The sequence below is a fragment of the Alligator mississippiensis genome, chromosome 7, assembly GCF_030867095.1.
Source record: "Alligator mississippiensis isolate rAllMis1 chromosome 7, rAllMis1, whole genome shotgun sequence".
Classification (NCBI taxonomy): Eukaryota; Metazoa; Chordata; order Crocodylia; family Alligatoridae; genus Alligator; species Alligator mississippiensis.
Genome location: NC_081830.1, coordinates 17,335,512 through 17,471,470, shown reverse-complemented (window position 1 = coordinate 17,471,470; position 135,959 = coordinate 17,335,512). Strand labels below are relative to the sequence as shown.

Below are 135,959 nucleotides of genomic sequence, written 5' to 3'. Positions count from 1 at the left end.
TGGCACCAGTCTCCCACTGCTGCAGACCAGGACTGGCTGGTGAGCTGCAGGCTTCCCACAAGCCAGGGGGCCAGCCCCTGTTGTCCCGCTGCACGGGGATACTCCAAAGCATGCAGCAAAAGTGCTCTTCCCATCGTGCCAAAGCCCTGGCAGGGTTTGGTGAGCAGCTACCAGGGCACACAGCACAGCAGGAGGGAGAGGGCAGGGGCCGTACTGATGCCCTTGCTCCTCGCTGATGGAGCCCAGGCAAGCCGCCTGCTGCTGGCACTGCCTAACCATCGCCCTCCCATTTCTACGCCAGGGCGGCATCCCTGGGCTGGCTTCCCTGTGCTGCCAGGAGGGCCCTTTGTGTGCCGGACAAGGGACTGGCAGCGCTTCACTCTGGCTTCTGAAACAGCCCTGAGAGCCCCATTGTGCCCCCGGCGCTGAACCGGCTCCGAGGGCCTCAAGTTACAAGGCATCCCGTGGGAGCTGCGTGGCTTCCCCGCACCAGGCCGCAGAGTCCCCTTGTTCATTGTTTCCCCAGCGGCAGCTCGTGGGGATTTGCTGATCCCGACTTCCGAGTCCGGTCACTGTGAAGGGCTGCACAATGGCCCCGCTCGCACCCGCCCAGGGGAGAGGGGGGTTGATCGTCAGCCACCATGGGAGGGGGTTGGGAGAAGGCTCTGCGGCAAGGCTCTGCGGCGAGGCAGGGCAGGAGGCAGGGCAGGGCGAGTGGGGTGAACGCTGGCCGGGAGACCTGCCAGGGAAAGCCGTGGGGAGAGGAGGCAGAAGAGCAGGGCGAGGGGGTGTCCAGCTGGCTGAGCTCACAAATCACCAGTCAGGGCCCCCACTTCCAAAGACTGGCTCAGAAACCACAAGCCCGTTACAAAAAAGCCAGTGTGGGTCTTTGCATTTCCCTGCAGGCTCTTGAGCCTCTTGGTACCCAGTACCACCACGTCAGGTACCTGAGACACCAGAGAGTGGAGATGCTGGTGCCATCACGTGCGGAGATGGGCAGGCTTGGCTCAAACAGGGGCTCTAAGGAAACCGGGCTCTGCCCCCAAGGCCCCTCCTAGCCACTGGGCACCCGTGTCCAGAGAAGTAGCCTGACATGGAGCAGGCGTATTAGATAACGTGACTGGGAAGGGGCAGAGGTTTGCAAGGGCCAAGCTGTGCTTCAGCTTGGGCCAGTGAGCTCCTGGCTTTCCTGCCCACGCTGGCAGAGCCCTGCTGAGCTCTGCTGGAGAGCTTGGGAGCTGGGAGGCAGCCACCAGCACCCGCAGCACATCTCTGCAAGGCCAGGGTAGGGATTGGAGCAAGGAGAGCTCTGCAAATCTGCATGCAAAGGGACCGGGCAGCTGCATGCAGGCCAGCAAACTGCACAGGAACATACCTTGGACCCGGGGACAGGAAGGATATGCCAGGCCAGGGCTGGCAGAAGCTTCACCCTCCGTGAGCACAACAGTGCTCCCTGCTTGAACAGCTCTGGAGGGTGGGCAGGCACCAGAGGTCCCAACAGAGGACACAGCATGCAGCCAGGGGCCTGTGGGCAGCCAGCCTTTGGCTGGGAACCCTCCTGGGGCTGGGCCCATCCACCATTTCACGTGCTGCCTGCCCGGCTGGACCAAGCCCAGGGAGCCCGCGACAGTCGGGTGCCGGGGCGAGGAGCTGGCTGCTTCCTGTGGCGGCTCGGGGGTGCTTGGCTGTCTCCAGCTATGGAGCTGTGGTTATATGGTGGGGTTTCCTCCGGGTGCTGGCGAGCCACGTTTCCTGCCAGCAGCCGGGAACACGGGGAGGTCAAGAATGTGTGGCTGAGCCCAGGGGAGCAGCTGGGAGAGGCGCACAGCGAGAGGCAGGGAAGTGTGCAGGGGCATGCACTGCTGCCACAGACCTGGGCACTTGGTGCGGCAGTGCCCTGTCTTGCAAACCACCAATGCAAGCAGGGTGCTACAGCATGTGTGGCCAGGCAGGGGTGCGTCCGGGGCTGCCCCGCCATGGAGAGCATCTCTGGGGCTGTCCCTGGGGGAGCATCCTGGCACCCCATGCTTTCTGCTCTGCTGACACGCAGCAGCACTGCAGGGCACTGCCAGCCCCTGGGCACAGGAACCGTAGAGCCAGCATTGCTCAGAGCAGGAGCCTGCCTAGGGGAGAGACCTGCCCACGCAGCCGTGCTCTCCCAGCCAGGCCTGCTGTGAAACCACCAGAGTCAAAGCACCACAGAGCGATTCGCCCCCGTACACTGTAACTCCCCCGTGTCGGTACAGCCGAGCACCTGCGTGCCAGGGAGTGAAGCTGCCCCACAGCTCCCTGACAGCACAGGCTGAGTCCTGGGGCCTGTGTAAGCACACAGGGTGCCCGGGAGGCAAGCAGGATGGAAACGGTGAATCGAATCAGCTTGCCAGCCGAGAGGGCTCGTCTGTCCGGGCCCACAGGGACTGGCGGCGCTGCCGCAACAAGGGCAGAGGGCTGCGCCTGTTCGGGCTCACCACATTGGTGGCTGCCTTCCAAGCTGGCCCACCGTCTGCTGCATTTGTGCTCACGGAGGGAGCGGAGGCCAGGCCTCACCCTCTGCTCCGTGCAGCAATTGGGCAGCCACCGGCAGCTGCAGGGGACCTTCCTGCCACTGCCGAAGGGCGCTGGGACTGACACCTCTGACTCGGTCGGTCTTCAAGGCACATCTCTACCCTGTCGTCAGCTACCCCCCTTTTCTTCTGGGAGACAGCCCCCATGCTGCTCCAGGCACTGCCCCGTTTCAGCACAGCAGGCACGTGGGAGACCCTAACGAGCTCCACTCCCAACCGTGGCCCCTGAGGCCCTGACTGCCAGGCCCCCCAGGGCTCGGCTCAGCCCCTCCGTCATCTGAAAGTCCAGCCCTGCCCCTCTGTGCCTCAGTTTCCCCTGTGCACTAGAGGGTGGAGGTGCTTCTCCCCTGCCCCACTTGCCCATTGGGTCAGGGCCTTTGGGGCAGGATCGGTCCCTGGAGCAGGCGTGTGCAGCGCAGAGGTGCTACCACCCCAATAGGAGCAATCACAACAGCAACCTCCATCGGTTCTCAGCCCTCCTGGCCTCACGGGGACCTGGGGCCCAGCTCCCAGCCCCAATCCATCCTGCCCAGGTGCTGTAGCACCAGCCCCACTGCTTTATTGCAATTTCTCGCTGAAAGCCCTGTTGCTGCGTGGAGCCTGGAGCCCGCCTGGCTGCCTGCCTGTGCCCAGAGGGGTGCTAGCTCTCTCTTTCCACCAGACACCACTGAGCATTGGGCTCTGCTCCAGGGCTAAAGGCTATGAAGGCAACTTCCATCACGGAAGTAAACACTTGGCTGGAACGCCAGCACAGACACAGTCGCGCCCTCGGAGGAGCTTCGCAGCTGGGGGCATTTGTCCTGGCCGGCAGGTGGGCTCGAGGGAGCGCAGCACAGGGCAGCGATGCTGCACGCACCCACCATAACCCCCACCATGCTCGGCATCGTCCAGCGGGCCACGCTGGCCCCCTGCCAGGTGGTTTGGCAGAGACCGCGTTGAAGAAAAGGAGGGAAAGAACGGGTGGAAAAATGTCCCCTTGAGTCGTCTTGTTGAATTAAACCACATGTATATTTAAAAAACACAGCGGAAAGGAGCGACTCTCCGGCACATGTTCGAGAGCAGAGTCTTATTTCAGAGATTTCAGAAATTAGTGGCTGAATGCTGAAACAATATCGCCTTCAGACGAGGGCATTTGGAAGTGATTAACGAGCATGAACTCATACGTTCAAAATAAGAGTTGTTAGCAGCACGACGCGCTTGCTGTCAGCTGCTCCGCGCCAGGGCAAGCAGACAAATTATCCAGCTGGGGCTGGGGGCAGCACGGGGCCCCTGCCATGCCGGCAGACGTGATCTCCGGAGGAGAACTCCCCCACCACGCCGTGCCCCTTGCTGCTCCTGCCTGTACAGGACCCATAGCTTCATACGCCTCGAGAGAGCCAAGCCTGCACCTCTGCCTGCCTCCAAGAGGTTGCCTCCTGCCACCAGGGCGAGAGGGTCACCAGCTACGATGACCCGTGCAAGGAGAATGCCCCCGTGTCCCACGTGCACGCTCCAGCTGCTCCAAGAGGCTCGTCCCCTGGAGGGGCATGGGTTCAGGCCATGCACCGGCGCAAGGGAGACTCGGTCACACAGCTTGCAAGGAAAAGCCATCCCCCTGTCCATAGAGAGTCCATGGGGCCTTCAAGCCACTCACGTAACTATTGCTCTGGCCTTGCCTTTCCCTGCCGGGGAGGCGAGTGAGGCCCTCCCTCAGGAGCAGGGCTGCGCCAGGGAGGCTGCGGGGAGGAAGTGGCCGGCGGCTCACCCCACCGCCCGGCAGCCCGCAGAGGCCGAGGGAAGGAGCCCCGCAGCCAGGCACTCACGGGGACTAATCGCTTCTTAATAAAATGTACGCAAGCGCCTGAGCCTGGCTCCGAATTTCCATGACTCCACACATCTGGGCTGGCCGCAGCCGCCTGCCCGTGGGAAACCTGAGGCCCTGGCTTGGGCCGGGCGCAGCGCGCAGGGAGGTTCCCTGGATCCCACACTGCTCTCCGAGCATGCCGCAGACGCAGGCCGCTCGCGCTCCCCCACTGCTCGGCTCCGACTCATCAACGGGGCAGCCAGCTCTTGTCTGTTAGCAGGGTGAAAACTGATGTCCCCGGCTCCCGGCAGAGCTGGGCTGGGGCAGGCAGGAGTGGCTGCTTGGAGGCTGCCTATCAGGAAGCCTCAGCAAAGGCCGTTCCCAGGAGTCCAGCCAGGACTTTATGAGCCTCATCTCTGCTCTGTCTTGATCAAAGACCATGAGGAACAACCTCCTGCCCCAGGCCCCAGGCCCCAGGCTCAGCCCCCTGGGGTCCTCCACTCCCCCCTCCCACACCTAGAGCATGGCTCCCCTGCTCAGCTCTTGCACCAGCAGCCACGCTGGAGAAATGCCCTTGGCTGGTTTGCACGCGTCTGTGCAAAACAGGATGTTTGCTCCTGCCCTCCTGACATCCAAGTGCTTGAAAGGAGCCCAGCCTGTCCTGGCTCATCATGGCAGAGCCGGGCATGCCTCTTCTCCCAGTGCCTGCCACATACTGAGGGGCTGAGCCATGTGGGCCTACCGGCCACCTGCTCAGCAGCCAGGGCACACTGGCGCATGTCATGGGAGCCAGGCATGCTCACATGTAGCACGTGTGACCCTGCGGCGGGCTCCGGCATGGAAAGCCCTGAGAGCGCAGGAATGGGACAGGGCTGCAGCCCAGCTGCAAGAACGGCATCGCTGACATAAAACAGGCCCTATTCCTTTGCCCTAGGCCTGCCTCTGCTTCCACCCTGCATCTGGCTCCAGAGACTTCAAACCCTGCCCCCAGGCCCTGATGGCCCACCGGTGCTGGGAGCAGGCGAGACCTCTCCAGCACCCCAAAAGCTGAGAGCATGGTCTCCAGCCGGCTCAGTGCAGCCCCTTCTCCCCAAGATACAGAAACTGTTGCCCTCTGGATAGGGTTGTGCAAAAGGGCCGAGCCAAGCTGGCCAGCAGGCATGGAGGAGCAGCAGCCACTGGTCACGTCAGCTCGTGGTGGCGGCAGCAGCAGGGGCAGAGACGCCTTGCAAGAGATGTACGGCCGATCCTGCATGGCTGTCACGGCTGCGAGGCAGGGAAGCAGCGGGGCGGTTCCTGGGGACACATGCTGGGGCTTGGTGAGAGCAAGCTGTGGTTGACGGGCCATGCTTACATGCACCAGAGGCACGGGTGCGCAGTGCAGGGATGGTGGCTCTGCGCAAAGTCCCCACCAGGTGAAAGGCGGATGTCCTGTCTGAGCTGGGGTTGTGCAGTTTAGCCGGGCTTGGACAGCTGCTGCATCTCCTTCTCGTGCTGTAAACCGAAGCCTGGCTCCTGCCCAGCACCCTCATCTAGCCAGCCCCAGGTCCAGCGGTGACTGCCCCGTCCCGCCATGCCGTGGGCAGTCTTTCCCTGCAGAGGCTGGGGATGTTGGGGAGAGATGGAGCATTGGCCCCCTCTGCTCTTCCCAATGGACCAGTGGGGACACAGGCTGAGTGGTGCCCCTCCCCTTGGTCCCTGCCAGCAGCAAAGCTAAGCGTTGGCCAGGCCGGGCAGACAGAGTCAACCCCCAGCTGGGGTCCTGCTTTGGGCAGCAGCCCTTTGATTCAGGACAGAGCCCTCCCACCCTACAGTGTGCTGGAAGACCTCAGCCACGAAGCCAGTTGCAAAGTGAGTGCTGCCTTGCTGCAGCGTAGAGACACTTCTGAGTGGGAAACCTGAGATGCACTCGCCGGAGAGCCCGGGCACCGTCTCCCGGCATCCTTGTCACGGCTTAGCCCCGCCGGTTGTAACAAAGATGAATTATTTCCAGTGAAACGGACTCCCCTTGTCTGACACACGGAGTTATGAATTGATAAAGGTTCCCTATCAGCTTATGAGATCTGCCACGCCAATCCGTCAGTGAGCCGTTGCTGTAATTGCAAGCAGATGTCTTTCTCTGCTGACACGTTAAATACAAGCAGAAAGGCCCGCTGCTATCTCCCATCATCGGCTTGCACTAAAGCAGAGAGCAGATTTGCACGGCGCAGAACTGCTGGAGAAGCGGGGAGATTAAGTTCCTGCAGAACCAGGCGTCTAAACATTACAGCAAAACAAGGCAGCCCGGGAAAACAATGAGCTCTGGAAAAGGCCCTGATCCCAAAGTAACCAAAAGCTTTTGTGACGGAAAATGAACTTGCTGAAATGAATACTGCCCGTGCCCGCGCCCGCCCATGGAAGGCTTGGGGTGAGGTAATGCCTCAGGAAGGCGAGGTTATCTTGCTGACATCTTTTTAGCATTAGCTCTCCCTCGCCGTACTTTCTAGAGGCTTTCAGATGTCTATATTAGCACGTGGAAAAGCAGGATGTGTCCCCGCTCCAGCCGAGAGATGTGCAGGAAGCGAGGCAGCCGGGCCCAGGGAGCCGGCTGTGCCCAGCGGTGGCCTCCCAGCCTGCGTCCCACAGGGCCCTGCTGCCCTTGCGGGGCTTGTCAAAAGCCCCGGGTCCCACTGGAACAAAAGCAGCCAGAGAGCCTTCCCGCGAGCAGGAAATGCAGAGCATTTGTAGTCAGCCACCCATCACAAATGAGCAGCGGAGCCCGCTCCCTGGCCCTGGGGATTAGGCATTGTTCGCAGTTTATTGTGACAGAGATCGGCCGTGTAGCAGACATGGGGAATTCTCCCCGCCAGCCTTTGTTGCCAGGAATGCCCAGCGCATTCACCCTCCCCCAGACAAAGACATCGGGGCCGTGGCGATGCTCCCCTGGGAGGCTGGGGGGCAGCCCGGGGGGCTGGCACTCCACTGCCAAGCAAGCCCATCCCATAGCTCTCTTGGCAGCCCCGGGGCCCCCCATGTCCCTCTTCGCCTGCCCGTGCTGGGGTACAGCCCCTTCCAGTGCTTGGACCAGCTCGCTTCCGGCTGGCAGCACTGCACTTCAGTGGAGCAGGCAAGGGCGATGCATGCACCAGACTAGGCTTGCAGTGCATGTCGAAGCATGGCATCACAGGCTTTCTGTATGGGGCATATGTCTCCAGGCCCCTATGCCAAGCAGCCACATGGCATGAGGGGAACCACAGAAATGCCACACCTCCTAGGCCACGGTGGGTCTGATTACAGGCCTCCTGCCTTGGCAGCAATTCCCAGGGCTAGCCCTGCTGTCACCCTGCCGCTGCCACCCCGCATGGACGCGCACAGAGCTGGCTCACAAACCCGGCTGCGGAGGCCGAGCAGCAGTGTGGCATGGCCGCATAACAGAGAGGGTGGTCTATCATCTTCCATCAGCTTCCCTGCAGGCCTCCCGAAATGCAGCATGCACAAGGAGCTCCCTGCTAAGCCTGCACCATTGCCCAGCCACCCAGATGGCCTGTCAGGCTTTCCCAGTCCACTAAGGAGGTCACTGCATGCCCTTCAGAGGCATGGGGGCTCTGGGCGACCCCGCGCAGCAGCAGCCTGCAGTCTCATCTGAGATCCAGCCACTGCTGCTGCTCTGCTACGTCTGTCACAGGCTTTGGCATGCTCGTGACAGGGCTTTAATGAGGATGTCCCTGGGACCACTCTGCATCATTAGCAACACTAGAAGGCTCCCCAGAAACCCCTGTGGCAAAGCTTGAGGTTGGCCTTAATGAGCAGCTTTCATTTGATGGGGATGATCTTGCCAGGATGGCAAAAGCATAGCTTTTGAACTCATAAAGCAAAGCCCAGCTCTGCGGGCAGACCCGGGGTGGCACGCCTCACAGCAGACGCTGGCAGAGGAAGTCCTAATGATCCCTTAATGATTATAAGGCCCTGGAATTAGCCTCAGATTCCCAGACCGCTCTTCCTCCAAAATAAGGCTTTGGTCTGATTGCCGGGTTTGCTGAGGTCAGGGCCCCATTTGACCCTCGCATAACTGCCCCTTGAGTCCACTAGCCATTTCCCCAGCCACACGCAGGCCGAGCTTTTGTACCCAGACTGCAGGATGAATGACTAAGGGGAACCCGTGGCCTCTGTGGGATTGCACCCCAACGCTGGCTGTGAGAAGGCATCGTGTGCCTTTGGTGACAGAGATTACGCCAACCCCAAACAAGCCCCAAGCTGCCATTAGGAGCATCAGCCATGAGAGGCTGCGTGGGTGCTGATGACAAGCGCCCTGGGCTGTTCTCCCCACCACAGCAGCAGCCAGAGGAGATATTCGCTCCTCGTCGGCCTTCTGAGACCATTACTTATTGATAAACTACACTCCAACTGCTGGTAAATTAATCTCACAGCCACATGAATAACCCAAGAGTTCAGCCGGAGCCAGGCTGAGGTAATGAACTGCAAAAGCACAGGCTTGTTCACAGCTCAGTGCCGCCCAAGTCGGATCCAGATGCAGGACGAGGAGATGGCAGGTGCTGTCATGACCCTAGCGGGCTGCGCTGCAATTCAGGGTCAGCAGAGGCAAGTGAGGAGCAGGGAAGGGAACCGTGGACAGGCCAGCAGGGCTGCAGCCTGCAGAGATGGCCTCCGATCTGAGCACAGCCCAGCACCCAGGCTCTTGGTCGGTCTGTCCATCCATGCCAGCACCTGTCTGTCCCCTCTGTAACACCCCCGTGCCATTGTGCATGAGTGATATCATACATCTCTAACAGCACCTTCCTCACCCCCGCAATGTCCGAGCCCCCTGTGCCATCCTGCATGCTGGGCTTCCTCCGCAGGCAGCTGGCATGCTCAGACGCATCTCCCCATGCATCGGGTGCTTGATGCACGTACGCGATGCGCTCTCACACGCAGCCCCCTCCAGGTCCACACCAGCGGACCGCCCTGCAGGCCTCCGTGCTGCATGGTGAAGTACTAGGGGAATCACATGTGTGCCACCCCATCGCAAGACTAGAGCCACCCCGGGGTCTCCAAGGCAGTGGCTTTCTGCAACCCAGAGCAAATCCGAGACACCGTCACACTAGGAGCCTCAGGAACAGGGGTGGCTTTTCCTGTCCGCGCCCTGTGGCTTTCCTTCCTCTCCTTTCTACCAGCAAACATCCTCTCCTTGAGAGGCCACAGGCAGGGGCAGATTTGGGGTGCACACGTGTGTGCGGAGAGGCAGGCTGCTTAGGAGGGCTGAGACCAGACAGATCCATCAATTTGCGAGCGCCGTCCAGAGATGGGGCAGGCCTCGCATGGTGCTCGTGGTCTCCAGCACGTCCCAGGCATGAATGGCAGCGGTGTGGTGGGCTGATGCGGCCGACATTCTTGTGGCCCTCGCCGGGTCCGGAGGAGATTCCTCCGGCCCGGCTGGGAGGGCTCTGGGAACAAAGTTCTCCTTCTCCGGCTGCCAGCAAGCGGGTGGAGGGTGCTAGACAGCCCTCTCCCCGACAGGTCCATTTGCATAGCTGGGCTCGGGGCTGCGTCCAGGCTTGGCAGACCAGGGGTGGCATTCATGTCTGTCTGCATTGCCTGTGAAGGCGCTGGCTGCCTTGAAGATACTGCCCCTCTCCAGGGCGCGCAGGCAGCTGACGGGACCGAGGTGGGCTGCGTGACCCCAGGAGGGAAACAGCCTAATTCCTAACCTGGGGGCAATGGTTCCCATGCACTGCCTGCAACGCTCCTCTGACCTGCGTGCGCTCTGCTACAGGGACTGCATGCCCCCACTCAGGTGGAGGGCCAGCGCGGCCTGTCCTCTGCAGCAGCATGGCATGGAGCACATGTCAAGGGACCGCTGGGACCCGGTGCTGGCTGCACAGAAGGGTGGACCTTTCCTGAGGGCCTGTGCTTGTCCTCCAGAGTTCCTGCATGCCCCAGATCACCTCCGGGGTGAGCGGCAGGCAGCTCCTCTCACCCCCCAGGCCCTGCGGAGCCTGCTGCCCCATGAAAGGCATCTCTGTCTGCAGGAAGGAGCCTCATTAATCCTCATTATCCTCTCCCTGCTCTAGCAGTGGGGTCTATGGTGACATACGTGTGATGGCAGGGGCTGGGATACCTGCCTGGAAAGGGCGAGGCTGGCTAATGAGAAAATTGTACATCGTGCCCCCCAGCAACGCTATATGCCCCAATAGCATTCTTTCCTGCCCATGGCGGGGGGTCAGACTTGATCTGCTCAGGTCCCTTCTGACCCTACCTACTATGAAACTATGAAACACAATGCCCTGGCAGGCCACTCGCTGCTGGGGACAGGTCCCTGCTGTCGTGGAAACACAAGCAGCATACTTTTGGGTCAGGTCAGCAGAAGCTTTTATTCAAAAGAAACTACAGCTGTAGGGGGGACTCCAAAGTGACGTGGATTTCCCAGGGGTGTAGGTTGTAGCCGTGTTGGTCTAAGGACATAGGCAGACAAGGTTCCTTGGGTGAATTTGATATCTTGTATTAGACCAACCCAAATAGTTGGAGAAAAGTTATTAAGCAAGCTTTCGGTTCAAAAACCCTTCGTCAGGCTAAGGAAGTTTCAGCAGTTGGTGTGTGCTCTTCCTGGATGGAATGAAAATGGATTTCCCAAGCACTTGGAAGGGGTTCCCCCCCAAGAGCAAAATCAGGAGGCTTATATACTTTTTAACAGTTACTTACAACTTACGTGATCATATAGTGAAGTTAGCTAGAAAAGCAGCTATAAACATTACTTCATTACTTCTTTGCTGTTATCAGGACGAGAACTATGGAGGAGACAAAGGAGAAATAACACTCCCTGCCTGCACCTGGAAATCAGAGTTGTACATACTTTTTGCTGTCATCAAGGCTGCGGTGAGCGAAGCAGTTGCAGAGGAGTTACAAAGAACAAACACTTTCCCTTATCTGTTCAACTGCACAGAGCCAGCAATTCCCCACAAAGCGGTTATGTCGTCTTATAACTCGTATGATCAAAGTTTAAGGCATTTATTTTTTCTGATTCTACACTGTCCAAGGGCCCAGCCCCTGGGACATGCACTTACATCCCCTGTGCTCCCAGCTGCACTGACACTGCCTTGGTTATCCTGTAACCCTGCTCAGCATGGAGCCAGTTGTGCCAGGCCAGCACCCAATGCCAATGCCAGCCCTGCAGCACTGCAAGGAGCTAGCACAATGAAGGATGAAGGAGCTGGGGCTCAGCCTGTGCAAGCTGCTCCCCTGCACGGAGAGGCCCCCTGGGCTCACTTTTCTGCACCATGGGCATGCAACCACGTGTGTGATGCACCCTTCGCAAAACCAGGGAGGATGCCCCAGGGACCACGGCCCCTCAGGTACTCATTTCCTGGAGAGGCTCCGTCCATGCAGCCCTGGCTCGGAGCTGCGCTGCCCTGGGTAGTATGTGAGAAGCAAGGGCTTTTGGTGATGCCTTTCCCAGCCCCTTGCTTCTCCCCTGTACAGGGCACAGGGCACTCCACCCTTCTGGCTCAGGCCCCTCGGGCTTCCACAGGCCATCAGCTTAGCTTCAAGCCTGAGGCAGACACCTGGGGGGCTAATAACCCAGCCCTGGCAGGGGCCTGGGGAGGATGAGATCATGTGTGCAAAGCTATTTATTCCGGCAGGGGAAATGCTGCACTACACAGGTGCTAATTAGGAGCACGCTAAGTGGATCAGTAAACAGCTGTCTCTGAAAGCCCGCGGCCCCATCACAGCAGCCGGGGCCCCGCGGGCTGGAGCCACACAGGGCCTTTGTTTCAGGGAACAAGTGTTAATTTGGTTTTTATGGGTAAAGCTCCTTTCATGCCTCTGAACACGCTGCCTGCTGCAGAGTGCGGCACCAGACCTGCGCCCCGCTTCCCCGTGCTCCCTGCCAGCCCTGGCCTGTGCGCTGGGTTGCTGGAGTGGCCCTGATGCCCCAGCACCGGGCAGCAATCGCACAGACCCAGGCAAACACCCTCGGCCGTGGCCAGGCCTGGTTAGCCACTTCTTCCCACCTGGCTCCAGGGAGCGTGCAGAGCCCATGGCAGGCAAAGCCTGGGCTTGAGCTCCCAGCACAGCTGCACCCCTGCTGTGCCCCTCCAATCCTTTCTTCCCAGCCTAGAAAGGGGAGGCCGGGCCCTGCAGAGCAGACAGCTTTGCAGGGGTCTGTGAGTGCCCGGCAGCTGCCCCAGAGGAGATGTCCTCCTGGCTCTTGGGCTGCCTTTCCCGTGGGGTCAGGGCTGAGTGTGGCTTGCCAGCAGCATGGAAAAGGAGCGGTGCCTCAGGCGATTACTTTTATACAGCGTGAAAGGAAATGGGGTTTGTTTATAACTCTGCCGCAAACCGAAGGCCAGAGACTCAATTAGCAGATGATCCGCAGCAGCAGGAATGTGGAGCAAACAGCAAGATAAACAGCCCTGGAGGAGAGATGGAGGCACACGAGGATGATGGCGCTGTACGAGGGGCGGTATCTCATGCCGACAGCAGGCCGGTTGCTAGCCCGAGAAGCCTCTCTCTTCTGCTCACCCTTGCGCCCTCCCGCACAGCACCACGTGGCCTGCCCTGGGGCTGTGCTCCCCTCCCAGAAGTGCTTGTGCTGAGCCTTAGGACCAGGCAGGATCCCTGGGCCAGGACCCCCTTTTCCACACCGCCTCTATGCCCCCAAGGCCGGCGTGCTGTTCACCAAAGCCTAAGAGACATCGTGGAAACAGCTGCATCCCCAGTGCCCCCGGGACTTCCCCCAGCCTGGGGATTATGGCAGGGAAGGCACTCCCAGCTCCTGGCTTCAGCTGCTTGGCTACGCCGCAGCGATTGCTTAACGCATCCTCTTTGTCATTCCCGTGTCCTTTCACGTGCCCAGCCCGGGCCGACTTGCCAGTCAGCCCCAGGAAGAGCAGAGCCAGGGAGCCAGCCCCCCAGTCCCTGCTTCCTCCTCCCCGGGGTGCAATCAGCTGAGGCTGCTGCGAGGCCAGCTAAGAGGCTGCATCCAGGGAGACTGAGCCCCAGGCCAAGAGATCTGCAAGCCTGGAGAAGGGACTTTTCAAGGACCCAGATCATCAGCCCTGCAGCATGTGCCCTTTGCCCCAAATGAGCTCAGCCTAGCTGCAGCCAATCCACCCCAGGGCCCAAGAGCCAGCCTGAGGCCTGGGCAGCATGTCAGTCCACCCCTTGCCCCCAGGGAGCAGGGCAGTGTGTGGAGCAAAGCAGATCCCAAGCTTGATTTGCCAGCATGGAAGATGGATCCCTTCCCAGGCTCCTGTCGTGGCCGGGCTCTGTACTGTGCAGGATCTCCGCCTGACAGAGCACGTGCTTTTAAGCCCCTAAGTCAAGAATGTAAGCGTGAGTCTAACTTTAAGTGGCCGTTTGGGTCTCACTGGCTTCAACTGGGACTGAACATGGACACAAGTGCCAGGCAGAGCCAGCGCCTTGGAGACACCACGCCGCATGGGCAGGGAGTGCCCAGACCCACCACACTGCAGCACCGCACACTGGACTCTCACATGCATTGTGCATCGGCACTGCAGCAGTGCCACGCAACCCTTTTAGACTCGAGGCAACCCCCGGAAAACGCCAGCTGTTGCTTTTCACTCGGTGTTTGAGTGCAGAGAATTAATAGAGCAGTTCTGCTGTAAACAGCTCGCAGCAGGGCAGGGTGCTGCTAGCACTGGGGATTCCCATTTGAAATCTCTGGGCTTCTCTTTGGGAAGCATGTCTGCACTTCTAACAGGGCTAATGAGGTGTGGCAGTACCCCTGCAGGGCCTCAAGGCACCCCAGGGTGCCATGGCCCTGGCTGCGAATCGCTACAAGATTTAGCGGTGAGCGGGGCACAGGGAAGCAGGGCTGGAAGAAACCCTGCGAGGTCCCATCTGGTCCAGCCCCTGCTCATGGCAGCATCAGCCTCGACTAAACCATTCCAGCAAGCCCGTCCAACCTGCTCTTGAAAACATCCAGGGGTGGAGAGTCCCCGACTTCTCCAGGCCTGTTCCAGTGCTCGACCACCCTCTGAGTCAAAGTCCCTCCTTATCTCCAGCCATTTCCCCTGCTGACACTTGAGACTGTTGCTCCTAATCCTGTCCCCTGCAGCCATAGAGAAAAGCCTGATCTCAACCCCCTCTGTAATCAGGGATTTGCAAACCCTTATCAAACCCCAGACTTGGTAACCCCAGTTGTTCCAGCTTGCTTGCACAAGTCTTGTCTCCCAAGCCCCTGATGGAAACTCGGTGCTGACTACACAGCAGAGCCTGCAGGACCACGTGTTCTCTGCCAGGCCAGACCACTGGCTGACACAATCAGTCTGTAAGGTGCATCTCTCCCCTGCCTTCTGCCAGATCTATGTCAAAGTACCATAGCTAACTGCTTCTCCCTGCAAACCCCAATGTCCAACCCCAAGAAACCCCTCCTGCACTGTGGTGTGAGCAAAGCAAAGAGAGCTCCTAGCTGTAATAGGCCTGCTTTAAATGAACCAGGATGCTGAAGGGTGGTACTCAACTTGTTATTGCAATTAGCAGGCACCAAGAAAACCAGGAGTTGCCTATCTGCCGGCAAATGCATCAGAGCCTGACCTAGGAGACCTTTTACAATCTTTTCTCCTACGCCTGAAGAAGGGTGTTTGTGCCCAAAAGCTTGCAACTAAAGATTTTTTTTTTTTTTTTTTTTTTTTACAAAAATCTAGTTGGTCTAATAAAAGATATCACTTCTACCATGACTTCTGATTCCTCAGAAGCTCACAGCTTTCTCCTCCTGCTTGCAAACCGTAGCTGTTTGTGTGTCGGGCTGGGGGACGTGACAGCTCTGTGCACTCTCCCAGCACACTTCCCCCCAGTCTGCATGCACCGGAGAGTTCACCTTTCCCTAATGTTTCGTTGCAAGAGAGCACAAGGAAAGCATACAGCTGTGCTGTGACCGCGGCACAGCCTGGGGACTCAGGCTGGATGTCTTAGCAAGTAACCCAGAAAGCCCTTATTTTGCACCCCACACGGCTGCCAGCTGCCACCAGGTATCAAGAACTGGAGAAAAACTATTCAGTTCTGATGTTTCTCAGGCAAGAAAGAGCAGCTTTTACATGGGGAGGTTCCCCCTTTCCCCCAGCCACTCACATGGGCCTGACATGCACATACCTTCCTTGGTAACTCCGGGTTCTGATTCCTGCATGGCTTTGCGAGGTCTGATTCAGAGACGCAGAACTGCTGTGCACAGCACAAACTATTAAAGGCCCCACGTTAACCTCTCCAGAGGCCATTGCTAGCTGGCCCGTGAGCAGAGATAAGATAAAACTTTGAAACCCTCCAAGCAGGAGGCCAGGAATCCTGAACACCCTTGTGCAGTTCTTGCCAAAATGCACGTCAAAGCAGACCTCTGGTTTCACGGGGCGACTGGGGGGGAGAGGGGGACTGCATAGCGGCCACAGGCAGCACCATCTGCAGCACTTGCAAGCCTGTTCATCCTTTCTCTGTGGCAATGGGAAAGTCACGGAGCTTGGGCAAAACAGCTGGAGAGCTAAAGGCCAGATTGATTAGGAGGACACAGGCGCATTTGTGCTACCACGGCAGGCAGTTCAGCACAATGACAAACTCTTTGGAGGTAACGCGCAGGCGGAGAACTCCCCCGTGTGCATGCCGCCACGGGCCGGCTGCTCTCTGCCCCGCAGCAGTTTGTTCCCAAACCCGAGGAATGCGATGGCACCGGGAAGAAGGGGGTGGCATGAGTAACATCATCACGGCTACTGAAGCTGAAATGAGCAGGTTTTGCAGGGCAGTCTAAATACGGCGGTGGAAGAGGGGGGGCTCTGTGGAAGAGAGAAACACAGGAATTTGTATAGGAATCTCGTGGCTCGTGTTCACGGCATCAGATAACCAGCCTGGCTGAGGGTTAACCCCCAGGGCCCCGGCACTCCAAGGAGGCTGAGCCCACTCGTGCACGCTGTTGCTCATCAAAGTGGGTTGAAACTGCCAAAGCAAGACCTGCCAGCCAGCCGCCAGACCTTCAGCTGCTTTGAACACGGCGGCTCTCCCCTGCAGGCTGGGCTGGGAAGTTCTGCTGTGACCAAGGAGAGGCTTGTATTTTGGGGCTGCACGTGACATGGGGTGTGCCAGGCTCATCCACATGTCTGAACACTGGTGGCGACGGCCTGTCCCGTGGTATGGAGGCCCCGAACTGTCCCGTGGTATGAAGCTGAGCTCCTTTGGGGAAGGCTTCTGCAGGTCTTCATGGCACGCTCCTATTAACCCCTGGATTTATCGGGATTACTGTTTCCTTGTGTAGCTAATGGACACTGGGCGAGTCTAGATGGCTTGCACACTTGTGCCTGGGTGATAGCATTTCCTAACACAAGGCCACACGTGAACGCTGAGCTCCTCCCCCAAAGCAAGCAGCCCTGCACAAGCCCGGCTCAGTAACCCCTCTTGGCAGCTGCAAGGGACCTGCAGAGCCTGCGGCGCAGGGGGTCAAGCAGAAAGCTGTTGACGGAGGTACGGGGGCAGCTTGGTGACTTCACGGAGACAAACATGCCACGAATCAGTCGTAACTCCTTGAGTGCACAACCGCGCCTCTGAACCGCCAGCAGCTGATAGAGGCAGTGATCTTTTTCCCTCGTACAAAGAAAGTACGGCTTTGCGGTGCAGTTTGAGACTTACCTCAATCAGGCCCGGGTGCCTGGGGTGGGGAAATGGGTTTTGTGGTGCAGCCAGTTGCAGCTGGGCCCTCAGGACCTGGCATCTCCAGAGTCAGCGGGCTACGGGTTGCACAAGGGAGGGAGTGACGGTGCTGCCCTAAATTTGGTCCCAGCAAGCACCCAGGTCATTGCTCCCTGCTCCCTACCCTTGGCTGGCTATGCTTTCTGCCTAGGGCACTGCCCCCCGCTCAGGCTCCGGAGGCTGGGAGCTTGCATCTGAGCTGGGGGGGCTCAGGATGCAACAACATGCCAAAGCTGTGGGAAGGCAGTCGCACAAGGCGGCTCCCCAGTGCAGAGACTCTTGGCCCAGGGGCCGGGTGCTGGTGCATTGCCAGGCCCCAAAGCATTACAGCAGGGAAAGCACATAGGCACAGAGCGTGTGAAGGACCCCGTCCGCTCCGCAGGGGAGCACTGGGGAGTGGTGACGAGAAGCCAACCGCCTGCAACTGCCTATTGCACCCTCACCCCTTTCCACCCAGTGAACCAGCATGGAAAAAATTAGCCCAGCCCTCACCGCAGGCCCAGGCCCAAGCCACTGCCTGTCTGGGCCCAGCAGAAGCAAATGCATGCTCCATTTGGGGTTTCCAGCAATGCCGAAATCCCTTTGGAAGAGTTTTGTGCAGCCGTCCCGGCAGGGGTGGGAGCGCCCCGGGGTCTGCTGTCTGCCTCCCCACTCCCTGGGCGGCCTGGCAGAGCTGGTCTGTGCTTCGGGGCGGTGATGGTCGTGGGGAGGCTGGCCCAACACCCATGTACATCCCATGGGTTAATGCCAGCCACTTCTGTGGCTGCCCCTATCTGTGCTCCTGCGGTCCCATTTCCAGCTTGCCTCTGGCCCCTGTTCCCCACTGTCATGAGGCGGCAGAGCGGGGATGCTGCCTCTCCGAGGGAATGAGCAATGCAGTTAGCTCTGAGGCCTGGGAGCAGGACCCGACTCTCTCGGAAGCAGGGGTGGCAATGCTCGCGTTTTGCTCTGAGCTCATTTTATCGAGGGCTCCTCCACACAAGCCGGGAAGCCACAAGCCCCATGTATATCATCCCACCGCTGTGCACGGCGAGAGCCCGGCTCTCAATCAGCCCCAGGGATTGCTGGTGAAGGGTGCAGCAGGCTGTGTCTGGTCCCCCTGACACTGTGATCCAGAGCCTCAGGGTGACAGGATAAGGCCCAGAAGCCAGGGCTGGCCCCACAAACATCCTCCCAGGTCTGTGACCTGCCCCTGCCCTCGGCACGGCGGGCCAGGCAATGCTGGGGTTTGGCAGTGCTGCTCTGCTTCCTCCGGCATTGCTAAATCCTCAGGCTGGGCAGAGGTTTGCAGCCATGCGGGAAAGCGGGAGAGATCGCAAGCGACCCGTGGCAGCAGCATTTCCCTGAGTCTGCTCTCCAGAGCCGCCCTGTCCCTGGTCCGAGCCCGGGATGTGCCCGACACCTGCCCTAGCCCCTCTGGCCAGAGAGGGAAGTGCCAGCAACCCTGCAGCCCAACGGGGCTGCCCTCCCCAGCTCTGCACTGGGAGAAAGCACCCAGCACCATGGTGCAAAGCAGGGGGGAGCCTTTAACAGCACAGCCCAGCAGCTGAGCCCCTGCCCAGGCAGCACGGCAGGCAGCTGGCCTTGGCCAAGCATACAGGAGCACTCTCCACCTTCATAGCGCGTGACCAGCTCTTCGTGTAGGTGCAGCCCCTCCTTATCTAAACAACCCCGATGTGGCGGGGGGCTGGCGGCAGCCCGGCCGGGGCCTGTCTCGGGCGTCAGCGCTAAGGGCTAAAGACTCCCTGCAGGGGCAGGCTGCTGCCGCTGCGGCCTGCAATGGCAGGTGATCAAAGTCATCCTTTCTGCCTGCATTTTCCTTCTGCCTGGGTGAAGCTCCCCAGATGCTGCTGCAGGAGACATGAAAGCAGCGTCTTGTCCCAGCTGCCCCCATTGCACTCCCCTGCACACCATCTCCGCCAAGGAGCTCGCACCCTGCAGCCTGCTCCCCCACCTGACCCGGGGCTGCCGCCCAGGGAGGAATGCAAGCGGGAATGTCCCAGCCGTGCTCCCGCTGACCCAGCGAGACCTGGGCTGGCTCTCCGGGCGAAGCAGGAATTCAGGAGAGGGCCAAGACTGGCACTACTCTTTTCTTTACTAGCCAGGCACAGCTGCGAGAGGGGGTGGGGGTCCCTGGCAGTGCTGCCCGGCCTCTGCGTGGGCAGACAGTGCCCTGATTGTGCGCCCAACATGCGGGGCACTGAGGTGCCATTCCAGGCAGGGGATCCTTTGAGGCAGCAGCTTGATCCCATCCAAAGCCTGCTTTTGTCTCCAGGCACCAGAAACACCCGTGGCAGGACGCCGATAGGGCCCCGTCTCCCTGCTTTACTGGGGCAGGCTCGGGGGTTGCTGGTGTTTGGGGCTGCATGCCCAGGATTTGCTGGGGAGTGTAGGGCATTCATCAAGGTTTAAGACTAGTTTAGACAAGCAGCTGGCTGGGAGGATTCAGGTAGAGCTGATACTGCCTTCAGCAGCGGGGTGGGCTGGTGTGGCTGCTCTGTGGGTCTGTGACAAGTTAGGGGCATGCATCTATTTTCTGTAGGCCCTGTAAATATAACAGGGATGTAACTGGTCTCGTTGGCTGGCGGGACAACTTCCCTTTCATGGCCTACAATTTAGGAGCAGGAGTGGCGCTAGCATCGTGGTGCTCATCACTGCAAGGTATCCAGATGGGCGCCACAGTGGTCATAGGAACGCAGGGCTGGAAGGGACCCCGCCATGTCTCCTAGTCCAGCCCCCTGCTCCAGGCAGGATCAGCCCTGACTAAAGCACCCCACATCTGTCCAACCCGCTTTTGAAAGTTTCCAGGGATGGCGATTCGAACCTAAATTTCCCTTGCTAGCCCTGTCTCCTACAGAGGAAAGCCCATCTTCACCTTCTCTATGATTTCCTTGCAGTGTTTGAAGACTGCACCTGACACTCCTGTTAATACAAGATTTACAAGCGACACTCTTGCTAATACAACCCAGGAGGCTGTTGGCTATTTGTTCTGCAACCAGAGAACACTGCTGGCTCATATTCAGCTAATGATCCACAGTAACCCCCAGGTCCCTCTCTGCAGCCCTGCAGCCAAGCCAGTCGTTCCCCAGTCTGGATGCATGCATGCCACTCTTCTGTCCCAAGTGCACATGTGCTTGCTGCATCTTGTCTATCGACTACAGAGCATTGCTCCAGCCTATCTAGTCATGCTGGATCCCAGCCCTGCCCTCCACTGTCGGCAACTGGAAAGCTTGCTAATGCCGATCTGATATGCTAGAGCTCTAAAAATAAAAGAAAATAAAAGACCCCAGCTACACGCATGGAAAAACAGGCTGCCACGCAGGGAAGCTCAGAATATATTGAGAACCTAAGGTAAAGCTATGAATTCCTTGCCATCAGCAGATTAAACAAAAAGTAACTTGAGATTCTCACACGCACATTCAGCACATTCACATCTCTCTCACAGGACTGCTGTCAAGTTGGCTGGAGACAGTCAGGAAAAGAGAGCTGATTTTGCAAAACATTGCAAAATTGCAGAGCTGTTTTCGCTCCAGGAGCTCCAACCACACCTGCTCAGTCACCATTTCAACCCGCCCCCACCGCCCCAGTGTGTCTCCATGTGTCTGCATTCCCATGGTCTGTTATTTTTCTTTCATTGCAGATGTTAAAGCATTCCCTCAACCTGTGCTTCCTTTGCCCAACCCCATGTCTGGTGAGCAGTGGCTGTGCTGCGGTGTTGGGGCCGGGGAGCAGCAGAGAGATTGTTGGCACAGCTGGAAACAGCTGCTGCAGCTGCCAGACTTTGGACAAGGCAGGTTTAGGAAAAATCCATTCTGCAGCACAAATGCTGCTTTGGCCAGCTACAGCCTGGACAGGTCTCCTGGAGAGCGCCAGGGCCTTCCCCACGCCATCCCGTGCCCATTGCATTCAGGTACCTGGAAACTCCTTGGGGGTTTCTCTATTAACCTGACGGCACCGGCCAAGCTTGCTAAGCAGGCAGGGCCCCAGGATGCCACTGACACAGCTGTGCTGGCCACAGCTTAGCACGGGATGTGGCACAGAGGTGAAAGACATGTTCAGCAGGGAGAAAAAGCCTTGGAGAGGTGAGACAGGCCAAAGCAAGAAGCAGCAGCACGGCACAGCATGCAAGAGACTGAAAAACACATCCAGCCCGTATGCGTGGTGTGAGGGCTGTCGGGGATCTTCCCTTGGGCTTGGCCTTGCATTACCCCTGCAGCTGCAGACCCTCGTTTCAGGTGCAAGCAGCTGGCGGCCGCAATGGCATAGCGCACCCTCCAGCTGCAGGGACGCCCGGCACTGGGGATGGTGTGCAGCTTGTGCCAATATGCTGTTGCCCACCAGCATCTTTTGTCACCTCCCGCTGCAGGCAGCACTCGACAGGCACCAAAGCAGGGTTAGAAAACAACATCTCTTTATAAAAACACCAGGGGGGAATCACATTGGCATTGGTTAACTCAGCAATTTTAGTGAAGTGAATATTGATACATGGCTGGAGAAGCAGGAACAGTGCTGGAGGGAAGAACAGATACAGGTCTGGCTAGCAACACCCTTCAGAACAGCAACCCGGCCGGGAAATTGCAGACAAGGAGAAAACACTGGCATAAAGAAAGGATCGAAGCCCAGGAAACTTATTCAGTCTCCAGTGCTCTGCGCGTCTCCACGGGGAGGAGAAGCGGAGAGTGGCTGCAGGCGTCAGGCTCTACGGAGCCCTGGTCTGACAGCAGCAGATCTGCCACGGCTGTGATGCGGACTAGCGCAGTGCCTCTGTGGTACTTGCAGCCACGTGCACCCCCCCCGCCAGGGCTGTGTCACCTTTGCGTGGGGTGGGTGCCGCCCAGCTGCTGGGATGCAGCTGTTGCTAAAAGGCATTCCTGGTGATGTGCAGGGCAGACAGGCTTCCTGCTAAGAGAGCTCTGCTTTTCGGGCCTGCGAATCCTGATGGCCTGTTCTCTGAAGGCATCTTGACATGCAAGCCAAGTGCCCTTGCCTTGTCAGCGCAGGAGTCACGCAGAGGCGAGGGTGTGCCGTGAGCCAGCGGGGCAGAGGGGGAGCGCACCGAGTATTCGTGAGCTGTGCAAAGCGCGTTACAAACGCCAGACACTGGGAGCAAAACGATCGACCTGCTGCAGAGGGCTGCAGGTCTGCCCGCACTAGCTCCAATGTGCGCACTGCCTGTCTCGGAGGGGACAGGGAACGATTCGCCTGGCTTCTGGCTCCCATCAGACAGAGCCTCTGCAACGTTTCCTAGCAAACTTGTACCGTGACAGCCAGGGCAGCTGCAACCCTGTGACTCCTAGGAACTCCCTTAGTGGCTTGGTCTGGAAATGACAGACTTGGGTACGAGGCTGCTGTTCTCCAGGCAACAGTGAAAAGCTTAGGGTGGGCTTCACGTCATAGCTCATTTCCAGACCCTGGGGCTGCCCTGGCCTTCGCGCTGGGAGCCGCTCTGCTGTTTTCATTAAAGGCATAATTAAGTACAGAAAAAGAGCAGCCACCTTCAGTAACAAGGAAGCCTCATGCTTTTTCACAGGCTTTAGAAGGGCAGGATCTTTATGACTCCAATTGCACTAATACTTTACATTTTTCCCCTCCCAACATCTCCAAACCCCCTGCCTGCCACACTTTCCTACATGAACTCTCTAAGCAGTTACATTCAGCCAGAATGAAGTCTCCCTGAGCTGCCTGCAAAGGATGGGCTGGAACAGCAAACACGGGCTCTCAGGTTTTTAATCACAAGACATAAAGCAGAACCGGAGCGTCTGACTGATGCCCCGGCACAGCAGATCGCTAGATCCAGGCGCTCTCTAAACTGCTGACAGTTTGCCGAGCAATTTGGCAAGAGCAGAATTACTATCCAGGAACAGAGAAATGTCCAGAAAACCTTGCCTGAAATAGTATGTGCTAACCTGGAAGAAGGGTCTTTGCAGAGGGCAGAACAGGGGGTCAGAGAGCTGTCAGAGTAACTGCTAATATACAACAATATGATGCTTTCAGTCGGTCATTACAGTAAAGAATTGCTTTTCCACCACCTAGCTCCGAGAGCGATGCTGCCCCTAACCCGGATGCACCGTCCGGCTGACCGCAGAGCCCTGGCATGGTGTCAGTCCCTGGGACCCAGAATCAGATCATTCTTTAGTCCCAGAACAGCAAAAGGGGGCAAGTGCCCCTGCCACGAGAGCTCCCAGGTAATGAACATGCTGTACAAGAGAGAGGGAAATGCAAACAATGCGGTGTTTCCCGGGCACTGTCTTTCTAAACTTGCTCTGTTAAACAGAGTGTAGCAAATGGATTAACCCCGTTAACCCGCAAGATCAGACAGTCTGTTGCATGCAAGATACTGGTGAGCAAAGGGGTATCATCCCGCTCGGGGCCATAGCCTCACATGTCTCTGGACCCTGGTTCAAGAAGCACTCTCTGGAGATAAGCCTGTCATTCTGCGGGGCACAGCCTGCCTGCACAGGGCGACTGGGATTTTAAGCCTACGTGACCTGGATTTCTGTCTGGTTTCATGCTGCCCACTGGGGACAGCGGAGCTGGATGCAAATACCAGCTACTGCTCCACCCTGAGTAGAAGTCAGGGTGCAAAGTACTGTCCCTAGCATGAAGCAGTGCTGAGAGGAGCCCACTAGCTGCTCACCAGCCCCTAAAACTGCATCTCTTGCAAATTCCCATCTGCTCAGTGACTCTTCTCTGATGCAAAACCACCGCTCATCCCTGCGCTCTGCCAATGGCAAGCTTCCCCACAGCAACCTGACCAGCTTTGCCCAGCTCAGCTGCTTTGCAGGCAGCTGGAGCGAAGCCCACTGCATCTGCTGCCGTCTGGCCACAGTCAATGCCAGGCCAGGGTTCCTCTAGCTCCGGGTGGCTGTTTCATGCCAGCTTCCCCTGCCTCCTCAGCTACCCGCGGCGCTCGAGTGCATGGGGTCCAACAGCAACTCCTACCGAAGCACGTGGCCTGGAACAGTTCGTTTTGCATCAGGGAAAAGACAGCCAGTTTCAGGAACCCCGCAGGGACTCTCCACAGTGTGCCTGTCTTAACTGCATCGCTCTGTTACAATTAACACAGGCATTTCCCCAGGTGGCCTGCAGGAAAAGCAGCTGTAAAACCCACAGGGGAAAAGGGTGGGGGGAAATCAGCAGCCCTCTGAGCTAAGAAAGGAATCAATGCACCAGATGACTAGAGTAAGTGTAGACCTCGAAGCCGGGGAATTGCAAGTGCATGTCAGGCTGATTCAATAGGATGATCTAGGCTAAAATAGGAATGACTGATGTGGGACGGAGTTAGTACAGACTTAAGGGAGGGCAATACAATTCATGCCAGGCATTACGGTGTTCTGGGAAACAGATCCTGTCCAACTAAGGTGACATACGTGTGTGAGGGTGCTGGCTTGCTTGGTAGAGGTGATCGCTCTGATGCCTTCTGCGAGGCTTTGATACCCAGACAACTCTGGCTAATGGACAGGGCTCAAAAGTACCTGCAAACAGGGCATCAGCAAGAAGTGGACCTGCAGCAGGGCCAGCGGGAGCTGTTCCTGGTTCTAGGCCATTTAGGACTTTCCCTGTGCCCACGCAGGGCTCCCCCCGCCCAGCAGATGGACAGACGAGCTCCAAAGGCTGGAGGTGGAGCTGCACAAGTGTCAAACGGAAACAAGGTGCGGCTTTCTGAGCGAGGAAAATGAAGTATCGGACAATTTATCCAGAGCCGTGGCAGATTCTCCATCGCTGGAGATCCTTACAGTGAGACTGGATGTTTTCCTAACAGCTACGGTCTAGCTCAGACAGGAGGGAATTCAGGGCAGCCCCCTGGCCTGTGTGGTACGAGACGTCAGACTGGCTGGTCTCACTGGTCCCTTCTGGTCTATCCTTCTAGTTTCACCTCCCCCCTTTTCCTTGCCCTGCCAGGCTCCACGTCTGAACAGGCTTGCATCTCACAACAGCAACAGGGGCCATCCCACACCGCAGGTGTCAACAGGGGGTGACTGTGCCGTGCGGGGGTGTCACACTGTCGATGCCCGTGTCCAGGGGGGTATGGACGCTGGGGCAGACCTTGAAAGGAAGCTCTAACAAAGACAAAGAAACAAAACAGGGATGGGGACAACATCCACTACTAGAGGGGGGATGTGTGAGCCCCGGGCCGGGGCTGTGCAAGGTCCACACCAGCAGGAGTCCCTCTGGCTGCCGCCTCATTTGAAGACTGACGGGAACGTGGGACAATCTGGGCTTTTCATCTTCTTCATGAACTGCTTGAACTCCTTGTTCTTCTTATCCCACTTGTAAATGGCCGTCAGCAGGTACTGGCTCTTCACCTGCCGGCCCATGATCAGGAAGTAGTGGTTCAGGTTGTCCAGCTGGTGGCATGGGCACCCGGCCCCGTTCTTTAGGTACAGGACGAGCTTCTTCAGGTTCTTTTTCCTGATGGGGCCCATTTTCAACGCCTTCCTCTTCTTCGGGATAATCTTCCTATCCCCGTTCTCCCTTTTCACCTCCTTTATTGTCATCTTCAGAGCTGGAAAACAACAGAGAAGGACACACCTCCTGAACAAGGCTGACTCAATCAAACCAACCCTGTGTGGGGACGGGGGGGCATGCACCTTACAGACTAAAGAAACCGGAAATATGGATAGCGCAGGCTGGCCTGAATGCGAGCTCGCTTCATCAGGCTAACCTGGGTGAGCACTGCCTCTGCCTCCTGTCCCTTACCTTATACGTGGAGGGAAGTGCTTTGGGATGGATCCTGTTTGGCCAGCAGCCTGGGCCCCCCAGGGGCTAGGCATTACAAGTCAGAAATAATGACCAACAGCCCATTGCGGAGAGGCTGCGGTGAGCCACTGTGTAGGCCTGAAGCCAAAAGCCCCAGAGCCACAAACCGCAGGGCTCCCCCGCAGAGCTCTGTGACCCTGAGCATCCTGCCACGCCAGCGAGCGGGCCTGGGTCCCCTGCTACAGGCCAAAGGACTGGCCAGGCCTCTTAGAGCAGCCCAGTCCCTCAACCCATGCTGGGTGCTTTTGATTTGAAAGAGGGACTTGTTTAGCCAGCACTGCGCGCTCTCTGCTGGCAAACTGTTAGCTGAATAAACACCGCTATTCCCTGTTCCACCGGCACCAAGCGAGATGCCTGCACAGGCCACTTAAAAGGTCAACTTCACCTCTCCAGCATATTCCTTTAGCTGCCCCTGGCCCCCGGGTGCCTGCGAACCAGCTCCCAAGTGCTGCAAGTTTCTGCGCTGGAGCAGCAAAGCCCCCTTGGAAACAAGCGTGTCTAATGGGGAAGGAGCCCTGCACGGCACTAACAAAGGTGCACGGCGCAGGCAGCCGGCTCGCACCTTCCCCTCGGAGAAGGAGAGCTAATCTGATCCAACTTCAATAGAAACTGTTCCCCTCTCCGGGCTCCACGCTTTCCCGAGCAAATCGCAACCTGAGTCAAAACGAATGCTCCTTGCCACGGCCAAGGAGAGGAATGCAGTGTGCATGGGAACAGCCAGGGAAATGTGTTGTGCATTAACACAGCGCTCCGGTGCCATCTGGCTCCGCCGCCTCCTTGGGGGAAGCACACGTGGCCAAGAATGACTAACATCTTTCCATCATCTGGGGGTTTACGGCAGGGTCGCCGAAAAGCATGCTTGGGGAGGGGGTTCCCTCCCGCTTTGTGCCCGAAAGGTCTCGCTGGTGGCAGCAGCAGTGGCAGCCACGCGAAGGCTCGTGGTGCTAGCAGGGAGGGGGCCCCTACTGTGGCTTTCTGTGGGAGGCTGCTCAGCTGGGTCCTGCTGCCAGGGCGCAGTACATGTGGAGTCCTGGACGGCAGCTCCATGCACCGTTCCAGACACACAGGGTGGAAGGAGATGGTGATGACAACCCTGAAAAGGCAGCAGGATCCGTCTATTACCCCCATGCTCCCAGCCACTGCATTGGCAGCAGTGGTGATGGGATTTATCTGCTCGTGTGCCAGAAGCGTCCACCATGCCTGCCAGCCCCGCTGCATTATGCGGTTGCCAAGCAGAAAAGGAGGAGCGCGCTAGAAACCGGAGAGGAACTTTCTTCCTACTTTGTTTTCTGAAATCAGGATGCGCAAGGGGCTAAAGGGCTCAGCTGAGGTCGGTTTTCAACAGGTCCAGAAAGCAAAGGAACGGCTGAGCCCCAAGGCACGGGTCAGGCTGTAGCTTCCCTTGTGCTGCCCCCAGCTTCTGTAAGGTCCATGTAGCTATGCTGCAGGGCTGGGGAAGCTGCTTCACACCAAAGACAATGAATGGGGACAAACCTTTCTGGCAATGGCCCATGCACAACAAGGCAGCTCAGCACAACAATGACAAACTTTCTGGAAGTAACTCGCAGGCAGAGAACTCCCCCACGCGCATGCCGTCACGGGCTGGCCGCTCTCTCCCCCGCAGCAGATTGTTCCCAAACCCGAGGAATGCAATGGCACCAGGAAGACCTCGTTACCCATGCACGGGCTTGTTGCCGTCACCTGCTCAGATAAAGCACAGAGCCGGGCTCTGCCGCTGGCAGCAAGGACGCCTGGCTGATCAGCCACTGCCACCGCGACATCTGAGACCCGCAGCCTTGCTCCCTACGCCGGGCTGCAGACTGGGCAGACGTGCCGAGGGAGCAGCTTTCCTCAGCCCCGCCATCGGGGCAAAGCCTCTGGGGTCTGTGCACAGAACGCCAGCTCCAGCGACAGCTGCCCTCGTGAGACCTGTGCCATGGAGCCCCCCCAGAGCACATACCCACGCCGGCCCCGGCAAACACCTTCACCCCAGCCTGGCCCAGGAGGGGAGGAGCAGGATCTAAATCAAGGCAGTTATCAGGACTGAGCGAGGCTTGGCTCCGGGCTCCGGGTGAGCTGCCAAAACAAACAGTTTCCTTCCCGTGGACCCCAGTGCTGTGGCTCCCCCACCACTAGACCAAATCCATCTCGGGCTGAGGGGGAGGTGGAGACGGCGGAGCTGGAATGGACGCCAGGGCCCCAGGAAGCACTCGCCAGAAATCAAGGCTGCAGTCTCCTGCAGGCTGGAAGCACCAAAGCCCAGGGCAGTCTGTAGCTCAGCCAGCCCTGGACCCACCGCGGTCCCTTGGCTCCCACGCCGACGGCCCAGGGGGCTGCTCCCACGTGCTCCAAACCTGAGCAGGCCACATGGACCCATAGGACAAGGGCCACCCCCAGGAAAATGCAGGCTCTCACCCTGGCAAGCTTCACCACCCAGACTGGTGGCCCCAGAGCTCTGACCCTAGTTATCCCTCCTGCCTTGGCCTCTTGGCCGTCCTCTGGCTCCTTTGAAACATGTGGTGCATGCTTGAGGGACATGCCACCACTGCTGAGGCTGGGTGGTGATGCCGCCATGAAGTGGGTTTCCAGGGCCAGACTGTCCCTCTGCTGAGACAATGTGCAGCCCCCATGGACTGAAGCCAGGAACTCGTCCTTGACTGCTGAGGGCCCATATCAGATCGTAGCAGGGCTCCACTGTTGCTGACGCGGGGAGAGCAGTGAGCGCAGAAGACATCAACATGTTTGCTCCAATTTCCGCTCGCATGAAACAGGAGATAGGGAAATGTTTGCTCACTCAGGGTGAATCGGGTCTTGGCAGCTGCGGCTGCAGGAAGAGCAGGGGCCCCACGAGTTGGTTGGGGTCCAGTGAGCCAGGGGTTGCTCAGTGCTGGCCACGGTTCTTATCGATAAGGGCTGCAGGCTCAGGCTGTCAAAGGAGAAAGCCTGGCCTCCCTCTGGCTGCTGCTTCCCCTAGGCCAGAGACTCTGGGTCGCTGGGATGGGGCTCTGCCGCAGGGATCGACGGCATGAGAGAGATGGACGTGGTCCTAGCTCTGCTGGAAGCAGCCATTCCATGGGTGCAAGGGGCTTGGGCTGGAGCAAACCTGCCCGAGACACGGTCTCTGAGCTGGAGCATCAGCTCACGCCAGATTTTGGGGCAGCAGGGCACGTGCTGCTGCCCTCATACCCTCCAGCACTGCCCACCTCAGCAGCCCCTGCCTTCCAAGTGGCACAGGGAGCCCTCCTGCTGTGAGGCAGCTGCCCAGAGCACCTCGGCAGGGCCCCACTCCAGCCCCCTGGGTTGCAAGGGGCGGGGGCGGAGAGACAGAGGGAGCAGAAAAATGCTGCTGCTCCAGCCTCGAAAATCTCTTGGAACGAGGAAACCTGCCAGAAGACACATTAGGCTGTAAGAGAAGAAGGCTGCAGGCAAGGGGCTGTCAGTCAAGGGGAAAAATAAATAGCGTGTATTGATCTGATGCCTGTTTCCACTGCAACAAGAGCCCCCCACCCCGCATGCCCTGCACAAAGGGCAGGAAGGGTAAATAAAATCACTCAGAGCAGCCTCAGGCCCAGCCTGGCCCAAGGTGAGAGAGGAACCCGGGCTGCGTGGCAGGGAGGGGGCACAGAGGGGACCCCACCTCTCAGACCCCTGGGTCCCTGTTGCATGGGAGTTGTGCAGGGGCTGCAGAGAGCCTGGGGGTCTGGCAGCCCCGTCCAGCCCCGACCACAGGGCACTCTGCAGAAGGGGCAGGCGCCCTCCAGCACTGGCCAGGCTCCAGCCACAGGCCTGGCACTGGTACCAGAGCCCTGCCAGCCCCATTCGTGCTGTGGCCCCATGCAGACATCCCTGCATGGGTCACTTTGAACCTCACTGCTGCAGTGCAAAGGAACAGCAGCACCCGGCTCCCACGGACGGGAGGCTGCAAGGGCTCCTTCACTCTCTGCATCAGCCACAGTCAGAGCTGCTTCTTCCTGTGGACACGGGGCACCCTTCCTGCTTTGTGCAGTGCCAGCCAGCCCAGTTATTCAGGGGCTGGGGCCAAGGGAGATTTCCCTAGTTTTTGGAGCAGGCCCTTAGTGAGCTCAGGGGCCATGGGGCTATGCCTTCCTGCCCTGGGTTGCACCAGCCTACACGCATTCAGAGCCCTTTGTGGTCTCTCCTCTCATTGCCTCAACAACGTGCAGGCGTGGGCTATGACCTCATCTCCGTAGGCTGTGACCTTGTCTGCGTATGCAAACTCAGTAAGGACTGGCTGCAGCAACTCTCACAGGAAAATCCCCTGAGGGTCCTGCTGCCAGGCTAACCTGCTGTGCACACCAGGGGTCTTCCTACATGCCCAGTGCACCCTGGATCCTGTCCCAGGGCACATGTGGCACATGGCACTCTTCCCTCCCTGTCCTAGCAGCATCGCATTACTGCATGCCGCCAACAGCTGTGCCCACCCTCCCCAGCTACAACTGCACCACAGCCACCCAAACTCCCGCCGCAACTCTGCAAAGCATCCCCACGTCATAAGCACCAGAGGCAGTGTGATCATGAGAAGCGGTGGGGCGAGATGCTGGCGAGAACAGAGTGGGGCGAGAGACCTGCTGACAGCCGCCCTGCTAGCGCACTGGAGTTGCAGCCTGTTGCGTGCACCAGGACTGGCAGGGGCCAGCAACATGCCAACTGCCCAGGCTGTTCCCTGGTGGGAGCTCAGGAGAAGCCCTCGTCTGAGCAGCTCAGTGACTGTTGCGATGCCCAACAGCTATCCTCTGTGGCCAATTGCCCTCCAGCGCTGCTTGCAGACTAAACACCCACCCCAGTGTGCTCGTGGCCTCAGAGGAGCCTTCCAAGAGCAGACGCCTTCCTAGCGGGTGCCCCCCGGCCGGCTAGGACAGATTCCCTGTGAGGGGCTGGCATTGCACCGATGCTTCTCCTCCTGCTTGCGCCCCTTTGAGCCCCGCAGGTAAGAGATGAGGTAGGCAGGAGTCTCTGGGGAGAAGTGGGGCAGTGGGACCACATGCTTTGGCTCTCCAGGACTGGGTTGTGCCCCGATTGTTTGCCCTGTGAATGGGATGGTTTCTAGAGATGATACCGTGTCCGCACAGCTTATGTGCCTTCAGCTGTCTGTGCTGCAATACAGAGCTGGCTTAAACCCCCACTGCATTTCCACCTCCCCCAGCCTGGCCGTGGCCTACAGGTTTTCCTACAAGTGGCCTACATCTTCTGGCAAGGTCTCCCACTGACGGCACGACAGCACAGCCCCCAGTACGCCTCCCCCAGCTCCATGGGGGCCCGCTTGTCCCTGCGGCACAAGAAGGCATCCCACTGCATCTGGCCTGCAGGGCACTCCGCATGCCCCTGCCAGGCCCCATCCCCTCCCCCCCCCGAGGCAAGGAGCCCCACAAGAAGGGGGCTGTAGCTGGGCGCTGCATGCAGCAGACTCCTGAGCATGCATGTCCAGAGCTAGGCAGGTCCCCGGTCTCCACCTTCCTTCTGGATGCCGTGGCTGCTCCAGGACCCGGCGGGCAGCCCACGCGTTCCTGGGAGGCTGCTGCCCAGCTGTTCCTGTTGATGTTTTCCTGTCCTGGAACCAACTGGCCTCCAGCCTGGCAGGTCTGGCCAAGCCAGGCAGCAGGCAGGGAGGCAGACAGCTGGCAGGGCAGGTGGGGGAATGGCCGCGCGCAGGGGAATGCGCACCTTGCTCAGCCTGCCTTTTACAACCTGCCAGGAAAGCTGCACAGGCTGGTGATGATGTTGGAGCCGCTGGGCGCTGCATTCAATTTGGACAGCCTGAGATTTTTCCCTCTAGGTTTGCCGAAGCCCTGTCTACCTCTGACTGCGCTGGTAAGCCAGCCCGCATTCGGCACAGTTCCATCCAGAGCTTCAGGGTCACTGCTTCAAGCAGCTCCCCGGTCCCACCTCAGGCATCTGCACTTGGACCTGCCGAGGGACAATGCCTCAAAGACACCCTCAAGGCCCCTGCGCTCCCAGCCCTTGACCCTGGGCTGCTACTTGCTCAAGTGGCTGGGGGAGAAAGGCAGAGTGGCCCTCTGAGCCTAGCGATGGCCTCAGCAAGGCCACATAGTGCCAATGTACTCTTGGGCAGAGGGATGCTGACCAACAGCGTCCTCTCGGTACCTAACAAGGTCCTTGGAGGCCCGGCCATTTCCTCGCTCATCACAGACCAGGATCGTGCCCGCCTCTTCTCCCCCTTGCTGCGGTGTGTGATGCCCAGCCCATCAGATAACATTCCTGGCTGAACAGTCCTGCCTTTGGGTGTGGGGCAGAGACTGGGGCACCCTAGGCTCTTGCCAACACGCTGCCTGCCCCTGGCCATGTGAGCAGGGCTTCAGGCTGTGCAGCCCTGCCCACGGGGTCTTCCCTGGGGAAACTGAGGCAGCTGAATTCAACCCCCTCCTCCTGCCTGCCTGCCTGCCCAGACAGGGCAACTGCTCCAGAAGCCAGCCCCAGCTGGGGTTGCAGCCCTCTGGGAGCACCCGGGCTGCGTTCAGCAACCAGCAGCAGCGAACACTGCACCAGGAGCCTCGGCTGGGCACAGCCGCAGCAGGTGCTGGGATCCAGAGCTCAGGTACCCTGCCCCGGGATGGAGCCACCTTGGACAGGCGGCTGTGCCCGAGTCACTGGGACCACCAGGATCCGCTGTCGTCCTGCTCTCCCCCACTGACCTCTGGCAGCACAACAGTGACATCTAGAGGCACACATGTTCAGAGAGGCACACGTGTTCAGAGGCACACCACCGACCCAGCTGCGTGGGGCAACACCCACTGGGGACAGGCCCTGGTACCTGCCTACTGCCTGCCCCAGGGGCTGGGGCTGGGGCCACCCCCACCCCCTGCCACTGCACTGTCCCTTGTGCATGTCAATTGAGCTGTTCTGCTCTAGCAGCACCAAGCACCTGGTGCGGGTCTGGCCCCTATGCCCCCAACCAAGAGCAGACGCAACCCAGTGTGGTGCCATGCTGATCCAGAGCCAGCCATGCTCTGGGACCAGGGCCGAGGGCACGGGCCCTGTGGAGCAGAAACACCTCTGCTTGTAGGGCATGAGATGGAAGTGAAAGGCAGAGACCAGACCGTCCCACCAGCCTTGCAGACCATGCTCAAGGGGCCTGGGGCAGGAAGCTGCTACCCACCCCTGATAACTGCACTCAGCCTCCCAAGTGCAGACAGGACAGAGCTGAGACATGGGCAAGGGGAGGAAGGCACCTGGGATCTGGGGGGCACCAGGGCCGATGATGCCTTCTCCTTCATGCAGATGTCATGCACGGCCTCTTACCGAATTCACTGGCGCAGAGGTGCTCTATGATGGCCTCCGACTTCATCTCATTGTCGCAGGGGGGGCACACGCCTGAGCCTACAGAGAGGAAGAGAGGACATCAGTGCTGGATGCTCATTGCTGTATGCAGACCCCTCCTGCTGCCCTCCAGCGAGGCACTCACCACCCACCCCGTGGGCTCCCATGAGAGGCAGGCGGGGGGTCTGGGGCACGTTCCTCCACTGCAGCATGAGCATGGAGGTCTGCATGTCCCACAGGCTTTGGCCCTGGAAGGCTTTGCCCCGTGAGGCTTTGCTCCCTGGCATCCAGGGAGGGATGGGGATGTGCTAGGAGCAAATTGGGTGCCATGACTTGCGCCTGTGTTGCTCAAGGGCAGAGATAAAGCCCTTACCTGGGCATACACCCAGAATCTCTGAGTGCGGGGCCCTTACCTCTGTCCTTGAGCAAGACAGGCGCAAGTCATGGCACCTGATTTCCTCCTAGCTCATCCCTCCCTGGATGCCTGTCTCTGCAATCCAGCTGCTACCCCAGAGCCCCTGAGCCCAGGTTGCTGCAGGGCAGGCAGAAGGCACAAGCCCTCGGGTGCTGCCTGCCCCAGGGTCACGCTGGCAGCAGCGGCAGCTTGTACGCACGCAGGATCACCCGCTTGGCCCCCAGCCCTGTCAGAAGCCTTGAGGCCTGCCTGGGACCAGGGCACAACAGGTCAGCGCTGGCAGGCAGCAGCGATTCTGGGGCCAGACGCTCAGCTGAGGTGACCTGGCCACTGCGCGGTCTGGCGTGCAGCCCACCAGACTTCCCAGCCAGGGAGGAAGCAGTGTCCTGGCACAGGAGGGTCTCTTTCGGGCTCAGCATGGGCACGAGCAGTCTTTGCCACCATGACGCCCTGCGCTGCCACGCATGCTGCATGCAACAGGGACCTCCCCCACATATGGGTACCCCAAGGCTGATCCCCAGCACTGAGTTGGCCTGAGGGAGGCACCTGCTGGACATGAGTCTTTTTCCTGCTATTGTCACCTGCATCCTGTCTGCCATGGGGCACAGCACTTCCCCCCCAACCTCTGCTGCAGAGCTGAGGTGCTCTTTAGCCCTGAAAAAGCCAACACTGCTATATGTACTCCTGCTATGTCTTACTGTGCTGCAATCCCCTTGGCCCCTGTGTAGTGAGAGCAAGGACATGGGCATTTGTGACATGCATGCCCTCATCAAGACCTGGCCCCTTTGTGCACACAGTGGGAGAGCAGAAGGGAAACTGAGGCACGGGGGTGGGGTGGAGGAGCGGGGAGATCAGTGGCAGAACCCAGGTCACATCCCACCCGTGCCTGCACAGGGGCCGAGCTCCTGCCCAGGCAGCACTCCTGCCTGCCACTGCCCTGCCAGGCTTCCAGCCCACGTGGCGCTGGAGCAGGCTCGCAGGCGGGCAGAAGAAGGAATGTGTAATGCTATATTAATCTGCGAGTCCCTTGGTGCATCCTGGGGGCCTGTGGCCTGTGCTGGAGCAGAAAGGAATTCGGCAGGTCAGCGCGCGGAGCGAATTCCTCGGCAGAGGTGTTAATGGGGAAGGAGCTGGCAGCCTCGCTTTTATTAAGACCTGGGAAGGAGGGAGTGAGGGAGGGGGCAGCACTGGGCCCTGGCCTGGTTTAAGCCCACAGGAAGCCAGCCCAGCCCAGCCCCAGCCCCAGCCCCAGCCCGAGTATGCAAGGGGCTCTGGGTTAGGTCAGGTTCACACAGGCTGAGCGGGCTGGGGAGAGGGCATGGAGCCTGCAGGCCTGTCAGCTCAGCCGCAGAGAGGCCAGGGGTACATCTGTGAAAAGACCCTGCAGCAGAGCGGGGGTGGAGGGTGCAAAGCCTGGGGGGCAGCCTGCCTGCCCTGGACACTGCTGAGAAGCAGCATGGGCCATCCATCCTCTGGGTCCCTGAGGTCCTCATCCTCCAGTGCAAGCCCAGCCCTTCCCTGCACGCACGCTGCCAGGACCTCCGAGCTGCTTCAGACTACGCGTGGTATATCAACATGGGCATTCGCACTTCTGGTGGCTGCTGCTTCTTGCAAACGAGGCACCTCCAACAGCATGTCCAGCACACAGAGGTGACGCCTCCCTCTGTTTACCATGCTGAGGAGACCCTAGCCAGCATCAAATTGCATTGTATCACAGTTGCTGCAAGATCCCAGAGTCCCACTGCAGCCAATGCACCTGGAGTCAGCAGACTGCCCACGCCTGATGTGACCTGGCCCTGGCACTCTACAAAGTGCCTGCCCAGGGTCCTAGCTGCAAACTTCACAGGGTCTTCCCCACCCCTGTGCCTCCTGGGCACCCATGTGGCCAGCTCTGCTGCATGGTAGGACTGCTGGCAGCATGGACTGCAGGACTGCCTCAATTTCACACCAGCTGGGCACCCCCAGCACCAGCCTCCCCATGAGCTCACATTTCTACAAGACGAGTGGCCCCTCGCTTGCAAAGGAAAACACCACAACTGCCTTTGTCCCCAGGGCCATGCTCCCCTCAGGCAGGCACCAGCTTCTGGTGCAGCTGTGGCCATCCTAGCACAGCTCATGGAGCTCCAGGTTTGAATCGGGGCTCCAAAGAGGCCGCCAGACATGCCCCAAGGCTGCTGCGACAGCCTGAGCCTCCGGGGCTCGAAGGACAAGCCTTTCCCACAGCCCGAGTCAAATTTGCCAATGCTGGAGGCCTGAGCTGGCTCCACTGTGGTGACACAGCAGCCCCCGTGGGGGAAGCAGGGCTCCCCTCTCCCCAGGTGCTGCTGCAGGAGGGTGCTGGGCTCGGGGCCCCGAAGTGCAAGGTGGGTGTTTATGGAATGGTGGTGCAGGAGCTCCCTGCACTCCAGGGCACAGGACACTTGTTCTGCCTGAGTCCCTGCAGTGCGGGTACGAACCCTGCAATGCCCTGCACTGGCCAGCTGGTTGGGACCCATGCGGGGGATAGCTTCCTGTGTGGATATGCCAGTGCACCCCTCCGCCCCCCACACCAGGGTCACACCACTTGTCCCACACCCACTTCTCCAGACCCCTGCACACTGACCATGCCCCTGCCTCCTGCAGACACACTGTGGATGTCAGTCCTCGCTCCCAGACCCTCAAGAGGAGCCGGGACACGGTGACAGGAGGATTCTGCACTGCACAATTTCTGCTGGGAAAAGTAGCGAAGCTTTATCCAGCCCTGGAGAGGAGAAAGCCAGGCGGGCCGGGGCCAGGGCCAGGGAGAGGGCAGGGGCCAGGGCCAGGGCTGGGGCTCCCAGCCCAGCGTAGAACATAAAGCGCTTTGTTTGCTAAAGGTAATTGGGCTTGAGCACTCCTGCAAACGCAGCTTTCTCTCCCCACAAGCCCTGCATGCACAGGATAAAAGGCACTGGGACCACTTAGCCCCATGCCGTCCCCAGGCTGCAGAGCAGCCGTATGCCTGCGCCATCGGCAAAATCTAGCCTGCCTGTCCCCTCCAAAGGACAGGAGGGGGAGAGCGGCATCCCCGTCCCAGCCCTTTGTCTCCTCTCCTTCGCCCCCCTTGGCTGCCAGCTCCAAAGCCGTCCCAGGGACGGCATGGCTCAGCGCTGCGCGTCTGCTTAGAAAAAGTTTTAGGTAAAGAGCTAAGTGTCAGCACAACTCCTGCCGTGCAGTGCGTGGCGGCATGTCCAGTGCAGCCCGACGAGCGGCTTTGCTTGCACCTCGCCCAGCCGACCTGGCCGGGAGCCTCTCTGCCTTTGAGAAACCTGCCTGCTCAAAGCCATTGCCCCTCTCTCCAGACAACAGCAGTGCATCCAGCTTTGCAGCCCAGACCTCGGCAGCCCCTGGCATGGTTTTTCCGTGCCAAAACAAGCCCTGCAGGCCCCCTTGGAAAGCGTGCGCCTGGCTGGTTGCTCCCTTTCCCCATCTCCCCAGGCAGGCAGGCACAAAGGATATTGCTGCCCTGCTCCGGCGGTGACATTGTTTTATGGATCTGTGAAGAGAGACACCGCCTGCCCCCTGCACCACCGCCAGCACACAGAGGGAGACAGGTCTGGGTACTGGAGCGCCCCGTGCTCAAGAAGCACAGCCGTACCGGGAGCAAGGAGCGTGCCCGCGGGCTGGTCCCGGGAGCGCCAGCCCCTCGGGCATGGCAGGGCAGCGGGGCCGGAGCAGGGGCTCACCTTTGGGCCTGGCCACCTCGGTGGCGTTGGGGGTGGTCATGGCGATGCAGACGTCGTCCTGGGGGAACTGGTCACACTTGAGCATGTCAGGCCAGTAGAAGCCGAAGAACTGCATGACAGGCTCGCAGGCGTCGCGCACGGCCTCGCAGAGCCAGCGGCAGGGGTAGACGGGCCGGTCCAGGCAGACGGGCGCGAAGAGGGCGCAGAGGAAGACCTGGGTGCCCATGTGGCAGTTCTTGTTGAGCAGCGGCACCCAGCTGCTGGCCTGGTGCTTGACCTCGGCCATGGTCTCGTGGTCCAGCAGGTTGGGCAGCACCATCTTGTCGTAGCCCACGCTGTGGCAGAGGCGCAGGTCGGCGGGGATGGGCACGCACTGGTGCGGCTTGGGGTAGAAGCGCCCGCTCTGGTAGGCGCCCAGGTCGGACTGGTAGCTCACGTAGTCGTACTCGCTGCCCCCCGCCGGGGCCGGCGCCAGCACCGCCGCCAGCACCGCCACCAGCGCCAGCGCCAGCGCCGCGCGCCCGCCGCCCATGCTGCCGCCGGGCCGGGGCCGGGGCCGGGGATGGGGCTGGGCCGGGGCCGGGGCCGGCTCTGGCCGCGCCGCGCCGGGGACAGCGCTTGTGAGCGCGGCGCAGCCAATCAGCTCCGCGCGGCCCGCCTCGCCCCGCCCCCCGCCCGCCCCCGCCACCTGCTCCCCGCCCGCCACCTCCACCTGCCCCCGCCGCCCCTGCCGCCCGCCTGGCCTCCGGGCAGAAGCCGCAGCTTCCGAGCCAGCGGGGCTGGGGCACGCCACTCAGGTGCAGTGTCCCAGGCCGGGGTGGGTCGAGGGCAGCCGGAGCTGAAGGCAGGGTGCATCCCTGCCTCTGCCGCCGCCTCCTCTCCTGTGTCGTGGGGCACCGCAGCACCGGCTGCCCCCCACCCCCGCGCAGGTCCGGCCACTCCCCGTCCTCTCCTCGGGAGAGCTGCAGGAGCCCAGAGCTGGGATGTACGGCTCTGCCCGACCCTTTTTCCCTCGCTCTGTGCATTGCTGCGGTGCTGCCTGGCACCCCACGGCACTGGGTGTCATTATTTTTACTACGTGCTATGTTTACCGTGCGTTATTTTTTACAGCCCAGCCCCAAGGAAGCCGGGGGTATGAGCTGTGGGTTGCCAAGGGGCTCTGCAATGACCCGTGGCTGGTGTGTAGGGTGGCAACAAGGACTCCCAGTAGGTCCCGGTGGAGCCGGGCACATGGTGTACCTCTGCCTCCCCTCGTGAAGAATGGCTCCTTTACCAAGAGGCCTACGGAGACTCGGCAAAACTCTGCCAAGCTGGGGGTGCTGGGGGCACCTGTCTGATCCCTGGGTGCATTTTCACCCTGTTTCTGTGCCAGGAGCATATGCCTCATGCGTTCCCAGGAGGTGATAGTGGGACTCTGCCGGGTGCCAGCCCTAGGAGCACGGTGCTGCCCTGAGCAGGCCGTCCCCTCGCAGGCACACAAAGCTCCTGTTGCTGAAACAGCTTGTGCTGTGTAATGCAGGAACTACACCTCATTGAGAGGCAAATCCAGAGCTCGGCAGCCTGGGAGCGTGAAAAAGCCACTGTCACCTGAGGCCTCACAGAAGAGAGGAGCCAGTTAGCACCACTAATGAATTGGAGAATTCAGCTGTAAACGAGAGAGAGCTTTGCCGGGAGGGAAGGGGTCTGAATGAAAGAGGCACTTGGATGCAGCAGGCCTCGACATGGCAAGTGGCAGCAAAGCTCTGAACCGGTCCTGGTGCAGAGGGGACCTGATGTCCTGAAACCTGCAGGATGCGCAGGTCCAACTGGAAGCCACAGAAGCGTGGCATGCTGACCACTGCCCCGCGTTACAGCGCTGCCCGGTTGGGCTGGGCTGGGCTGGGCTCCCAAGGGAAGGAAGCACAGAGCCAGTGAAATGCTCTCAGGCTTCATCCAGGAGCTAGCTTGAATGCACTTCCCCTCCCAAACCTGCGATGAGTGTCTGGTGGGACCCTGCTCTACTGGGAGCTCTCTGGGAAGCTCTAATGGGTACTCCAAGTGCATGTCCTTGCAATGCAATCCCAGAGCCTGCCTGGGCCAGCATGTCCTTGCACTTGCACCCTCGGGTGCGAGCACCTGCCCTTGCAGGCACCCAGGAGGGCTGTTCCAGGCCCACTGGCTCCTTGCCGGTCTCTGGCTGACTTGGAGAGCCTGTCCTATGGATGGGGGCAGATGGGAATAATGGAAAGCCCACAGATCAGTGAGAGAAGGGCAGCCCAGGGGGATCTGTGCCTCTGCTGTGATGTATCACGCAACCAGCAGTCATTCCTGTTTCCTGTGGTCCTGCCACTCTGTTGCCACCCGGGGTTTCATGGGGAAGGTGAGTATGTGCTTGCCTGGGCGCACGGGACTGGCAGGAACTTCCCTGATGTAGCTGGGCGAGGTGGACCCTGATTGCTACCCACGCACAGCTCCCCCAGCTTGATGCTGCCAGCTGCCAGGTGGACTTTTTTTAGCTAACTAGAGCTGGGCTGTGAGTGCAGGCAGCTCATTTCCCTGAGGGCAAGGGCAGTCTCGAATGGCTCGGTGCATCAGTGTACTTGGTCTCCACATGGGTGTCAGCACTGCCCTCCCCGACAGGCTTAGAGTGGCCAGAGCCCATCCCTGAAGCCAGCAATCCTTCTGCCCCGTCCAGTCCAGACCTCTCAGTTGCCTCATGTGCAATATAGGGCCCCAGAAACCACAGCTTCCCAAGTACGGCTCTGCCCAGAATGACGCCCGAGTTAGGTATTAACTCCTCCAGCCATTTCGATCCATACCTGTGTAACCAAGGGCCGCCTGAGATACTGCAGATCAATAATGTCATGGGTTAGCCCTCTTTGAGTGCCCTTTCTCGCTGACTCCCTGCAGGAGGTCTGGGGGCCCAACCTCATCCCTATGATAAGGTCTGGGGGTCTGAGGGATATGGGTGTGTGTTGGGTGGGGGGGAAGAGTTCTCTTGCCATGGGCCCGGACTTGGTGCAAAGCCTGGCTCAGAAACCCAGCTCCACGGCTGGGCACTACAGATGCGGCCTTGGCTGGGCAGCAGTGTGGGTTGCTGGAATTTGAGACATCTGCTGTTTATTAATAAAGCCAACGAGCCTGCAGGTGTGAGAGGTCCGTAACGCAGCCGCAAGGTCCAAGGCTGCCCCTGCTGACAGCCTGTGCCTTGCAAGAGGCTCTTTGTGGGCACAGGTGCCCCCAAGCACGAGGGCCCTGTGCTTGGGCAAAGGCCAGCCCCCTCCGCTGCGTGGCCTGCACTGCCAGCTCCCCAGCACTGACACTGGGCACCTCTGCTCAGACAGGAGACCTGACACCTACATCTGCCTGGCAGTGTGGGCCTGGCCCAGGGCACATGAAGGCAAATGCTAGAGGGGATGCGGCTGAGCCCTGGCCCTTCCCCCTCGCCCATGGATTCAGCAGGGCTGCTCCTTGGAGGGTGCCTGGGAAGAGGCCATCTGCAGTCCCGCAGGGAATATTTGTTTTAGATTAGCTCCCTTGCCCCAAGCTGAGAGTGGCCAGACAGCGTGGGACTGCTGGGCAGGATGTTAGCTTTGCTCTGTTTGCTTTTCTGCTTTTCCTCAGCAGATAGCGCCAGGGTTAACTGATGCTGATACAATCAGGGATGTTGGGGCGGCTACCTGGAACTGCCGCGCAGGGCTCAGCTCTGGGCACGGGCAGGGCTCAGCACCACAGGGGGATCTGTCTGTCCCCGGGGCTAACGCAGGGTCCCGGCACATGGGATGCAGCCGGAGGCTCCTGCCAGGATGAAATAAAGCAGGCTACCGACGCAGCATCAATAACAGGCTGACTCGCTGAGGCATCAGCAGCCGCAGCTTTAGGCTCGGTGAATTCTGCCCCTCATCCCAGAAGGGAACCCACGGCAAATATTTACAGGGGCTTATAAATATTTATCCTGTAATAACTTGCTGCCTTGCAGCACATTCTTCTCCAGGAGACTAAGCCATGCCCTGGGCCAGGTGGGGGCTGCTGTGCGGTCACAGGATGTATGAATAACCCACAGCAAGCGCCGCTGCGCAATAAAACCGCTGGCCGCACAGGTGCCCGCATGGAAGGCGCCGCGGGCTCTTACCCAACAAAAGAAAAATGTGGCTCAGCAGCACAGGTGTGTGAGAACCTGGTGCGGGGCAGACTTCACCTCTGTCTCCACAGCAACAGCAGAGAGGTGTTGTGAGTCTCCGGAGAGCCGCGAATCACACCACCGGCCTAACGGGACAGGGCCCCAACCTGCCTGCCATGTTTAGCAGCGCAGACCTCCCTGTAACGTGCCACGCACAGGCACATCATTGGGTTGGACGGCAGAAGCCGACTGCCACGAACGCTCTAGACTGCAAGGCAATGTGCTGCGGCACATCTCCGTCTCTGCCGGGTGCGTGTGCCTGTGCACAGGAGTCCAGCTGAAACCCTGGACATGGCTCCGTCTTACTCTGGTAACCGAAATGTGCCGAACGTGCAGGAGCTGCAGCAGGTTCTTGGGTCATGGGCACTTGCACCACACAAGGCACGGGCCACGTCAACCACCTAGCTGTGCGGTGCAGTGCAGTGTGGTCCTGCCGAGCTGACCTGGCTTCTCTGCACTCCAGGGCAGAGAAGAAGCTTGGCATGGGCACCCAGGGACCAGGGTGCAGAGGGAGGTGGCTGAGCCGGGCTGCTGAGGGACCAGGGCAGCGTGGCACGGCTGCAGTTCCCGAGGAGGGCGGTTCTGGGCTGGGACATGAGCAGCGCAGTTATTTTTCGTGCGTGCCCTCGTGCAGGAGTGAGGAGATCCTGGAGCCGGCTGGGCCCTTTGTTTTGTTTTGTTTGCTTGGGTGCCAGATGTTTGTCCCCTCCTCTGTGCTTTTGGAACAATCCATCCATTTATTGTTTTTTTCTTAATGATTTGCAAGAGCATAAACAGGCTGTGGCTTGGAACCCGCGCCACAATCTCCACGGAGCGGCGGAGATGGAGTCCTGAACTACTTTCGAGCATGAATAAATAAACAGCACGGAAAGGCTCCATTGTGTATATTCTAGGTTGCTATTTTCTTAACCCTGTCTCATTAAGATGGATGGAGTTTCTGCTTATTAGTAATTTGGCAAGTTCCTCTTTGTATACACTCCGCACTTCTCACTAATGATGCTTTGCTTCAGTGATTAACAAAGGAGACTTCCAGCATCGCAGGCGAACACAGAGCCATCCGCTCCAGGGCACTCGAATGGAAGGCCAGCGAGCTGGAGGTGCAGCTTGCTGGGACAAGAACCTGCAGGGGAACTAGAAGAGGAGAACCTGCTGCTCATACTTCGTTCTCTGACATTGCAGTTACTTTGACCTTGGGACTTTCGTGCCTAATTCACATGCACCAGCACAGGCCAGGCAGAGCCTGCAGCACAGGGACCCCAGGCCTTTGCACGGCTGACCCTGAAACGTGTCTGGTGGAGATGGAGCTGGCAGTGCTACTGTCATTTCTACACGATTTACAGCTGGCCATTAAAGCATGTTTACAAGTCTTTAGTACAGTGTACACATCTGGTAAATCATTGATGGAGCGAATAGCTCCTGGTGTCATGCTCCCTCTGTCAGCTCTTCCTACTACTAGGTTACCCAGCAGAAGATCCCCTGCATGCATCCCAGAGCCCTCCTGCACACCCAGGGATGTGTGGGCACACATGCAAGCCTGCGTGCACACAGGCAGCAGCACACATGCACAGACAGGTGCCGAGCTTGGGTGTTGCGGGTCTTGCCCCTACTTGGGCAACCACCCAACTGCTGGACAGATGCTGAACAGCATGGAGGGAACAGGGGAGAGCGGGGCTGGGAGAGGGGTTGGTTTTACTCAAGCTCGTGTCCCTTGAGGAGCCCAGCTCCAGAGAGGGACCAGTCAGGGCAAGGGAGACGTGGAAACCGCCAAGGGCAAAAATCCTGCAGCTGCGGAGCACACACAAGCCGGGACCCGCCAGCAACCACAAGGACCACGTTTCAAGGGCAAAGCCTCCCTCCTCCTGTGAGGCCACAGAGGTGAGCCCAGCCCAGCCACTGCCTGGGGGACTGTCTGGGAGAGCCTTGGGAGTGAATGGTCTAAGGGCCCCTGGGGGTGCTGGAGCAGCGCAGAGGCAGCAGAAGGGAGAAGCTACATTCGGGGCCGTGCTGTGACAAGGCGCTGGGACCCCCGCTGCAGGCGCACACTGTTCCCAGCCAGCTGCACAGCACACTGTGGCCTCTGCTGCCCATGCAGCTGGGCAGAGGTCAAAGGGGAAAGGGCAAAGTGTGGGAACAGAGAGCGCGCAAGGTCAGCTTATTCACGCCAAAGCCCTTTCAGGAGCGCTGGGACAGCGGGACAGGGGAGCAGGAGCTGCCGTGGGAGCACGTACCTGCCCCTCATGCCCGCTCGCATGCCCATGCTGTAACACACAGGCAGCCAGATGACTCCAGCACCTGCCTGGCCACTCAAGCCTGCAGCATGGCCAATGGTACCAGCCAGGCACCGCTCTGAGCACATGTTGGCCGGGGTGGGACAGGCTGGTGGCATACGCCCTTTCCTGCACTGAGGCCTATTGGTCTGTTGGGTCTCTGAGTCCTGGTCTCATCCTCCTGGGTGGTGTCTCATGGATGCTGTACCACCGACTGTGCCATGCCCCTGGGGCAGGAGCTCTTTGCACAGGACAGCGCTTGCTTCTGCCTGCAGTAGCTTCCCCTTCCTGTCCTGGCCCATGCTGGGCTTAGCCAGACTAGGCAGAATGGCTGGGGCTGATTTCCTGGGCCACCCGGTCCCCAGGCTGTGGGGCTCTTTCAGGGGATGGGGGTGGGATGCCGTGTTTGCAGGGGGGAGAGGAGGTGACTTTCCCCTTCCACACAGACAGCTTCATAGAACAGCTTTAAGAGGGTTTCACAAACCTCCTCCCCACCCCCAGACCCCGCGCATTTCAGCCGCTTGCCAAGGGGAATTAATGAATGCAGCCAGCGGAGCTGACAGCCCCGCAGCCGCTCGCTGCCCTGCACAATGGAGATCCCACTTTCCCTCCTCTCCACCGGAAACACATGCCCAAGATCCAAGGACATAAATTTCTTCTAACCTAATTCATTTTCTAGATTGATGGAGAAAATCCATAGCAAATATTTATGGCTCTGCCATAAATAACCCTTTGCTGGACTTCCAAGGAGTTCTGCGGAGTTTCAAGGTAACTTTCAGCGCGCTCCAAAGGTCAGGGCAGATGGGGATACTGCACCTACAGTGCTTGAGCCTCTGGCTCATCTGTTTTGAATTATTGGTATTACTCAGGTTAGCTGGGTTCTCAATGGAGTAGCTGTGCTGGGTTTCCAGGGCCATATTTTATTTCTATGGTGGGAGAAAGGCTTCAATAATTATTAGTTGTACTCTGTTGCAGCTAGTGAAAGAAGCCAGCCACAGTAAATTTGGGCTCAGCTCTGTGTTCGCAGGCAGAAACCAACCTGTCGGAGTGAGGAAGGGGTTACTGCCTGCCCCGAGCCTGGCTATGGGGCACCCAGGCTGAGCCTGGGAGCAGGCAAGGAATCACTGGGGACTCTGCTCCTACAAAGGCTTTTGCTTGGTTTGCTGCTGCAGTGCAGGCTCAGACCAGGCTGACCTGGGCAGGACTGCACTGTTTTTGCCACTACCCATGGCATGAGGCACGTGCGCTGCCCGGCACATGGCTCTGCTCACGTCCTGCTCCACCCTGGTGGGGTCTTTGTGGGGGGAGCCCCAACTCTCCATGGCACATGCTGGGCTGTGGGTCTTGCACTTTTCTGTAGGGATGAAGAGAAGCCTGCTCAGACACCTGCCCATGCTGGAGTGCAAACAGTCCAGCTCCCCATCTGCCAGGAAAACCAGATGCCTCTGTACTCCCCAGCAGCTCCTGGCCTGCAAACCCCACCTGACACACGGGCACAACCGCTCACTGCCAGTGGCAGATCCAAGGAGCCGTGACCTAATGTGTGCTGCCCGCCATGCAAGCTCCCCTGCCTGCCAGTAGGCACCTCTGAGAATATATGCCTTGCACACTCCCAGGCCAGGAAAAGGCAACTGCACTCCTAAGACGTGCCTGCATCAGCTCCCTCTGGCCCTGAAGCAGTTGCGGGGCATTGCTGTTGAGATGCCCAGTGCTGGGCTGCAATCTCACCTTCAATCCCAGAGACAGCAGGCGACACACAGAGGGCAAGCGTGCGAACTGGTACCGTGGGCAAGCCCACGGGCCGGGCAGCAGAGGGGCGGGAGCGAGCGCAGAGCTGGGGCCCCCCCACGGCTGTATTCTTTAGCTCTTCATCATTAGAACAGAAAGTGAAAAAATGAGACAGTGTCACCCGCTGGTCTCCGGGGAGCGGGCTCCATTCAGGCCTTTCAGAGAACAGGGTCAGACATGTCTTCTGACCTCTGCCCTATCGCGTCGCTCCTCACCATAATTATCTAATGCCGCGCTCTCCCTGCCAAGTACAATGAAACAATTTGTCACTTCAATTGTCTGTCAGTCAACAGTGAGGCCTTTTCAACAGGCCAACACATGTTTTTTGAGAGCTTGTCAGCAAGGGCTGTCTAGCCAGACACATAACCATGGAAAATGGAACCTTTGTTAATGCTGCTTCTTAGAAAAGTAAATCCATTCACTCTCTTTTTTCAGGCCTTCAGTGTGGAATTTGCACAAGAAGCTGAATTGCTCCTGATCCCTAAATGATTGGTCAGAGGATTTGCATGAGGAAGCAGAAATTAATTATTCTTTTCTTGTCTCTTTATTTCCCGTAATTGTGTATTTAGAAATGCGATTACATTCTCCCGCCGCACGAGGGGCTGGGGGAGGTGCTTTGCATGCATTTAGTGCCTCTCGGTTAAGACCACCTAATCGTTTCAAGCATTTCCTCAGATTCTCGCCCTCATTTTCTGCTCTAACGACTAAACAAAGATGGTGCAGCTTCCCCAGGAATGCTCCTGGCAGCAAAGTGGGGCGCAGGGAGATGGGGGTGCAGGGCCGGGGAGTGAGGGCAGTTAGTCTTCATGTGAAATGGCCCTTTCTGCTCCTCTTGGCTGGCAGAGGTAGAGGCAGGAGAGGGCTATGCCAGCCAGAGGTGTTAGATGTGTCCTAAAGCCACCGGCCTTGGAGCTGGCAAGAGCTGCTCTGGGCGCGAGGCTGCTGGGTTCAGTGGGGCAGCAGGTGCTTCCCACTCTGTCCTGTACGGGTAGCTCAGTCCAGACCCTGTCCTCCCCACTCCCCTTCAATCCACATCCTGGCAGGTACGTGGGTTGTGTTGTGGCGTGGTGTGGTGTGCCATGCTGGCTGGGACCTCTGCTTGTGGGCCATACACTCACCCACATCCCTGGGCTTTACCAGCTTGGTGGAAGCAGGGACCCATGTTTCTCAGGCAGCGCAGGCACCCTGAGGGAGAACCACAGCACAGCAGAGCTCAGGCCTGAAAAATCTGTTTCATCCAGAAACAGATTTGCAAGACATCCAGCGTGGCCAGCTTCACTTGGGCCACCTAGGCACACGGGGTGTGAGCAGCCCCAAGGGAGAGAGAGAAGGGCACAGCTCAGTGCCACGATCACAGGGACGCGGGGAGGTGGCTGGAATTAGACCGTCACACTGAGCAAACTCTGCCTGGGACCCAAATGTTGGAGTTGGAGGGGGTGAGGGCAAGGGGCACCACTGCATGGATCCAAATGCGCTCCTGCCCCACGCCTGCAGCGCTAGCAGCTCATCGAGGGAGATGGGGTGACCCTTCCATTGGCGCACCCAGGCCCAGCCTCCCAGGGGAGCCCCATGGCTGAGAAAGGAGCAACAGGAGGTTGCAGAGGTGCCCATGCTTGGGGAAACTGCTTCAGCTTCAGCCTCAGACTCATCTTCCTGAAGGGGACAGGAGGTTAGAAAAATAACCCTCGGCCACAGCCCTGACAGCCCCTCCGAGGGGAGCAGCGGGCTGGGAAAATAGCACACAGCTTCTGTTTCAGCTCCAAGAGCAGGAATCAGCTTGACCTCCTGCCCTCCTGCCTGCACAGAGGATGCCAGGAGGCAGGATTACGGCAAGGGAATGCTTTCTCGGGCAGCGCGGGGAGCAGTTCCCAGCCCTCATGCCTCTACACAAGCCCACAACGCTCGGTTAGCAGGGACATGACAGAGCACAGCCCCTGAGCCCCCAGGGCTGCAGCTCCAGGGACCCTCATGGCAAGGGCTGGTGACCTGCAGCATGGTCCTGGGGAGGAGAGCTCCCACAGCCTCTAGGGCACAGGGCAGAGCAACGGCACCTTCCTGGGAGCCAAAAGGCACATACTGAAGGTGACTCGGCCGTGGGAATTGCAAGGGGCGTCCAAGCAGTTGAAATCCCAGGCTGCGTGTGTGTAAAGCTGCCCCAGCTCCAGTGCTGTACTCTTCACTAGAGCACTTGCCAAGAGGAGGGAAGCCACAATTGTCACCAGCTTCCAGCATGTTGGTTGTTCTTTCCCCTCGGGGCTCTCACCCAGACAGGGGTGCAGACATCCTTGTGCACAGAGTTGCAGATCCAAAGCAAGCACCCCCCTGTCTTGTTCTCCCAACTGCAGAGGATCCTGAATCCTCAGGCTGGGGGGCCTCAGGGGTCACCTGGTCCAAGCCCCTGCCCATGCGCTGCTCCTAATGTGACAGTGTACCAGGGGAATTATCGTTCTCAGAGCTGCCAGAGGTATAAGACATGTCACATTGCTGCTCCTAAGTCATAGCGGTCTATTTTCCATGGGTCTACAGGGCTCTTCTTGGAGGCTGATTTGAGTGACGTGGCAAATGCAACAGGTTTCCTGGGCATATCAGGGGAATAGCACACCAGAGACCAGAGTGCTCACGCAGGTGTTGGAAGAGCACCTGGGCCTGTTCCGTACTGGCAGGCACAAGGCAAAGCCATAAGCAGCCACTGCATCAGGGCAGGGGGGCTATAGGGGAGCCACAGCCTCTGAGAGGAGAGCTGTTCTTATCAACGTGCTCGGGACATGCTCTACCACCCCTTCAGGAGTCTGTCCTACACGCCAGGACTGACAGCACGCTTCAGAGGAAGCGTCTTACTCCAAGACAGAAGCAGCCAAAACACTGTTCCTCGGAAACTTCCTAATAGATGAGCCGTGCATTTTGTAAGAAGCTGGCGCGAGACACTCAGCGGATGAGCTTCGCCACGGTCACACAAGTCGACGAGCCATCCCTTACAGCTGCATCGCTCGGCCCACTGTAAGCTTCCTGCTGGCCTTGTCTTTGGCACTGCAGAAGAGGACAAAGCAATTGCTGGGGTTCGTGTGCCTGGGGTTAACTAAACTGAGTACAGCAAGGCCTTCATTCCCGTCACGTTACGTGGAGTCTCATCCTTTCTGGAGGAAGCAGCTGAAACCTCCCATATTTTTGCCCAGGGCTCTGGTACCATCAGATCCCGAGTCTCTGAGGGCTGCGAAATGCCTGTTTTCTCAACTGCTTGCAAAAACCAACCTCTCTCTCTCTCTATCTTTTGGGGGGGTAGAAAGCGATTATTGGCTTTTAAATAACTGAGAAGTGTCAGATGGCTCCTGCTCAACTGCGAACGCCCTACACGAAAACATCTCCAGAACTGGCTTTCCGCAGCACCGCGCTCCAAACCTAATTCAAACCATACAGGGAGCCCTGACTTAGACTCTTTCAGGCCTATAAAATGAAACAAATTGGCTTTGCAAGCATATCTCGCCATCTAAGCTATGCCTGTAAAGTCGATTTGTCCTCCTGGATCCACGCTGCGTTAGGTGGCCTGAACGAGCCTTTGTTTTCAAGCCCTCCCTTCATCTGCCCCGTGTGCCTGCAGTTGGGCATGCTGGACTAGAGAACCCTGCATCACTCTAATGTCTGGGGCTTGCTTGGGCCCCAGCAGCTTGACTGAGGCCTACAAGGACCAAGACCAAAGCACGTGATTCCTGCTCAAGAAATAGAAAGGAACAGCCCTATGGTGTAACTACAAGCTGGAACAGAAATGTGGTAGAGAGCAGCTGGGAACATGCGGGCATTCCCACAGTAGGATGGAGGACATGTAGCCAGCTGCCACTCCTCAAACAGCTCCTCCTAGGGACCTGGGAATATGCACAGCTCTGCAGCTTCCAGTGAGGTGCATCCATAAAAAAAGAATCCCGTTACAATAAGTTGGTGCTACTGTATTTAAATGAACCCTCCCCCAAAAATACCATGTGTAGTTGTAAATGTGTCTGCCATGCCAGCAGGATCCCTGTCTTGTGCTCATGTCTTTCTCTGCAGCAGATAGCCTTGCCTGGTCCTCTCTGTTTGCCAGTGGGCTCTCTCTCTCTCCGTTTTTTAACAATGCTGTGCAATGTTTTTTACAGGCCCAGCTCTGCACAAGTTGGCTCCAGCAGTGCCATGGCAGTGGTTGGCCGAGGGGCTAGCCAGCAAGTGTGGTGCATAAAGGGGAGTCCCAGCTTTGTCTCTTCCATGGAGTCATTTATTACCCTTCTTTATCATTCCTTATACACATGCTATATAATTTTAATGGGTTTATACCTATACAACATCTCTGAATAGAAATAAGCTGGTTAAAATTATGAACTACTTCTTCATGAAATCATAAAGCGCAGTAAGTGGATATTTTAGAAATAGACCTGGTAAGCGATTCATTTTTCCATGCATGCCGTCCATGTTAATGCCACAAGCCCAAAAGGTTCCCAGCAGCTAAGGTCTTTGCTGCCTTTTATATTACAAAAGAGGAACAGCAAGTGCGTTAATGCTAAGAGGAATGTCCGTTGCGTCCCACTCACCTCCAATTCTGACTGAGTCAGGCTTTGGACTGGAGCATGGAAAACAATCTCTCTGTGAGGTCTGCATTTCAGAAGGCTTCTGTCTCCACCTCCGACGGGGAGATCCAGGCTCGGACCTCCCGATAAACGAGGCAGCGTGATTCATTTCTTCTGCTCCACACTGCTTTGCTGCAGGAGCTTCCAACTGATGTGTTCGATGCCGCTGAAGTCAGTGCAAGCCTTGCCATCGCGCCCTGACAGACAGCCGGAAAAAATTGCTCCCTATTCAGTAAAGAAGAGGAAAAAATATGTTTTTAACTCTGCTCATGATCTCATTCATCCTGAGAGATGACAGGGTATTGGACTGAGCTGTTGGCTTGTTTACATAATTATAACAATGCTATAGAGTCATCTTCTATGTAATAGCAATCACATTCCACTGAAAGAGCTTCAGAGTTTACTACAAAGGCCAACAGGATCTCAGACACCCTGAGAACATATTTTTTCTGTTTTTATAAACTCTAGTAAAATTGCAATTGGCTCAAACTTTGCATTCAAAAAGCACATTCTTGGCAAATATTTTATATGCACATAAAACATCTGAGAAAATGTTAACATTATGATCTTAACTGTTTGCACATTGCAGCCCGCTAAAAGTTAGGAAAAAGCAGTCCGTCGGCTGCAGCGTTTGGTCCAGGTAATGTTCTGAGCACATTTCTCCCGGGACCTGGAGAGCGGGTGATGTATGGGCATTGCTAGGGCAGAGGCTGTTGCCTAAAACAGGCCAAGTCGTTGCCGTCACGACTTCAGCAGGAACAATCATGTGTGATCTGTACCACGCTGGCAGTATGGGCAGGCCTGGGGCAAGGGGCCTGCTGTGCCAGTGTTCAGCATGCACACAGCAAGGCTTTTTGATGGGAGCATCTCCCTAGCTCGGGACTCAGTGCTGACTGGTGGTACCAGGGATGAAATAGGTGGTGGAGAGCAGGGCAGGGAAATCTCACGCCCTCAGGTGCAGGACTGCAGTAGCTGGGAAGAGGGAAGGCATCTGTGCAAGCCTCGCATTCACACTCTTCCACCGAGCCTCTCTGCCTGACTCTGGGCCTCCTATGGTCAGAAAGAGCCTTGTTTGTTCAAGCAAACCCATTAGGTGTTTATTAGCCTTCATTATGGAGTGCTAGAGGGCTAATTAGTTCAGGCTGTCCCTGCAGGGGGTGGAGGGTGAAGCAATATCATCAGCAGCTGATATTCAGGTTCCCAGGGCAACCCCAGGCTCAGCCTGCTTTGTTGTTTTAGCTCTTGGCTAAGCGAATTAGAGCCCTCGTTATCACATTGGCAAACCCCTTTGTGGGGGGGGGGGGGGTGCTGTAGGGCTGCCTGGGGGTACGCTTCCATGCCAGCTTGTTGCCAACACCTTGCTGTACCGAGAGGCTACCTGAATCCACTGGTCTCCCACAGCTGGCCAGAACGGGCCCCAAGCCGTGGCTGGAGGCTCTTTACCCTACATGGGAGGAAGGAGCAGGCTTCTGGATGGCTTTCCCCAGGCACCACTGGGAGGCTTTGCTGCCTTCACTGGTGCTGATGTGACAGGGCTGATTTTGCACCATGCTCCTGTCCCAGCCCCAACAGCAGGTCCACCCAGAGCTGGAGGGGATAAATGACTGGTGCTGTGCAGTGACACTGTGTGGAATCAGAAAAAATAAATGCCTTAAACTTTGATCATTTGAGTTATAAGATGACATAACCGCTTTGTGAGGAATTGCTGGCTCTGTACAGTAGAACAGATAAGGGAAAGTGTTTGTTCTTTGTAACTCCTCTGCAACTGCTTCGCTCACCGCAGCCTTGAAGACAGCAAAAAGTATGTACAACTCTGATTTCCAGGTGCAAGAAGGAGGTTTGTGAACTAACCTCGCCTCCCCCATAAGTTCCCGTCCTGATAACAGCAAAGCAGTATGAGCTAATGTTTGTTTGTAGCTGCTTTTCCTAGCAAACTCCGCTATATGATCACGTGAGTTGTAAGCGACTGTTAAAAAGTATATAAGCCTCCTGATTTTGCTCTTGGGGGGGAACCCCTTCCAAGTGCTTGGGAAATCCATGTCACTTTGGAGTCCCCCCTACAGCTGTAGTTTCATTTGAATAAAAGCTTCTGCTGACCTGACCCAAAAGTATGCTGTGTGTGTTTCCACGACAACTGCAAAGGACAGAGCCCAGGGTTCAGGCACGCAGAATCCCTCACCCTGCCACTGTGGTCTGGCCCGCAGCTGGTCCTGCACAACCACACCAGCGGGGAAAGGCAGGGATAGACTTTCTGCACTGGGTCACTGTGGCAGGAACAGAGCAGCCCCGTAGCAAACCCTTGGCTCCGTAATGGGAGTGCCCACATGTCAGTGACCACCGTGCCACCCACAGCACTGTGGTGGGCACCGTTCACACCGCTCCAGTGGCTAGGTGATTTCTTGGCCTGAAGAACAGCTCCCCAAAAATGGGCTTGGCCTGGGTTTCATGGCGCTGGGTTATGCAAACGCAGCAGTTTTTTAGTGCAACACAGCAAGAAGGGCTCAATGCCTGAGCCCTGGGCATCAGGGAGGCAGAGACCAGAGCTCGGGCCCCACTGAACTAACTCATCTAATTGTGAAAAAACAGTGATTTCCACTTAAAAGCCCCCGGGTGTGAACTGCAGAATCCCTGCTGTGGCCTGCCAGGCTTTGAAGAGTGGCTCCCTGGTGAGTGAGCTGTTATTCGTTATCACTTTATAATTACTGCACAGAGAGGTCTGCTTCAGTTATAAAACACAGCATTGCCCGGACATCCCACCACTGCTGCCTGCTTTGTATGGTGCTCCGTTCTGTCCCCGGAGGCCTGGCTGGCAAGCAGGAATGAAAAGCCAAATGTCTTCTCCAAAGCAGTGGTGAGGCCCTGGGGTGAGAGTAGAGGAGAAAAGGCCAACTGAGCCCAATGCCATGGGTGCTGCTCCTCCTCTGAGCTAGCAACAACACCCCTCTCCCTCTTGCTAGCCCAGAATCCCTCCGGAGCACACACGCTTGCAGCCTCCCCAAGAGAAATGTGCTCTGAGGCAGATGGGCAGGGTGGAGAGGAGAACCCCTTTCTTTTTCCTGATCTGTGCACAGTGACCATGGCTCTCATACTCTTGGGTGGCGAGGATGAGCATGTCCACCCGAGTCTACAAGCTGTCAGTTTATGACCTTCATAAAGCAAAGCATGATGCTGAGTCGATGCGCTCGCGGTCTCACCTTCAGCCAAAAAAACCTGGAGCAGCACGTCCAGCAGAGGCAAGAAGCTGAGTCCAGCAGTCCGAGACCATTGCTGCTCCTCAACAGACTCTCCAAAGCATACATCCTCCTAAGCTGGACCAGGTCCCCTGGACACAAGCCTTTGCCGTCTCCAACACCACAAAATAGAGACCACGTTTTACTGCCAACATCTGGCATTTCAAATGCCCTTGGAATAGATAACATCTGGATTGAATTCTCCTGCCATTCTTCCAGGGCCTTCCCATTTAATAAATAATAATGGTTTATTACTCTGCTGTACCATTTCATAATCCTTTTCTCGGCAAGAATGGAAAAGGGTCTGGAAAAACAAACCCAGGGAGCACGTTCAAGAAAGTGACAGCAAGAGCAGATGACAGAAGAGCCGCCACTTGCCAGCTCTATGGGCCGTGGATTCAAACCTCTGCATATGAGCCAGGCAAGTGCACCTTTTAATGGAGCCAAAGCCATTCAGGCCAGGTCGCTCGGGCTGAGCGGCCCCTGGATCTCTCCCCTCTCCGCACACATGCTCCCAGGGCTGTGCACGGGCCGCTCCGGAAGTCCTCTGCCGTTTCCTTTGCTGGGCGACTTTTAATACATCCAAGCGTGCAATTTGGTTGCCACGGCAATGGGAGGTGCCAAGCCATTCTAAATGGGTTTGGGCAGCAATGAACTGTAACAAGCACTGAAATCAAGTCCTCCCTCACCTGCGTGTTGGCCTTGCCCACGCAGGCTTCGGCACCTTTGGAGAGGGGCCATCTCAGGTTGTGTGCGGCACAATGGGGCTCTTATCTTGGCTGGGCCCAGGGTACTGTCATTGCCCTCTCTCCCTGCTTCTGCACCAGGCCCTTCCCAGTGAGGCAGCGGATCCCCAGCACAGACAGACAAGGAGGGAGACAGGCGGTAAGCTTCCTCTGTCCTCTGTGATGCCGATGAGTCCACACAAACTCACAGATTCATATGGTTCAAGGCCAGGAACGACCACACTGCTCATCTAGCCTGGCCTCTTGCTTTACATGCAGCCCATGGGGTCTCACCCCGGAGAACTTCTGTAGGGAGCTGTTCTTCCCCAAACTCTGCTGGGAAACCAGACCTGGCACATATTGACTAGGGAGACGCCAGCCCCAGGGCAGGTGTTTCCCCAGTGCCAGGGGCTTTCGCAGAGGTCAAGTACTATTCTGCATGAGGCATGAAGTTGCTCTTGTCCCAGCTGGAGGTATGCCTAGACGCAGGTAAGAGATGGGTCCTGGATCAGAGGCCTGGCATGATGCAGAAGCTTGGCTTTGAGCCAGTCTCCCTTCTGCATTTCTACCTGCCATCATTCAGACTGCCAACTCTTTGGGGCGAGAAATCTCCCTCCAGGCTGTATCTGCTAGACAGCCCTGAACTGCATGGGACTGAAAAGCCCAAAGACTGGCTTTGCTTGGCCTGGAAACCTGGCACTACCCCAGGTCAGCCCTGTGCCAGGAGTGTCAGCTACACTACCTTCACCTTGTTGTAATGAATACTGCAGAGGTGTGAGGAGCAGCCTGTCATGGGTATGGTCAGCAGCCCAGCACTGTGCTTCCCGCAGGGCCAGGTTGGTGGGCATGTGGACAGAACTTCTTGGGTCTCAGCTCTTCAGCCTGGCTCCAAACAGAAGCCAGTGAAACATGAATTTAATGTCCTGAGTTGCTGGAATAAACTGCACTTTCTACAGAAGCCCAGAGCCAGAGCCAGCTTGCCCAACAGCCCAGGGCACAGACAGTAACTCCCCGAGACAGTGCTGCCTTGCTTGCTCTGGCTCGAATCCTGTTCGTTTTTAAAAGGGAGTCTTGATGCCAGGAAAGACACTTTGCACAGACCGCGGCTGCAGATGTGAGGTTTCTGAGTAACTCAGACCACCCAGCAGTCCGAATCACCCCTCTGATACAAGGGAACAGACCGGTGCTCTCTTGAGTGATGCTGGGGGAACAGGATGACAGCAAACACACCACATCTTGCACTTAATGGTGGCTTCAAGTAGTTTCCTCAACAAACAGTGAGGAGCTGCTTTGCAGGTAGAGTGGTGCTGTTGGACACCCTCTGCTTGTACCGGGAGAAAAAAAAACACAGGAAAAGCAATAGCAAAAGGTCAGCGTGGTCCTGGCGAACGTGACGGAGGCTACAAATGCTGAATGCAGGCAGGGGCCCGCTCAGCTGTCTTCCCAATTCTGGGTCTTCCCAGCCTCTCGGGAGGAAGAAGCTGTGACCCCAGGGACCATCAGTCCAATTCTCCCCCCTGTGCAAGAGAAGGAAACACATGCTGCTGACTCTGCCCTGGCCTGGGCTCTGCGTGGTCCGTGTGCCACCGCCGGGCCGAAGCACTCTCGTTTCCCAGTCTTTGCCCTCCCGTGGCCCAGGTCAGGCGCTGGAAGGTGCCATCCTCTTGCAATGCCTGGATGGCAGCCGCATTAACACTTGTTACACTGAACAGAGACCTCTCACGGGCCAGGAAGGCTCCCTCCCCCTCACTGTCCCATTCTGTTTAGCTAGACTGTTTCTGAAAAACGTCATTAAATCCAGACCCCATTGAGCAGCAGCATGTGGATTTTCCCACTGTCTAAACAACTCCCAAGCTCAACTATCTCTGTGCAAATCTAATTTCCTGTTCCCCACAACACAGCCATGCTGAGCTCCCGGAGGTTGTGGAAAAGGCACCGTGCTCTTTCAACCCCAGCCGGAACGTGATGTGCTCCCTTCAGCTCCACATCCGTGTGCAGCCCCGGGCCCGGGGGCCCTGCAGGGGCTCTGTAGGAAGCTGGGCGATGGCCCTCCTTGACACCTCCAGGATTTCCCACCTTGTGGCTTCCAAAGGAAGGTTTGTTTTCTTTGCAACTGTGGCTGCTGGTTCAGGAGAGGAAAGGCAGCAATGAAACCTTCCGACACGGAGACCCCCATATCTTAGGGCGCTTGTACACGTTACGAGAATCACTCCTCCTCCTCCTCTGCCCTGCAAGGTGGGCTATAAGACAAAGGTGCTGAATAGCACACAGCCCCTGGGCACAGCGATTCAGCCAGGGAGCAAAAGAGCATCCCGTGCCATGGAATCTGGCCTGGTTATGGGGGCGAGCGTGCCTGAGGTCTGGAGCCTGATGGATCTGCCATGACCATGAGTGGGCATTGGTGGTGTTGCGTCTCCCTCCAAGGCTGCGCAGCCAGCAGCAGTCTGCCCCTAAAACAGAGCGGGGCACTGACACAGGGCTGACTCGGAGGGGAAGATTGCCACCTCCTGGCCACCCAGAGAAGCTGAGTTTTAACCCTTGGAAAACAAGCAAAGGTAGCACATCTCACGAAAAGCCACGGCTGCATCCCCCCCTCCCTTGCCTTGCTCTGTTGTTCCTTCCTGTGCAAAGTCTAACCTAGAGGAGGGGTCTTTTCTAATGGGCAAGACCCCAAGCACGCTAGTGAGGCTGTAGAAGACAGATTAATTCTTCTGACCCGGGCTAACGTCCTAGCTAACACAATCTCACAGGAGTTACAATGGACAAAACTCATCCCAGAATTGTGATGGGCAGAAATGCAGCATTACCACCAAGTGTAGTGTTAGAAATGGGCACTCGGGAACAGGGTAGGATCCAGCTGCCACAGACAACGACCACAGCTCAAACAATGCATCCCTGTGCACTGTTATCAGTTAATGTGTCATGGGAGCAAACAGTAGCCCACTGCAAGGACTGCCTTGGGTACTCAATGTGTGAACTGCAGGACTGGTCCACTTACACACACATCTTCCTTCTCTCTCATGACCAGACTGTCTAAGCTTCCAAAACTATTCTGCCCCGGACCAGTTTTGTTGCTGCACCACACCTTTGTGATTCAACTAGCTTCAGCAATAGGCCTGCAATGGAATTTTCCGGGAACACGGGGAATGCACGATTCTAGCCTAAAATCCGCCAGGATGCAATCACGTTCTTTGGTGCCTGCCCAGCTCTCGTAACAATAGTTTTAAAGGTTTTCTTAAACTAAAGAACCTTTGACCCAGCTTGTGTCGAGCAAAAGCAGGATTCCCAAGGCCAAAGGTTAATGGGCCTGGAAATGATCGTATGTTTATCAGCAAAATAAACGAGGAATAACGTTAGAGCAAATGCCAATCTGTTCCCACCGGCTCTGGTTCCTAAGAAAACACAATGAAATTCACACTCAGGGCAGTAACAGCCTGGAAAGGGAATATTTTCACAAGCCTGGGGGGGAGGCTCTGTAGCAGTTTCATGCTGTCCTACTGCCTGGCAGTTCCTGATAATTAGAGAGGCGCATTTTCTGCTTCTTAACCCTGACAAAGAGACTTATCCCCTAATCCTGCTCCCACTGGAGTTAACATGGCAAAAACCCCTGTGACACCAGCTGCAGAGGCTCAGCCCTTCAGAGCAAGCAGGGAGCCAGCAGCACTCTGGGAGATGTCAAAGCTGCGAGTTCATCCCTGGATGCAGCCACCTTTGGGCTTCTAATGATTCCCACATGGCAGGAGTTGCCCAGACAGCGCTGGGCAGGTACCTGATAAGGATTCGTTTCCAAGAGGCTCCATCTGTTTCCACTTAACTGTGTTTGACACATCTTTCTATGCACTCCACAAGATAACGTAGTCAAAGACCCTGAAAACACCCTTATTGAATCCATATGGCAAGTCACATGGCAAGCTGCAAACTGTGGAGTTGCTAAGCAGGGTGAACTCTTGGAGAAAGCAGCAAAGATCTGCCATGCAAAGGTATCTGGGAGTGTCAAGGATGCAGTTCAGCATCCCGTGATGCGCTGGCAGAGCCTTTTCCCCACCCCCTGCAAAGAGGCAAGTCCTGCTTTCCGCTGGGGGATGTGGACAGAGTGTGGGAGGGGAAGCATCCTTGGGAGAAGGTCCTGGAAGTGGAAAGCTTTCTGCACAGGAACACAGTCATTGCAAAATGGGTCAGAGCCAGGAAGCCCATGAGTCCAAAAGCCTGCCTGCAGCAGAGGCCAGAGGCCAATTTTCACATGAAGGTGCACAAAAGCCCAGTGGGATCACCAGTCCCCTGGGCTGGTATCACCTGAACCCCAGAGAATCAGAGGTTTGCAGTAGCCATGGAGCAGGAGGGTTTGATGTGTTCTAGCAGGCAGAAAGCTGCTGGCACATCTGTGTTTGGGAGGGCGGGTGCGATTTAGCATTTAGCCCATAACAACTCTGCTTCTCTGGATACTCATGGTTTTTGAATCTCCAAACCCTGCTGGTCCTTTTCACCAAACCCTTTTCTCTCAGCTCTCCACAGAGCCCAGGGAGGGACTGTTTCCCTTGGGAGGTGTTTGATAAAAAGACGCCATGCAAATAAATCAATGAAGAAATAAACATTGGTGTATTTGTGTTTGTCACAGCCGTGCATGTTCTGGATTAGCTGCTCATGTCAGCAGTCTCCTCAGTTCACTGGGTAAACGTGGAGACTTCCTACTAAACAGAACAGTTTTCCTCTTGGCAACAGGAACCCATGGAGCCTGCAGTGCATCTCTCAGTCCCTATGAGGTGGTGGGGGCACTAGATACCAATGTCCCCATACTGAAATATGTCCCAAAACACCAGCAAAAAAAAACCCACCTTGGGGATGGGAAGCACCTGCCTGACCTGAGTGGTGCAGAGAGCCCCTGAAAGGGCCAGTCACTCGAGAAATTATGGCCAACAGAGATGGGGAGTGATGAAATGTCCCACGGTGATTTAAACAAGGGGAAGGCTGGGGACAGCAGAGCCATGAAATGCCTCTGTCGAGCCTGATACTTGGACTCCCAGGTCACGTCTAGACGATCACAGCCGTGTGGTACGTGGTGTCACAGACCTGCCTGCAGTGCCACGCACCACACATTCAGGTGTTCCCTGCGCTGCTACTTTGCATTGGGGGAGGAAGGGAGGAGCAGGAGGAGGTGTGACCCTGCAAGATCCCAGGATCAAGATCCCAGTGTGGAAAAAAAGTGGGGTAGTGCATGTGGGGGCAGTGTGCACTGGCCAAAACTGGAGCCTGCCCTCTGTAGCCATGCTCTGGCTGCTGGCCAGGCTCCCTGGCCCCTAGGGAAAGCTGCTGGGGTCAACACAGCTGCTGGCCCCGGCCTCCCCTCCCCTCCCCAGGGCAACCTGCGGTGTGCCATTGTGTCCATGGCATGGGCGTTCCCTGGGGACAAGGCAGTGGTACGAGGTGTGCTGCCGCTCCTCGTCCCCGGGGAACCAAACATCCGTGCACACCTGGACGCAGCCCCAGCAGAGTAAAGTGCTGCCCATAGCTCAGCACCACACTCCTGCAGCCCCAGCAGGATGCCTCCTTCCTGGGGTCAGGGTGCCAGTGCCTTACTGTGTGACATATTCAACCCCCACTTCTCTGGGCACAGGATTAAGTGGGGCAGCAGAGGACACCGGGGTGCAGCGTGGTGCCCCAAAGCAGTGCGTGTGGACAGCGACAGAGCTGGGGGAGGCGAAGGCACTGCAAGCTGTGCTTGCTCATCCCCTGCTGCAACAGCGCAGAACACGCCTGTGCAACAGGAGCACCGTGTGCCTCAAGCCGGGATGCTGGGCAGTTTGCCCACAGCTTGACAGAGGCGGCGGAGCAGCTGCTGGGGAGTCCCGCACCCCTGTGTCCCTTGTGCTGTGCCAAGGGGGGGTCACCACGCTCCTGCTACCCTGCACCACAACACATTGTGTGCGACAGAAGCGGGCCATGAGGGGGCCGCCATGCACGGGCCCACTCTTGCAGCTGCACTGCCCAGCCTAGCTTGGCCAGATCTTAAATACCAAACGATTGCATTGAAAGCTCAAAAAATGATTGTAATTTGCTGGGGGGGGAAAGTACCGTACCCCGAAAAATATGTAAAACAAGTATTTTTCTGTATGCTGCTCATGGTAAGCGAGAGAGCCAGAACCGGGCTATCCAAACCGAACCATTTATCTGGAGGTCCTGAGGAAGCAAAGCTGAGAGTCCCTGAGAGGGGCTTGTGGGGGTTGCAGATGCTGCACCCACAACCGACGGGCGCTCGAGGAGACGGGCTCAAAGCCTCGCACACGTGGCAGCGCCCACAAGCCTGCGCACGCACCACCCACACCACCGCCCCGCCCCGCCCCACTGACGCATGCGCACCCCCGGGTGGGTGACGGCGCGTTTGCGACAGCCGTAAGTGAGGCTGCGCGCGGCGCGACAGCGGCTGGGCAAGCTTGGCCCGTGCAGGGAGGGCTCGGGGACCGGGACCGGGATCGGGCCCGCGGGGGTGGCGGCGACAGGCGGACGGCCCGTGCCCGTAGGCCCGCGCTATGAGGCCGCAGCCGGCGCCCGTGTCGGGGAAGGTGTTCGTGCAGCGCGACTACAGCAGCGGCACCCGCTGCCAGTTCCAGACCAAGTTCCCAGCCGAGCTGGAGACGCGGGTAAGGCCGGCCCGGGGGCTGTCACCCGGGAGCTGTTATGGCGGCTTAAAATAGGACCGCCTTAAGTCCCCCCGGCACGTTTGGGTCACGTAAAGTAATTGCCAAGTTGGTCATACACAGTAATGGTAGTGGTGTGCGTGTCGCAGGTTGGAGGACACCGCCGAGTTGCTTGTCGCTTCCTGCTCGCTCCTCCTGGAAAACAGCATGTTTCACGAATGAGTGGTTCGTGCCAAGCACCTGCTTATTAAAGACATATAATTAAAGCCACGGCCGTGTGGGAGTGCCCCTGTTACAAAGCATGACGAAAGCCGCCAGATTGACCCTCAGCCTCCGGCTCCAGTCGCCCCCGAGGTCCCCGCTCTTAGCGTTTCTATGCTCGCGCCAGGGTGGCACGAATGCCTGCCGAGAGCCCGGGTGTTAAAGCTCCTGCGGTATGAGCTAAGGGCTGTGTCCTGCACCCCGGGCACCTACAGTGTCTGGGGACACGGGTGTGTCGGAGCGTGCGAGGTCACGCCACGCTGCTTTGACACAAGTGGCTTGGGAGGCTCGGTTTGTCTGACAGCAGCGAGATGAAATAGTCCCTGTCTAAATGGCCCAGAGCAGATGGCTGTCCTCCTGTGTTTACTTGACGCTGTTGTTTTGAGTGAGCAAGGCGAGTAGTCTTGTTCCCTCTACATGCTGGGTAGCATTGCTTTCCTGGGGGACAAAAGTCTGCAAAATGATTAGTTGTCTTCAAATTGACCTAAACTGATCTTTGGGATTTTAGCTGAAAGGGACATTTTGTAGTTAAATAAAGGGTAGGTTCCTGTGGGCAGGGAAGTAGAAATGCCCTCCACACTCTTGCTTCTTGCCTATGCAAACAGTAATTAGAAAATACCGAACTTTGAATGTGATGTAGAAATCTAGACATACAAATGTGCCTACAAGTCTAACTTCCAACAATTATGAAACCCTTCTGTTTTGATTCTCTCTCTGATCTGTGCCCTTGTCACAACACAAAGGGCAGCCGGGGCACTGAGAAATAAGGCATGTATTGTTGTATAGAAACCCATCCTCTGACAAGGCCGTTCTGTTGAGCCTGCGCTTCAGCAGCATCACAAACACCCTCTTATATTTTCTATCAATGTGCGGGGTTTTGTTATTTGCAACACTTCCTTCAACTAGTGGAGTAACTCCTCCTGGTCAAATATTTTGTGCATTTCTTGTTGTTGGCAAATATCACTTAGGCTACGTTTGCCTTCTCTTTCACATCAAATCTGATACATCTTTGTTTATATCACTCACAAGCTTGATTGGCACTGGAGCAACAATCCCCCATACTTGAGGCCTTATTCAGATAGAGATTTGCCTATATGCTCTTTCATTGAATAGTGGTTTAAATCCCGAGTCTGTTTCCCTCTGATCTGTTCTTTTCACATCAGACCCCAATTCTTATCTGTGCTCGCTTGCGGGCACAGCATTTCAGTTGTGGTAGAATTCATTCTTGATGTAATTGCTTAGCTGAAAATTGAACAAGAGCTGCCGTTTTTGGAGGCCGTTTTATACTAAACGGAGCTGTGGCTCTCTCCACGGTGCCTGTTTGAAGCAAACGGTCTCTCAGTGGCAGTGTAGGTTACAGCTGTAAAAGGTAAAAGTGAGGTGGATGTCTGTACAGGAGGTCAGTGGAGCTCACTTGCTGAGCATGCTTGCTGAACTTGGACTTTTCTGCAGATCGATCGGCAGCAGTTTGAAGAGACTGTGCGAACTCTGAATAACCTGTATGCAGAAGCCGAGAAACTTGGGGGCCAATCTTATCTCGAAGGTTGTCTGGCCTGCCTGACTGCCTACACTATCTTCTTGTGCATGGAGACACATTATGAAAAGGTAAGCCAGTTTGATTTGCTTTATGACCTGAAAGACAACACTCAACACTACATTAATTGAAGACTTACTTCATTTACAGTGATGAGTAGCACAGTGAAGTCTCTAGTACAAAGCCGAAATAAACTCTCATGCCAGACCGACTTCCTGAAATTCCTTGTGTGTCAGATCTGCTCCCCTCTTGCTCAACTGTTACGTATGAAATAGATTCTGTTTGACTCTCCACATAAAGGGCGGATTTCATGCTGTGATCATTTTTCCATTTTACTCACTTTTTATCTAAATACACAGTGTCACACTGAAACTCTCACCTGACAGTTCACTCATGAAAACTTATGTTTGATTAAATATACCTGGCCTATGGTGTCCCTTGTACAGGCTGGGTGATTTGCAGGAATTCTTTATGGGGAATCAGTCATGCAGTCATTTTGTGATCCTCGTAATGGACTGAGGTGAGGGAGAGGGCATCTCCAGTTTCCCTTCCTGGGGGCTTGGCGGAGATGCAAATGGGATCTGAGCTGGATATCTGTCTGGCTTGCTTCCATTTATTCTTTGAAGAAAGTGGAGATGTGCCCAATTCAGAGATAAGAAACCAAAGACTTTGGACAGAAAAAGCTTCCTGAGCTGAGAAGTTGGGAGGGGTTCTTACTAGCCTGAAAGAATAGTGTTCAGTATGGGCAAGACCTGGGAAGCTTCATTCCACTGATTCTAGTACAAAAAGTCACTCAGTCAAGGCCAGTGCAGGGGCTGTATTGGATCCCTAGTCACAGAACACATGTAGTCTGTTCACTTAAAACCAAGATACTTATGTGTACATATATCATCTACATTTCCAGCTCAGGATTGAAGATAAGGCTTCACAGCATCAGAAACCCTGCTATCAGTTATATTCTGTAAAAATCTATATTAACATGTCATCAGTGAAAGACTTAGTCTTAGCTTGGTGAGCGCAATGCAGGTGCCTTCTGGAAGGTGTGCTTTAGTCATGTGCAGTTTACTGGGCTCATTACAGCGGGCTCTCCAAGTACTACCACCCCATCCATGACAAAGTCGAGTAGAGTCATTAGAGCCCCTTCCTCATTGTATTTGCAGAGATGGGACGGAAACGGACTTTGTGTGGGAGGTTGATGTGAGAGCAGACTTGAAGAAGCTGACATCTGTGTGTTCTGCCCCCAGGTTCTGAAGAAAATTGCCAAGTACATTCAGGAACAGAATGAGAAGATCTACGCTCCCCAGGGCCTTCTCCTGACGGATCCCATTGAGAGAGGACTCAGAGTTGTATCCACCTTGAGGTCTTAGACTCTTTTTGAAATTGGCCTGAGGGACAGAGACGGACATCTTCTCTCACCATGGCACATGCCTAGGAATTAATTCACCCCTGATCAGATGAAGGTTGTGGCTCGTGCTTCAAAATATCTAGTCTGTAATCTACAAAGCAGTCTTTGCTCCGAATTTAGTCAGATAAAATTTCTGCCTGTTTAGAAGGTCATGTGGAAATAGAGCATGTGACAAATGCTGCTTGGCCCTCTTTTACAGTGATGCTTTTCATAAGCTGAGTATCTTTATACCCGTCTTATGGTTTTAAACCCCATTTGGAAGACTGGCTGGTAGACTTCCTCTTATCTGAACAACTGTGAGAACTTGTAGAACTATTTTTCATAGAAAATGTCGGCCTTGGCTGACTCAGAATTGTTGCCGTTATTTCTGCACCCCCACCAGAACCTGCCTGAGCGGTGAGGTAGTTCCCCCGGGTTTTGTTCTCAGTTACAACATGAGCTCCCTACGAGCTGTGCTCTGGAGTTCAGAGCCCGCTGCAGGTGATTTGGCATTCCAGCTAGCATTGTTCTTGGTGGTTGCAGAGGCATCTCGTAACTGTAATTGGGGAAGCAGAAGTAATACGTTTCATCCATTGAGAATTCTGAAGTTGAAGCCCTTTTGAAATGCATAGGCGCGTAGTGTGTGGTGAGCTGTCATCCTAATGAATTGCAGTTGTTTGGATTCATCTGAATATTTGCCCAAATAGCTTACAGCTGGCAGTTATGTAGTTCCAGTACCCTCATACTGTTTCCTAGAAGTTACTAGAAAGAAGTGACTAGACTTTGGTGAATAGAAATGTAAAAGGTAACTGAGCAGGGGAAAAGGCTACAGTAAAATTTGGCTTAATGTACAAACAACCCGTGTGAATGTTGGCAGCCTCAGAGCAATATCATACACTGAGGCTAAGTGAATGCTCATTAAAAGGCAAGTCAGGATGCAAAACCAGAAATTGTGTGGGATGTTTAGAAATTTAGCAACACTTCTCATCTAACAGCTGATGTGATCAAAGGCTCTGCTAGCTAGGTTTTTGTCATTTGTCAGTTGTCTTCCTTTTCCTGTAGCACGTTTTCTTAACAGCCGTGCTGTGCAGATTGAAATCACCATTTATGAAGACAGAGGTATGAGCAGTGGAAGATAAAACCACGGACCCCAAGGTAAATATTAACTTTGCATTACATGTCAAATCTATAACCGGCTTCTGTGCATTCAGAAGACATAAACTTTCCCCTCCCCTGCCGAGACAGAATGTTTATCCAACCGCTGCATGTAATCATAAGGCTCTTTAAATAAATCTTCTGTGTGGATGAAATCTTTAAATCCCAGCGGAAGATGTAAAAATATCAATACTTGGCAGCGTGCTCCTGAATGGTAATGCACTTCAGATGATGCCAGATTTCACATTGATGAAATCCAGATTTTAATTATGTAAACATGTATAATCTTAAATCTGATTTCTGCTGTACTGTGTCAGAAATCATTATCTCACAGGTTGGATAGACCCACGAATTCTGATTCTGCTCAGGTTTCCCTCCTGTAAGTGAAGCAGCTCAGGACTTTAGGCTTAAGTTTGAACTCAGTCACTTACTGGTTCATCAGCTGTCTTGGGCCCTGGAATGACTCTTGTGCTAATGGCATGCGATGACAGGGGAGCCCATGCAGTCCACAGCGTGCGAGATCCCCAGCAGGTCTCGCAAGCTAAGAGAGTCAAGCTAGGTCAGTACATGGGTGGAAGACATTCAAGAAAAATCCCTTTGCTGTTAGGTGTGGCATGGGTAGCTTAGTCACTGCTGCTTTTCCTTCTGAATCAGTGCTGAGCCAGTGCTGCAGCCCGGAGCTTAGGTCTTCTCCGCTGAAGCTTCCATCTTTAAAGCAGTTTCTAAAATTGAAGCCTAAAGACTTGGGGTGCATTAAGGATCCTCTAATGCTTTCCATAGGAGTCGGGGTACTGGGATTACGCTTCTGGCAGAACCCCAGACTGAGTCATTCTGTTCTCCCTTCCCTTTGTTTCCATTTTGCTTTCAGCCTGATGAAGTATTCACTTCCACTGCTCGGCTACAGCTGCCTTCCACTCTAGAGGTGGCTGAATTCACCTGCCATTTCCCTCTTGCATCTAAAATGAAGTCGTGGCACCTCATATTTGTAAATCTCTTGGGCGCAGGGCACACAATGTGCCAGCAAATAAGCTGCTTTGTGCCTTAGTAGGAACACTGCAAACAAAAACAAAAAAATCAGGTTGTACGCAGCCTGGCATATCAATGAAGGGGAGAAATGCCACAGACCTCCTCTGGGCTTTGCTAGGTGCCTATAGAACTGCCTCTTGGTAATTACTTGGTCATGACTAATCCAGATGTACCGTCTCTCTGACTCAGCCAGGACAAGAGTTTTCTGGACAGAAAGGCCTGAGACTCTTGCTGCTGAACATGTATTGCTGACAAGTTCTGCACTATCAAAATACTGTAACAGTTGATTCCACTTCTGATTAGAACGTCCTATCTGACTTCTCTGGCTGTTAGCAGTCAGGAACTCGATCAAGTTCGTGGCTTATGCTTGCTGCCATTGGAACAAGGTTATGTTTTATCAGTTGCAGCTGCATCTATTTGGCACAACCCTTTTGTCACGACTCATTTAATGGCGATTACTGCAAACTGGAATGTTTTTCCGAGATGATGCGGGTTTTGAGGACACTCACACATGAGCCTGCTCTATCCGTGTTCAAACAACTGTGAACCTTCTCATACTGGAAAAGATTTACATTAGGAACTTCTGGATAGTTTCATGAATTGCAAATATTTTGGTTCAGCACCACTTTGTTTTCAAAGCTGTAGGCAGACCAGGAGCAAGCTCCACACAGAGTGGGGCCTAAGCAGGGGTCTGCCTTCCCAAGTGCAAGCCCTGCACCTGAAGCCTGCAGACTGTCGCAGACAGCCTGTTTACGCTGGCCGGGAAGCTGGTCCGGGTTACATACACAGTTTAGAGAGAGAATCCATAACCGTGGGAGACTAGAGCTCTGCTAGGAAGAGGGTGCATCTCTAGGCTACATGCTAGGCCTGTGCAAAGGCGTCTTGTGTGGTTCTCTGCAGTGCTGGCTCCTAACCTGCTCCAATTCTCTTTGTTTTCCAGCCCCCGGCTCAGCAGTGGACTTGCCGCATCAGAGCGTTCCCCTACCTCCTCTCTAGAGCATCATTCCTCTCTGCTGCCAGACCTGTGGTGCCATCTACTTACCAAGACTAACTTTCTAAACTTCTGGCTGGTCAGCATCCATTTTGTGGCCTGTGGCAAGCTTTAAGCAATGGGATCATCTTGTTCGTTTCCATGGACAAGGAATGGGCAAAGTAAAGCTGTTGCTCTTCAGCAAGTGAACTGGGCAGTTCAGCCCAGTGGGAAGCAGCTGTTTCCCTCCCCACCAGTTAAATCTTCCGACACGTCAGGCTGCAAGTCTGACGTCAGGGAGTCTGTGCCAGAAACAAGGCCCACACTCCAGTGCAGGGCAGAGCAGCCTGCAATACACTCACTGCACACAGTGCCTCTGCCTAGCAGGAAGTGACTCGAGGCACAGAGCAGTCTCAGGTTCCTGAGCTGACGCTCACCGGGAATTTAATGCAGAAAGGTTTTTCTAATGATTTAGTTGTTTTTCCTAACCCCCGATAGCTAGTATTGTTACTGGGTGCTTTGCTGGTGCCCTGGGAATCTACTGCTGTCACTGGAGTTCTCCACACTCGCGGGAAGAGACAGTCTTGCTCGTTCCCTTCAACTGTGTCAGTACAATAAAATGGATGCTGAACCAATACATGTAGCCATCCCTACTCCTCCCCTGAAAGTTAATATGTAAAATGTAATGAACTGTTTTGTTTCTATGGATTTATTATGTATAATTTATAGCAAAATGTTGATTTGATGGATTACTCAATAGTGTGTAAGTTGGTTTCTTAATTCGTGCTGCTGGCAAACTGCTGAAGAGCAGAGCTGTGCAGTATGCCGTATTTCCCATGAATTAACATTCCTCAGCAATACCTGCTACGCTACCTTGGGCATCTTCTGAGTAAAACTTCCACCAAACAAAATTGGCCTAATATTTTCTGTTGTCTCCCTCTCCTGTATAACATGAGATCTTTACTTAGGCTGGGTTAAACTAGCATGGCCCCCCTGGTTGGAGAGCCACTGTCCATTGTGGGACTTGTAGAACAAGACAACTGCTGCAACTAGGTGGAGTGTCGAGTTTTCAGTGATACTGTAGGTGCTAATCCTGGAGTGGAGATTCCAGGCTTCCTGTTCAACCACTTCTTTCTTTTTTTTCCCCCTCCTCTTTGAGATCTGTTTCCTGTTTTAATTGTACAGAAGACTTTTTCTTTGTCTCTCTTAAAATGTAAAAGTGCATTTGCCTTTTGCACCTGTTGCAATAATTTTGCAGAATTATTAATGGATTAGTAAAATTTTCTTATACTGTGTCTGTGTCCTGTTTGGTAGCACTGGCCTGAATAAAAGTACTGATTTCCTCTAAACAAAAGTGATGGCTGGTAACCAACTTTAAGCCATGTGAAAGTGCACACCTTGCTCTGTTTCTGCTACAATGACTGATGCAGTAGGGTTGGGTTTTATGCTCTTTGTTGGAGCTGGGGACGGAGGGGTGTGCTTGTGTGCATCAGCAACAACCCTGATGAAAGACAGGGGAAGCCCTCGCACTGAAGGGGTCCTAAATCTGAGCCAGAGTATTTACAGGCTGGGGCTCTCCATAAGAGCTAATATTTCAGTTTGGAAAGGAGCCATTCATGAAAAGGGGAGGTTCCTCCCCTACACACATCCTAGTGCGCAGTCCCTCCCCAGCAAGGGGAACGCAGAGGAGGAAACAAGACTGGCAGCAATAGCAGTCAACTCCCTGAGTGGGCTGGGAGCTAACAAAATCTCCCATCCAATTGCTCTTTTTTTTTTTTTTTGGATCCTAGAAAGGACTGGAAGGGACCGATAAGACCATCAAGTCCAGTCCCCTGCCATGGGCAGGACGTAATTGGGCTCGAACCAACACAAGGTATTTGTCCAGCCTCCTCTTAAAGACCAGCAGAGCCGGCGACTGACTGCACCACCCCTGCTGGAAGCCTGTTCAGAGGCTAGAGATTTTAAGTGACCCAAGCAAGGTGCAAACACTGACAGCAGGGCAGAGCTGGCCTGGGCCGCGCGCAGCACTGCTGGGAGAGGTGGAGCGCCCCGCCAGGAGGGTGTTTGTGCCCCAGAGCTTGCAAAAAACTCTCCTGCTCGTCAGTAGGTGTAATACAAGAGATTATATCTACCCCCAAAAAACTACCCCCTCCTCCACGTTTCCCTTCCACTGGGCACCCCAAAGGAAAGGGCCCTGCTGCGGCCCCCGGCCCTTGCTCCCTTGGGAAATGCTGGAGAGGACGGCGGGGCCCATGCCGAGGGTGTCTCGGCCCGCCCCACACCCAACGATGCGCACAGGGCAGCCCCTTAAAGCGAGCCACGGACCCGGGCAGCCGATCGCGGTCTGTCCGTGCCCCTGCCCCGTGCCTCTGCCCCTGTGCAGCTGCGTGCATGTGCATGTGCATGTGCACATAGCCGCTCTCCCCCACCCGGCCCCGGTAGTTGAGCGGCAGCGGGAGGCGATGCCCTTTTAAGCGCTGGAGGAAGCCGCGCACGGGCCCGGGGGCGGGGCTCATGCATATGCACAATGCAAGCCCCGCCCCCTTCACGTCACGCTAGACGTCAGCAGCAGTTGGCGGGAGTTCGGTCGCCGGGATGGCGGAGAGCCCGGACTCCCCCGATCCCGCCGGGCACGACTCGGACGGCGGCAGCGAGGAGCTGGTGCTCACCCCGGCCCAGCTCATCCGCAGCCTGGAGCAGGTCGGCGGGGCGGGGCGGGGCGGGGCGGGGCGGGGGGCGGACGGACGCCGAGGTTACCTCCGGGCCGGACGGGAGCGGTGCCAACCCGGGAGCCGGCCCCATGCTCACCCCTGCCCCCCGCCAGGCCTGGCTGAACGAGAAGTTTGCCCCGGAGCTGCTGGAGAGCAAAGCGGAGGTGGTGGAGTGCGTGATGGAGCAGCTGGAGCACATGGTAGGTGGCAGCCTGCAGAAGTCGCCCAGTGCTCCGCTGTTGTGGGCACTGCCTTGCAGGGTCCGCACCACTGCTGGCCCCGGTTCCTTCGTGCAGAGCAGGTGCAAGTGTCCCGCGGGCAGGGAGAATGGCCCACCCGCGCTCCTGGCTGCTGCCTGTGCCACTGGACTTGGGGCCTGCGCTCGGATTCCTCTGCCGGGTCCCTACGCAGGGAGGGACATGGTGCCTCGTACCACGGAGCCATGTGACCTGCCCTTTCCCGCGGTTACGCCTTGTGCTGTGCCCGCAGGAGTCCAACCTGAAGCGAGTCAAGGGCGTGGACCTGAAGGTTGGCATCCACCGCATGGAGATAGAGCGCATCCGCTATGTGCTCAGCAGCTACCTGCGCTGCCGCCTGGGGAAGGTAACACCAGGAGGGCAGGGAGCAGGGGCTCCCGCCTTCCCGGTGCTCTGTGCTGGGGAGAGGCACCCCGAGGCTGGGGGCTCAGTGCTGCTGCGAGCGGGCCTGGGCAGCAATGGGTCCTGTCAGCGGGCTCCAGACTCTGGGCTGGGGGAGCTTTGATGGTGGCAGCTGACGGTCTTCCTCCCCTGGCAGATCGAGAAGTTCTTCCCCCATGTCCTGGAGAAGGAGAAGTCCCGCGCGGACGGGGATCCTTCCATCCTGTCCCCGGAGGAGTTTGCCTTTGCCAAGGAGTGAGTTGGGCAAGGGCAGGCAAGCCCGGCACACACCTCCTCCTCATGGCATGCACCATACCTCTTCCTAGAGCAGCCTTGGCACCCACGAGTCCCCTGGGGCCCACCGAACTGCAGAGAGGCCGCAGCCTGGACAGCTTGCCACTTCCCTCTGGCGTGAGGCAGCGGGAGCCTTGCCTAGGCCCAGGGCTTTGAGCAAAGCCAGTGACCCAGAGGGGTTGGGGAGGCAGTATCACTTCTGCTGCTCAGTGCCCTGTGCCAGGGCAGAGCCCCTGGCAGTGGGAAGGGAGGAGGCTGTGCCCACTGCAGCGGGTACACCGAGGGGGACTGCATCATGGGGCACTGCCCGGTTGGGGCAGCCAGGCTGCTGCTGCTCCTGACCCCGTGGGCACGGCTGGGCCCAGGGATACGTGGTGCTGGCTGCTGGCACCTTGGGCCGGTTGTGCCAGGGGTGGAGGTGCCCATGAGCCACTCGTTGCAGGTACATGGCAAACACGGAGAGCTACCTGAAGAGCGTGGCACTGAAGCACATGCCGCCCAACCTGCAGAAGGTGGATCTCCTCCAGGCTGGTACGGGCGCGTGTTGGTGACCTCAGAGTTTGCCAACACCCAGGGGCCGGGGCTCCGGGGAGATGCTCGTGTCCGAGCACCGCCCTGCTGGTGCGCACTTGGCACGGGGCTGCCACCCCGGCATGTCTCCTGTGCCACGGACGTGCACGAAGGGAACACTGCTAAACCCCCCGCCGGCCTGCCTGGCATCTTGTGGGGGGAAAGCACTGCTCGGAGGGGCCAATAGGGGCGGGCTGGCCCCTCAGCGCCCTGCTTCCCACGCAGTTCCCAAGCCTAACCTGGACTCCTTCGTGTTCCTGCGCGTCCTGGAGCGGCAGGAGAACATCTTGGTGGAGCCTGAGACCGACGAGCCGAGGTGGGGCGGGTCAGGGGCTCGGGGCATCCCAGTAGGCACAGCCAGGCCAGACCCCTGCCACCCCAGCGGGCGCCACCGCCTGCTGCATGCTCCGTGGCTGCGGGCCTCTGACCAGGTGTCCGCCCTGCAGAGAGTACACCATCGACCTGGAGGAGGGCTCCCAGCACTTGATCCGCTACAAGACCATCGCGCCCCTCGTGGCCTCAGGTGCCGTGCAGCTCATCTAGGGCAGCAGCAAGCCCCAGCGCTGGGGGGCCACCCAGGGGCCCTGCAGGGGGCCGAGGGACCTCTGGGCACCATGCCCTCGCCTGCACATCATCATTACTATTATTATCATTATTATTGTTATTATTTTGTTTTGTTTTGCAAACACCAAGTTAGTTTAATAAAAAACGTCACCTCAGCGCTGGCCGAGCTCCGCTTCGTTTTCCCGCCAGCCCCGCGCGCGGCGCCCGCACACACGCACACACTGGGCGCCGCGCGCCACGGCCCGGGGGCGGGGCGCCGCCCGCGCTGCCCATTGGCTGGCGGCCTCGCCCGGCGCGCTGACGCAGCACGTGGCGGGGGCGGGGCCGGGCCCGGCGGCGGCGGCAGGTGAGTGACCCCGGGCCGCTCCCCTCCCCCCGCACGGGGCCGTTGCCCGCGCAGTGGTAGCGCCTGGCTGCTTCCCCCCCCCCCAGCACCCCGGCTATGGTTGCGCCCCCCCCGCTCAGAGGCGATGGCCCGGCCCTGCCGCGCACCCCCGCCCCGAGACGTGGCACAGCCCGACTCCCCCCCCTCCCCCCCCCGGGCGCGCGGGTGGTGCGTCCCGCTGGGGCCCGCACGTGTGTACGCACGGGCATGCACCGCCCCCCCCTCCCGGGGCACGCGCACGTGCACGGCCGCCTCCCTCGCAGCACCTGGGACAGCACCGCCCGCCGCAGTGCCCGTGCCCATGCCTGAGCCCGGCAGGACACCGTGACCTAGCCCAGGCTGACCCCCGGTCTCTCTCCCAATGCTGGCGGCATGTGAGTGTCCGGCGGCAGGGGACGTCCCCGCGCCCCGGGACCGAACGGGACACCCCCTCCCTCCCGCTCCTCCAATGCGGGGGCAGCGACGAGCTCCACCTTGCTCCTACGAAGACGCCCCTCGTGCTCCCGGCAGCTGCCCGGGACTCCGGGTACCGGGGATGGCTGCTCTGCCAGCCCGGCCCCGCGTGCATGCCGCATCCCCTGACCCCCTCGTGCTCCCTCTCCTGCAGGCGGCCGGCGCGGGACGTGACCTTTGGAATGGGGGCCGCGAGCCGCCGGGCGCTCAGTGTGTGCGAGAGGCTGTCGGCGAGCAACGGCAGGGCAGGCTGAGCACTGCAGGCAGCCCCTTGCTCCAGGCCCTCGGGGCGCCGGCCTTGCCCGGACCCTCCGCCATGTTTCTGCTGCTCCCCTTTGACAGCCTGGTGGCTAACCTGCTCGGCATCTCCCTCACCGTCCTCTTCACGCTGCTCCTCGTCTTCATCATTGTGCCAGCTGTTTTCGGGGTTTCCTTTGGCATCCGCAGGCTGTACATGAAAACGCTCTTGAAGATCTTCCAGGTGAGTCCGGCAGGGCAGGGGGCGTGGGCCGGCAAGGGGAGAGCGACTGGGAGATCTCGCTCGCCGAGCACGTGGCACGCAGCGGAGCCCAGCTTGTAGGGCACCAAAACGCACGCTCCATCCGGCATGGCCAAGTCCGGAGCCGTGCAAGAGAGGGGCCCGGACCCGGAGGGGTTAATGCCCTGTGTCCGGCAGAGCCCAGGAGAGCCGTGACGCTCCAGGGAGCAGCCCAATGGGGGAGCAGGGCACAGGGGAGGAGCGGGTGTGCAGCTGCTTCCCAGCAGGGGTTGGCACCGGCTTCGGCACAGGGCAGCGGAAGCAGCTGATCTCCAGCGCAGGTTTGGGTGACAACACAGGGGCATCATGGCCAGGGCTCTCTGCCCTGCAGGCCCCTGTGTCCCCAGCTCTCTGCGTCATAGACTCACCAAAAACAAGGGTTGCAAGTGACCTCAGGAGGCCACCGAGCCCCGTGCGTGCAGCATGCCTGCCTGGGGGTCGCCGGGCGCCCTCTGGACCTGCAGCTGCCATGGAGCCCCAGCTGTCTCTTGGCACAGAGAGGCCAAGTGGAATTTTCCAGCCTAGGCCACGCTGTTCTCTGCCTGCCCTTGGCCCAGGGGGGATTGCCGGGGCTGCCTGACAGCCAAGGCTGGCTGCGGAGACGAGTCCCAGGCGGACCAGGGACTGTGCTGTGCCCCCGCGTTACCCGGGAGTGGAAAGGCAATAGGAACGCGCCTGTTGCAAGCGTCTAAAGAGCTCTTCTGGCGTTCTCCCAAGCCTGCCCTTGTGGGAACAACCGCTGATGGGGTCGGGTCAGGTCAGCAGTGGTGCCAATTGCAGATTTTGCTCAGCTGTGCTGCGGCACAGGGTAGGAGAGTGGGATACCTGCCCCACAAGGGGTAGTGCCTCCCCTAGGCCCAGGCAGGGATGGGGCAACTGGCCGAGTTGTGTGCATGGGATCCTCTTTGGGCACAATTGCCAGGTCTGTTCTGAGGGCGGGTGCAGGACCTGTTGATCACGCAAAGAGAGTAGGCCGAGCGGCTGAACTCTATCGTGTGTCCTTGAGGAGCGGTGGAGGGGAGACATTCCTGGGAATCGGAGGCAATCTGGGCACCGTTGCTGGAGCTGCTGGCAGACAGCTGCCCATTGCTGCTGCTGCCTCCGAGCACATGGGGCAGGGGGAGCAGCTGCTGACTGTAGGGGGAGGGTCCCACCACGCGCCCGGCTGTTTCGTCAGTGACCTTGAAACACAGCACGGAAAAAATGAGAATTGGAAATTTGGGCTGGGCGGTCACCTGCTCTGCCAGGCACTGAATGAGCCCATCTCTGCATCCGCTGCCTGTGCCCAGGAGGAGGGACGCGGAGAGGCAGAGCTGCAGGCCCCAGACGTCCTGCTCACCCCGCCTCTCTCTTGCAGTGGGCAACACTACGGATAGAGCGTGGCGCCAAGGAGAAGAACCACCCCGTGTACAAGCCCTACGCTAATGGTGAGGGCTTGCAGTGTGCATCCCCATGTCCTGGTGTCTGTACACAGCCGGGGCACTCCCCTCTCAGGGCAGGGGTCTGGAAGGGGAGCAGGTGGATACTGCTCCTCAGGCGCAGCAGGGGAGAGGAGGGGAGCAGGGGCACTCTGGGGCCAGGCCCATTACCGAGGCTTATGCCTCGTTGCAGGCATCATTGCAAAGGAGCCCATGTCCCTGGAGGAGGAGATCAAGGAGATCCGCCGCAGCGGGAGCAGCAAGGCCCTGGATGCACCCGAGTTCGAGCTCTCCGACATCTTCTACTTCTGCCGCAAGGGCATTGAGACCATCATGGATGATGAGGTGACCAAACGGTTCTCGGCCGAGGAGCTGGAGTCCTGGAACCTGCTCAGCCGAACCAACTACAACTTCCAATACATCAGCTTGCGCCTCACCGTGCTGTGGGGGCTGGGTGTGCTCATCCGCTACTGCTTCCTGCTGCCACTCAGGTGAGCCGTGGCCCAGAGCCCCCCTGCCCAGGCTCACCAGGACAGGTGTGGCCACAGCCCCAGCCAGGGCCTGGGGGATTCTGTGCTCTGCCTTTGGCTCTGGCAGACGGAGCTGCAGAGTTAGTGTGGTGAGGGCCAGGAGATTTCCAGCAGCCTCTTGGCAGCTCTAGGGAACAGTGTTCCCAGAAAAGTGCCCCAGTCTCTGGGGCACTGCCACACACAGGAGGGCCAGGCACCAGGGCCACGCTAACCTCCTCTCTCTCTGCAGGATAGCCCTGGCCTTTACTGGCGTCAGCCTGCTGGTGATCGGCACCTCAGTGGTGGGACTCCTGCCTAACGGACGGTGAGCTGATTGAGTGCAGCTCACTAGGGTGCTGGCTGCCTGCAAGCGAGGGCTGTGGTCCCTGGTGTCTCTGGCCCCAGCCACAGGAGCTTTCATGAACAGAGCGCAAGTGGTCCAGCAGGGCTCGCAGCCCTCGGCTCCAGAAGCAGCAAGGCACTCAGCCAGCTTGGATGTGTGAAGCGTGGTGGCCTCCACTGCCTGCCCCCGACTGGTGTGCGGGTGGAGTCACAGTGGAGCAGTGGGAGCCCCTTCCAGCTGGCACCAGACGTGCCTGTCAGGGGAGGGGGAGCTCTCAGCCTCTCTTCCTTGGGGTTGGGGGCCATCAGTGCCACTGGCCACAGCCCAGTCCATGCGCCACATCCACGTTGTGCTCCTGAGTGCCCATGTCCTCCCTCCAGGTGCAAGGAGTTCCTGAGCAAGCACGTTCACCTGATGTGCTACCGGATCTGTGTGCGTGCCCTCACTGCCATCATCACCTACCATGACCGGTAAGGAGCCTGCACCAGCCGCAGCCCCAGGTCCCACCATGCTGCCACTTCCGGCGGGCTCGCTCCTCATTGCTCTTCCCCATCTGTGCTCTTGTGCTCCCCATAGGGAGAACAGGCCACGGAACGGAGGCATCTGCGTGGCCAACCACACCTCCCCGATCGATGTAATCATCCTGGCCAGTGATGGCTACTATGCTATGGTAAGGGTGGCTCCAACTCTGGCTTCCTCCCATCACACAGGGTCCTTTTCCACGGTGCCAGGCCTGGTCCCTGGGCCCGTGCCCCAGGCCCCTCTTGCCTGGGTGATTCAGCTGCTCTGTGCTCCCCAGCTACAGACATCTGTGCTGCCTTGGCCCTGGGCTTCCCCATGGCTGTGCAATGCATCCGAGCTTCAGTTGTGAGGGGGGCAGCCTGGCACTGCGGCCGTAGAGCCGGGTAGCCTGTGCATGACCTGCATCCTCTTCCTGGGCGGGCACAGGTGGGCCAGATCCACGGAGGGCTCATGGGCGTGATCCAGCGGGCCGTGGTGAAGGCCTGTCCCCATGTCTGGTTTGAACGCTCCGAGGTCAAGGATCGCCACCTGGTGGCTAAAAGGTAGGGCTGCAGGCAGGCGCGGGGCAGGAGGCTCTAGCGAGGAGGCCGGGGGCAGGAGGGTGACCGGTGCCCACTCTTCCTGGCAGGCTGACGGAGCACGTCCAAGACAAGAGCAAGCTGCCCATCCTCATCTTTCCAGAAGGTGAGCACCAAGGCCTGGGCAGTGTGATCGGAGCTGGGCAGGCTGGATCCCCATCCTGCAGCATGGGGCTGTCAGGTGGCACAGTGCTTCCTGCCTGCCCCCTAGGCTAGCAACTGGGTGCAGTGAGCAGTCCAGTCCTGCTGTGCACAGCTGAGGGCTTAGCACGCATCTGCGAGAGAAGCTAAGAGCCAGCACTTGTCTCTTCACAGGGACCTGCATCAACAACACATCTGTGATGATGTTCAAGAAAGGAAGCTTTGAAATAGGAGCCACCGTGTACCCTGTCGCCATCAAGGTGAGAGCACCGCCCTCTGCCTGGAGAGGAGCGCCCTGAGCATGCTGGCTTGGGGCCTCCCACCCGCCTGGGCACTGCAGGAGGCAGGGGACCCAGCAGCTCTGGCCCATTCTAGATCCCCTGTGCTCCTGGCTCTGTCCTGCATGGTAGGAGCAGGCCGTGCATGCCTGAGGGTGCCTGCACCTGTGCCCAGATGGCGGGGGAGCCTGGGGTGCAGCCTTGCTGGGGACACGGGCCTGGAGTCACAGACTCTGTGCCCCCCGTAGTATGACCCGCAGTTCGGAGACGCCTTCTGGAACAGCAGCAAGTATGGGATGGTGACCTACTTGCTGAGGATGATGACTAGCTGGGCCATCGTCTGCAGTGTCTGGTACCTTCCCCCCATGACCAGGCAGGTGAGTGCCTAGCCCACCTGTGTGCATGTGCACGTGAGCCACCTGCCCCCCAGGCCCATGGCACTCAACCGCTTTGCTCTCCCGCAGCCCGACGAGGACGCCGTCCAGTTTGCCAACCGGGTGAAGTCGGCCATCGCCAGGCAAGGAGGCCTGGTGGATCTGCTCTGGTGAGTCAAAACCAGAGCCCGAGCTTCCTCTGGCAGTGGGCGCCCTGAGCTGCTACAGCCACCCCCTGTGGACGGGGCACTGGGGCCGCCTGACTCTGTCTCTTCCCCACCCCCACAGGGACGGGGGCCTCAAAAGGGAGAAGGTGAAGGACGCGTTCAAGGAGGAGCAGCAGAAGCTTTACAGCAAGATGATTTCGGGCAACCACGAGGACCGGAGCCGCTCCTGAGCCCCGCTGGGCCGGGCCCTGCCCTCAGACTCTGGGTGCTGCGGGGGCTGCCTTCCCCTGCCTGCTGCGGGGCTGAGCGGAGCCGAGCGCCGGCAGCCCGGGCCGGCGGGGAGCCCGGAGCGCTGGCCCCGGCCCCGGCCCCGGCCCGGCTGCTCGGAGCGGCCGCCGGGGGGGGGAGAGGGAGGGACAGGCCCCCCCCACCGGCCCATCCATCTCGGCGCGGTCGATACGTCTCCGCCCGATGGGAAAGTTAATAAATTTGGCGCTAGATTAAAAGTATCGACCCGCCCATTTGTGCGCCATGCATCACGGCGGCGGCCGGCGCCATCGATCCCCGCCGCGTCCAGCCGCCCGCCGGGAGGGCACGAAGACGGGCACGGGCGGGGCGCCGGCACCCCCGCATGTCCGGCCCCTGCCCCCCGGCCTGGCATGGCTCGGCTCGGCTCGGCCATGCGGGCGGGCGGGGCCGGGCCGGGCCGGGCCGGGAGGCGGGCGGGGGCGCGGGGCGGGCCGCATCCGTCAGCCCGACAGCAGCGGCGCTTAATCGCTTTTAGATTGTTTTAATTTTCTGCGCGCATCGACCGCCCGCGCCATCCATCAGCGCCGCCGCCGCCCGCCCGCCCGCCCGGGGCCCAAACCTACCTGCGCCTCCGGCTCCTCCGCGCGCGCCGGCCCGGCCCGGCCCGGCCTAAACCACCCGCTTCCTCGCTGCCAGCGTGCGCAGCGCCCGCCGGGCCGGGCCGGGTACACGCGCCCCCGGGCCGGGCTGCGTGCCTGCTGGCGGGGCCGGGCCGTGCCGGGCCGGGCCGCCCTCCCCCGGCTATCGACGCGGCATCAATTGTGCGGCTGCGACAGGTGAATGGGCTCCCGCTCAGCGCGCAAGATAAATGATGTTTGCTCGCTGCTAATCGGTTCCAGCGAGAGGCCTCGCCGGCGACTTTTGAACCCGCTCCCGGCCCCCCCCGCCGGGCACTGCCCTGCTCCAGGCTCCCAGCCGGCTCCTCCGGCACCCCGCATTTCCTTCCTGGCAGAAAAAGATCTTAATTGACCCTAGTGGGCCTGATTTCAACACCACCCCCCATTCTTAAGAAGCCAGCAAATGGCTTTAATTGGCCCTTACTTGCTTCCCCACCCTCCTCCCCCCTGCTTGGGGCTAAGGGCTGATTCTGCCTCCCACCCCACCAACACACAAGGCTGGGCTCGGTGCAGCTTGGCCGTGCCCCCACTTCTCCCTGCGCTTGGACTGCTCTCCAGCCCCTTCGTGCAGCCCTGCTACCCTTCTTCCTCTTGTCCCAGCACAGCGCTAGGAGGGGACACTGCTGTGCCACCCCCCACCCCCCCCCGCTATGTGAAGCATGGGCCCCGGCTCCAGCCCCACAGCAGCAAACAGCCCCAAGACTGGAGCCAGGCTCCAACCAGTGCCAGGGCCGGGTGTGTGCACTTACCCCATGGGCCAGAGCCTGTGGGGGCTGCGGGCCAGGGCCTCCCAGCACAGGCTGGAAAAGAGGATTCAACCCCATGCTGCAGCCCATCCTGAGCAGGGCCCAAATACCTGCCATAGTAGGAGCGGGCATGGGCCCTTCTTGCTCCCAGGGCTCCAGCTGCTATGGGCTCAGGGGCTCCTTGGTGCTAGGAGGAACAGGGCAGCCTGCCCCATGGGGCTTTATCCTGCACCCTACTGTGGTGCAGCACAGGGCCTGGGGCTGGATGACGGGAGCACTGTCTACCCGCCACGTTTGCGGGGGGGCAGGGGCAGCCACAGCAGCCCCATTTCTGGCCTACACCCTAGTCTTAGGGGCTGGGGCCCACACCCCAGTCTTAGGGGCTGGGGCCCACACCCCAGGGCAGGGACAAGCTCTGGACTGGCACGGGCAGGGGTGGCAAGGGGCATTCCTTGGTACCCCAGCAACACATTCCACTCGCCAGGCCCCAGCGCCCGGGTGCTGAGCCGTGGGCGGGTGGAAGCAGGGGCGCGTGACGGCCTGCAGCGTGGCAGCTCCAGGGACAGAGGTCAGCGCCAGGTTAATGAGGAGCGAGGGAGGCAACGCCCCAGTGCAAACTCCAGGCACAGGCAAAAAAAGAAGGGGCCCCCCCAACCCCGTGCGAGTGCCTGTGCCAGGAGCTGCCCGCAGCATCGGGGCTGTGAGCTTCCCCATGCCAGTACTGCCTTCTGGGCCCTGCTTGGCTCTGAAGTGCAATCTGCAGCCTCTCGGCCCCACTGATTTTTGATCTTTGGAGCGGATTTTAACACCTCGCAGCAGCAGGATGTGGCTACCGTGGTCCGGCGCTGCCCGAGTCTGAAGCTGCATCAGGGCTGGCTGCACGGTTTTGCTGCATGGAGGAGTTATACGGGACAGTCCGGGCAGGGGCTGGCCTGGCCTTGCCGGGGCGGGACCAGCCGTGACCTCTGGTGCTTCCCGCAGCCCTGCTCCTCCACCCTTCTCCCAGCACCGGCAACGAGCAGGGACCTCAGGAGCCTCAAGCGGCCGCGCTGCACCCTGCTCCCCCGTGCAGCCTGCTGCAGCAGAGCTGGCCCTGTGCCCCCTCCCTGGGCAGCGCCAGCCCTCCTGGCTGCAGCCCCTGCCGTGAGCTGCGAGCTACACCGGACCCCACGGAATCACCACCCGGACGCCTGGCTGGGACCTTTATTTCATCAATGCTGACGGCTGGCTTCCCCGAGACATGCTGAGGCACGGCCTGCCCCCCCGTCGATGCAGAGCCCGCGGGGAGCAGAGCCCCTGCCCCTGCGCTTCTGGCTGCCGCACCCTGCAGCTGAGCCGGGCTGGCCATCCGGCAACGCTACATGGGCAGCCCAGCCCTGAGGACATAGGCATGGGCTCTGACTCCCACGCATCCCCCCACCCCGGCAGCTTCTGGTCAAAGTGAGGGCTGGTGGCAGGCTCAGCCGCTGTGGGCACCCAGGCCCAGCACTGAGAAGGCGGCGCGGTGCTTGCGCAGCAGCAGGCGGATCTTCTCGTCGTCTGAGTCGGGGTCCAGTGGCTTGTTGTACTCATCGTCCTCGGGCTCAGAGGCACCGCGCTCCCCACCGCCAGCCCGCTGCGGCTGCAGCTGCGATGACGATGAGGGCTCCAGCGCGCTCTTCTTGCGCCACTTGGTGCGGCGGTTCTGGAACCACACCTGGCGTGGAGGGCACAGCGTCAGGCCCCCGCACCCGGCCCTGCCTGCACTGCCCAGCTCCCGGCCTGGCCCGGCCTCAGGCTAAAGGGCACCAGGCCATGCGCCCTGCCCCCAGGCACCCTGACCAGGCCTGGCACTCACCTTCACCTGGGACTCGGTCATGCCAAGGGAGTAGGCCAGCCGCGCCCGCTCGGGCCCCGCCAGGTACTTGGTCTGCTCAAAGGTCTTCTCCAGGGCGAAGATCTGGTGGCCGGTGAAGGTGGGGCGCGTGTGCTTTTTCTTGTGGACGCTGTCTGTCAGGTGCACGGGGGCTGCGGGGAGAGGGGGGCTGAGCTCCGGGACTAGCCCTTGCCCCTCCCAGGCAGCCACCCTGCAGGGAGACGTGACCACAGCTCCCCATATGCACCCCCCAGCTCCCTGCTGCCCACAGCTGCCCAGGCAGGGCTGCCCTAGTGTAGACCCCTGCTGCCCACCCCCCACCCCTGCAGGCCACCCAAGCCGCAGCTGCCCCAGAGAAGGCTGCAGCTCCCGTTTCCAGATTGCTCCCACAATGCGGGGGCACAGCCCTGCCCCCTCTTCTGCTGTGGCCCTGTGCAGCAGGGGGGCTCGGCCAGCCTAGGACGACACTCCCTGCCCAGAGGCGCGGTCCCTGCCTGCCACCAAGAGCTCCCAGCACCACACCGGGCAGCACCCGGAGACATGGGTGCCTGCCTTGCTGCCCCTGAGGTCGGAGCTTGCCTGCTGGGGTTGTCTCCACACCCTAGGACCCCGGTGCTTGCCAGGAACCCAGTGGGGGGGATGTGCGCCTGCTGCGGCACCCAAGCCCAGGTGGCCCCTGCGTTGGACCCCATGCCCCCCTCAGGGCTGGCTGGGTCTGAGAAACGTAGGGAAGGTGTGAGGAGGGGGCTTAGGGCTCAGTACTAGGGGAGTCCTAGTGCTGGTTTGGGGCTGAGCCCACTGGTTCAGCATTGAAGATGCTTCCCAGGGACCCCACCCGCTGCTGCGGGGCCCCCAGCTGGCGGCTCCCTTGTGCCATCCCGGGGCCAGCTGGGGTGCACGGGGCTGCGGGGAGTGGGAAGTGGTGCTGGGCTCCCACTCCCAGGAAAGCAGGGCTCCTCTGCAAGGTCCCCAGAGCCTCCCCCTCTCTCCCAGCGCAGCAGAGAGTCTGCGGCTGTCGTGCAGTGGCTCCCCGTGTGCCCACAGCAGCAGGAATCGTCCCCTCAGTCCCGGGGGACCCACCGTCATGGCTGGGGGGCAGGGCAGGAAGGTGCAGCCGCTCCGCCTGGCCACATCCCCTAGGGACCCGAGTCGTGCGGCTCCAAGCAGCACCGGTGCCGTGCTCCCCTGGGCAGGGCAAGCTGAAGGGTGGGGGAAAAATGCTGTGCCAGACCTGGGCCCCCTCTTGCAGTGCCCTGGGCTCCTGCAACTGCCCCCCATTCCCCACCCCATGCTGCCCTGCCCATGGTACTCACTGCTGCCACACTGCCGGCTGCCGCGCCAGTCCTGCCCGGTGTCTGCCCAGCAGCTCCGGCCCCGGGGCGAGTACTCGGCACCCGCCTTGGCGAAGCTCCCAGCCTGGGGGCCATAGTAGACGCCCTGGGAGCCCAGTCCGTTAAATCCTCCCACATGCGGGTAGCCCGAGAGGAGGCTGCCGCTGGGCGCCGGCACCGGCCGGCTCAGAATGTCGGTGATGCCGTGGGGCGTGCCAGCCGCCAGCTGGGCGCCAAGGGCCGGGGGGTTGAGCTTGTAGAAGGAGTTCTGCACCGAGTACTGGCACACAGGCGCCTTCACCTCGGGGAAGGGGCCCAGCGAGGGGCCGTTCAGCAGGAAGGTGCCCTGCAGGTTGGAGTCCATGGCTCCACTGCCACTGCCGGCCGGCACCACGCCCAGACTGCCCTCAGCGCTGCAGCCCCACGCTGTGCCGCAGCACGCCCATCCCCAGCAGCCCGGAGCCTACAGGGCAGCCACGGTCCTGCCACGCCCTAGTGTGCCGCACGGGCGCCAGCCACTGCCAGCAAGTGCCGCCACGGCCAGGTGGCACACGCCTCCCCAGGGAGGATAGGCAGGCAAGAGCGGTGCAGCCTGCAGCGAGGTGCACCCATGCGATGGTGGCGGCGGCGCGGCTGGGGTCCTTGCACCGGAGCGGCTGCGCCCCAGCCCCTGCCACCCAAGTTTAACTTCAGGCGAAGCAACATTTCTCTGATAAAGACGTGGTCCATTAGAATACCGGGCCCCCATTGGCTAGGCGGCCACGGCTCCCGCGGCCATTGGCCGGGTGACAGGCCCGGTCCAGGATTGGCTCACCCTAGACAAATTGCAGTTTGAAAGACTGGCTGCACAGGCCCCATGGCTGCCGGCTCATTAGCTCCAGCCGGCCTGGCCCGGTGTCACCTGCTCTGTAGGTGCTGGCCCCGGGCCTGGGCTGCTGCATGCAACACTAGCCACACACGAAGCGCACGAAGCTGGGGTGCCAGATGGATATAGGCCCGGGCATGGGTGGGACAATGGGCCAGGGGCTAGATGGTGCCTGGGCTCTCACCCCCTGGCATGCACCCCCTCGCCTGGGAAAAGAAGGGGCAGAGCCAGCAGCTGCACATCACCTGCACGTCTGTGAGTGTATGTGCACTGTGGGACATGCATGCAGAGGAAGCACACTTGTGTGCACATCAATGCAACATGTCTATGCTTCCTCACCTCTGGCTTTTGTTCGTTTGTGTGTGTGCATGCACATGCGCGTGTGTGTGTGTGTGTGTGTGTGTGTGCATGCACGCGCACGTAGGGAGGGTCAGTTGCTCTGTGGGGTGGCCGTGGGGCAGCTGGCTGGCAGGTGTGCTCTTGCCCGCACATGCCACAGTCTTGCAGATGTGACGACTGCTGGGTGCATGGGGGCTGCTCAGTGCATGTCCGCAGCAGGTCAGCTGTGTGAACGTTTGGCCGCGCCGCAGCTGCCTGGTGGGACTGGCCCCTGGGATGTGGGGCAGTGACTGGACAAAGCCTGCTTGCAGCTGGGGCCGCCCCTGGCCAGGAGAGGCAGCTCACAGCTCCTGGGCTGCAGTCCCCGCAGCATCTGCGGTGCTGGACAGCGCTCGCCCCAGGGACCGCGGGGGACAGAGTGAGCAGGAGCTGGCTGCACCAGGCCCACATGCACATGCACGGACACTCGGCTGGACAGTGCGTGATAACAAAGGACTGCAGGTAAGAAGCCATTTCCCAGCCCCCGCCTGGTGCGGCCTTCTCTGCCCAGGCACCGCTGCATGTGCCCCATGGTGGGGCCGGGAGTAGCTGGGGAACAGACTGCCGTGGCCACATAGGGACCTGGGTCTTGGCCGGATGCAGTCACCTCCCTGTCCTGGCCTGTCACCTGCTTCCAGCTCCCCCGCTGGCCCCAAGCCCCAGGGACCCTTAGTCTCTGCAGTCCTCCCTCCTGACAGCACATGTGCAGCCAGGGCGCAGGATGGGCTCCTACTTGGCGCCTGCTGCCCCCTCCCTGGGGGCAGGATGTGTCCTGGAGTCCCCCTCCCGCCCCTCACCCCCGCCCTGCGCACAGAGAAGCAGAGAGGAGGCGGAGCGGTGTTGTTTCTTTATTAAGTCATAGTCGGTAGCTGGTGTACAGGGAATGGTCTATACATCGGGGCTGCGCCGGGGACGGGGTCCCCGAGGCTCGTTCCCATAACAATAAAAAAGGAAGTTAACAGAACTGTAAAATGTCTAAAAAGCGTCTAGTGCGCGGGCGGTGGCGGCATGCCCTAGGCGTCAGGCCAGCGCGGCCCCTGCGGCCCTGCCAGCGATGCGAGCGGCGAGCACATGCCCTACGAGCACGCGAGGCCGAAGCGCGGGACCCACACTACACTACGGGGCTGCCGGCGGCCTTGGCGGGGTGGGGCAACTATGCTGCAGGAGGGGAGGGATGGACGTACTGCGGCCCTGGCCGTGCACGCGGCGCTCCCCAAGGCCAAGCCCTGCCCGCTCGCTTCCCTGCACTGACACCTCCACCGGCAGCAGGGGCAGGGGGTTCCCTGCCTGATGCCCCACGGTCCATCTCGGCAACGGCGTGTGGGCTGTATGTGGCTGCCAGGGCCGCATCAGCCCCCAGGAAGGAGCAGAGTTGGGGATCCCTGCAGGCCGGGATCCCTGTGCCCGGGGGCGGGTGAAGGACATGGGGGCAGGGAAGGTAGCAGCCACTGCCCCTGCCTGTGACCTGCCAGCTGGGGTCATGTATCACAGCAGACTCCATCTACCAAATGCCTTAAAATAGCCCAGGTCTCTGCATCTGCCCCGGCTCCTGCCAGGCTGGATACAGGCAGGGACAGCTGGGCTGGGGCCAGGGTGAGGCAGTGGCTTTACCGTCCCATGGGGATATGCAGGGGCAGGCCCCTGGGCAATGCTGCTGTGCCGGGGCACGGGGCTTGGTCCTGCAAGGGTCAGCGTTTGCTGGGCTGTGCTAGTGTGGCCGCCCGCCTGAGGAGGCCGACGGGGGCCGGCACAGAGGGGAGGGCTGCAGCACCATGACCCCTCCTGCCTCTGTGAGCTGACATTGTGCTGGGTGGGTCGGCACCACCCACGGTGGGGGCTGACAGAGGTGGGAGGCAGCCAGCGCCCCTGCCCCTGCGTGGGTGGCAGGGAGTGAGCAGGGGCACATGGGCAGCGGGCCTGTGCCTGGCCACTCCTGCAGGGCCCCGTGGGCTGGAGCTGTGGGCTCACAAGCCGTCCTGCCCTGCCACTGGCCGAGGGCCGAGCTGTTGGTGCTCCGTACACATGGCGGGAGCATCCCAGGTTTGCATAGTATTTATTGTTCATATACACAAGGCTGAGTACTGTACAGTTTACACTTTCAACACAAGCAGCGGGCTCGGCCCTCGGCCCAGTGCCCTCCCCTCACTTGGGGGCTCGCCCACCTACCCACGCTGGGCGGCCGCTGCAGCCTGGCCCTCTCTGCCTGCCCCTCCCGGCATGAGGCGTGCTCCCTGCGCCCGCAGCACTCACGGGGAGGGGTGAGATGGCGAGGCTGGCGGAGAGGCCAGGGAGACGAGAGGGGGCTGCCTGGCCGTGGGCAGCTCCGTGTATCTGCAGACACCCCACAGGGCTTGGCCGTGGTGCCGTCTCCACCCTGCCCACGGTACCTGCCACCGGCCTGGCCCACACCTCCCCGGTGGGGCCGGGAGGCCCCAGGACCGGTCTCCTGGGTTCCTGGCCGTGCAGGGCCCCCAGTCGGTAGTACGTACTGTAGCTCATGCGTCTGCATCAGTCAATCATGCGAATAGGACGGTAAGTAAGTCTCGTACAGAAATCATGCCGGTAGCCTATAGAAACACGTACGGCCGGCCCCGCTCCCGCTGGCGCTTGGCTCTTGCCTCTCCTTGTGGGGGTCAGGACGCGTGTGCAGATCAGTGGGTTGGTGTTGAGGTGAGGTCCTGAGGAGGGAGGGAGCAGGGAGGGGGTTACTGGGGGCCAGGGCAGGGCTGTGCTCACGGGCAGCTGGCCAAGCCACCTGCTGGGCCCCCACAGCACCACGGGTCCTGTGCCACGGGACACGGACTGCTTGGGCCCAGGAAGCAGGGCCCAGGCCACGCCACACTGGCACACGGGGTAACATGGACACATCCACACACACCAGCCTGCCATGGAGGCTGGAGAGGTAGCTGTCCTCCACAGTGGATACCCTGTTCCCAGCTGCCAGAGCCCAGGCCCCACGCAGACACCCCTGGGGACTGTGCTGGAGCCAGATGGCACGTGGGCACATCCCTGCCTGTGCACAGGCACGCATTGGCCTGCTACGGCTGTGCCTGGGCCATCCTCTCAGCTCGCTGGGTCTGCGCTGCGGGTGAGCCAGCCTCCCTGCTGCCCTCTGGTGCCCACAGCCCACTGGGTTACTCCAGGAAGGCTGGTGCAGGGACTGGCTGTGTCTGGCCTGGATGGGCACTAGTTTTGGCGTGGGGTGTGCAGCACACACAGCACCCCTTGCTGGCAGCACCAGGCAGGCACTCAGCCAGTGCATGTGCCACAACGGCATGGCCACGGTCTCTGTCTCTCCAGGTTGCCATGGCCAAGGTCACCCCAAGGGGCCCCCTGCCGGGCTGCACAGGCCCGCGGGCACTGCCAGGTGGCTGCAGTAGGTGCGGGGACAGGCAAGCATGCTGGTGGCATTACCTCGACAGAGGCCACTCGGGGTCACTGCTTCCCCCGCTTCAGGCTGGCGCGTTTCACTATGTGAGCCCCCATCCTGCCCCCGACGAGCTCCGCATTCAGGCCGCGCCCATGTACCTCCTCCTGGCACCACAGCAGAGACAGGAAGCAGCACGCCCAAGGACAGAGAGAGAGGGACAGATGGACAGAGAGGACAGGAGAGGGAAAGGAGAGTCAGAAAGCAGAAGGCGCTGAGCCAGAGCTGGGAGTGGGTGTGCAGGGCAGAGGAGAGGAGAGGAGAGGAGAGGAGAGGAGAGGAGAGGAGAGGAGAGGAGCATCATGGGTGGAAGCGGAGGCAGGGGCAGGGGCAGGGGCAGAGCGGTACCTGGCTGCCCAGGCTGTCGTGCTGCAGCAGGCCATACTTCATGAAGTGTTCAGCCTCGGCCTCCAGCTCCTGGGCCTCCTGCAGGGAGCCCTCCAGGATCACCTCCTCACGCGGTCGCCCATCATCCTCATCTGGGCCCAGCCGCCGCACCACCTTCCGGATGATCTGCACAGAGTGCTGGGTCACCACGGCCAGCCTGTCCCACCCTGCTTGCCCACAGCATGCCCAGGGCATGCCTGCCTCTACCCCGGGCTCCCCTGCAGGCCCGTGGCAGTCCCCAGAGCAGAGGGGGGCCCAGAGGATCCCCCAACTACCCCAGGGCTGCCCCCACTCACCTTCTTGGTGACTATGTTGCCCTGCTCATCAGTGAACTGCTCCTCGGTCACCTGCTCCCCGGGGATGTCCTGTACTTCGTTGCCCTGTGGGCAGAGCAGAGTGAGGCAGGCCAAGGACCCCCGCAGCCCAGGACACTGTTAGACGTGGCCTGGGAAAGCACCAGCCCCTGCGGGGCAGCAGAAACGACCTGCTTCCCTTCCCCCGACCCTGGTGTCAGCATGGTACCTCCCGGAGCAGCCCTGGCTGATATGCAGGGGTGGGGGGTGGCAGGGCCGTTGCTGTGCTCTGTGAGCACAGGGGACGGAGGGCAGGGGCATGGGGCCAGGACAGCTGGATGGGGGCCTCAGCGGGCTACGGACAGCCCTGTTACCTTCACAATGACACGGCGGCGGACCACCCTGGTGGAGACTGACTCCTCGTCATCTGCCAGCCCCTCGCTCTCGCCCAGCTCCTTGTCCAGCTCATGGTGGACATGCTTGAGCAGGAAGCGCACGGAGCCCCGGATGATGTGCAGCACGTTCTGGCAGCTCACCAGGAAGAAGCCCAGCAGCACCAGGGTGATCAGCAGCTGGGTCACGAAGGCCAGCATTCTGCCGCTGCGCCCGCACTCACGCCCTGCACCCACGCCCCGGCCACGGGCGTCCCAGCCTGCAGCAGCCCAGAGCGCTGCCTGCTCTGCTGGCTGCCCCGTTCTGCACAGGGGCCGTGTCAGGCTGTGGTAATTTTAGCTGCCGCATACCAGCTGGCTGCAGCCACTGGCTGGGGCGGGCAGGTGGGCTTGTCCTTTGCACTCTCAGCTCCTGTCAAAGTCATCTGGCCTGGAGGGGCACCCACGGGGCCTGAAGCATGGGGCAGCCCCTGGCCCCGAGCTCGGCAGGAGGGGCCAGGGCTGGGCCCCCCGGTCCCCAGCCGTCTGCCTGCAATGCTCTGCAGCCCATTGAGGGATGCCCACAGCAAGCCGCCCACATGGCTCCAGAGTGTGGGGCTGTGCTGGCAGGGCCCAGCCAGGGGCCCAGGGGCTGCGCACATGGAGAGGCATAGCCTGAGGGAGCTGCCTTCTCTGCCTGCCGTGCTGCCCCCACCCCCTGCCACCCCTCGCTGCCTGGCACAGCTGGCTCTGACTGGGTGCCCAGTGCCAGACCCCCATGGCTGGCCAGGTCTATTTCTGGCCGTGGCAGGCTGGCGCAGGGGCGGGAGCCCTGGGAGATACCCGATTAGGAAGCGTGCAGGGTGGCTGCCGGTTATAAATGGAGAGTGGAGGCAGCAGATTGGTGCTAAATAAAACCCTGGGCCTGGCTCAGCCGTGCTATTCTGGGCCATGCCCTGCAGAAGCCATGCGGGGGATGCTGGCATCCGGCAGGGTGGGCTGGTGCTGAGGCAGCTGGGCCCCTCCTGAGCTGGGGGCAGTATCTAGCCTGGCTGCAGAGCTTCTGCCAGGCCTGAGGGCAATGTGGTGCCAGCACCCGGGGACAGCTCTTCCTGCTGCCACCCCTTACCCTTGTCTGCCCGAAGAAGCTGCTGTCTGCCTCCTCCAGCCATGAGCTGAAGGTCTGGCTGTGCAAGGGCGGTGGCCGGGAGTCGCTCTCCTCTCCGGAGTCGATCCGCATCCGCTCAGCGGGCGGCATCAGGACCGTGCCCTGGTCCTGGCTCCAGGCCCCAGAGGCCGAGCCAGGCCCCATCACATTCAGCAGGTGGGCGCTCCGGGCCACCCCCTCCTGCCAGGAGCCCTCAGGCAAGTCCTGTAGGCGGGAGACAAAGGAGCCCTCTGCATTCCAGTCCCGCAGCCTGGGCACCAGCCAGAGGGATGGGGGGGACAGACAGACAGACAGACAGACAGACAGACAGAGAGACAAAGAGAGGCGGTCAGCTTCTCCACTGAGACCACCCACGCGGCACATGGCTCCTGCCTGTGCCCATGCACCCCAGCGCCAGGCGCAGCTCCATCCCCCTGACCCCCGTGGGCTGAGCCGCTGTCACAGCCAGAGCCCCAGTCTGCTGGTGGGCTCCACGCCAGCCCCAGCTCAGCCTAGCCCAGGCTAGCCCAGCACTCATGCAGTGGATAAGAAATGGGCATCTCCAGGAGCTGGCAGGCAGCTGGGCTGCACAGCCATGCCCTTCACCACCCTGTCCCTGATGCAGGGTCTCGGTGCCCCTGCTCTGGCTGCCTGCCTGGCCCTTGGGCTGTGGTACCTGTCCACGCTCCTCTCGATGACATGGCTCACACTGGGCGACTCAGTGATCCGGGCCTGCACCCGCTGCTGGCCTGAAACAACACAGTCTTCACTCTCTGTGCCCTGTGGCCCTGCTGGGCATGCCCCATCAAGCCTCCTCGCCTCCGACCTCTGCCCCTCCTCTTGCTCCAGCAGGTCAATGAGGCCATTCATGGCATCTGAGTCCACTGTGTCATCCTCCACCAGGTCCATGGAGCCCAGGTGGTCAGGGCCAGGCATGTCCTCTGGGGGCTGCCCCGTGAGGCGGCCATCGCTTGTGGCGTCCGAGTCCTCGGCCTTGCTGCACTCCAGCGAGGAGTCCTCGGCCGTGACCAGCGAGGGCGTGAGCCCCGAGGACCACACCTGCATGTCGGACATCTCCAGGAGCGCATCCGGCTCGGTGGCAGCCATGGGGATGGCATCCAGGATGGCCACCTCATTCCAGTACTGGTCGGCACGCAGAGGGGACGGCAGCGCGTAATGCAGGGAGGCGGGCGAGAGCAGCTCGTCCGGCAGCGAAGCGTAACCTGCAGGGGCAGACAGAGGCGACATCTCTGGCAGCCGTTCCGCACAGACAAGCATGGTGGGGCAGGGGTGTGGCAGGCAGCGCGTGCTGAGTGGACAAGGCTGCAACTGGGCAGAGAGGCCCTGGGGGAGCTGGGGGTGCCTTGCAGGTGGCCTGACGGAAGCAGGGTTGTACCCCCGGGGCCTGCACTCCTGCCAGGGCTTGCAGGGGGCAGGTGGGAGCAGGCACCAGCTAGGTGCCCTGAAATACTCAGATGTGCATCCGAGACTGCGCGCTGCAGAACTGGGCTCCCTGGGCAGCTCTGCTTGCACATGCCTCTCCTCCCCTCATTTTTGAGCCCCTCTTGTGCCCCTGTCCTGCCCTGCAGCCCCTGCCCTTGTCCCTGCTCTGTACAGCTGTATGTGCTGTCTGGCTGTGGCCCTGTCCAGATCTGCAAGTGGGGAGGTCAGGCCCTGGGGCCCTGAGGCCAATGGCTGCCCAGCTCCAGCCTCTCCTGCTATGCCCAGCTGGGGAGGGATGTGGGGAAGCTGCGGGGCCCAGGCAGACTATGCACTTTGCCTCCAGGTATAGGCACAGGGTCCTGCCTACCTGTTCCCAGGGCAGGGGCAGCATCGCTCTCTGTCTGTTTTGGCCCGGGTGTGGGGTAGCCCCTGCAGGCTCCCAGGCTGCTGAATCCCCAGCCTGGGATCCCCATCTGGCTCCCTGCTCACTGGCACCCTGGCAGGTAGCCATCCTCTCTTCTCCCAGCTCTGTGCCACCCTCGCGGTGAGGGGGCAGCTGGTGCCAGCACCAGAACCTGCTTGAGGGTGCCTGGGACTGCTACTGCTGACTCAGAGGCCCAGCGAGGGGTGCTGGCTATTAAACCCAGCTGGGTTCAGAGCGGGTGCATAGGCTGGGGGGATCTTCCTCTAGCAGCAAAAGGGTGCAGGGAGGCTGTGGCGCAGCTGGCAGCAGCAGGGCCATGCAGGGAAGGTGGAGGCAGCAGTCCAGGCAGGGGTGGCAGCGAGCGTGCAGGGGCATGCACAGACACGCAGCTGCGAGCGGGGCACGAGTCCCTTGGTGACAGGCAGCAGCTCCGGCAGGGCTTGGCCCAGGTGGAGACAGTGGAGATAGGCAGAGGAGGATGAGAGCAAGAGGTCAAGATGAGGCCAGAGGAGGAAGGCGACGGGCAGCGATGGCAGGGGTGTGCCTTGCCTGACAGCGCCGACGGCGTGTTTGAGAGAACACAGAATGGAGGGGAGAGAGCCTTCAGCAGGCAGCATCCACAGCCACCCAGGGACTGGGATGCCAGGCCTCAACACTGGCTGCAGCATCAGCCCAGAACTGGCGCCCTGCTCTGTCGCAGATGCCTGGGTCATGCCCAGTCCACAGCCCTCATTGCCAGGGCCAAACCCAGGCACCTGCTGGTGCAGAGGGTGACTGGAGCCAGGCTGCACAGAAGGTGTAGTCAAGTGTGCCCGGCCAAGGCAGTGACCAGCCAGGATCGGGGCGTGTGGGTTTAGCCCCATGGGGAACCACAGTCTCTGTCTGTGGCCAGCTGCTGCTGGGCTCCAACTCCCATCCCAGACCCCACACGCCAGGCTGAGGCCCCCATGTCCTTGTGCTGGGGGGAGCTCCGGTCCATCCCTGGCAGGAGCAGAGCTGCCTGGCCAGCTGTGGGCTGTGGTGCAAGTGGGTGGCTCTGCCAGGCCCCACGGCCTGCCCAGGCCCAGGGACTCACCATTCATCTGGGAGGGTGAGAGGGAATAGTCCCTGTCGGTGTAGCGCCGGTCACACTTCAGGCCACGGCTATGCCACCCAGAGCCCTCCAGCATGTTGACAATCTCACTGCGGTCGATATTCCTCAGGGCTGTGTACAGGCTCTCCACTGCACAGGGGGAGCTGGTGTCAGAGCAGGGCATGGGGCCAAGCCCTCTCGGCACCCTGGGTGGGTGCCGATGGCCCCACAGCAGCACTGTCTACTCCCCAGCCACGTATAAACCCACAATGGCAGTGACACACCACGCTGCGACTGCGCATGGGACAGCTCCTTGTGCACCACAGCTGGGCGACTCAGCCAAGCCACCCCACCCATGCACACGTGTGCCTGTGGAGCATGGCTGTGCGAGTGTGCAGGGCACCTCATATCCCCATTCCACTAAGTGTAGAGATGGCTCCCTAGCTCAAGGCATGGGATGTGCCCATGGTCTCTTTCCAGGGAGTAGCTTGAGGGCCCAACCCCAGCAGTCAATACAGCAGGGGATGCCAAGTAACACTCACCCTTGGCGTTCCTGCCCTCACGATTTGCCCACAGGTTGAGCAGGGCTGCGCTCTGCTCCAGCAGTGAGTTGGGGTTCTCCACCCGGATTCGGTTGATGTCTTCCACCCCGAAGTGCAGCTCCCGTGCCAACTCTGTGAGACACACACCACAGGATGAGCACTGTGCTGTGTACCTGGCCAGGCCTCTCCCAGCCCCACATGCCCACCAGGGGTAGCATCAACACCAGAGATGCCCTGTGCATGCTGTCCCTGTGATGCACAGACAACAGGCTGATGCCACTGCCATGTGCAGCAGCTCAGTGCTGGAGACCCTGGTTGGGTGGAGCTGGCTGGGCACTGGGCTGCCCCCTGCTCAAGGCTGGCTCTGCAACAAGGAGGCCTTGTGCCCTGGGACCGGACTGACCTGCCCAGCTGAGGCCAAGGTGCTCAGAGATGATGGCCATCTTCAGGTCTGCCTTGTCCATGCCACTCAGAGAGCCTGAGGGAGAAGAGGGAATCACAGCACTGCCTGCCCCGTCCCTTCTGCTGCTGTTTGCACTGGCATGTGGCCCTAGGCATCAGCTTGAGACAGGTGTGCCAGGGACATGCTTGGCCTCAGCTCAGCCTCTAGGCAAGGTGTCAGGTGCAGCAGCAGGGCCCCCAGGGGCTCAGGGCACCACCAAGGAAGAGAAGTGACTAGGTCCCTGGGTGAAGGACTGGGGCAGGTGCCCCTCTATACTTCCCCCTCCCTGCCCGTGGGGCAAAGTGGCTGGACAGGGCCAGCAGCACATACCCAGACTGCTCTCGCTGAGGATGCTGTATCTCTCCCGTAGGGCCAGTGGCGTCAGCGTCCTCCTCCGCTCCTCGCTGCCTGTCCCCTGCAGAAGCAGAAAGGGCCACAGGTCACATGGGGCCTGGACGATGACCAGCCCCCACCCGTTCCAATGGGGCCAAAGTCCCTGCCCCAGCCATGGACACAGCTGGCAAGCACCTGGCCCAGGGAGGGGGAGGGTGTGGGGAGCCGGGGCATGGTGCCGCATGCTGGGAAAGGGTTGGGTGCTGACCTTGGTGCAGGGTGGCATGGTGATGTTGAGGTGGCAAAGCGTGTGCTGCAGGTCTTCATACTTCATGGCCTTGCGCAGGAACGAGAGCGAGCCGCTTGCCTCCCGGCTGCTGTCCCGCACCTGCATGACGGGACACAGTTGGTTGGACCGGGGAGCAGGAGGACACCCGCCCCCAACCCCACCCTCCGTAGCCGAGGTCGCCACTCACCTTGACAGGCAGGGCCAGCCGGTTCTCCCGGAAAGACTGGAAGAGGAAGCTGCGCTGCTGCGTCGCCTTCTTGACTGGCACCAGGTTCCCTGAGAGCTCAGCATGCAGGGGCATCCCCTCCAACACCTGGGACAGAGCACAGGCTCAGACCCACTGTCACCCGTGGGCTGGCTGGCTTGTGCTGCCTCACCCAGGCCTGGACACTGTCCCCGTGTGCTGTCGCCAGGGCCCCATCATCCACACACCGGGAAGGGATCCCTACCCGAGCACTGGGGGCTGCAGGCTCCACACAGCCGTCAGCAGCGCATCCCACTGGCCCCAGGGCCACCTCCCCCACCTGACCACGAGGGGAAGGGTCTGGGCTGGGTGCTACCTCAATGTCACGGCTCCGGGCCACCTCAGTGAAATTCTCGTGCTGCTCCAGTGTCTTGTCCACCTTGTCATCCGTCATGCAGTAGCAGCGCAGCCGGCCCTCACGGGCATCGTTCATCTTGGCGAACACCACGAACTTGGCCATATAGGGCACAGCTGCCAGCTCCTTGTACAGCAGTGTGGCAAAGTGCACCGCCTCGGCCGTCCGCGGGCAGTCTGCCAGCCAGAACCTGTGGCAGGGGCCACGTCAGCAGGGACTAACTGGGCCCTCTCCTCCCCAGGCCCCCACGGCTGGCATGGTTCACTCATGGCAGGACAGGTCCAGGCACATGCACACGCGGCATCTCACCTGGCTGAGACGTTGGTAGTGAAGTTGGCACACTCATTGGTGTAGACCAGCTTGGTGGTGCCCGTAATGTCCTCCCACTGTGCTTGGGCTGTTCCTCCTGCAACAGCACCATAGGGGTTGGTGCCTGCCCAGAGCCCGGCCTCAGCCTCCCTGTCCCCTTGTCCCTGGGAGCCGCTCCGGTCACAAATGCCCTCAGGCCCTGCCCCAAGAACCCCTGTCTGCACAGACCCAGCTCAGGGTGCTGGTGACGCTGACTCATGCCCTGGCCTGAACCCCAGTGAAGGTACAGTGCTCACCGATGACACTGCAGAGCAGGCGCAGGCTGGTGGTGTCACCCTCACCGCTGTCCCGGGGGCTGTCCTTCCAGGATGGTGGCAGTGGGATGCGCAGGCCGATAGGCCGGTGGAACTTCCTACGCCGCGGTTCCACTGTCACGATGGGGCTGAAAGTCGCCTGATTCCCCAGCAGCTTGGTCACCAGCTCATCTGGCACCGGCTGCGCCTGTGTGGTGGGACAGAGAAGAGTGGAGGTCTGCACTGGCCTGTGCTCACCCCTGTCCCAACCCGTCTGTCTGTGCATCATCCCCAGTGGGGGCCGGGTACCTGCAAGGCCAGCTTAACCTTCTTGGTGACAGCGGTCTCGGGGAAGGTGGCCTGCACCATGGGCACCAGTGTGCTTCGCAGGCTGCCGCCCTCGGAGCCAATCAGGTCACAGTCCTGGCAGATGCGGGACATGACCACGAAGTAGAGGGGGAAATCTGTGGTGATGATGCGGCAGATCCGCTTCTTCTCCAGCTCCTCCCGGCTGTCCAGCTCTGCAAGGCAGCGCCACGCTCAGGCCATGGCCCACCATGTCATGGCCCGGCTGGCCACACGCCAGCCATGCCCCTGCCCACCGCGTCACCCCAGGGCCCAGCTCACCCTCGTCCATGCCGCTGAGCACCTGCTCCAGGTAGCGCTCATCATACCGGTTGCGATGCTCCTTCCACACAGACCCGTTCTCGCTGCGCAGCACGACCAGCTCCCGGTCACCCCGCCCATAGGAGGCAAAGTGTGGGATCTCCACGATCACAGGGCTGCAGTGGGATGTGGGCATGAGAGGGGCTTGAGGGATGTAGTCCCAGGGGTGCCAATGTTGTCATGAGGGGGCAGGGCAGGGGTAGTGCAGGGCCTGGGGTTAAGTGCCATGAGGCATCCAGATCCTAATACCTCGTGTCCCAAATCCTGTCCCCATCAGTCCCCAGGCTCCAGCTTTGCACAGGGCATTGGTAGAGACTCTGGGGAGCAGCTGGGCTATGGCTCACCTGAGGAACTGGGCACCAGCAGGGCCCAGGGCGATGATCCTGCTAGCCAGACCCTCCTCTTCGGCTAGGGGAGGTGGCGTTGTCAGCTTCTGGGGCTTGACCAGGCGGCAGGTGATGCGGGTGGGGGCGGCGCAGGTGCGTGGGGGGACAATCACCCGCAGCCCATTGTGCCGGCTGCCCCGCATGGACCCGCCCCGGGCATCCACCATGAAGCTCACCAGGAACCTGCAGCGACAGACAGATGCTAGTGTCATGCAGGGGCTGGCCCACACACAGGAGCAAGTGTGAACACAAACCATTCACTCACCCTGTGTGCACGGGGCTGGCCACTGGGCTAATGTTGTCCGAGGTCTCTGTGGCCGGGCTGCTGGGGATAAGCGAATCCTCATCAAACTCCTTGGATGGCTGCGGGAGGGGAGGGGAGGGCAGTGAGGCACAGCCTGGGCAGCCTGCAGAAGTACTGGGGACAATGCAGCTGCCCTGGCCCACAAAACCCCTGGGGGGAGTGCCCCAGGCCTCAGCGACTACACAGCACGGTCGCCTTGGCTGGGTTGCCCGTTTCCTGCCACGTGGCTGGCTACAGCCATGGGGGCTCCTACCTGCTCAGGCTCCTCCGGCTTGATCACCACTGTCTCAGGCGTGACACAGGGGATCCGCGGGATGGCGGGGGACTCCACCCTGTGAAGGCAATGCAGACCATCACAAGCAACTCTTGTGCAATGCGGGCTGAGAGCTATTTCTCCGTTGGGGCCCTGTGGGCAGGACCCCGACGAAGGAGGAGCCCAGTACAGGCGCAGGGCTTCACTTGGCATCCATGCCCACACTCTTGGCACCCTCTCGGCACCTTCCTGGCACACCCGCCTCCCGCCAGCCAGTGCAGTCCTTACATGTGGTCCAGCTTGGGCATGAACTCCTCTTCCTGCTCCCTGGTCTGTGGCTTCTCCAGTTTGGATCCAACCAGCTCCTCTCCTAGAACCAAGAACTGGCTCAGCCCAGGGATAGCAAGGGCAGGGAGCAAGGTTGCCAGGTCCCCTCCCTCCCAGGCTCTGGGTAGCGGGAGCTGAAGGAGGGTGGCACACCCCGCTCTCAGCCTGGTGTCTGCTTCCCAGCCATGGCTCTGGAGCGGGGTCTCTGGTGCCAGCCGGGACCTGCTGCCAGGGTGCGTGGCCCTTCTGGCCAGGGCTTTCTCTGCCAACAGAGCTTCCCGTGCTCAGATTAGAGACACATTAACCCGGCTGGAAGTGGCTCTGGCTGTTAGGCTGCTCCAGCAGCAAGCCAGCCCCATGGCCAGCACCCCAAGCACAGCAGCGGAGCCTCAGGGCAGGCAGCACGCTCTGGCTTGGTCCTGAGGTAGGCCCATTCAGTGCACACACCTCCCAGGAGATGCACCAGCAGGGGCCAAGCCTGCCTATTCATGGCCACGTGGACACCCATGAATAAGCCCCTGGGGGCCAGGAGCTCTACCGCCAGGGCAGCAAGTCAGTGCCCAGGCAGGAGAAGGTCTGGCCACCCCCCAAACCATGGGGCAGAGAGGCCAGAGCCAGGGCAGTGTGGGGACCCATGGTGGGAAGGGGGAATCTGGGCTCCCACTCCAGCTCCAGATGGACAGTCCCTGCCAAGCAAGACTGTCAGAGACCAGCTCAGATCCTATCTGTTGTATGGCACAGGCTTGGGCCCTTCCCCACCCTCCAGGAGTCCTCCCTACCCCGGGCTTTGGCATCCCCGAGTGGCCTGGAGCACCCTGCCTGGCTGAACGCGTGCCCATTCATGCAGTATCACAATGGCAGCACACGGGACAGACACAGAGATGGGCAGGGTGCAGGGACAGGGGCAGGGCCAGGCCAGAGCCGGCTCCTGCCTGGGTGGCACAGGGAGGATGGGAAGCCATGGAGCATGGGATGGGTTAGTGACGGTGGTGCACGGGGGTGAGATGGGCGCACACCCGGGCCGCGGTGACACACATGGTCCATACCCATTAGAGTGACATGAGCAGTGCCTGCAAAGCAAGAAGAGTCAGAGTTGAGAAGCCCTGCACAGCAACCGCTGCCCAGGACCCTGTGGCAGGGAGTGTGGTACCAGGGACCCCAGGGAGCTCCAGGCACCATGGCCAGAACCCTCCCAGGGCTGTGTTGGTGACAGGTGGCTCTGTGCTGGACACAGCAGCTCCAGATCCATCCCTGTGTGTGGAGGGGAGCTCAGGGACCGTGACCCCAGGGACAGACTGCTGGGCCAGGTCCTGCCAGGCAGAGCACCCCAGTCCCTGCAGCTCCAGCCTGGCCTGGCCTGTGGGTTGGGGCAAGCTAGGAGGGAGAGAGGGAGACAGATCTCTAACTGCACAAGCTCTGCACTCCTGCCCCTCACCTTCATCCTCAGACACATCCAAGATTTCATCCACGGTTTCAGGGAAGCTCATGCGGTGCTTGTCGCCGATCATCTGTGAAAGACAGGGAGAGTCAGAGCAGGGCCAGCCACCCCACTCCAAAGCCCTACCCTGGCTCAGGCCCATGCTCCGAAACCCTGTGGGCAAACCTCCCTGCGGCTAACCCAGCCAGGGGCACAGCCAGCAGATGGCAGCATGGGGCACAGCCCCGAGGGGGCAACGCTAGGTGGCAGCAGAGCTCTAAGTGGCTGAGACCCCTGCCCCCCCACCTCTGCCCCAAGCCTGGACCCCAGCCCAGAGCAGAGCAGGCTGCCCGCAGACAGGGAGGGGCTGGGGGCTCACTGGGATGCTGGTTTCCTCCGTGACGATTTTCAGCACGTCTGTGACGGAGATGTAGCCGAGCCGCTTGGCGATGGCCAGGGGTGTGGTGCCATTCTGCATGAGGAAAGGGCATGGGGTTAGTGCAACCAGGGGAGCTGATTGTGGAGGTGGCTGATGCCGGGGCACAGCTCCAGCAGCCCCTGCCCACTGTGTGCCCATGTACTCACCGTGCTGACCTCGTTGGGGGAGGCGCCATGCTTCAACAGCAGTGTCACAATGTCCGTGTGGCCCTGCTGGGCTGCCTGATGTAGGGGTGTGTACCCCAGCTGCAAGGACACAAGGGACGAGGGTGAGCCTGGTCCATCAACCCATGCAGAAGCAGCCCCAGGGCCCCACCCCACGCCAACCCACTCTGCCTACTTTGGTCTTGGCGTTGACCTCGGCTTGGTGCTGCAACAGGAACTTCACCAGCTTGATGTTCCCGTAGTGGCTGGCCACATGCAGTGGTGTGTAGCCCATCTGGAAGGCAGCACCAGGCATGGTCTCATGTACCCCTTGCCTTGCCCCCGTCTCCACCAGCAGGTGTCCATGGCTGCCCCCCCTGTGCCAGCACTTCTAGCACCAGAGCATGCTCAGGCAGTGCCTCAGTCAACCCACCCCGCACCACCTGCCGCCTTACCCGGGTTGTTGCATCCACCGTGACTCCATGCTTGATTAGGACATCAGCAACTGGCACGTGCCCCTCCTGGGCCACCAGGTGCAGTGGGGTGAGGCCACTCTGCAAGGACCGGAGGGTCACAGATGGAGCAGGAGCTCAGTGACTCAACCAGGAGCTGCAGCTGTGCTCAGACACGGCATAGGCTCCAGTGCCTGACAGGGCACGCAAATGCAGTCCATGTCCAAGGAGGTGACCCAGCAAGGACAGAATCCCGGGGAACCCAGTGGCCCAGTGAAGTCATAGCTTGAGGGGGCTGGTCCCTGTTCTGCACCTCACTACCCCCTGGCTCCCAAGGACGCCTGGAGACCTCCTGGCACATCAGGACCTCCAACCCCCAGCCCCCCACCAAGCAGCCCGCATCTGCTGGCCCCATGAGGCGGCTCACCTTGCTGCCCAGATTGCTGTTGGCCTGCTTGGAGATGAGCAGGGCCACCATGTCGGCGTGGCCCTCCTGAGCAGCCAGGTGCAGGGGTGTCACACCCTGCGCAGACTCGGCGTTGGCAGAGGCACCATATTGCAGCAGGCTGCCGGCCACCTCCAGCTGGTTCTGCTTGGCTGCAATGTGCAGCGGGGTGTAGCCATTCTGCTGGGGGAGTAGGGCTGTCACATGCGGCCTGGCAAGGAAGCCCCTTCCCTTTTCTCCTCCCTTCCCCTACAGCCACTTGCAGCAGAGCTCCCCAGCCCTGCTGCCTGTGCCCACACTGCACTGGGGCCTTACCCAGGCCGAGCTGTGTGGGGACCCGCCTTTGGGCAGCAACAGCTTGACGATCTCCAGGTTGTTGTGGTACACGGCCACGTGCAGGGGTGTCAGGCCATTCTGGGGGGAAGCACCCACTGGTCAGAGGGAGCCCAGCCTTTTGCACGCAGCACAGGCAGCCCCAGCCCTGCCCCGGCCCTGGGCAGCACTAACCTTCCCTGCTGCATTGGGGGCAGCATTATGCTCCAGCAGCACCTCGGCCACATCCACCTTCCCGTACTTGGCTGCAACGTGCAGAGGGGTAAATCCTTTCTGAGGAGAAATACAGAGCCTCAGGGCTTGGCAGTCAGTGGGCACCAACCGGGCTGCTGCACGGAAGAAATCCTGCCAGCAGGGACCTGCCCACTGCCACCACAGGGCCCGGTCACCCGGCCCTGTCCTGTCAGCATTGCCTGCCTACCTTGGTCATGCAGACCTGAGAGGCACCTGTATTCAGCAGGGCCAGGGCGGTGTCCACGTGCCCCTCCCGCGCAGCGATGTGCAGAGGTGTGTGCCCTGCTGTGGTGGCCAGGTTGGGGTCGGCATGATTCTCCAGCAGCAGCTGCACCATGCCCGTGTGGCCAATGCGGGCAGCGCAGTGCAGTGGGGTCTGGTCATCCTGGGAGGAGCAGGGAGGGGTCATGGTCTCATGGGGGTGGGGAGGGGCCTGAAGACCCTCCCACAGGCAGACAGGGGTCCCGGCATCCCTCCAACACCTACTTTGGCCTTGGCGTTCACTTTGGCCTTGTTCTGCAGCAGGTACTTGGCCACCTCCATGTGCCCAGCTCTGGCTGCCATGTGGAGGGGCGTCTCCACCTTCTGCGCCCAGGACAAGGGAGAGGAGTGAATGGGGGGGGTCCCTGGTGTAGGGTCCCTCCCTTCCTCCAGCTACCCCCAGGACAGGGCAGCAACTGCACCTCCAAGCTGGCTCGTGCTCTTTCCCATACACCTTCCATACACCCTGTGGGGAGCACCCTGGCCAGGGCAGGGCAGGAAGGGGTGGGAGGGAGGAGGACTCTGCAGGAGGCAGGAGCAGGGCCAGCAGAGCTCCTGTGCAGGGAAGGGGGGCTGGACTTACCACATTGGAGACATTTGGGGAGGCTCCACGCTGCAGCAGGGTCTTCACAATTGGCAGATGTCCCATGAAGGCAGCCACATGCAGTGGGGTCAATCCAGACTGGGAGACACAGGGGGCGTGGGGAAGGGGGCATCAGTGCCAGCACCTGGGCATGGGGCCTGGCAGGTTGCTCTCTGGGCATTAAGCCCACTGGGCACCACAGCACTGTGGCCAGAGGACCCTGCCACCCTGCATGGCTGCCGTGGCTCTGGCAACCTGCCTCTGAGAGGGGCGGTGGGACACCAGGGGAACATGGCAGGCCTGGCCGGGTCAGGCTGCGGCTCCCACCTACCTCTGTGACTGCATCAATGGAGGCCCCGGTCTTCAGCAGCAGCTCCATCACCCGGATGTGGTTCTTCTTGCAGGCGATGTGCAGGGGCGTGAAGCCATTCTGCAGACAGTCAGATAGACATATGGACAAACATGAATGGACAGGTGGGTGTGACAGACTGGCGGTTGCTCAGACCCTGCCCCTGTCCTGTACTCACCAGGGCACGGGCATTGGGCTTGGCCCCCTTGTCCAGCAGGAGCTTGGCCACGCGATGGTGCCCACAGTGGGCAGCCACGTGCAGCGGGGTGAGGTGGTCCAGTGTGATGTCATCGATCTCAGCATTGTACTGCAGCAGGAGCCGCACACAGTCCACGTGATCGCCCTGCGCTGCCATGTGGATGGGCGACAGTCCATTCTGCCAGGGACAGCGCAGGCATCAAGAGTCGGCACAGCCTGGACCCACCCCAGAGCAAAGCAGGCTTTTGCACCCCTGAAACCCAGAGGGAGATGGGACCTGCCACCCTCTCCACACACACACACTCTGGGGCTCCTGGGGAGGGCTGGAGAGTGTCCATCACTGGGCAGAGCCAGGCACTAGCCACAGTCGCTGCAGGGGCCAGATAGGTGCTGGGCAGTGTCCAGGGAGCAGCCCCCTGTGACAGAGGATGCCCCAGCCCCTTGAGCCCAGCAGGCAGGTGCTGAGCAGTAGGGCAGAAGCCCATGTGCTCACAGGTGAGATCACAGCAGCTTTTGGACTCCGGGAGATTGACAGCACCCCACCCCTGGCCTACTCCAGGCAGGCAGCACACTCAAGAGTACCCTCGGGGCCCCAAAATGCTGCAGCTCATGTTCCCGCCTGTGCTTTTGTGAGGCCTGCCAGGCACCTTGGTTTTGGCTTGGATGGGAGCCCCGTGGTCCAGCAGGATCTCCGCGATGCGTACGTGTCCGTTGCGGGCTGCACAGTGCAGGGGTGTCAGCTCATCCTGGGGGACAGAGTGTACAGTCAGGTCCTGCCCATGCTTGCTGCCACCTGGGCACAGCACAGGAAGGCTTGGTAGGGCTGCAGCCCTTGGCAGAGGATCTCACCTTGGTCCTTGTCTCAATTTGGGCGCCGCGGTCCAGCAGCAGCCGCACCATGATGACGTTGCCCCGGCGGGAAGCGATGTGTAGGGGAGTGATCCCATTCTGGGGAGGAATGGCCACTGGTCAGTGCACATGGGGCAGGGGCAGGGTGTGAGGGGACAACGCCTCTATCTGCACAGGCAGGAGCCAGGTGGGGCCATGGCATTCCTGTGCTCACCTGTGGCGTGAAGTTGACACTGGCTCCTCTGTTCAGCAGCAGCTGGGCCACATTGAGGTTCTCGTAGTGAGCTGCGATGTGTAACGGGGTGAACCCAGTCTAGGGGAGACAGGAGGGTCAGCACAGCCCCAGGACCTGGCCTGAGGGTAAACACCCTGTGGCTTGTCGAGAGCAGTGCCCAGGAGACTGGGACCGTGCCTGGTCACATGGCTCCACGAGCCCTGGGTGTCTTGGAGCGCACCAAGGCCAGGACTGGCAGAGGCCTAGGCCGGCACGGTGTGGGCAGGGAGGAGCAACGTGCAGGGGGCCTGGCTGTACCTTGGAGAGCACGTCGGCGTTAGGGTCATTCTGCAGCAGGACAGCGGCTGTGCGGGTGTCATCGTTGCGGGCGGCAATGTGCAGGGCAGGCAGCCGAACCTTTCCCTTTGTCCCGTAGTTGATAAGGTGGGCGACCACGTTCTCGTGCCCCTGCTGCAGGGCCACAGCCAGTGGCGTGAACCCATCCTGTCAGAGACAAGGGGCTAGGGTGAGATGGGATCACGGGGGCCTGGGCAGCCCTGAGTGCACGTGCTTGCAGCCGGGCCGCAGAGCCAGAGGAGCCTCCGCGGGGCCTCACCTCAGTGGCCACGTTCTGATTGGCACCATTCTCCAGCAGAAACTTGACGACTTCCAGGTGATTCTCTTGTGCCGCCATGTACAGGGGAGTGAAGCCTTTCTGCAAATGCAGTCCCCCATGCCCATTGAGTGCAGCCACCCTACAGGGCCCAGGCTCCACACACGTCTGCCAACACTCTCCCTGGCACCTCCAAGGCTGCTGCATCCCCTCAGGGATGGACAGCCAGGTTGCGCCATTGGCATGGGGAGGAGGGGGATGGGAAAGCTCCAGGCCACTGGCTGGGGAAAAGGGCCACCAATGCTCGTCCCCTGACAGCGGCATGGCCCTGAGGTTGCCGATGGCTCAGGAGCCCACAAGGGGCTGGTGCAGCTGCCAGGCACTCAGGGCAGGACTGGTAGCTGTTGGGCCCAGGGGCACTATTGGCTTCGGCACCACTCGCACCTGGGCCCAGAGGATCCGCTGTCATGGCTAGCAGCAGCTCATGTTACCTGTGACTGCGCATTGACGTTGGCCCCATAGTTCACCAGCTCCCGGACCACGTCCTCCTGTCCAGCCAAGGCTGCGATGTGCAGAGCTGTGTTCCCCTTCTGAAAGACACCAGGCAGTAGCAGTCAGGGCATGCACCGATTAGCCAGTGGCATGGGAAGGCAGGCAGCAGGGGTGGTTAGGAGCAATGGGGAGCCTGAGGATGAGCACACGCTTGCACTGGGATCCAGACCAGATGCCAGCCCCATGCAGGGCAGGACACTTTCTCCCTCCATTAGGGCAGAGTCAGGCTCTGTGCACCCCAGGGCCTGGCCAGGTGGATGGAGGGGCCAAGGGCCCCTTCCTGCGGGCAGTCCTGAGCCCCTGTGCAGGCCCTGTGCTGCACTATCCATGTCCATGTGGATAGAGGCTGGCCCAGGGTGCAAGATAAGCAGCACAAAGGACAGGCCCAGGGGCTGGCTGTCAGGTGAGAGAGGCAGTGCCAGTGGCTCTGTGCCCAGGGCCAGGTGCTTGGCTGGAGCAGGCAGCCAGGCCCCGCTCCCCCAGCGCCAGAGGCTGGTCATTTATCAGCCCGCGCTAGCGCATTGTCCCGCCTGTCACGGATCGAGCGAGTGCCGCTCCCTCTGCAGGGGCTCCAGGAGGAGACGCGCGATGGTGATTTATGAGCGAGGGAGCCAGAGCCCTGCGCGGCACTGTGCGGCGGCCCCTCACAGTCAGGCTCTGCCGCAGTGCGCGGGGGGCTGCCTCAAGCTCCAGTGCTGGAGACAGTGCTGTGCTCATGCTGTGCATAGGGTGGGGGTGCAAAAGCTGTAACAGCTGTGGCAGAGGTGAGACCAGTCTGCCCATGCCAGCCCAGGAAGCCAAGGCTGCCTCTGCATCCCCGCTTGCCCCCAGACCCAAACCCAGCCTCACCTTGGTCGTAGTTTCAAGAATGATCTCCTTGTGCAGCAGCTCAGCCACCATTTTCACGTGGCCCTCCTTGGAGGCCAGGTGCAGGGCGTTCAGCCCATTCTGGAAAGAGCAGAGTCAGGAAGGGGGTTACCCAGAGTAAGTGGTGCTTGTGGGAGCTGGGCGCTGCTGCGGGGAGTCCCAGCACCCCGTGCCTGTGAAGACCAGGCTGCAGCAAGCGGCCCACCAGGCTGCCCAGGGCAGTACCAGCACCTGGCACCAGCCCCCTGCAGCACTGAGCACCCCCTCCCCAGCCCCCAGCTGGCACGGTGCCCCCAGGGCAGACACATGCCTGGGACTAGGCTCGACTATGGGCACCCACCCATCTGCCACACCCTGAAGGATGAACACTGGAGGAGGGAGTTGGTCGTCTAGGGCTCTGGCCCCCCTTGCCCAGGGAAGGAAGCCAGGCCGCCAGCTCCAGAGATCTGCTCGCATCACCGCCCAGATGGAGTCCACGTTATGAGCCTGGCAGCACCAGGCAGGCCCCAAAATACCATGCTCCCACCTGGCTGCTGCACAGCCAGAGAAACCACCAGCTGCCCTGCCTGCAGCACAGTCTGAGTACTACATCAGCACCACTGGGCGTGGGCACCCAAGAATGCCAGCACCATAGTGCCACCCGCAAGCCAGCTGCCAGTGCTATCGCAAGAGGCAGCCATCCCACAGAGCCCTGGGGACAGGTGACAGCAGTGACAGTCTGCCTAACCCTTAGGGACATGCAGCTTCTGCTGGAAAGAGAGTGCCTCCCTCCTGCTGCAAGCCTCAGCTTGCAAAGCAGCAGAGCCAGGGGATGCACAGATTCCTTGGAAACCCCCTTCTGCTTGGCTCTGGCCTTCCCCTGGCTCTGGCACAGGCTAGGCAGAGCAGGGCAACGCCTGTGATCCTGCACGCAGCCGCTGAAGACCTTCAGGGCTCCCAGGGGAGAGAGATTAACCAGGGGGTGGAGGAGCAGCACGGAGCCTGGGAGGTTGTAAAGCTCAAAGCAAGGAGCTGTGGAAGCAGAGAGGAAGGCTGTGCTGAGGAGCCTGTGGCAGTGCACACATGCTTGGCTTACGGCCACACTCCTTGGCACACCAGGCACATGGCCATGCACGCACACAGTCTCTGCAACACCTGCAGATGCATGCACTCAGCACATGTGACCACAGATGCTCTCTTGCCTCCCTGCACATACACCAGGGCAGGGTACAGGGACAGCAGGCACGCTTGGTTTCCCTCCTTCGTGCACACATGCCTTTTCCTCCAGGACTGATGAATAGTCTGTCGAGCGCTTGAAACCTTGGGAGAGCCCTTGTCTCTGGCCTGACTGCGACACACTCAGTGTTTCCAGAAGGCTACATCCGAGCGCCAGGCAGCAGCATACTCTGTGTGCCTGCCCAGCCTGACCCAAACTGCCCCAGCTGCAGCCTACTTGATGTCCTTGCCTGGGAGCCCTCATATTCCCACTTGTATCCCACTTCCAAGGAACCCCAGGGACGCAGGACGGATGGGAGCGCAGGGATGGGCAGAGGTGGGGACAAGGGCCATGGCCCAGGTGACAGGGAGCTCTGCCTGGGATCTCCTGACTCTCCGGATTAAGGTGGTGGCTGCCAACCGTGCCCATTGCTGGGCATCCAGCGGCGCACGAGGGCAGGAAAACACTGGGGATGGAGTGGATGATGGAGATGACGATGGTAGTACGGTGATGGCGGTGGAGTCACAGAATGAGGATCAGATGGCAGGTTAAGGTCTCGGCATGTGTGCAAGAATACAGGGCCTGTGGGATAGGTCTGACCACATATATCCCTCCTCGTGACATACAGGACATGTGAGGTTGGACCTTTCCCACGGGTCTGATATTCCTCCGGGTGGAAACCCCAAAATGCCATCTAACCAGGGTGAAGACGTCGTTGCAGGAGGTGCCTCTGGCTGCCGCTTGTGCCCCCAGGTCCTACTACACCTCAGTTCCTCCCGACAAATGGATTGTGCTGTGGGTCCAGGCCAGGAGCTCCACGCCCCTCACTTGCCCTGTTCTGCCCCTGGGCTGGCATCCCTTCTCTGGGGGAATGTGGGGTTGGGGCAGCTCCCTTCTGCTCACTGGGACCAGTAAGCCCCTCACCATGGCTCCTTCTGCCCTCTGCATGTGTCTGGCATACAGCAAGGCTCTGAGGATGCCTGGGCAGGGCCCTGGCCCGTTTCCCACTGAGAAGCTCCGCAGAGGTCATTACCACCATCACTGAGGGGTAAGTTAATGTGCCCAGGAGTGCTGCCAGCGCTCAGCACAGGTGTCCAGCACCATGGTGCAGGTACTGGGGCTACTGATGCTGCCCACAGACTGTCAGAGGTGCAACAGCTGGTGCAGCCAGCAGCCAGGCCCCGAATGGCACACAGTCACTCAGAGGAGCCTTCCTGAGTTTGGAAGGAGCTGGTGGACAGGGCCAGGTCGTGCTGAGCCCGGAACACAGCAAGGGTGAGGGCGAGCCACGAAGCTTCTGCAGTCTGCCAGCTCCGCACCGCTGCAGCACCCACCAGTCAGTCCCATGGCTAACCTACCGGGAGCCGCGCACCCCGCATCCCCCTGCTGCCCCCAAAACAGCAGCTGGGCAGGGCAAACCCACAGAAAAGCTCTTTCCAGGGAAGTAGAGCCAGTGCCAGGCTCAGGCTTCCCAGCACCGCATAGACAAAAGCATGCACCCACATACAAACACACAGGGAGACCATCCACAGGCATGTGTCTCCACATGCAAGTTACAGCCCCACCTGCTCCTGCCACGGCAGAGCCCTGGCTGCCAGCTGGGAGAGGCAGCAGAGCAAGCACTGTTACAGAGGTGGGGCCCAGCCCTGCTTGCCCCCAGGGAAGGCAGCACAGCCCTGGCACGCCTGTGGACAGAGGGCAGCCTGCAACGTGCTGGCTGGGCACAGCCAGCCTGCAGAGGCTGCGATGTGCTAGCCTGGGGTGGGGCAGCTGCAGCGCCTGGATCGATAGGAGCCATGGCCAGGAGCGGAGGAGACTGTGGGGCCCAGGAAGCCAGGGGCTGAGACCAGTGCAGGTTTGGGTGCCATCTTCCAGGTGGGGATTGTGCCCCCCTGCAGCACAGCTGCCTCCACATAGTCACTGCAGGCTGAGCCCAGCGCCTCCCCAGGCTCAGCCCGAGCCACGCACCATTGGCAGTGGCCCAGATACGAGATGTTCTGTCGATTAAGTGCGCACAATTCCTCTGTGACTGCAGCTCCCGGAGCCGGCAAGGCCCAGGCGGGTCTGAGTCAGCGCTCGAGCGGCTTCACTGGCCACAGGCTTCTGCGGCTGGGTGCCCGCTGGTGAGAGGCAGGCCTGTCTGGAGGGCCGGGGGCTGCACCGACCTCTAGTAACTGCCCCCTGCCTCGTGACAAGTAGCCCACACTCTTCCTGCTTCCTCAGCTGCTCTTGCTTGCAGCAGAGCCACAAGCTATGACCTATACCCACTTGAGACCCTCCACTGCCACCACCTGTCCCCAGCCGTGCCCTCTGAGCAGGCTCCCATCCCTGCAGACATCCCACATGCCCTCAGCCCAGCCTGCATGCCAGAGCCCCTCCCTGCACCCGGCCGTGGTTGGGCCTGCAATCCCCGGTCAGCTGCTGGGGAAAGGACCACGAGTCCCCGAGCTGCAGGGGCTCATGCAGCAGAGGCCAGGGGCCCGAGCAGCCTCCCAGACAAAGAATGGGGACACGGGCCCTGTACTTGGGCTCTCCCCAGTGCATAGCACAGGGGACCCAGGGACATCACCTACCTGGTTGCAGGTGTTAATATCTACCCCATTCCTCAGGTGGTCCAAGGCTTTGTCCAGGTTCCCAGATCTTGCAGCCCGGAGGAAACTGGTGGCAGCATCAGCCTGGGGAAGAGGGGACGGCGTGAGTACTGGTGCCTGCCCTGCCCCTGTCATCATGCGGCCGGGCACAGCACAGGCCCTGCTCCCTGCGCAGAGCTGAGTCATGCCCAGCCACAGGCCCAGGATCTCAACAGCACCCATCCCTGTGCTGGGGGGATCGCAAGGCCCATGTAGCTCCAGCAGGCTCAGGCACACAGACCCAGCCCCACCTGCCTGCCCCGACTTGCCTAGGCCCTGCTACTGGCACCAGCCTGGCTCCCCTTCCACATCCCTGCACACAACTGGGCACATCTGCCCCCACTAGTGCAGGGATGGCAGCCTGGAAATTGGTGAGACACCCCTGGAAACAGTGATGCAGCAAATCCCCCTCCTCCCCCATGCTGCTGAGACAAGCTCCCGTGCCCCAGGCTGGGGAGTAGCATGGGCCCCCCCATGCACTGATCTTACTAATGGCCTGGTGAGACCGGGCTCTTGTCATGGGGGCATACTACAGCCGGACCCTGGCACCAGGTAGTGCCTGTGTGGTGCACGGGCCCAAAAGAGCACCCCAGCCCCTCCACCCCAAGAATGGCATGCAGGAAGCAAAGCCGGCAGGTGCCCGCCAAGGGGGAGCACGGCCGGCCCAGACACTCAGGCTATTATTAACTCTGCACTTCCTGTGCATCTGCTCACAGGGCTGGGGAGGAGGGGGACGGAAGAGCTTCTGTGGCAGCACGGACACAGGCAAGGGGCCCACAGGCATCATCTCTGTGGCACAGATGCGCACTCCCTCCCTTGGGGGCCAAGACAGGGCAGGCAGAGCCAGGGCCATAGCACACTGTACTAGGCACCTTGCAGCCAGCAGGGACACAGCAGGAACGAGCAGCCACCTCCGCCCCTGGCATGCAGCCACCCCTGGGGGAAAGCCCAGTGGCTGCGCCAGCACCGCTACACCACAGTGCAGAGCAGCAAGGGACGGAGGTGGCTGCGGCTGGAGCAGCGGGTGACCGCGGAGGACCCCCTGCCGATCGGAGCAGCAGGACCGGGCACCAGCCCCCTTGGGCACATGTGGCTTGGATGTCACAGGTGCAGAAGCCCCATCTGGAAGTGCTCCTAGTGTGACAGCGCTCGGCGCTACACGAACAGGTGCGGGGCCACCACTGGGGTGTCATCACAGCCGTGCGGCCTCATCACGCCCAAGGAGCAAGCGACAAGTGCACAACGGCCCTTTGCCTGCTGCCCTGCAGCCCCCACTGCTGGGGATGGACCGGTGGGCTCCATGGCCTTGAGGGGGGCTTAGCCCTATGCTGTGAGGCGCCGAGGTGCCTCCTGCTTGGCTGGGCTGACCTGCTCCACAGGGAGGACCTGGGCTGTGCATGCTGCACCCCGTGAGGTGACCCAGGGCCATGAGAGCGGTGGCAGGGGGAGCCGACAGCCTCCATCAGCTGGCTCAACGCAGAAGGACCGAGTGGCACTGGATCCTGCTAGAAGGCTCCCTGCAGCTCAGTCGGGAGCAGCGAAAGGGCAGAACTTCAGCTATGCTGTGGGCATGCCGGCCCCACAGAGAGCCCTTGGCCAGGCAGTCCCAAGAAGCAGGGAGCTTCCCCTGACGGAAGACACGCAAAGCCGCGGCGTGAGAGCGGTCTGCCACTCTAGCAGCAAGGGGCTGGCAGCACCCGGCAGCGGGGAGGCGGGGGCCGCGGGGAGAAACCAAACAGCAAAGCAGCGTGGAGGGGAAGCGCAGTGTATACTCACAGCAGTATCTGGACCGGACCTGCCCTGTCGCGCTGCCATAGTCCGGCACTTGAGCTGAAACCTGAGCCCGGTCTCCCCGCGGCCCCTCCTGGGCTATCTACTCCCCAGCTTGGGGAGAGCCAGTAAGTTACATTGCATCTGGCTAAAAATACAGGCTCCCTCCTCGCTCCAGCGCAGCCCTGCAGGGATCGCCAGCCGCTAATGGAATTTGTTCATTTTCTCTCCATTATTATGTCAGATGGGATATTTAATACCAGCCGCCTCCGGAAAGCAGCTGGCAGCTGCCAAGGGCAGGGTGCGGGTCAGGGCTGCTGGTGCCATCCGAGGAGGGCAGAGACGAAGTGCCAGGGCACATGCCAGGGCATCAAGCATTCCATGGGCACCACGGGCCGTGGGCAGGGGGGCTGTGGCAGCCCTCGTGTCCGCCGGGTGTCAGGAGGAGGGCCCTGGAGGCCACACCGCAGCCGGGGAGAAGCCTAGCAGGCCGTCCCTCTGCTCGCCAGGCTCCCTGGGCGCGTTTCAGAGATGCACGTCGCATCCTCGGACGGCAGACAGCAGCGGTCAGACTGCGCCGGCAGCCTGCAGAGGGGGATGGCTCAGCTCGAGGTGGGGGGGCAGCTGAGGAACTGGCCTGACGTCAGCGTGCAGGTCAGGCTGGCTGCCATGCTTGGGGAAGGGGGGGCATTCCAGGGCAGATCCCCAGCTACTCTGGCACGTGGCGGTGGCTGGGGGCCAGGGCAGGGCTGAAGTAGCCAAAGGCAGGTCAAACATGCCCCTTCTCCACCCATGCTTCCTTTCTTCCCATTTACTCTGCCCCTGGCCCCTCCATCCACCCCCGAGCTGAGACTCCTTGCCTGGCCCTGGCCTCTTGCCTGCACTCGAGCAGCCAACCTGCAAAGCACCCTGTGGTCCTGGGCTCCGCGCTCTTTCTGCTCCCGGTGCCGGCTTCCTACCGGTCACCCAGAGGGAGAGAGCAACCCGCGCTGCAAGCCACTGGGAGAGCTGGCGTTGGGCCCTGGGCCCCAACCCCTGGCTCAGCACGTGGGACACGGGCTCTGGCTCGGCCTGCTCTTATTTTGACTTTGCTAGCCCTGTTTCCAGCTGCTGCCCAGGGAGTGGCGGCAGGCAAGAAACTCTGGGCCCTACTGATAGATGGGGCAGCTCTGCACCCCACCATGTGCTGTGCAATATAGACAGTTGATCAGAGGCGGGCAGGCAGATGCAGGCATGGGCTGCTCCTGATGCCTCATGTTGTGGTACAGGGACCCCAAAGCTGCAGCTGCTGCCCCAGGAAGGACCCTCTGGCAGCTGGCCCGAGCCTGGGCCCCCCTGCTCACAGCCTCCTATGAGGGTGGCAGAGCCAGGCTGCTGTCAGGAAGCAGAGGCCTTGAAAGCAATTCACCCCAAGGAGGCTCTGCCTGGGCCGCTCTCTTCCAAACTCCAGCATTCTGGTAACTCCATCATGGCACAGCCCCATCCCGCAGCACCAGGCTCACTGCTCCTACCACAGCGATGTCCCCAGGGGTCCCCCTTGGGTCCTGGTGCCGGGAGCAGCCAAGGGAGCAGGAGCTGGGAAAGGGATGCTAAAAACAACCGAGCAGAGCCAGGGACCAGGACGCAAAGGACCAAGGCAAGATGCAGGAAAGAAAGAGCATCAGCGTTGCGCTGCCCCTGTGCGCAGAGGACAGGGTGGGAGACTCTGCCCTGCCACTTCCCTTCCCTTTGTGCCGGGTTGTCAGGCAAGGAGCCCTCTTGCATTGAGGCTCCCAGCCCAGATCCCCAAGCCGGACCACGCTGGCTTCTGCTGCCCATTCGCATGCCTAGCATGGGCAGCACAGTGCAACGTGGCACTTCTGAAGGCCCAGGTTCCAGTGCATGGCAGGATGGTGGCTGAGCTGGGATGCAGTGGCAGTGTCACCTGCTTGCCTGCCTGCCAGGGAGCATGGGATCACTGGAGGCAGCCACCTTGTGCTGGCACCAGGCCTCAGCTTTTACTATCAGGGAGAGGCACCTGGAGCACGAGAAAGCCCACAGCCCCACCATTGAGCTGGAACAGCCCCAGGACCTAGAGAGGCTGTGAGCTGATGCAACACTCTGAAGCCCAACAAAGCCCTGGCTTACAAGGAGGAAAGTGCTGCTCTGCCTTGGCCCCTGACACCTCCCATGGTGCTGCTGCCAGCATCTCCGCAGCCTGGATGGGCTGGGCCCCCAGGGCAAGGGCACCTTGTTTCTTCTCCTGGGACCACACGGCTGGGAGCAGCCATCCCTGCAGCATGTCAGCTCCAGTGTCCACAAGCACCCTCCCATCTCCCCCCAGAGCCAGGGCAATCATGCCGCCCGCAGCTCAGGCTAAGGCTCTCGTCGACTATTAGCCATGTCTGTGCTGTTGCCAGCTGAGAAGACAGCATGTGCACCTCCAGCTCTGAGCACTCGTTAGGTCAAAGTGCAGTGAAGGCAGGAGGCCAGGACAGCCCTCGCCATGGTATGACCAGGCTTCAGCTGTCCAGGCTGCAGGGGAGAGACCAGGCCTGGGAGGGTCCCATAGAGAGGCAGCCACAGAGTCAGGGCAGAATAGGGGTGCTTGGTGCCTGACACCCATGCCTCATTTTTGCGTCACCCACACCCATCTCTGAGCTGCCCCAGGAGGGATCTTGCCTGCTGCACAGTCCGACTGTCATGGGGAAGGGCCACGAGACGTCTGGTTGAGGGAGGCTGCCTGAGCACAGTTCTCAGAAATGCTCCCTGCCCGTGCTTATCGGAGCAACCAGGCTGGGGCCTTGCACATAGCCCCAGAAGCAATGGCAGTGCATCTCCCATGTCCAGCTGCTGCAGCGCACATGCTTTGTGAGCAAACGGTGCCCCTCACTTGGTGCGTGAGGCAGTCAATGCCACACTCGGTGTTTATTTCTAACAGCACATCTACAAGCCGAACCCTGCCACAGCCCCAGGACCTCAGCTTCGTGACGTGCCCGCAGCAGCAGGGAGACCGGGGTGGGGGGAGCCATCTGGGTTCAGCACTTCGCTCTGAGACCAGGCAGGTGCCAGAAGGGCCGTGAGCCCCATTCCACAGCGGGGGTCTTGCCCAAGGTGGAGGCAGAGCCTGAAGCTGACCCCAGACATCGCTCTGTGACCTCCATCCTGTCCCTACACTGCTTGTTGGCTGCAAGCCCCCCGGAGCAGGGCCCCCTGCTCTAAGCAGAGGTCATAGGACTGCCTGGATGGGGGCCTTCCTGCTGCCCGCCCCTGTACCTGCCCCATTACTCACCTTTCTCTGCCGGCACAGTATCCCCATGGGGGCGTCAGGCCTCCCCTTGCGCTGTGGGGATCTGCAGAGCAAGCACCGCTCAACCGTACCCAGCACCGTGGCTAGCACCAATGTGCGCAGCTCGTGATGGGCTAGTGTTTATCAACACGCACCCATGCCCTATCGGGGTGCACATGTGCCTGCAGACCGGCACCAAGGGTGGCTCCCATCTGGGAGATAGGAGATTAGAAATGTCACTAGGCAAGGGCTCATAGTAGAAAGCAACATGCCAGCTCCTGGTCTGGGGCATAAACATGGCTGCAAGATGGTAAACAAGGCTGGGCCCAATGTCCAGCCTGGCCCTCTTCACCCTGGCGTGCAGGCAGGGCCCCAGAGCCCAGGGTGGTGGCTGCTCAGGCCTAGGACCACCATGGTCTGTGTCTGCATGGAGCCAGCATGTGCCCTGCATAACTGTGTCCCTATGCAGTGACAGCCCCTTCTGTCTTTCCTGCCCACCCCCACAGCCCCTGTATGCAGAGACAAGGAGTTGTACCCCTCAGCCTCAAAAGCCCAGGCCCCAGGGAGTTAGCCAGAGGCCCTGGCTCTTGGGGCCCTGCTCCAGGGGTTGGTGAGCACAGACAGTGTGGCTGCTCATGGGGCAGCCTGGCTGGGGGGACAGATTTCCTGTTTCTGTGGGAGTGTCAGAGCCCTTGCAAGTCCTGCTGCACTTGCTATGGAAGCAGCTGCTACCCTGTGCCTCTGCATGCAGTTCAGGAATGGCTGCATGGCGCAATGCACATATGGCTTCTGCTCTCTACCAGCAGGTGACCAGCTAAGATGGCTGCTAGGGCTGTTTCCAGTCCTAGTGTTGCCCCACACAGCTACCCCTGCCAGTCCATGACCCTTGGGACATTCTCCAGCCATCACTCAGTGGCCCCCATGGACAGGCAGTGCACACGTGGCACCTGATGGGGCTTGGCATGCCCTGAGGCCATGCTGTAGAGGATGGGGCACTGCACCTGCTGAACCTCAAGGGAAGCAATGACTTCACCTGGTAGTCCATTGGGTGCTGCTGTGCCAGCTGCTCTGGCAGCACGGTGCAGGCAGCCGCAGTCCGCAGTGCATGGAGCAGGAAGTGCCTGCAGCAACGGGTGATAATTCACTGGCTATTGCAGGATGTGTTTACAGAGCCCTACAGAGTGGATGGGGCTTACAGGGGGTCCCAGCTCATCTTTGGAAATGAACAGGGGGTGGCGGCACTAGTCAGACCTGCCTAGCAGGACCATTTGCGACAAAAAGCCCTCCGAGAGCACAATAGCATGGGTTGTCCTGCGATGGGCTGCAGCAGGTGCACTGCTGATGTAGACTCTTCTTCTCTGGCTTGCTCCATAGACCCCCTAGGACAGCCCCTCTCGCTACCACAACCCCGTCCCTAAGCCCAGATGGCCATGGGTGCAAGAGACCAGAGTTGAGGACAGCTTTGGTTCTGGGGAAAATCACAGCACAGGACAGCAGTTGTAGGTCACTATGCTACTGCAGACCCCAAACTGCGGAGTGTTAATTAACCATGGGTGTTACTCTCTAGGCTGCCACAGTGGGTGCCTCCCTCTGAGCAGGGCCTGAGCACCTGGAGTCATCCTGAGCAGGCCCCTAGAGCCCCATGGGTCAGCACGGGGCCTGCCAAGGGGGAGCTTCAGCAGAGAGAACCCATTTAGGCTGCACGCAGGAATGCCCTTGAAGGAAGGTCGGAGCTCAGGCAGGGAACAAGAGACAGACACAAATGCAGCTGCTAGCGTCCAGCCTCTAGCTGATGGTGCACCTGCTCCCGTGGGCCCCAAAGCTAGCTTAAATCCAAATGCTGTCCTGAGAAAACCCGTGGAGCTCCTCCAATCTTGGCCAGACCTCCAGTGCTAGGACCTAGCTATTCCCTGGCCCTGTACAACATAGGTGCTTGGAGAATATCCCTGCCCCCCAAGATGTAGCCCATCTGCCAGCCTGCCCCCGCTATGCTGCAAGGCAGTCCTGGGTGGAGAGTCTGGACAGCGCTGCAGGGCAAAGGCACAAGTACAGTGACCCCAGTGGGACTGCTCAGGCTGCCAGAGCCAGCGCTGGCTGCCATGGCAGGCACTGGGAGGCAAGGGCGACCTGCCACGGGGAACTCTCCTCCAGCTACAGAGAGCTTCGCCAAGAGGCCAAGTCGTGTCCCTGGCTTTCTCCCGAGCGGCTCTTCAGTTGTGCCATGAGGTAGCTGTGAAAGCACGCGTCACTCCTTCCCTGACCCTGCCACTAGCTCCCCTGTAACTAGAGTAGGACGCTCCGCACAGTCACTGCACTGGAGACACTCCTCAGCTGTTCTCCTGTCACTCGAGGAAAAGGGGCAGCTGTGCAGCACGCTGCCCTGGGCCAGCTCTGCGTGCAGTGGGTTCCTGGCTGCTGGGCTCACTGCTGCCAGGTGACTGCTAACAGACAGGGAAGCTGCACAGAGCTGTGCTATTGGCCTTGCTCCTCCCTCTCCCTTTCCTGAGCAGTCAAGGCCACTTCCCTGCCTCCCAGGACAGAGAGACACCCTGGAAAAGACTGGACCCAAAAGGTGCACCTGAACACCTCTCCCCAGCTCCCTGTACCCTGTCGCCACCTTACACCCATGCTGGATTGCATGGAAGCTCCCCAAGCCCCTTCCTAAAGTGCCCTAGGAGTCCTGGGCAATAGTCCAAGAGCCAGGCTTGAAATCAGCCTTCCCTATGCAATGGTCACTCCTGGGCCTCTTGTGGCAGCACAGCCTGGACAGCACAATATTCATGTGGGCACCTGAAGGATCCAATAAGCTTGTGTGGCCTGACATCCTGTAGCTACAGACTGGAGGAGCCACCCCATGGCCATACAGTAACAAAGGCAGACAGGGGAAAAGCAAGGGGGTTGAGAAAGCCCCTTAAAATCCAGAGGACTTGTACCCAGGCTTGCAGCAAGCTCTTGGTGCTGGTACCTCTACCCAGAGAACGTGTGCCAGCACTCCCTACAGCACACACACCGAGTGCCCCGGTCATGCTTGCAAGACAAAAGCACATTACAAAGTAGCCGCGAGGTCCCGAAGAGTGGTAATGACAGGGAGCCCGAATAAAACTGCAGGCCAGAACTCCCATCCAGCTGCCCAAAATGTTCCAAACTGCACAATTCAGGCCAATATCAGCAGGCTGCTGTTTAAATGGGAACACCTTTCTTCGCCTCCTGCTAAGCAAGCACCCTCTGGAAGAGCAGAACTCAGGCAGGTCCACCCTGACACCGAAGGAGGAAGAAGATGGTGTCATGCAGGCCAAACATGGAGCCTTCCAAGAACTTGAACCCAGCAGGCCGTGGGCCTTGCAAGGAAACACTTTGCCTGGAAATCACACAGAGTCTTATGGTGCTTGGCACCATGGGGCAACCTTTGTGAGCAAACAACAGCAGCAGCACTGTACGCGAGTGCCAGGAACCTCGCAGAGTCTTGGTGCCAGACGCAGAAAGCATTGACAGGGTTGAGTGTGGAGGCTTGCTGCCAACAGACAGACTCCTTGTTTCCTTGCCCCTGCTGCAGTAAGCCCCACCAGCTTAACTGCCACTCAACCATCAGCTATGGCGCTGGTTCTGGCAAACCGCTATTCACACCAGACATGGGTAGCATCAGTCACTGTAGTAACAACCACCCAAGATGGACACGCACAAGTAAAGGCTTGGAGCATCTGCCTCTTCCAGGGTCTCACTTGTAACCAAGCTCACTGTTGCCTGAGCAGTATGCAACAACAGATGTTATGGCAGAAGGGGAGAAAGACAGGCCCAGATGAGGGGATGGAGGCAAGCTACTCGATAACATCTGGCTGGGAAAGAGTTTGCTCCCAAGGAATTGGGCTGCTCCCTCCTTCCCCTCTACCTAACACCTTGGCACAGAAGTAACCTGCCTTCCCAAAGGCAGAGGCCTGCAGCTGGTCAGATAGCCGTGTCTCAGGGCACGCTCGTGACAGACTGTCTGGGAGACGTGCACCTTGTGCAAGGGGCCCTGATCCTGGTCAGTGTCTGAAGCTGTAAGATGCATAATCTGTGAGAACACCGAGCCAGCATCTGACCAGGCAGACAGGAGATCCCCAGATACAGGCAATGCTCTGGGCCAGTCACCAACTCCCCAGCTAGTCACACCTGGTGTGTGGACCAGGCCCACCAGCACGCTGAGAAGGGGTGTTACGGGGGCCGGGGTGAGTCGTGTGCTGCTGCTGGCATTCCCTGAAGGGATAAGCGATGCCAACTAAGCCACGTGCCCACGTGTGTGCTGGAGCTGCAGATGCAAGAGGGGTGCCTGTCCCTGCCCCCCAGGTGTACGAGGTGGCATAGACAGCCCCTCATGCTCCACACCCTCCTGCCCCTATACTGATAGGGCACTCCCATGGCCCCTCCACCCGACTCCCTCACACCCCACCCCCAGGGCAGGGGCACCCCATGCCCAGGTCCACCTCCCACCCATGTGCTAGCGGCCAGGCTGCTTTGAGTAGTGTCCCTTGAGCCAGTCTGAGTCTCTGAACACTCCCAGCGCTGGGAGCTTGCAGAGCTTGGCACTGTGCCCAGCCGTGTGGGCCAAGGGCAAATTGCTTCTTAATTACTGCTCATGGTGCAGGTTCCTGCTTTTGCTTGGGCAGCTGCCAGTCTGAGAGCCACACCGGGACCCTCGTCAGCCTGCTGCTAATTGATGCCAACCATCGACCCTGTTGTTACCAGAGAGGCTGCCGCCCTGCAGGGAGTTTGGCTGGCAGCCCGTCCAGGGGTCCGGAGGCAGGTGGAAGTGCAGGAAGCCCTACTTACCACATGCGGTCCCAGCCCACATCAGCCAAAGCCACACGGGCTCCTCGGGGCCTTTCTATGGTGCTGTCACCGCAGGGCCAGCCATTAAATGAAAGTGTCTTCACAACTTCCAGCCACCTCTTCCTGAGGCTGGGGCCCTGGGGGTGCTGGATACCTCCACAGCCAAACCCCCATCCCATCCCAGCACGATCACCTTCCCCAGATAACATCCAGCTGCTTTTACCCAGGGCTGTACCTATATCGCATGGTACAGATTTTAGTGCCGAAGCCCGACCCATGCACTGTGCTAGCACGTTCCTCCCACCAAGTGCTGCAGTGCTCCACAGGACAGCACTGAGCCTGAGCTGGAGAAACAGCTCCTTGAAAGCCTGTTAAGCCTACAGGTTTTGTTTAAGGGTAATTAGTGAAGCATCTGCGCAACCCAGGTATTTCCACCTTCTACCCCCAACCCTGCTCCTATGCCAGCATTTAGGACGATTTCCTCTCATGGCAGCACTTCCCAAGGTCTATCCAATGACAGCAAATGCCTCTGGATGAGAGGAGCAGGGTCCCAGAGTCCCTGAAACACTTGCGCCCGCTCCTTCGGCAGGTGAGGACTGGGCTGCCCTGACTCTGCTGGGCGAGCGGGAGGTGTGGCACTGCTCTAAAATGGAAGACGATCAACGGTTTGACATCCCTCCGGCTGACAGCTTTGCAGCGAGCGCTTGCAGCGTCAGCGCTTTTCCCTGGCCCGAGCAATGCCACCAGACTGCATTCACACTGGGAACACAGCCTCTTCTGGACCCTGCCCCTCTGCACTCTACCAGCTGCTCGCAGGGGGTCGCTTACTGCAGGAAATGGAGCCCGCCCCTGCCAAATGCAGCATGCCATGGCCGCTGCTCCCATGCCAGGAGCTTCCGGATGCATCCTACAGGGGATGGAGCCAGAGCAGCCCAGAAATTTTCCTCTGCTTGGCGCTCACGCAAAATCCCAGCCCAAGGATTGAACTTCCAAGGTCAGGGCAGCGTCCATTGCATGCACGGCCCAGCTGGCAGGAGGCAGGGGCTACTCTGAGATATCCGCCTTAGAGGTACCTTCTCTGGCTTCCAGCTGGGGGAGGCTCTGGTAGCATCCTAATTCCTACTGCTGGGAAGCCTGTGCCAAGGCAGAGCAGTCCCAGCCGATGGAGGTGAGCCAGGGACCAGAGCCTTTGCTGTCCCCTGAGGGTTCTCAGTATATGGGGACCAGTCACCACCACTCACACAAGACATCAAGGCCCCAGAGCAGGGATGGTCCTGAGCAAGGGAAGTCTGAGGACTTCCATGGACCTGCATGCTGCCACAAGCTCTGCCCCACTGTATGCATACCCTCTTCCCACGAGAACGGACTGCCCTGTGCAGAATCAAACCCGCGGGCCTGCCCTGGGGTAGCCCAGGCTGCACTCAGGTGCCTGAAATACCCTGATCAGAGCCATGCAGAGGATGCAAACACCAATGGAAACCAGGTTTTGCATGACGGGTCAAGTGCCTTTGTCCACACACCCACCCTTCCCCTCCAGTCCCAGAGGACACAGCCCCTTTGTTTAGTGCAGGGAGCAGTCAGAGCACACGTCTTTAGCTCCCCTCAGGGCTCACAGGGGCCTGGCTTGTACCCACGCTCACCAGAGTCTACCAGACAAGGTCAGCAGTTCTCCTGAATTTCGACTCCCTGACCAGAGCTGCTGGTGCATCGCAATACACGGCCAAGGCATCTCCAACATGCTGCTGCATAGAGCATCCATGTGTCCTGCCCACTGCCACTGGCTCAAGCCTGCTGCTGTCCTGAGAGCTGGACTTGCCTGGGAGTTGCGGGCTGCTGAGCACACTGGACGAGGCCTTTCACTAGCCCCTCTGCTGTGGAGCACCAGGGGCTGCTCGGCACCTGATACAGTGCACAGGTGATGGAGGCACGCTCTGTCAGCGTGACAGTGACAGTACCATGCCATTTCCAGGGGCAGTCTGGGCTCACTGTGGGTGCCCCTGCCAGTGTCAGTGGCACCTGCCTTTGGGGCCAACTGGTGAACCTCCCCCTCCGCCCCCCCAATATAGGAGAGAACGAGAGGATCCAGAAAAACAGGCCAGGTTAACAAGGCTGCTCTGCAGAGAAGGGAGGGTTGGTTTCTCTGGACACACAAAGCAGACTGAGCCCCAGGCAGGCAGCCAAGGCTTCCAAAAGGACTGGGGAAATCAAAAGTGCCACAGCCTTGCTGGGAAACTGGGGCTGCTATGCCTGTAGCCAGGAGGCCTGGTGAAGATGAGCCCACAGAGAAACTTAAGGGTGAAAGAAAGAGGCAGGAGTCAGAGGCAAGAGAGCAGGGAAGCCAGAGAGGAGAGTCAGTCTCAGAACTGAGATGGGGTCAGGAAGGAGAAAAGAGCAATGGTAGAAACATAAGACAGAGCCTCAGAAAAAGTGGAAAGGCAACAGGCTGAGGGTGCCTATGAGCCAGGACAGCAACAGGCATCACCATAGGGGACCCGTGCACCTTCTTCCCTTGGGCTTCTTCACAGCTGGACCCTCCATGAAGCCAGTAGTAAAGTTACCAAGATCCTTCAAGCTCAAGCTAAGCCCTCCATTTTACTCCCATCCAGTGGGTCCGTGCAGGGTGCAGGCAGGCAGGAAGCCTCTGCTGAGCTGCACCAGGGCGCGAGGTCTTTACTTAACGGTTTTATTCCGGTCCGGGTGAACCGGGTCCAGCGACCGAGTGCCTTGAGCGTGCAGTCATTAGCGAACCAGAGCACGCTATGGCTTCCAACCCGGCGATGTGCAGAATAATCAGGTTATTTGCGGGAGCGTCTGTCGTGGTGACTGCACTGTTACTGTTTTAGGCAGCAGTAGGACACCTGGTACCTGGCGATGCTGCTGCCTAATTATTTTCCAGACACTCCAAATGATTCCAGACACCAAATGCGGGCACTCGTAACAGACAGCCGGGGCAGGCAGGGGCAGTGGCTGCTCCCCTGCGTAACATCGGGGGCCTCCAGGCTGCTCAGCCGGGACCTCCCAGAAGAGGCTGCCAGCACAGGGCTTAGAGCAGGTCAGCAGCATGCGCAACCTTGGAGGGGCGGTTGGGGTGCTGGGAGCACCCAAAAGAGAAGAGCTCATGAGGAAGTACTGTGTTTCCCAGGGCAATTATAGCCCAGGATAATGAGGGCTGTGCACTGACCCAAGGAAACGCGGTGTTTCAGCCGACACCAGGATCCCTCTCCTAACATGGACAGGGCCTAGCACAGAACACAAGGGCTCCGGTAGGGAAGCTCCGTGCTTGCAGGTGGGTAGTGCTGGCCGTGGCCGTGGGAGGAAAGGGAGACCTAGAGTGGAGTCCCTGAGGCACCAGGCCTGGCTGAGCTTGCAATGCCCATAGGCAGGGGGAACTGGCTTGGGTGGGGGGCAGCCAGCCCACCCCTGCCCTGCGAGACAGGCCACACGACCCTGCTTGAGAAACCTGAAATGCTTGTCAGCCGCTGCTGCCATGGCAACACCGGAGAGGGAATTTGCCGGGGCTTCTCACGTGTCGGTCTGTTTAAAGCGTGTAACACCATCGGGCAGCCGGCCTGTATGGGTGCACGTGTCTATCCTGCCCGTGGACGGCGCCATGTGGGCTGGCTGGGGTAAGCTGGAGATCCGGGCACCCCGCTGAGATTAATATTTCACACCCGACAAGCTGGCGCTTTGCAGGCTAATTTGTGTTATTAATAAAAAAATCTCCTGCTAAATGATTCAGGAAGAAAGAGCCGCTGCTACAGTTTGCATCGCAGTTGCATCACAGTTTGGAAAGTTGAGTGCTGGTGCCCAAGGAGTTAACTGGGAGCCACGTGGAGACCAGCCCTGAAGGGCCACTGGGGCAGCACATGGTCGCTACCTGCACCCCAGTGCATCATGGAGGAGAAATGACTCCGGCTGACAAAGGGCTCTGTACTGCAGGGAACGCAGGCTGTTTGATCTCCCCTCCAGAGAGCAGCCGGGCTCTGCCGCAGGCCACTGCACTGCAAGGATGCCCTCAGGCCTCGGTGGCCTGCGCTAACCCATGCTGTCACAGCAGCAGGCTCTCATCGCCTTTTGCTTTGGGGTCCCCCGAGGCCTGCTGTGGAGTTGATGCTGTCAGTGCCGAGTGCTCATCCATGCTGGGCCTGTGGGCTGGGCAACATCAAGTCCTTTTGCACAGCCACGCAAGGGGCACAGAGCAGGGGCAGCCGTTTTAAAGTGCCTTGTGGAAGATCTTTGCTCCCAGCTCAGCTGCAGTAAGCATCGAGGCATATCAGCTGCAGTAAGCATCGAGGCATAAGCTGTGGGAGCTTGCAGCGGGCGCTTCCAAGCACTGCATGCCACCACTGATGCCAGAGCCCCAAGATGCACCTGCTCTGCAGACAGGTGGCAAGGAGGGGGCAGGAGGCATTCGATTCCTCCAGGGTAAGGCAACCACCACCTAGCTAAGAGCCCGCAGACGCCAGGAGGCTGTGTGAGCAGGGAGAGAGCTGGTCTCCACGTAGCCCTGCAGAGGAGATGCACAGAGGCAAAGGCCGTTAGCAGGGCTGGCGTTTGGGAAGCGTCAGCAGCGAACAATGCCCCCAGGCAACTGCGAATGTGCCAGGGTCACCCACCACCCACTCTGCCTGTGTCCAAATGCTGCTGTGTCTGGTGGCTGAGGGCAGCCAGGCATCTTCACTGTACAAGAGACCATGACTGTTTGAAGTGCCAGCAGCAGCCACCTCTGGTGTTCAGCAGGCTCCCAGCAAGGCCAAGTTCAGGGCTGCAGGACACGTGCCTCAGGAAGGGGGTGGGAAAACACGTGATGTCATTATCGTCGGCTTTTCTGAGCCTTCTGCTGACCATGCTCCCCGGGCTGGAGCCGGCTCCTGTTGGCTATACTCCTCCCGCTTTTTGACAGGCTGAGAACCAGAACAACATCCTGCAGTTTGCAGATACAGCATCTTCCCTTACCAAGGAATTCACAGCGTTGCCCAGCTGCTTTGCGAGCTGTGCCGTCATGGTTTAACCAATGCACAGCTTGTTGCTGGACAACGACCCGGTAACCCTGCTTCGTACGCCTGCAGTGCTGGGAGCATGCAGGGCACACACGTGCAAAACAGAAAGCCCTCTGCCAAGCCGTAGCTCAGGGAGAATTTCGCACACACATGACTCCAGCAACCACTGAGAAAGTTAACATATTCCACTCTGCCCAGCCCTCAGTGACAGCAGAGACAGGATCAGAGCTCTTGTCCAGAGCCTGCCCAGCAATTAAAATAACAGCTAGCATGTCCAGTGACACCTTCCCTTTCTCCAACGTTGCCCTATGGCATGACAGTGTGCTGCTGGACACCCCCAAATGACACCTGCCCTTAGAGTACAACCCTGTGTGCTGTGTATGTCCAATGAAGGGCCTCTCTCCCCTTGCGTCCCTGACCCAAGCACCAGCCCAGAGTGCCAGCCTGCATCCTAACCTTCTCCCTCGGAGAGCTCAGAGCGTCAGGGAGATGGAAAATCCCAGCATGCGATGCTCCTTCCTGAAGGATGGGTCTTATCTTGCCTGGGTGCTGGCGACTCCTGCCTTTAGACAGGTATGCCCCATGCTTGTAATGCCCAGCCTGCATGGGAGCCCGTGCCAAGGCCACGCTCCAATAGTCACCGAGCAGTGATCTGTGGGGTCCCTGCCAGACAGACTCCCCGATGGTACCAAGGCAAGCGGCTGTCTGGCACACAGCCTTTCCTGCCCGTGCGCTGCCCTCTGGGAGGGGGTCCTGCCAAGTGCAGCTCCATGAGCCGGGCTCTGGGCGCAGATGGGCAGCAGGTCCCTTGCCCAACGGTGCTGCAGTTCCTCCTGATGCAGAAGTTTGAAAGCAGGCGCAGCGACCTGCATGTTCCTCCAACGTGCACAGAAAGCAGGTGATGCTATCGATCGCTCTGTCGCTCCTGGTATGTGCCAGCCTGTGACAAGTCCAACCTGCTCCTGGAGGGAGCGGCTCTGCATCAGTGAGCGGCCATGGCTGGAATTAAAATGACCACTACCTCAGGTTAGCAGTGCCCAGCACAAGGGAAGGTGCTGAAAGGTTTGCACAGGGGCAAACCTAGTAGCAAGACTCTTCCTCCTACCTGGCCTGGGCCACTTCAAAGCCAAGCCCTCATGCAGGATGCTCAGTCACTGACAATGTGACGCCATCTTAGCACAGAGGGCAAGAGGCAACCCACAGACCTGCGTCTGCCAATAGCCTTCTGCCAGATCAGAGCAGAGTCCTACCCTGGCTTTTTTGCACCACAGGGCTGACTGCGGTGTGGGGCGGGGGACCCCACTGCCCTCCCATCGCCAAAGCACAAGGCTTATCAAGGAGAGGCAAGGACAGCTGGCAGCGCCGAGCACTGCGCTGTTCGAGCTCAGCTCAGTTTGCAGATGGTTCACGTTTAGTAGCATAATTAGAATGTCCCATAAGTCGCCGAGACCGCGATCCGTGGAATCCAGCCCATCGAGACGCTAGAGGCAAATGGGGTGGAGCGAGCCTAGGAAGGGCTGGGGCATGTGTGCAGCAGACTGCAGCTCTGCCAGAACAGGAGCCATCCACCAGTGGCCCGGGCAGGGCCAGATCTGCATGCTCGGATGCAGAATGCAAGGGCACTTCTGTGGAGACTTCGGCACCAGGGTCAGGGGTTGCTGGAGCCTGCCATTAGATCTTTGCTTTCAGTGGTACCCAAAACACAAAGGAGTATGCAGGCACTGCCCTGGGAGGTCTGAAGAGTCTTGCTCTGTCAGTGGAGCCTTCCCTGAGCCCCCTTCTTCAGCCAGGATAGACACCTGTGGGTGACCAGTGAAGCCAGGCTTTCTGGGAGCCAGAAAAAACCACAGGGTTTGCACAGGCAGCACAGCCTCTGTGCAGAGGGTACAGGGGGGACCTCTTCCTGAACACAGATACTACATGCACATCCAAATTCCCCATTGACACGTGGCATAAGACCCCAACTGAAGGAATCATACAGGCAGGCCAATGGAGAGCCAGCCAGTCCTCTGCTCCTGGGAGCCATTAGCAACACACGCTGTCATGGTACGGTGAAGCCGAGCTGCCCCCTGGCACCTGCGTGGCCCAGAGCTGCGTCAGGGCAGGGACAATAGGGTGGTGTTATTCAGAGTGGCTCTTCAGAGGGCTGCAAGGTCAGTGTCAAAGAGGAGGCTGCCCTGAGCTCACCCACGGGCCCTTCAGTGTGTCAATAGGATTCCACTACCAAGGGGATTTCACTGGGAAATGCGATCCTGCTTTTCTTGTGCTAATCTGCAGTGCTGGGAAGAACGCTGCGTACTCCCCATGAGGGACTGTGCAGAGCAGATGAAAGGGTGCCTGGATGCACCAGCATTAGTGCCAGGCATCTCGGCAGCAAGGGCCAAAGGGCAGAGCACAGGTCCCGACTGGCTGCTGAACCAGCCCCACATGCACAGCAGAAGGCGCGGGCCCCCACGCTCTGCATTTCCCGGCAAGCACAGCCTGTTGTACACAGGCACGCACCTGGTGGCCCTGCAAAGGCCTATGGCCACACTGCAGCACAGTCCCAAACCCTGCGTCTCTGTTCACTGCCTTGCTGAAGTGACATGGGCCTTGTGATGCCCCGGACATGGGCACACGTGCTCTTCCCTGGTTCTGTGTAAATATAGAAACCTCGGCCCGTTCCGAGCTGTTCCCTGGCTGCTGCTCTCTCTCCTGCTGCCTCCCCAGACACTTTGCCAAATACCTGGTGCTTCACTGCTGTTGTCGATTGCATTTCATTAGCAAGCCTTGGGGTCGTGACGTTCAGGTACCCTCCAGTTAACAAAGTCTCCTGACTCCTGCAGCCCCCGAGTGGATTCCCAGCTCTTGCTCAGCTCTATCAGTCACTCAGCAGAACCTGCCAGCGTCCGCCCGGGCTGTGCTGCCACCAGCAGCATCACAGCTGAAAGCACGACCCAGCTCAGCTCTGGGGCAGGAGCAGGTTTTTGCAAAGCGTTCTGGAGCTCTGTGCAGGCTTAGCCTGCCGAGGCATTTGTCAGACGCTTCCAGGCCCCTGGGATGCTGTGAGCTCCACACTGTGCTCGGAAGCTGCTGCTCCATGCCCGCAGGAGCCCGTCACATCACTGCTCTCAGCCAGGGCAGGACGCTGTCTGGACCAGCCTGCCTGGAGCCAGAAGCAGGGAGAGCTGCAGAGATGCAGAGGGGCAGAGCACCCATGCCAAGCCAGCAGTGGGGCCACATGCTCCCTGCTTCCCAGCTCCAGTGCAGATGCATTTCTGAAGAACCTTGACATACTTAGGCAATTAAACCAAATTAGCATAATTCAAACAAAACTTCTAATTTTAGCACTCAGGGAAGCTGGTTCCCTTCGAGCTGAGCTCTGCCAGGTCTCTGCAGCAGCAGCCTCCCACTGGCAGCTGGGGAAATGAGCTGGGACGATGCTGCCCTGAGGAATGGCACCTTGGGGACAGCTTGAAGGCGGGGGCTCCTGTGCCAGGCTTCTACCTCTGCAAGGCTCCAGCCGCTCCCCCTCCTGCCCTGCCTAATCCCCTCCACTCTGGCAGGCGCAGTCCGAGCCCATTATTACCTGAATAATTTAACAGCCTGCAGAGCAGCAATGCAGATTGGCACCACCTGCCCCTCCTGATGACCCCCTCCCCAGCCACCAGCTCAGCCCTGTTGTGGGGGTGCCTGATGCCTGCCTAGCCGGATGTCTATGCTCTGTTCCACTCTCATCCAGCAGCACACTCCCCTCCAGCGGGTACTTGCTGGCTGCCAGGGAAGGACACGGGAGCAAGCTCCCGGCCTTGGCTGAGCAGGCTGCACTGCCTGTAGACAGCGAGCAACAGGGGAAGATTCAAGGTTCCCCAGTCCAACATACCCTTCCCTATGTGTGCCAGCACTGCCAGAGGGTGAGAGGAGCAGGGTCCTGACGGGGCCCTCTGGGCACCCCCAGCCCTGGGAAGGGTGTAGGAGGGGGCGCAGATGAGCAGCAGAGGCCTCTGTTACAACAGCACTAGGTAGGAATGGAGTTAGCCTTCTCGCCACCCCTGAGCAATGCAGCATCCCAACCCCCTGCAACACCACAGCACTACACACCTGTTCCTGCATGGGTCCTAAACACCCTGCTCGGCCAGGAGGCTGCAGTGCAGAAATGCCACCCTGCCCACGGCCATGGCACCAGGCTCCATGCTCTGCCCTCCCTCCGTGGTACTGAGCAGTACCTCTCCTTAGTACTGATGGATATGGCAGGCAGGGAGGGAGCAAGATGCTCCCATGATAACCAGTGTAGGGTGGCACCAGGTGAGACTGGATAGAGAGAGCAGCGGCAGGGGAGTCCGCAGCAGCCACCCCAAGTCCTACCCCCAGAGTATGGGAGCCTGCCTGGGTCAAGCAGCAACTGCCTGCTCCCTGCCTGGGCCTTGGCCTGGGGAGAGGGAGTCAGACTGAGTGCTGATGCTCTCTCTAATCCTGACAGCATTGCCATTGTACAGGGCTTGGTGACGGGTCACATAAACAGTGTCAGAGGAAGTCATTGCATAGACCTCCCAGCCCAGCACTCCCAGCCCCTCAACATATGGGCTCTGTATTCATAAAGCCTCCCCAGGATGGAGGGCGGCTTTGTTCTGCAGAGCAGCCAGTGACATCATCCCCCAGAGTCCTGCAAACCCATGTCCCAGCAGCCTTGAGTAGTGCTGGGACTGTCACACTCACCCTGCCTTGCACGCAGGATGCACGTCCTCCCAGCAGGGCAAGGACTGCCTCCCAGAGATGCCAGCACCTATCTCCCGGGACACCTCTCCCCAGGCTCACCCTTCGCCATGCTCCCCAGCACCAGGTGCCCACAGTCCCATCCTGTCATGTCTAGCATGTGCTTGCTGTTCTTGCTGATGCAGCAATGCTTTCCCCGACCCGTCTGCTGGGTCAGGCTGCTACCCATGACCTAGAGGGCACAGCAGGCCATGCAGGAGAGGGACTGGGAGCAATCCCAGTGTCCTGGCACCAGCAGTGCTGTGAGTCCTGTCCAGGGAGACCTCTCTCAGCTGCACCTGCCCCTGCATCTGCAGCATCAACTCCTGTTGCTTTGGTACTGGGCAGGGTGACCTGCAGGTGGAAAGGAGGTGAGCTGATGGGGAGGACTGCCCCAGAGACAGGAGCAGGGACCCCAGGGACAGAGCTCCTGACTCTCCACGAGCTCCAGATTCTGGGTTCAGCTCAAGCCCGGGTTCCTGTAACCGCAAGTCAGCACCAGTCGCCTCCCAGGCAGGCCCCAGCTACACTCTAACCCGAAACCTGGTGTGCGGACACCTCCACACACATGTGCTGTTTGCTAGAGGATGCAGGGGCAAAAGCCCAGGCTCACCTGGGGGAAGAAGTAAAGGACACTGCAGAGGAACTGGGCTGTAGAAATCAAGGAGATTCCAGGACCCCTTTCTGCAGCCCCACACAAGGAGATTTCCTTCCACGGTATCAAGGTAAACAGAATGGCACAGCAGTAACAATAGAGCAACAGTGCTAAGAGACAAGGGAAGAGCCTTCAGCTGCTCTAATACTCCTCTGCTTTTGGACAAGAGAGTCTGAAGCCAGGGCCCGAGGCCGTGTTGTGAGACCGCTCACAGATCTCTTTTCAGATCTCAGCTCCCTCCACTTGACCTGGATAATAGTGGGGATCCTTCATTGTTACTTGACAGAGAGTCATGAGGGCAACTGGGGAGTCAAAAGGCTCCCACCTGAATGCCGTGATTAACACCTTTCCTGTTTCCCCTGATCCTTCAGGCTTCACTTTGATGTGAAGAAGAAACCTTTTGACTCCACAGGATTAGGACCCTGGCCCCGAGGGGTCTGTGCCTCTTCCTAGCTACCTTTTCTGGGTCTGTGGACCAGAAAGAAAAAGTTGCTTCCCTAACATTTTGGCTTGCAACTTTCCCTGGTCTTTAACTCTCCCTTGAAAAGGAGTCATTCCACACGGAGGGGAGGCAAAGCACAACACACAGCAGCAATGCTCAGCTCTCCCCAAGGACTTCTCACCACCAGTGCCAAGAGGCCGCACAAAGGAGGTCATCTTGTTACCCCCTTCCCCAGGAGAGACACTGAAGCACACAGAGGTGTGTGTGACTTGTTCCAAGGTCCATCAGCAGAGCCCGCTGCAAAGGCCCTGATGCTTCTGCTTGGCTCGTGACCACCTCGCCATGCAGCACAGAGGCAACTTAGGAAGGAACAGGCTGCTGGAAACCTGGCTTCCCAGGTCAGACTCCACCACCGGCAGACACTGACCCAAGCGTGCAGCTGGGACCAGCCTGTCCGAGCAGCCCAGCTGGCTCCTGAACAGCGCAGCCAGCATCTCTGTGCCGGCCCAGGTGGTGGGGAAGGTGCACAAAGTGCAGGAGGCTGCCAAAGCGCCGCTCAACCCAGACCCCGGTCTCACTCCACTGCAATCACATGCCCAGCTCATCAGCAGGGGGAGGGAAGGAGGGAACCCAGGAAGGGTGACAGCAGAGACGCTCAGCTCCCTGAGGAGACAGACAAGGACATGCGATGGTATCAGCCAGTGGCTACTCTGCACCCTGCCTGCCTTAGGACACACAGACCAAAGAAACAGCCCCTGACACAGAGACAGGACTTGATGATCTGCTCGGGTCCCTTCCGACCCTACCTACTATGAAACTAAGAAAGCTTCCCTGCCACGTGTCACCGAGCTGGGGAATGACTTGGCACTGGGTCTTGGGGTCTGCAAGGGCCCTGCAGAAGTCTGCTCCCAGTCAGGCCTTCCTGTATTTATCTGTATCACAATAGGGTGGATGGGTCCCAAGCACAAACCAGGGCAAGCCATGCCAGCCTCTGTGCATGCAGCATGGAGACAGCCCTGCCCCAAGAAGCCTACAGGTTCAGGAGAAGAGAGCACAGGGACACAGAGACAAGAGATCCAACCTGCTGCTGAGTACTTTGGAGGGCAGTGCAGTGCAGTGCCTTGCAGCTATGTGGCTGGCATTAGATGCCCCCAGGTACCATGAACCCCCTGCTTCCTGCAGCCTGTTCTGAGAGGCGTGGGAGGCCCTGGCCTGGCTGCACCAAGGTGGAGCTCCCAGGGCTGCTGCGTGCACCTCTGCTGGGAAGGTACCAATAGATTTTGCATGCTATCGAGACTCGTCAGCCTCCCAGCCATCAGCTAGGACAGATGGACCTTCCCGCCCTCCCCTAACCCATGCAGAGGGGAAGCAATTTGTTCAAAGCTACAGAAGCAAACAGGGTCTGGAAACAAGAGAGGAACCCGGGAGTCCCAGCTCCCAACACCCACCGCTGGGCAACACTGTGCTGTCAGAGGTGAGTGGAAGGCTGGCCAGTGGGGGAGCCAAGGAAGTTGAGCAGTCCACCGGATAGGAAGAAGCATGAGACTGCCCCTCATTTCAGCAGGACAATGAAACGCCCCTCATTTCAGCAGGACAAGCCCCCACGGGGTCTCTCCTGGATTCACCTCCCTCCTTGCTGCCTCTGACTGGTACAGCACAGATTCCCCAGGGCTGGGCCCTTTCCCCCAGGCCCCCACTGTCAACACATTTCTGAGGGGCAGCAAAGATCTCCCGACTGAGCTCCTGCCCTGGCAGAAGGCGGGCGGCAAGCGCAACAACTTTGCAGAGAGGAGCCGCAGCCTGGTCCCTCAGTCCCCAGAGCCAGGTCTGGCTGCCGAGGCATGTGTGGTGGTGGCAGGGGAGCTGGTCCCAATCCATTCATTACACTTCCTCCCTGCCACTGCACCCAAGACCAGCCACTGAATACATCTTTGCCTTGAGGGACAAGGGGGTGTGGGATCCCCCCCTGTAAATGCCCCCTTCCCCTCAGGTGGTGCTAGAGGACACTCAGGGCCCCAAAGGTGTCCCCATGCTTCTGCTGTAGGTTTGGCTAGGGGCCCCTGGCAACCCTTCCGTGGGTCCTAGGGTGTTGGCAGCCCCCTGGGCAGAGCTGGGAGAGGCACAGCATAATTACAGCCCCCCCCCCCCCCCCAATGTACACCTGGGAGCTCGGAGGTGCCTGCACACAGCGACCAGTCAGAACTTGTGCCCTGGAGAGCAAACCTGTCACTGGCAGATAATTAAGGGCTTGATTTGGAACCAAACTGAATGCGACTTGCCTGGGCACCCTTTCCCTCCTTGGAGCCCTCGAGGCAAAATGACAGATACCTGTCCTCAAAGTTGCTCTGTGCTTGGCAGGCTGCTCCTGCAGCTGATGACACGGGGGTCCGAGGAGAGCTGCCTGCCCCCAGCCCCTCTCACCTTTTTCTTTCGGTCCCGGGAGCGGTTCCTGCGTTTGCGGTTGGTTTCCTCCTTCTCCTTCTGCTCCTGCAGAGCCTGCGCCTCAATGTCCTTAATCTTTTTCAGTTGCTTGGCTGCCTGAGCCATGGTGGGTCAGGGCTGCAGTCCTCCTCGCACAGTTCCCCCGGTCCCCGCGCAGAAGGTCCTTTTCCCCACCTCGGACACTGGTGACCCTGACCAGCAACAATGGGGAGATGAGGAGCAGATTGCCAGCCCCGAAGGGCAGCTGATGCCTCCAGCTAGTTGCTAGATAAAGTCCAGGACACCTTTATGAAAAGGCACGAATAATCCCAAGCCCGGCTGCTCCAGGGGTTCTGTGCACCATTGCAGCAGAGCCCAACCGCACTGGCTCATCATTCAGAGTCCTCCTGGTGGGACGGGAAGCGTGGCTGGTGCCGTGTGCTCCCCCCTCACTGCCTCTCCTGCCGCATCGGGGCAATGCAGACAGCTGGCCACCAAAAGGAAAATAACTCTCAGCAGTTAGTGCCTGATGACAATAGCGAGGCAGTGAGATGAGAAGGCCAGTGCATTTCCTCTCGGCTCCCTGTAGCAAAGCCGTAGCCTGTACAGTCAGGCAATGGCTTTACCACTGCAGTGCTGCTGATGCAGGCACATTTTCCAGTCTCTCCCATCCTCTCCCTCTCACTCACTCTCTGTGCAGCAGCAGCAGCAGCACCAGCATCGCTTGCTTGCTCTCTGGGCTCCAATTCGGTCTCCTTTCAGGGACAGTGATGGGGAATTGCTGCTCACGCTCGGGAGACTGGCAGCCTCTCTGCTTGGAAAACAGGCGCTGCTGCAAAGGACGTGCCAAGTACTAGAGCAAAGTGCAGCTCAGCAGCATCTTCTCCACACGGTGCCTCTGCTGAATGAGAAGCCTGGGGAGGGGAGGGATCTTGGCTGTGAATGGGAGACAACAACCCTGGGCTCAATCTCCCTGTTGGCAGCCCCGCACCAGAAAAGTCAACCGCAGTTCCCAAGCTGGCTTGTGCCTGCTTGGTGCCACCCAGCAGAGCCTGGGTTCTGGCACAAGGTCCCTGGGTGAGCTCCAAGCAGGTCAGTGCCCCTGCCCCATGCCCCCCCATTTCACCTGCATTTACCTGTCCGAGCTGCAAGTGCTGATGTGTGGAGAGCTACGTCTCTGAGCCAATCAGCCTGTGGCCAAGGTCACAGGGGCTCTTTGACCTGGGGCCTAGCTGCCTCCCCCTGTAGCGACTCACTTCTCACTGGGGCTGGTGTCGTGGATGTGTCTGCTCCCACACATCTGTCATGTCCCCTCTCCCTGGCCCTGGCCCCCTGCCTCCACAGGCAACTGTCCATTGCTTGCCCCCTGCCACCCAGCCACTTGGGTCCCCACCCATGCAGACTATCCCTCGGGCCACATGCATTCCTGTCACCCACCCCTTCCTGGTTTGCAGAGGCCCCAGCAGAAGGATGCAAAGCACGGAGCAGTTGGAATGGTCCCTGCAATGTCCAGGATCCAGCTGCATTGGCCATGTGCCCAAAGCCTTGTCTCTGCTGCACAAGATCTGTGAGGTGGGGGACTGGGGGCAGTCTTGGAGTCAGGGACAGGATGCACACACGGTACAGCCCACCGAACACCATTCCTGGTGCCATGCCTCTGCCCCTGGTGCCATGCCTCTGCATTCCTGGTGCCATGCCTCTGCAGCTCCACACACCACCACTGCTACACCCTGCAAGCCCACTTCAAAGGGAGCCAGCCCTGCCCCAGGGATGAGCTCTGTAGTGTGGCGAGGGTCCTTTCAATGTTACTCATGGGACACGTCCCATGTTACTCACCTGTGGGGAGTGATGGGGGATCCTTCAGAGATCTGCCGAGGTCCTAATGCACAGGCTCTGCCTCCCGGAATACCTGCTGCCTTGGGCCCTACTGGACACACTTCTCTGCACTGACCTCTTCTCTGCCAAGTTTCCTTGCTCCACACACAGCAGTGCTAGAAGCAGAAAGAGCAACTTCACCTGAGGGGCTTGCAGAGACGCCTGGGAGGCCAAACCTTCTGGGGGTCCAGCAGATGGTGAGGAATGGGACACACTCTCTGTGCACTGCTTGTGTCACATGCCTGATGCCCAGGAGGATAAATGACACACTTAATTCCAGATAAAGCCAGGCACCGCAACAGAGCAATGCAGTGCAGCAGGGACACACACACGAGAGCCTTTACACAAAGGGAATGTGTCAGGTTCACAGAAGCCCTTGTACCCATAACCTTGCCCCATCCTGGGTGAGGGGTTTGGCCACAGCCTCATGGAAGGAGAAGCAGATCACAGGCAGTCCCAGGAGGACTTGCACAAGGGCTGGGTGAATTGCCATGGGATCTGTGAATCAGGCTTCCCTAATTCCGAAGGCCGGCTTGCTCCCCACCTGGAAATGCTGGAGGAGAAGCCTCCTGAGAGACCGGCAGCCCCTCCCTGCACTCTCATCTTGGGCCAGGGACAACATCCCCTGCAGCACCAGGCTCTGGGTCCTGCAGTAAGAGGCTGACTCACCTGCAGGATGGAGAATTAACTCCTGGATGTCTCTGATGGGCAGGGAACAGCCCTTGGGAAACTCTGAGCAGGCTGCACCCTCCCTTGTCACTGCAGGAGCAGTACAGTTGCAGGGGGAAGCCTGAGCCTGTGCCCTCTTGAGGGAGCTGCTGAAATCCGCCCTGGGCCTTGGCTAACGAGCCCAGGAGGCACCCTGCAGCTCTGGTCCTTAGAGCTGCCCCTCGGCTCCCAGTGATCCAATCACCAGGGACCTCCTCCTCCCAACGCAAGTGTGGAAAAAACAGGAGCCAGGACCTTGTGCCTAGGGCCCCTCAGTGCAGCAGCATATCACAGTAAGCAAAACCCTGCAGTGCTGCCATGACACCAGCTCACCTGCTAAGTCAGGATACTCAGCTGCAGCCCCATCAAAGCTATTGAGACCCATGACATTAGGGAAGCTGGACTTCTCGTCTCTTCTGGCGATGCAAAGGAGGAAGGAGACATACTGCACACCGAAGGGATGGCTGAGGTCTGGCCGGGAGTGTAGGGTCACCCGTCTCCATCACCAGCCTTGCAGGTTATCACGTATCCTTGCAGCCGTACCTCCTGCACTTGAGAGGAAGCAAGAGAGCCTCAGCTTCTCCTCTGATAATGCACAAGAACTTCTAGCTCTCATGGCTGCAGAGAAAAACCTAAAAACACGGTGTGACAGTGAACCGGCAGCCCAGAAATAATGGGAAACAAATGCAACCTCTGGCCATGCTAGAGCCTGGGCCATGAGAGTTGAGCTCCAGGCTGGCAATGCTGGGTTTGCAACCCAACTGTGTCAGCGCTGCCTCAGCTTCCCTGGCCACAGGACAACAGTGGATCCTCTGAAGCAGCCCAGGAAAGCCTGGAGCACAGGGTGAAGGGTGGCCAGCGCTACATGAGGAGGCTGGCCCCAGGGCCAGGCAGGAGCAAGCAGCTCTCCAAACACAGCAGGGAAGCAAACTAGGTCAGGAGACAAGAATTCTTCAGGCTTTAAATGTATGGTTCAGGCCACCAGCCCTGATCTGGGCACAGAGGAGGGGGAGGGCTGGGCGTAGAGGCTTCTCTTGGCTTCGGGGCGGGTGCCACAGCATCCCCAGGGCCCACAGCGGGTGCTCTGGAGTCCTCTGCAAGCCAGAGCTAACCAGGCACAACCAGCCTCTTCCAGAGCTCCAGGCTGGGGCTCTTAGCACAGTTGCCTGTGCAGGACCAGCCCAGGAGTGGGGGCTGAGCAAAGCACCTGCTGGTGGCTGCAAGGATGCAGGAGCCTTTTGCAGAAGGCAAGTGGCGCTGATTAGTCTCTTATCGACTCAGTGCCTGGCGTGCTTAGCGAGCGGCTCTGGCGTGTCCCTGCAGCAGCTGCTTCCTGTAAGCCACGTAAAATGAGAGGGGGAGCGTGGAATTGCTGTAGCAGCAGCTGCTGTCTCCCCTAGGCCCGCCGCATGGAGAGGGAGCCTGGGCTGCACCTTACGATGCACTGGCTCACCCTGTCCCTGCCTTTGGGGTGGCGGGGCAGGCTGCTGCTGCTCTCAGCAAGAAGGCAGGAATGCAAAGAGCACTGTGAGGCTGGGCTGCCTCCTGCCCCGTGGGTCCCACTACCCAGCTCCCTCTCACATGACAACAGCAATGTGGATGGGAATATTGATTACTGAGCAGCCCCACAATGCACCACTCCACAGTCACTGAACCAGAAAGTCACCTTAGCTGGGTTCAGCTGGAAACAGAGCATGAGTCCCACAGTGGACC

The 135,959-nt window shown here is 59.5% G+C and overlaps 6 protein-coding genes and 1 long non-coding RNA gene across 16 annotated transcripts; 4 read left to right on the top strand and 3 right to left on the bottom strand.

The window, feature by feature from the left end:
• Positions 1-21,399: 21,399 nt before the first annotated feature.
• SFRP1 (secreted frizzled related protein 1) lies at positions 21,400-37,735 on the bottom strand. The gene is made up of 3 exons (XM_019496448.2): positions 37,186-37,735; positions 33,049-33,126; positions 21,400-25,516 (listed from the first exon to the last, which is right to left on the bottom strand). The coding sequence occupies exons 1-3, from the start codon at positions 37,715-37,717 to the stop codon at positions 25,194-25,196; spliced, it is 933 nt and encodes a 310-aa protein (XP_019351993.2). The 5' UTR covers positions 37,718-37,735; the 3' UTR covers positions 21,400-25,193.
• A 5,297-nt stretch (positions 37,736-43,032) lies between these two features.
• On the top strand, positions 43,033-46,005 carry LOC106740286 (uncharacterized). Its single transcript, XR_001373762.3, has 3 exons — positions 43,033-43,219; positions 44,291-44,379; positions 45,835-46,005. It is a non-coding gene; the product is annotated as an uncharacterized LOC106740286 (long non-coding RNA).
• A 14,336-nt stretch (positions 46,006-60,341) lies between these two features.
• GOLGA7 (golgin A7) lies at positions 60,342-68,198 on the top strand. The gene is made up of 5 exons (XM_006273516.4): positions 60,342-60,578; positions 62,289-62,441; positions 63,615-63,716; positions 64,846-64,909; positions 66,876-68,198. Exons 1-4 carry the CDS (start codon positions 60,468-60,470, stop codon positions 64,891-64,893), a joined length of 414 nt encoding a protein of 137 aa, XP_006273578.1. The 5' UTR covers positions 60,342-60,467; the 3' UTR covers positions 64,894-64,909; positions 66,876-68,198.
• Positions 68,199-69,461: 1,263 nt separating this feature from the next.
• On the top strand, positions 69,462-71,837 carry GINS4 (GINS complex subunit 4). Its single transcript, XM_006273517.3, has 7 exons — positions 69,462-69,605; positions 69,730-69,816; positions 70,106-70,219; positions 70,412-70,509; positions 70,991-71,079; positions 71,344-71,434; positions 71,565-71,837. The coding sequence occupies exons 1-7, from the start codon at positions 69,501-69,503 to the stop codon at positions 71,659-71,661; spliced, it is 681 nt and encodes a 226-aa protein (XP_006273579.1). The 5' UTR covers positions 69,462-69,500; the 3' UTR covers positions 71,662-71,837.
• A 485-nt stretch (positions 71,838-72,322) lies between these two features.
• Positions 72,323-77,894, top strand: GPAT4 (glycerol-3-phosphate acyltransferase 4). Of its 2 annotated transcripts, XM_059730628.1 has the most exons (13): positions 72,323-72,441; positions 72,675-73,001; positions 74,416-74,485; positions 74,670-74,967; positions 75,236-75,310; positions 75,709-75,798; positions 75,905-75,998; positions 76,277-76,392; positions 76,479-76,534; positions 76,744-76,829; positions 77,096-77,224; positions 77,312-77,391; positions 77,510-77,894. In XM_059730628.1, the coding sequence occupies exons 2-13, from the start codon at positions 72,837-72,839 to the stop codon at positions 77,616-77,618; spliced, it is 1,368 nt and encodes a 455-aa protein (XP_059586611.1). In that variant the 5' UTR covers positions 72,323-72,441; positions 72,675-72,836; the 3' UTR covers positions 77,619-77,894. The 2 variants fall into 2 exon arrangements, with proteins under 2 accessions (XP_059586611.1, XP_006273580.2); XM_006273518.4 differs by lacking the exon at positions 72,323-72,441 and having other exon boundaries at positions 72,526-73,001.
• Positions 77,895-80,094: 2,200 nt separating this feature from the next.
• NKX6-3 (NK6 homeobox 3) lies at positions 80,095-83,737 on the bottom strand. Its single transcript, XM_019498319.2, has 3 exons — positions 82,229-83,737; positions 80,898-81,067; positions 80,095-80,756 (listed from the first exon to the last, which is right to left on the bottom strand). The coding sequence occupies exons 1-3, from the start codon at positions 82,608-82,610 to the stop codon at positions 80,520-80,522; spliced, it is 789 nt and encodes a 262-aa protein (XP_019353864.2). The 5' UTR covers positions 82,611-83,737; the 3' UTR covers positions 80,095-80,519.
• A 587-nt stretch (positions 83,738-84,324) lies between these two features.
• On the bottom strand, positions 84,325-132,546 carry ANK1 (ankyrin 1). Of its 9 annotated transcripts, none has more exons than XM_059730629.1 (44): positions 131,664-132,546; positions 108,514-108,615; positions 104,728-104,826; positions 103,818-103,916; positions 103,330-103,428; positions 103,032-103,217; positions 102,714-102,812; positions 102,500-102,598; positions 102,298-102,396; positions 101,631-101,828; positions 101,435-101,533; positions 101,104-101,202; positions 100,746-100,844; positions 100,447-100,644; positions 100,200-100,298; positions 100,008-100,106; positions 99,675-99,875; positions 99,251-99,349; positions 98,992-99,090; positions 98,799-98,897; positions 98,593-98,685; positions 98,232-98,304; positions 97,843-97,866; positions 96,758-96,839; positions 96,470-96,548; positions 96,178-96,275; positions 95,871-96,095; positions 95,488-95,642; positions 95,170-95,381; positions 94,864-95,068; positions 94,568-94,664; positions 94,220-94,448; positions 93,847-93,972; positions 93,639-93,758; positions 93,368-93,452; positions 92,999-93,073; positions 92,596-92,727; positions 92,057-92,203; positions 89,791-90,337; positions 89,097-89,385; positions 87,600-87,683; positions 87,265-87,429; positions 86,904-87,023; positions 84,325-86,167 (listed from the first exon to the last, which is right to left on the bottom strand). In XM_059730629.1, the coding sequence occupies exons 1-43, from the start codon at positions 131,787-131,789 to the stop codon at positions 86,925-86,927; spliced, it is 5,838 nt and encodes a 1,945-aa protein (XP_059586612.1). In that variant the 5' UTR covers positions 131,790-132,546; the 3' UTR covers positions 84,325-86,167; positions 86,904-86,924. The 9 variants fall into 9 exon arrangements, with proteins under 9 accessions (XP_059586612.1, XP_059586613.1, XP_059586618.1 ...); XM_059730630.1 differs by having other exon boundaries at positions 99,675-99,872; XM_059730635.1 differs by lacking the exon at positions 131,664-132,546 and adding an exon at positions 113,612-113,732.
• Positions 132,547-135,959: the final 3,413 nt, after the last annotated feature.

Coding starts and splice junctions, on each gene's coding strand:
- GPAT4 (XM_006273518.4), top strand. CDS start 72,603: ATGGCTGCTCTGCCAGCCCGGCCCCGCGTGCATGCCGCATCCCCTGAC. Junction 74,486..74,669: donor GTACAAGCCCTACGCTAATG/GTGAGGGCTTGC, acceptor GCCTCGTTGCAG/GCATCATTGCAAAGGAGCCC. Junction 75,799..75,904: donor ATCATCACCTACCATGACCG/GTAAGGAGCCTG, acceptor TGCTCCCCATAG/GGAGAACAGGCCACGGAACG.
- NKX6-3 (XM_019498319.2), bottom strand. CDS start 82,610: ATGGACTCCAACCTGCAGGGCACCTTCCTGCTGAACGGCCCCTCGCTG. Junction 81,068..82,228: donor CAGCCGGCAGTGTGGCAGCA/GTGAGTACCATG, acceptor CTCTCCCCGCAG/CCCCCGTGCACCTGACAGAC. Junction 80,757..80,897: donor TGACCGAGTCCCAGGTGAAG/GTGAGTGCCAGG, acceptor CCTCCACGCCAG/GTGTGGTTCCAGAACCGCCG.
- SFRP1 (XM_019496448.2), bottom strand. CDS start 37,717: ATGGGCGGCGGGCGCGCGGCGCTGGCGCTGGCGCTGGTGGCGGTGCTG. Junction 33,127..37,185: donor CGAGGTGGCCAGGCCCAAAG/GTGAGCCCCTGC, acceptor TCCTCTCTGTAG/GCTCAGGCGTGTGCCCCCCC. Junction 25,517..33,048: donor CCTCTGCGCCAGTGAATTCG/GTAAGAGGCCGT, acceptor GTTGTTTTCCAG/CTCTGAAGATGACAATAAAG.
- ANK1 (XM_059730629.1), bottom strand. CDS start 131,789: ATGGCTCAGGCAGCCAAGCAACTGAAAAAGATTAAGGACATTGAGGCG. Junction 100,645..100,745: donor AAGTGAACGCCAAGGCCAAA/GTAGGTGTTGGA, acceptor TGCTCCTCCCAG/GATGACCAGACCCCACTGCA. Junction 89,386..89,790: donor ATCGAGAGGAGCGTGGACAG/GTACCACAGCCC, acceptor GCTGGTGCCCAG/GCTGCGGGACTGGAATGCAG.
- GOLGA7 (XM_006273516.4), top strand. CDS start 60,468: ATGAGGCCGCAGCCGGCGCCCGTGTCGGGGAAGGTGTTCGTGCAGCGC. Junction 60,579..62,288: donor CAGCCGAGCTGGAGACGCGG/GTAAGGCCGGCC, acceptor ACTTTTCTGCAG/ATCGATCGGCAGCAGTTTGA. Junction 63,717..64,845: donor TTGAGAGAGGACTCAGAGTT/GTATCCACCTTG, acceptor CGTGCTGTGCAG/ATTGAAATCACCATTTATGA.
- GINS4 (XM_006273517.3), top strand. CDS start 69,501: ATGGCGGAGAGCCCGGACTCCCCCGATCCCGCCGGGCACGACTCGGAC. Junction 69,606..69,729: donor TCATCCGCAGCCTGGAGCAG/GTCGGCGGGGCG, acceptor GCCCCCCGCCAG/GCCTGGCTGAACGAGAAGTT. Junction 70,220..70,411: donor TGCGCTGCCGCCTGGGGAAG/GTAACACCAGGA, acceptor CTCCCCTGGCAG/ATCGAGAAGTTCTTCCCCCA.